The 144,179-nt window shown below is 42.2% G+C and overlaps 4 protein-coding genes across 9 annotated transcripts; 1 reads left to right on the top strand and 3 right to left on the bottom strand.

Annotated features, from left to right (window-relative positions):
* The first annotated feature begins 21,922 nt into the window (after positions 1-21,922).
* LOC139911271 (kelch-like protein 10) lies at positions 21,923-25,669 on the top strand. Its single transcript, XM_071898778.2, has 5 exons — positions 21,923-22,059; positions 22,625-23,114; positions 23,321-23,935; positions 24,316-24,465; positions 25,307-25,669. Exons 1-5 carry the CDS (start codon positions 21,923-21,925, stop codon positions 25,667-25,669), a joined length of 1,755 nt encoding a protein of 584 aa, XP_071754879.2.
* Positions 25,670-33,245: 7,576 nt separating this feature from the next.
* On the bottom strand, positions 33,246-101,232 carry LOC139917806 (rho GTPase-activating protein 12-like). 5 transcript variants are annotated; one of them, XM_078287534.1, is made up of 18 exons: positions 101,064-101,232; positions 91,002-91,767; positions 49,880-50,146; positions 48,076-48,282; positions 47,344-47,424; positions 46,624-46,752; positions 45,594-45,668; positions 44,426-44,487; positions 44,094-44,175; positions 41,601-41,702; positions 40,706-40,804; positions 39,983-40,085; positions 39,358-39,477; positions 37,687-37,785; positions 37,253-37,330; positions 36,563-36,697; positions 35,715-35,820; positions 33,246-34,825 (listed from the first exon to the last, which is right to left on the bottom strand). In XM_078287534.1, exons 2-18 carry the CDS (start codon positions 91,698-91,700, stop codon positions 34,651-34,653), a joined length of 2,619 nt encoding a protein of 872 aa, XP_078143660.1. In that variant the 5' UTR covers positions 91,701-91,767; positions 101,064-101,232; the 3' UTR covers positions 33,246-34,650. The 5 variants fall into 5 exon arrangements, with proteins under 5 accessions (XP_078143660.1, XP_078143659.1, XP_078143661.1 ...); XM_078287533.1 differs by having other exon boundaries at positions 101,069-101,232; XM_078287535.1 differs by lacking the exon at positions 45,594-45,668 and having other exon boundaries at positions 101,069-101,232.
* A 1,533-nt stretch (positions 101,233-102,765) lies between these two features.
* Positions 102,766-130,053, bottom strand: LOC139917809 (kinesin-1 heavy chain). Of its 2 annotated transcripts, none has more exons than XM_071907007.2 (26): positions 129,712-130,053; positions 124,313-124,400; positions 124,079-124,152; positions 123,621-123,725; positions 122,915-122,963; positions 122,446-122,501; positions 122,251-122,338; positions 121,870-121,994; positions 120,083-120,187; positions 118,435-118,580; positions 117,870-118,018; positions 117,203-117,390; positions 116,757-116,825; positions 114,883-115,089; positions 113,435-113,578; positions 112,669-112,860; positions 112,201-112,318; positions 111,828-111,883; positions 111,113-111,222; positions 110,658-110,759; positions 110,224-110,284; positions 109,522-109,593; positions 109,046-109,150; positions 108,192-108,408; positions 107,452-107,584; positions 102,766-105,594 (listed from the first exon to the last, which is right to left on the bottom strand). In XM_071907007.2, exons 1-26 carry the CDS (start codon positions 129,835-129,837, stop codon positions 105,591-105,593), a joined length of 2,889 nt encoding a protein of 962 aa, XP_071763108.1. In that variant the 5' UTR covers positions 129,838-130,053; the 3' UTR covers positions 102,766-105,590. The 2 variants fall into 2 exon arrangements, with proteins under 2 accessions (XP_071763108.1, XP_078143656.1); XM_078287530.1 differs by having other exon boundaries at positions 112,669-112,857.
* A 3,411-nt stretch (positions 130,054-133,464) lies between these two features.
* LOC139917807 (sodium- and chloride-dependent GABA transporter 3-like) lies at positions 133,465-141,601 on the bottom strand. The gene is made up of 14 exons (XM_071907006.2): positions 141,445-141,601; positions 141,164-141,298; positions 140,840-140,977; positions 138,597-138,693; positions 137,734-137,866; positions 137,426-137,560; positions 136,261-136,364; positions 135,902-136,026; positions 135,674-135,786; positions 135,429-135,566; positions 135,235-135,337; positions 135,025-135,125; positions 134,281-134,451; positions 133,465-133,566 (listed from the first exon to the last, which is right to left on the bottom strand). Exons 1-14 carry the CDS (start codon positions 141,599-141,601, stop codon positions 133,465-133,467), a joined length of 1,752 nt encoding a protein of 583 aa, XP_071763107.2.
* Between the last annotated feature and the right edge of the window lie 2,578 nt (positions 141,602-144,179).

Below are 144,179 nucleotides of genomic sequence, written 5' to 3'. Positions count from 1 at the left end.
AACATAATCTTATCTATTGAGTCAGCCTCATTAGTATGCAGGTGGGCGTCAACTGCTGGAGCTAAATGGATACATTAAACCGAACCTTATAATTATCTGCCCACTAAAGCTTCATGGACGGCATTTTATCCACAGTTCCAGTTGAAGCAGAGAGTTTGTTTCTTGTCGTTGTGTTTTCTGAGTTCTGGTTAATTGTCATGTAGTCGGATGTCTGGCTGCTCTTCTGAAGGACGCCGCTTTCTAAATGCAGCCAGTTCGCCCAGTGTCCAGGCTGTGGAGTGCAGACAGACCGTTATTCACTGTTGTGGATCACATTTCCCCTCCTGAACCAGCTCTATTAGCATGCAGCATGGCTGTCCAATGAACGCATTAATCCTCAGCTTGTTCTGGTTCTTCTCCTTCTGATTAATGGCCATGCAGACAGATGACTTTGTAGTATTTGGAAGTGTGGTGCTTTTCTAAATGCAGCCCATTAGCCCAGTGTCCCGGCTCTGAAACACTGTCAGGGTGTCGCTGAAACAATTAGTTGGCAACAGTTGACTTGTTCCTTGACAATGACAATGTTCCTTTCCAATTCTGATATATTGACCCAGGATTGGAGCCAATTTACTCCCTTTTTTCTTTGTCTCCTCTGCAGTCTTTCAACGACAACATATGTATCCAAATAATCCATACTACATATTAGTTGTATGTAATATTTATCGTGTGAGATGTCATTTGTATGAGTACCATAGGATTTACTTCTTCAATGTCAGCTCAGTTTGGACCCAATTTCTTCTTGTTTAGATGTTTATCTCCCTCTTGGATTCTGGCAGAACTAATGAGAGATGGAAAAACAGATGCAGGTAATATTTTACCTGGGGAGTTTTTGTTCCAAAACAAAGTACAGGCTGGAAAGTCAGTTTTAAAAAGGCAGAAATCTCAGCAGCTGGCCAAGTAATCGTTGTAGTCACTGGTATTGATCAAAAATCCTATCAAACACCCACAGATAGATTACGGTCATTTTGTGCTTTGGGGCAGTAAAAATTGACTTGTTGCCCTGAAAGCACTTTATGAAGATTCCTCTTATTTGTAATGTACTCACAACAACTGTGTAAAAACACAATGCAAATATAGAAATACTTTGTACTAAAGTTATACCTAAAATATAGTGAAAATACAGTGATTTAGGCCACAGTAAAGAGTTACCAGCTGCTATAAGGGAAAGCGACAACTATGCCTGCTGTCCCAAAGAAATCCCCATTCATTTTCCCCATTGACAAATACAAAACAAGTTTTCATGAACAACTAACTGCATGAACTTTATCAGCACGATCGTTTTGGAATAGATAAAGTTATCAACTGTCACCTACTTTACGGTCCATCACACTAAAACGTGGGAAAAACTCGATTTCATCCTCTGCAGACTGCAGGTAATTGCAGTTTTTTTTTTGTTTTTATACAGAAATGGGATTCCTGTCATGTTTAATTCAGCGTACACTGTAATATAATTTCATGACATTTCCCCATGGAGAAGTCAGTGAGCTTCGAACAGCAGAGGACAACATGAAGACTTTGCTTCCTCATATCTGCATGTTAGAAGCAGCAGGGCAGAGCCGGCTGCAGGCCTCTCTCTCTCTCTCACACACACACACACACACACACACACACACACACACACACACACACTGGGCTCCGTGGGGGCAGATTTGATGCAGGCTTAATTAATGATTGGATAACTGTTGAGGCGTTAAGAGGAGCGCAGGGAAAGGCGTGAATCCCAGATGAGGAGTGAGAGCAGAGAGAAGCTGGCTGCAAATACGATGTGAAGGGTTTCTCTCCACATGCTTCAACACATGCTCTCTCTCTCTCTCTCTCTCTCCCTCTCTCTCTTTATGCCTCTCTCTCCTCTGTCTATCTCACAATCTTTGTCTTCTAGCTTTCAATCAGCCTCTTTCTCGTTCTCTCTCCCTCCCTCTGTCTCCGTTCATGTCCCTCTTTCTCCCTTCTCTTTCTTCCTCTCTTTCTCTGTTCTCTCTCTTACTCTCTTTCTCCCTTCTCTTTCTTCCTCTCTTTCTCTGTTCTCTGTCTTACTCTCTCTTTCTCCTTCTCTCTCTTCCTCTCCTCCCCCCCTCTATCTCTCAGATCAGGGCAGCATGCGGCCTGCAGCGCGCTGCTGGTTATAAATGTGTAGGAGGAGAGACAGTTACAGTGGGAGCTGACAGGATTTCTTCAGTCTGCTCTCTGTTTCATTAGAAAGCAGCGGTGCTTCTTCTTGTATCTGGACAGAGTCAACAGACTGTCACAGGAATTATCTGTGAGTCGACTTTGAATGAATAAATTACAGTGTACAGTCAGAGGAACAGATCCGATCTTGGTTCAGTTGAATAAACATTAGTGTTGTAGATAGTTTCTGTAGGTAGAATCTGTTGTGTCAGATGTTGTTGAGGGGAAACAGGTGCAATGTGGGGATTCTTGTTTCTGGCGACACCTCTGGTGATCAGCAGCCATTGCTTTGGTGTTTTGCACTCCGTGTCGTCCCTAGCCCAAAATACTGTAATAATAAAGACACTTACAGTAATGTAGACTGTGGCTTCTTATATTTCTTCTACCTTCTTCTTATTCCAAACAAACAGTTGTTGTTGCTTCCGTAATCGTAAAACGCATCACTTCCTGTGCAGCAGAACCACTTCAGATGTTTAGAACAGCAAATGTAAAAGCTTTCATGAACTGGCTATAGGTTGAATCACTGTTGGTATTGATGGTACCAATCAACGATAACGAGTAGCAAAACAGACATTTGTTCATGTGAAAAAGTTGTGGATTATTACTTTAACCGATCACAGCATTACAGTCACATACCATAACTACTGTGTAATGTCCTGCCTTATTCTTCAGATACCAATGATTAGAGTCACATACATTGACTGTGATGTCTACATTGACTGTGATGTCTCATTGTTGTAGTATGAATGATTACAATTATATACAAAAACTAGAAGGCATTCGGTAGAGTGCAAATTTATATTTCTCGAATTCTCTAACGTCTTCTGGGTTTGATTTTCCATCAAAATAGCATGTGAATGTAAAGCTGTTTCTTAGAAGTCCCATTTGCCGTACATTTCCACCAGCACATGAACGCAGCATCATTGTTGTGGCTAAAACATGAAAATTGTCAAATGTTGGAAAGCCCAGATCTGGATCATCACCAAAATGCAATCAACTGATCCTTGGGCCAAGAATCTCACATTTCCAAATGTTATCAAAATGTTGCTCGGCTGTGTGAAAACAGCAGCTTTGGCTGATGAAGTGGATGAAGCAGGTAACGACTCTCTGTCTGTCTGCATCCTGGACCTTCAGTCCAACACTGAGCTCCTTTTCTCCTGTCATTAACAACCTGAGCTACAGGCAAAGTCAGCCAATAAAGAAACAGGACGATTACACTCATAATGAACACCGCCGAGAGAGGGAATTAAAATTTAAACAGAGCCAGGTGTACCGCTGAATGAGAGAGAGAGGAGAGCGCTGCCAGGTTTATGAAATTAGACAGAAGGAGAAGAGGAATAGGTTCGACTGAATAAATAATCACACTGAAGCGAGGTGAGAATTAGATTTCTCTTCATCAGCGGCTGCTTCCAGGCAGATAGGAGCGCTGATGGGACACAAAGAGATTAAAGCACACAGCCACACAGAGAGAGAGAGACGGAGAGAGAGAGAGAGAGAGAGAGAGAGAGAGGGAGAGAGAGAGAGAGAGAGAGAGAGAGAAGAGAGAGCACTTTCTGTCTATTATTTATCTCAGAGGCAAATTCAGTGCAGCAAAGTCGGCTGCTTTCACACAAAACATTTGTAACTTCAGTTTTAAAGTTTGTGGCTTTTACCAAGGCTTTTATTCATTAAACACATTCCACAGTTTTAAAATCCTGTAAAGTAGTTTCCCTAAAACTTCTGCAAATCTCACTTTTTCAAGATATACGTTTTTTATCCAAGAGCTGAAAGTGGAAGCATTGAGAGAACGGCCTCATAAGTCTCTCTCTCTCTCTCTCTCTCTCTCTCTCTCTCTCTCTCTCTCCCTCTCTCTCTCTCTCTCATATAATGACCTTATTTTCTCTGAACCATAATCCGGAGGTCTTGGTATTAAGTGGCCTTTTGATCCAGATGATGTTATTAATCAGCAGCAGAGGAGAGGAATCACTGATGACCTTTATAATGAGGAGGCTATAGTCCACTTGCTTCCTCTCCTCTCCTCCTTACCTCCTGCCTCCTTCCCTTCTCTTCCCTCTTCTATTTCCTCTCCTCTCTCCACCCCTTCCTCTCTTCTTCAATTCATTTTGGGAAAAAGGCAGATTGTTTTTTTTCCTCGCTCTTCTTTCCTCGTACCGTAATGATTTTTAGGTGTTTAAATCTGCCAGGGGAGGAATGAGAGAGATTGGATGGGAAAATGTTCCCGGAGGAGAACAAAGAGCAGCTTTAATTCAACGTAAACAACTTTATGGAAGCTTTTATCCAAAGTGTCTTAGCGTACGATGAGTGCATACGTTTTACCACAGGGATTCCCAGTGAGAGAGAAACCTTTCTCCTTGGCAGTGTTAGTGTCTTGCTCTACCCACACTGAAACATTGTGAACCTCTACGACTCTGTATGTGGCTGTCAGGACGGCTGCAGAAGAAGATCCATCCTGACTTTGGGATGTTGCAGCTTCCCAACCAGGTTAGAGTACAATAACACTTAGATTGGATCATGACCAACCGACCAAAACAAAGATAAAACTGAGAAAGTCGGTTATACTGTATAGTCTGTTTCTTCTTTTTTCTATGGAGTAGAAAAGCTTTACTTTCCTGTACTTCTGCCTCGCCGCCATGTTGACGTTCCAAAACAAACCAACGGACAAAAATCTATCCGTCAATAATTCTGTCTGTTTTCTGATGGATCAGTGTGGCCGCCGACTCTTCTCTTTTTAAATCCCTCCTCAGACACATTAAGCCACCTATGCCAGCCTTAAGCCAATAATTAAATAACTTGATGATACACTATGAGAGGACACAGCCTGTGTTTTTTTACAGAAGCATCAACATGCACCTCATCATTACACCTTTAGTGAATCTAAACACTGAACTCAGTTCTGAGTCAGATTGTCAGTCAGACGGTGAACAGAGCAGCTCAGCCAGTCGAGCCTCATCTCTCTCATTATGAATTAGTCTGCCTCACTGACTGAACAGTGTTACTGTCCACTGCAGGATCACATTGGATTTATTCAGCTAATGGATGGGATCCATGGGTTAAGCATGAGGGGAAAATACTGCGTGGAGTCTGATTTTTCACTGTTTACTCTGCACATGGGTGAAAAATTGATTTGAGGCAAAAGATTAAATCTAGCATTGAACAGATGAGATCTGTAGCTCTGATCCTGCTGCTCTGTTACTGGGGTTCTGCACTGCTGCCTTTTGAATACTAAAGTGAATATTGACTTTATCTTTAATGTGATTCTGATTGTATTTTTCCTTCTGTAGGTTGTTTTATGCTGTTTATCTGCAGCTCTTGTGCTCGTCTTGCTGCTTCCTCTGGGCCAGGTCGGCCTTAGTGGGAAAACCTGCTTAAATAAAGGTTAAATAAAATCAATTAATTGTGGGTGGGAAACTCTGCCTCCAGGCTAAAGATTAAATCCAGCATGTCTAAGGCACACACATACACACAAACACACACACACACACACACACACACACACATACACACACACACTTACAAATCTGTATGAGGGGGCAGGGTTTTGGGTTTTGGGATTCAGACCAGACCAACCCGGAGAGAAAGAGCTATGACGATGACAATGATGATGAAGATGATGATGATTGCAATGATGCTGATATGGAAACAATGATGATGATGTTAATTTGTCCTCCACTGGCCTCTCCCGCCAGAGAATGAAAACAATAACCTGCCAAACGGCACCACAGAGGAAGAAAAGGTCCAGTTTGCTCATGCCGGGCTCGTGGCCTTACATGGTTTCCATGGAAACAGAGCAGGACCGGTGACTGTGCAATCGCCGCGGTTCTCCAGTGAATCTATAAACACTGTGGAACGGATTAGAGTCACACCAAGCTCTCCAACCAGGAAAACATAACATAAGATGAAACTTTAATGATCCCTGTGGGGGAAACTGAGCGACAGTTTCCTCCTCAGGGGAAGAGCAGCAGCATGATCCCTCACCACCAGACATGATGAAGTCCAGATTCAAACATTTTTGGGAATTCAGATGGGGCTGAGGTGGCTGAGCCTCACCCTGGGGACACCAGCCTCTTGATCATGATCTCTCCCCTGCCAGGTAAGTATCCCCAAACATCCAGCAGACAGACAAGAGACACACTCACACTGACATACTATGGGCATAGTAGCAGCATAAATACAACTTGTCCTCCTTACATCAACAATTTGAAACAAAAGATACAAATTTACATGAGAAAAAAATGTAGGTATAAGAAAGAGATTAAGGAGAATTAGTATTCAATGTGAAATAGAGTAGGACATTGCTAAGTTGAACCACTGATCTGAAGGTCAAACAATAATTAAAATATTAAACATGGCAGTCTAATTTGTTGTCAAAATGCCTTTAAAGGGCAGGGATTGAAAGATAAGTTTTGGACCTATCTCGAGTCAGCTGTCGGTTGAAACGGCGAGCCCTGCTGTTAGACCTCTTGCTGCTAACCAGCAGTCCAAATGGGGTTTGTCAGAATATCTCCAAAAAGCTGTTTGTAGGATCCACAGGGGAGTTGAGAGCAAACGGAAAAGTTGCTGATTTCATGACACAGTTCCACCATTACGCACACTTTCACTAATCAGGAAATCACAGAACTATTTTTCCCAGCCACAGCACAGGCTGCTGTGGGGTGAAAGTGCGTTACTGGTAGAGTGATCTAGTTTTTGCAGATGATTGTAAACAGTAGAGTTTGGTAGAAGACGATCCACTGAGTGGAAATGGTGTGGTGCTGCTGCTTTCCAGGCTATGGATAGAAATACGTCAGTTGGTCATCATATTGTTTTCACAGACTGGCTTTTTTGGAGTTGTTTTGACAAACCCCGTTTGGACTCAATGTTAGCAGCAAGAGGCAACAGAGCTCACTGTTTCAACCGACTGCTGACTCTGGAGCCAATAAAGAGTAAATTATGTACAGGTCAAAAATCGCTGAACTTATCCTTTAAAGGAGTTTCATACAACAAGGGAACAACTTCATTTTCTTGTGAGCAAAGCCGATCACAAAATGTGGTTCTAAAAATGCAGAAAAATACGGTAAAAATACAGTATATGCGTTTGAGGCTGAAATAATTCGGATATCGAGGTGGACCCCAAATCTACACCTGTGCATGAGGGAGACCAGACACACAGCAGACAGACTAAACATTAAGACTGCAGAAGACAATCTAACTTCATAATTACCATGAAATCTCTCACTGGAACCACTTAGATTTATTCCTCCTCATAGCTGCAGTTCAGGGCTTGTCGATGCTATGAAGACTTATATCAGCTCACATACTCTCTCTCACACACACACTCTCACACACACACAAATAAACCACCAATCATCCAGCAGTCAGACAATGAAAACTCCCTGCAGACCAGATATGAGCCTGGCTCTGCCATGAAGGAGGTGCACACTCCAAACCTGACCAGATGATTTATACTGAAGGCAAGAGCATGAAATAGAAAAAAGACACCAGGTAAGACTGAAGAAAGAGAGTTGAGGTTGAAATGCTGCTGAATAAAACCATTAATCCAGTGTGTGTGTGTGTGTGTGAGCGTCTTTTTTCTGGGTCATTGTCTGCTATGAGGAAAACAAAACATCAGTCACTGAAACACACACATGAACTTCGCATGAAAACACAATTCATACACTGTGATACACACACACACTTTCTCTCTCTCTCACACACTCCACTGCCCATCAGCAGTCACACCATCCAGAACTATAATCGTCCTAATCCTGAATCTCTGCTGTCTGTTTGGCTGCGGTGTGTGAGAGCCGTCTGTTTGGAGCGAAGGTCGTCGTTTGGCTCATTCTGCCTCTGATGTTTGGCACCGAAAGATTTCTGCTTCTCTTTTTAAAACAAGTTGAACCACTCACTAGCAGAACGCTCGTCATTCAAACACTTTGCAGACAGGCGGTAAAAACAGACAGGAATTCACACACCATGCACATTAGCTGCTTCTGTTTTGAACACTTTCTATATGAATAATGAGCACAGTGCAGAACTGCAGAAGACACACAGTGTGTACAGTAAAGCTGAGTGTAAAGTGATATTATACTCTACTGTAGTCTACTGTATGTCTGTCTCTCTGCACTGTGTGTTGCTCCTGTACCAAGAGTGTCAGTATGTTCAGTGTTAATGCTAGGTACATATACATAGGTAGAGTAAATGATGCATAACTCCAGAAGACAAACAGTGTTTCTGTCATTGAACCATATGTTGAGGTGTGTCACCTTGTTGATACAGACGCACCTGATGACTAGGAAATGTTTCCAGATCGTGAAGCAGTAATGTATATTTTTTCATGAAGAGGAAACCAGCCATACAAGGTTTATTTTAGAACAGACTGAAACACAGAAAGGTCCAGACTTCTTACACCAACACAACTAAAGGCTTTCATGTGGTGAAAATCCACAATTTGCAATGATGAAGTCAACAGCAGCACATCAAAACACATGGAGATACTGTAGTGAGAAGTTCATGTTCACAGTTTTCTACCTGAAACATCCATGTACAAACTGACAAACAGATGTGACCGGATGTACTAAAACCTTTTTGAAAAAGACAGCAGCAGCATGCAGAAATACAATTATACGTATTAAGCAATAATAAGACTTTAATAATATAACTTTCTTCTGCCTCTGGCTTCCTTCAGGCAGACAGAAGGTCTGGGATGTTTCCCTCCTTCTGTTCTCCAGAGCCACAAAATATAAAGTACAAAACTGCATTGAATATTGATTAAAGTGGGCTTTTTGTTCTTGTTACGCAGAGTTAAAGCAACACAGAACACATATGAATGCTAAATGACTGTCTGGAGACTGTAAATCCCAGCTGGAGTTTTAAAAGTTTCTCTTTTCAAATAAATGTATCGCGCTGAAGTGGAAATCAAATGAGCCTTTGCCAGTTGGAGTGTGGATTCCTGAAGTTAGTAACTGGATGTCCTTGGAAAAAATAACTTACTGGGTGAGAAGTAAGAGCAAAACATTTTACAATATGGCAACCCTGTATTGATTATGTGAAGAATATTCCCTCCAACCAAACTGAATGTCCTGCTACCTACTGACTAATACGCTTTGTATCTATTGTGCTGAAGAAATGTATGAGACCAAATGAACCTGAGAATTGCTTGTCACACCTCTCCTTGAATTTTTTTACTTTTTCTTTTTTTCTTTTTCCCCTTTTCTAAATCATTTTTTTTTGTATATTCATGCTGTCATGTTGTGTCTTTGTCCTTTCCCTGTTCACTCTGAAAAAAGCAAGATAAAATATTTAAAAATGAAAAAAGTGTCACTTTTATGAGACTTTGCTGCTCACTTGGGGAAACTGGAGTTCAGCCAAGGCCGGGCGTCCAGCCTGACAGCTCCAGTCACCGTAAAGTCCAACTCCCACCTGACAGCAACAACCTCCTGTTGTTGTTCAGATGAAATGACCTTGGGTTTGTTGTCGCTGTGAGAATCTGAAACAAAGCCAGTTGAAGCTCGGGACGTCGAGCTCGACACCTGTGAGGACTTTAGTTTTCCAGCAGCAGATAAAGAGACAGACAGCCACAGTCACAAGAGCTGTTTGTTAATTTGGAGCCTTTCTCTACAAGTGTAAACCTGTTGTGGATTATTTAGTACTTTAGTGACACCGACGCTTCATTAGCTGCCATCAATTTTCCCTAACGACATTGTTAACAGGTTAACAAGTAATGAGAGGCAGGTGTGTCTGCAGCAGCTGTGAGTTACAATGCTGGTTCTCGTTAAAAATCACCTCACCGCGTTTCCCTCTGTGAGTGTGAAGGAGGGCAGAAGGAGAACAGGATGACATCTCACTCCTACAGCATGGAAACATTCACGTGTTTAACCCAAGTTGCCAAAACCACGGGTGAATTTTGAAGCCAAGACGGAAGCGGCAGCAGATCTTTTAACGTCCGCTAGATGCCGGCTCCAAAAAGACTCCAAACCGCCCAACTCCATGCAAGTCAGTGGGACCACAACCCAATGCTTATGGTCTCAGTAGCTAATTTCACTTGTTCGAATGTGTGTCTTTATGCCGATTTTCAAAATAACTGTGTCCTTAATGGGATATAACAGATATAAAATGGGGTTGTTTTCCTAGTGATCAACAGGTCGCTGATTACGGACCAATAGCATTCCAAAAAATGGCAACATGGCGCCGACCGTAAACCCAATCACCAGGCTTCAAAACGGCTCCTCAGAAGCCAGTGGGTGACGACACACTCACTTTCTTTTTACAGTCTATGGTTTCCCTGTTGGAACGCTCGCACCGAAATCAATTTTTATTTATGAATTTAAAGTCAACCATAAACGAGCTGCAACAGATATTGCTCGCTTTAAGTAGAGTTGATTGTATTGGTGTGTATTAGATATTAGAGCCTATAACAAATTCCCCACATGTCCTATGTCTAATTTCCACTGGGAGGCTGACGTAAGCGTTTTTTCCCCAGTCGGCAGCTTGCATTTACGTTAAATCTGATATGATTTGAACATTTCATAATGCAGTGGTATGCAGGTTTTCATTCCAACCAAACACTGCAGCAGCTTGACTTCACTGATTTGCACAACTTCAACCAGAGAGGAGGAACTGATCAGTGAAACCTCCTGTTGTCATGTTTGGCTGGAGTGAAAACCTGATTCTGACGGACTAAAACCAAAACCTGATGTTTACTGTTGTGGTTGTAGATCTGCTATCAAACTATCAAAAATATACCAAACAAAATGGGTCCAGAAATACAAAGTACATCACCAAAAGTTGTTTTTAGGGTGGATTTTTTCCTTTAAATCAGGATGGAGATATGAATAGAGCAGGTGACTGACTTATCTCTAGCTTCATGTTTGCTTCTGCTAACACAACAGAGTGGTAAAATGTTGGTGTTTTCTGGATAAGATAATCTATGATGTATCAGCACAGAGAGTAGCTGTTGACAGTGTGTGACCCAGTCCTGACCGAGGCTTGTTTGAGACATAAAAGACATAAAAGAATACAAACACGCTCAATTTTTAATCCCTTCAGGGGAAACTGTCGCTGTCCAAGGTGCTGAAGCCTGGATGCTCCACAACATCCATATCTACAAACAGTCACATGTCCTGTCCTGCTATATATTACTCAGAATTACTTTTTTTTAACTTGATGCATGGAGAGAAGACTTGAGACTTGACTTGACTTGGGTTCTGGTGACTTGGGACTTGACTCTGACTTGTACTTTGATGACTTGAAAAGGTTTCTAAAGTCTTGACTTGAGATCTTGTGTTTGTGTAAATGACTTAGATTGAAAGTGATGAGATTTGTTCCACCAGACGACTGAATTTAAATTCAGTTTTCTGAATTTGTATGGAATGATTGAATTTATTGAAGTTGAAACTGATTATAGAAATCAAACTCACCAAGTTTTTATCCTATTAAAACCATATTGCATTGAAAAGTCCTAGATATTTAGTGTTCTTTAAGATACTGAATTGATACTGGACTCTTGATTTGTTCTGACTTGACTTGCTGTTTGACATTTAGACTTGAGACTTGACATTAATGACTTGGACTTGACTTGGTAATCTACATTTAGACTTGGGACTTGACGAGACTTGTGTCTCAAGACTTGAGACTGACTTGGGACTCGAGCAAAGTTGACTTGGTCACACCTCTGCTATGTACATCCACACAGAATGGCATACAGCCTGACTGCAGCTGTAGTTTGGATGGAGAAAGTCCAGCAGCACTGGAACAGTTTGCCATGAAATAGTTTTACCTCAGCAACACAAAGGTTTTATAAGTTTCCATTAAATATCCATAATTACATCGTTAACAGGTCGTTATTACTGTGGCCTCGACTCTGCAGAAGTGCCAGCTGTTATCCAATCAGCTCTCTCTCAGCCTCGGCCAGGTCGTCTATTAACGGTCACTCTGCTTCGGGTCTCTGAGCCTTTCAGCCGCTCCTCTGAAATGATTTATGAACTTCTCATTCTGAGCAGCTTTAAGTCACAAAGCAGCAGCAGCCTGAACTTCACACACCATGTACTGTATATTTAAACTGAGTGCTGGCTAGGTATTCCTGGAAAACACAATGCATAACTCCAGAAGAGAATCAGTATGTTTCAGTAATTCAACAGAGGAAAAAGAAGATGCAGACTTTTTGTTGTAAGTGTTATATAAAATCCATAATCCACATGAGGATGTACTTTGCCGTGATTACAGGTACTTTGGTGCTGCCGACGGTAATCAGCTGCACCAAGACAGAGAAGGTAATTTCATCTTTCCAAGTAATCTTATTCAGAGTTCACACGTTCATTTGGACATCAAATTCAAGGACTTTTCATTTACTGTCATGGTCTTGGTTTGGTGCAGTTCAAAGACTCAAAACTGGTATGTTTTGGGATAAGACGTGACATTGGTCAGAATTTATATTTATTCATGATCTTGGGAAGTCGAGAAATCCTGGTGAAATCCTTAATTTTCAAACCGCTGCTGTATCAAGGCAAATCTCCATCACAGGGTTTTCCTCAACATGTGAAGTGTTGATCCCAGAACAGAGAGATGTCCAGAGTAAAAACAAAAAAATAACCAAGAAATGAAGCACTTTCAAGGCCATCCATTCATTTTCCAAAAATCTCAAACACCTTATTTTATGTTTCTCAAATCCACAAACTTTCCATGATTTTCAAGATCATGCTTATTGGTCAAAGACGCGTTCCAGCCATGCTGCAAATTCCCATAAAGCACAGCGAGGCAGGCTTTATTGGTTGCCATGCCAACTCTTGTAAGCCAAGGAGCTAGTTTGTGACCCTTCTTGCTTTCCCCTGTTTTTACCTTCTTATGTATGTTCAGCACTGATCAAGAGAAAACGTTTCAGACAGTACAGAGGCGTCGGTAAGTGCTGTATATAAAAACCATAATCCACATGAGGATGTACTTTGCTGTGATTATAGGTACTTTGGTGCTGCCGACGGCAATCAGATGCACCTCCAGTCGGTTACATCACCATAACACCCGTAATCACAGCGAAGAACGCGCTGCTGGATATTACTGCAAGAAAGTGAAGTTCCTCAAGTACTGAACGTTCAAAACATTCAAGTGAAATTCAACAACACCACATCTATAACTGCTCTGCTTCAGGTCAGTGGGAAGCTCTCAGACATGGAATAATTATGAACTTTTCATTCTGAGTGGCTTAAAGTCACCGAGTCTTCAAACAGCTCTGTCCTCCGCACTAAGCCTGAGCAAACTGAATGGAAGCTATTTAGCGAGGAGGATTTTCCCTTAAAACCACTGACACATTGGATTAAAAAAAGGATTGAATGCATAAAGAGCTGAGGAGCGGACTGTGAGGATGTTTTGGTTCAGTGTGTGAACTGACTGCTTCTTTCTGAACTGCTGAGCGGACTGAATTCACTTTGAATTGTTTGTCATTGAGGATTTCTTCAACAGGTGATCTAATGCAATTCAGTTTACAGTAAATACATAAAGCAGAACTACAACATGAGAAGATGCTCTTCTTATGTGATGTGTGTACTGTGAAAGACCTCCTAACTACTGAAACCTACTCTACTTACTGTACTTAAGTAGATTTGTAGAGTCATTCTAATTTTCTGAGACTACCGTAATGATTTTAGCTTGATAGTAACTCAGCACCCATTCTGTGAATAACTCTTACTTTTGTAGTAGTAGTTTTCTACACAATTACTCTGACTTGAGTTTAATTTAACTGAAGTAGCAATACTTCTGCTAAATATTACAGAGCCTCCTCATTGGTGAACCATTAAAGTCACAATGAATCAGCATTTTGAGAGCATCTTCCTTTCTTAATGTGATGTATTTCCTTTTGAAACAGGATATTGGGGCGGGAATTACTGCGGGGAGGGATCAATCAAAAGTGTAAACCAATAGGATATCAGTTAGGGAGAGAAAGGTAGTTTTATTTTATGGAAGGGGCGGGATTATTCAAAAAGCTATGATAGTTTGATTGGTTAGAATTTGTATTTACGCCTCCTGGCACGATGAAGTCACCACTAAAGCTTTTATGTTTTCCAGGAAGTAAAAGTAATGAGATTTTGATATAAAAATAGAATTAAATAAAATTGTTGCCATTTTTTTGGCATAAATTGTCAAAATAGGTGTATGATATGATAGTTAGAATGAGCTCAACAGGCAAAAAAAAAGAAGTCATTTTTCATTTCAGTGTGACTTTAAGCGATTGGAGAGCCAACTCTGTTCCACAAAATGTGTTTGTTGGACCACAGACAGAAATCAGAAGTCTTGTGAAGCTCAATAAGCAGAGCAAGACACTTTTCACTTTCCCACTTTCCACTGGGCTGCCCAAACTGAAAAAGCCCCTTCACTCTCAGTACTGTAAGCTGCTGCGGATAAGATCGTCCACTGAATGGCAAAGACATATGATGGCATTTAGATACACATCCATCTTTCTGTCCGCTGCTTCTGAACGGTTTTCATCTTCTGCTGATAGATTTCTCTCACTCGGACCATTTGAACTCGTTCCCGGCTCTGTTGGTGGGGAGATGCAGAGGAAAACTAATTGCTACCAAAAATCCTCCTGGCTGCTCGGTTCGGCCAACACTTTCCATCTGACGGCCTCCTGATAGAATCCAGTGGAGATCGGTCTCTTCCAAAGCTTTATCAGCAGCAAACAGCAGCAAAATGACACCGTCGACAATGGAAATGATTACTGGAAACAGAATCTGGGAATTTACATAACGAATAAGAGAATAACTGCCCATCTCTCTTTTTCTCTCTCTCTGTCACACACACACACACACACACACACTCACACACACACAGCAGCAGCATCCCTGCCTATTCTATGCTCCACAGTTAAACCTGTTAACACACATTACATGGAGCAAAAGGATTCCCCCAGTTTAATTCACATTGCTGTGATTGCCAGCGACAGTTGTGTTGGTCTGGCAGACTTCAGCTACACAGCGATTAGTGAAGGAAACACGGAGAAAACATCTTCGTTTCCTTCCAAAGCAGCTGAACACACAGGAACGTCTCCAACATTTCTCCTCCTCCATCTTCCCAGTTCTTCTCTAAACCAACAGGCTGATAACTTTTTTTACCTCGTCTGCCTCCAGGTTTCAGGCTAGAGATCTTTTAAGAAATTACAGGATGGAGGCGTGGAAATGAAATGGTGTATGAACTGTAGCTTTGTGGGGAGAGAGAGAGAGAGAGAGAGAGAGAGAGAGAGAGAGAGAGAGAGAGAGAGAGAGCGAGAGAGAGAGAACAGCTTGAATCATGAATGAGAGAATCATCTGTCTTCTAGTAAGTTGCAGGTTTGAGAGATCTTGGGAGAAATTACAGAGTGGAGGGGAGAGAGAGAGAGAGGGATGAGCCGGTTTTCCTCACGAGGTTCACAGAGAAGCAGAGAGCAGCTATTATGCAAATTACTTGAGAAATCAAAGCGTGTGATGTTTCCCACTGGAACTTGTTGACACCAAGCGGCCGGAGAAGTGGAACTTGTTGGAAGTAATCAGGCGAGGCGGCCGAAGCTGGAAGCCGACACGCCGGACAAACCTAACTGAGCGTGTGAAATCCACGACGAGTCGATCCTCCCGCTTTGTTCCGGCGTCTCCCTGCGGAGCGGGAAGCTCGCCGATCTAACCGAGCGAGTTGTGTTAGCAGATGCTGAGAAGATTTGTGGGATTCGTTTAATGACTTCACATGGAGGTTTAGCTGCTGCCGCAAACAGAGGCAAAGAAAACAGCTGCTCAGCCTTGAAGCCCCAAGTTTTGCAGGATGTGTTGTTATTGTGTGCGGTGAATATATTTACTGGAGACAGTGAGCAGCAGCAGTGTGCCGACAAATCCCAAAGCTGATTCTTGACACTTTGTATGCTAATCTGCTCTATTATTTGCTTCCATTCGCCCTTGGTGGAGACAGCTGAACCCTCAGGCCTGTTGGCAAAACAGTTAGTGGATTAATGTCTGCCGTGTCAAGTCCACACACACACACACACACACACACACACACACACACAGTGTTGATCTGATAGTGTGAAGCCTCAGCACCAATCTGTCTCTCCATTACAGCCAGCAGACATTTATGAGCTTTGTCGTCCAAAACAACAGAATAACGCAGCGCTGCAGATGCTCTCATTGGTAGTTTGTGTGGATAAGAGCATCTGCTGACATCTAAAATGTAACTGTAAATATCTGAAATGTGTTTATTTTTTCACCGAGTTATTCATGTCACCTGTGGTGACGACACAGCTTCACTGAACGATGAGGAACAAGAGTCAGGAGGTGCGGAGGGGAGTTGATTGTATTTTGAGTCAATGATTCAATCTGCAGACATTTATAAATACATACAGGATACAATAAGATCACAGTATCAATATCGCTCTTGTCGTGTGAAAACCTAGTAAACCTTGGATTTTCATGTTTTCACTTCAACTGAAGGATTACATGTTCCTCTATGGGTTGATAAAATTCCCCCGACCTCTTGGCTGATGAAACCACTGGATAAACTAAAAAACACATTGTCACCAAGCTAAAATCAAGGCTGTTTACACACACCTATGCAATAAGTTAAAAAGGAAATCTTGTCATGTTGGCTGTCTGCAAACAAAGACATTTTTGAAGTCCATATTACACGAGCATTAAACTAACTAACTGTGAGGAAGAATAAGTCCAGCTGCTCCAGAGTTCTAGTGAGGGATTTAGTCTTAAATTAAACTGCTCTTCTGTGGTCTTCATCTTAATCCTGTGGGTCGTGTCTGCCGCTCTGTTCTTATTGGTCAATCTAAAGGGGGAGAAATGTCACTCTTTTCATTGGGAAATCGCCTCCTGTATTTGAAGGCTTCCAGAAAAACATATATCTATTTCAGACACAACAAGCACATAATTTGTGATCACAGTTTTTTCGCTTCAGTCTGTGGCAGGTCTGAATCTGAGTCCAGAAAACTGAACTCCTCACAATAACAGATTACTTCAGGCTATATACTCATTTATAGGCAAACAGCTGGCAAGACAGATAACAAATGAGACTACAGAGCAATCAAACCCATAGAGTAGAAAAACACAGAGCAAAAAGAAGAATATCCCTATAGTATTACTGTAGGGACTTAGTGAGTCTATGGTACTCTGCAGTGAGTTTATAGTGAGTGAGTATCATCATTCATTCATTGGTTTCAATTGGGAAACTGAATTTTTGGCGCAAATAAATAAAGAGATCATACAATATATTGATCTTCTATGTCTGTATTGTGTATAGAGACACACACAAGTCAAAATAGTGTATTTCCACACTTCAAAGACAGAAGCAAAAATGGAGAAGTAAAAAGTTTAAAATGTTTGATAGCACAATTGATAGCATATTGTATTTTTTAAAAGATAGTATGTAACTCAAATTTTGGCCCAATGAGAACACCTTTACATACTGGATACTCTATATTTTATACATACATATATATTTTATTTTTTACCCCAAAGTGGATAAATAGCATATTAGAATCAAGATTATGAACTCATCAAAATCTTGTCATGTGTCATGCATTTTGCTCTTAGACAAAGATTTAAAAGGCTCCACCCAACCTGCACTGTGCATGTGAAAAACAGTATAGTTTAGCTTGGTTTGAGTCCTGGGTTTAATGTAATAAAGTCAGTTCTTTTCTTCTGCGGTCTTAATGTGCAGCCTGTGGGGCAAAGTCTGCTGCTGTGGCCACTTACTGATCAATCTAAAGCAGGAGAAATGTCACCCGTCTCACTGTCGATCACCAGCTTGGCCTGTCTGGATAAATCTCATTAACTCAATAACATTCTCTGTCAGTCATTAAACCAAAATGTCAAGAGAAAATTGTCACCTTTGCTCCGAGCAGTGAGAGAATTCAAACGAGCCAATCAAACATTTAGGAACCGAGAACTTTCTGTCCGTCGTCTGGCAGAGCCGAGACTTATGATTCATTTCATATTAATTTAATTTTACTTCCATCTAGAAGTGCAATCACACTGCTTGAATTCTCATAGTTATAAAACGCTGAATGTTGAATGTGTATCTGTAGAGTGATATTCCACTTTGTCAGTGGAGAAGGAGAAGTTGTTCAGTCAGTCTAAGAGTTTAACTTAAGAGTTTTCTTTGAAAATGCTATTTTCTATTTTGGAAAATAACCACGACTTTAAGTTTATCATCAACTATCTCTAAAATGCAAATATGGACAGTCCAGTACATAAATGTGTTACCATTTGGTCAACAAAGGACTTAGGTTACCTCCTATCCTTTAAAATGTAACATCCATCCATCCATCCATCCATCCCTCCATCCATTTTCTATATTTGCTTATTCCTATTCAGGGTCACAGGGGGCTGGAGCCTATCCCAGCATGCATCAGGCAGAAGGCTGGGAAACACCCTGGACAGGTAGACATAGATATTCACACCTACGGGCAATTTAAAGTCTTCAGTTCACCCCCAGGACCTTCTTCCTGTGCAGCGACACTGCCAACCACTGAGCCACTGTGCCACCTAAAATTTAACATAATCAGTTTAATATTTTACTCTATCAATCAAGTTGTGTCACTTTTTCCCCCCAAATGGTAGATCTCACATTTTAGACCTAAACTTCTCAATTAGCGGTGAATGAGACGTGCCGTCTGCTCAATGATGCTTAGTGTCCAACACATTAGAAAATGAAAGATGATACATTAACCTCAAATATCCACCAAGGAGTGTGAGTTCAGTTTGGGCTCCACTGCTGACGCTGCTGGTCGGAGAGACTGTCGCAGCTCAATCCATAGTCCCAACCAGACATGTCACAGCATGGGGGGCAAAACAGTTAGATCTGGGTTCTGCTAGATGAGAACAGATACAGGAGCAAATGAAGCTGGAAAAGAGCGAGGCGTGAAATGTTTCTTGATGAGTTTTCGCCTCACGTTGGAAGATAAGGAGAGACTTTTCAGTCCTGTCTGGGGTAAAAAGAGTGTGTTTTCTCCTGCTGGTTAGCTGCTGTTCCCCCCAGTCCTGTTTCCAGCTGCTTTACTGCCTCCCTTCATTATCGACCAGAGAGGTCGCTCCTCACCTGGAGCCTCGTCACTCAGGACGATCTTAATAGAGATCTGTCTCTCAGCCGGGATAAACTGCTGGAGCTCATCTGTCCGGCAGTCAAGCCTTCTGAAAACAAAAGGGCCAAGAGTTAATGGCATTTATGGTTGTGGGGCTTTGACACACAGATAAAGATTCAGTTAAACACGAATTAGAGGTCACTGGATTTCATGGAGCAGTAAGTTCAGCTGTATTTAGCGAAGGGGGTCGTAGTACAAGAACCAAACAAAACCTGATGCTCAAATTATCCAAGTCATTACATTTTTGTTCCTACTTCTACTTTGTCTTTAAATGGAAGATGGATGAGAGAATTATTACAGCTATGTCAGGTTTTCCTGGATGATGACACCAATAAAGATCTCAACAAAATAAAGCATGTAGGGAAGCAGATTGTTGGTCTTCCTGATGTGCAATGTTACCTGAAGTAGCCTAAAATACTTTAGCTTCTACTTTTATCTCTGGTAGGCTAAACAAGCTTGCTACTCTAACTATCCTTCACATCCAAATAGCTGTATCTTACTTAGCTGTACTCTGTACTTAGCTAGCTTCGCTGGAGTAAAGCATACATTTTCCAGACATATGATTATGGATTTTATTCGGGCAGAATGAAATGAATAAAATGGCAAAATACAAAATAGGTAAAACATAAACAAATAATGTTAGACAATGCTTGCCCACAGATCACACCCAGCTAAACGCCCAGAAGCGATGCCTTTAGAAACGACGCTAAGTGAAGTGGTCGGTCTGCATGTACTGTATGTTCTCTCTCTCTTTCTTTCCTCTATTTAATGAACCCTCTGGGTAACTGAGCGGCTCGTCAGCCACTCAGCCCAGCTGGCCGCTGGCTTCAGTCTGGTTCAGAGCAGAGAGGTGAGCCGGTGTCGGCAAAACAAACCACTGTGGGGACTGTAATCATCATGCAGAACTGGTAGCAGGAGTCAGAGGAGAAGCCTGTCGGGGTGTAAGTGTGTGTGTGTGTGTGTGTGTGTGTGTGTGTGTTTGTGTGTGTGCGTGTGTGTAAATGGCTAAGAGGAATATAATTCCCATGCAGAACCGGTAGCAAAAGTCAGAGGAGAGGTCTTGTCAGGATGTACTTGTGTGTGTGTGATGGGAGGGCAGTTCCTCTGGGGTGGGCCATAAAAGACTGTGCGTCTGTGTGTGTGTGTGTGTGTGTGTGTGTGTGTGTGTGTGTGTTTTGACCTGTCTGTCACTGTCCGCTGTTGTATTATTGATGTTCTTCATATCCCTCCATCCGTCTCTGGCCGGTGCGTCACTCTCTCCTCTGAGGACGTTTTTTCACTCAGCAGTTTAATCAAACCTGAACGAATGTGGAGAAATGACATTAATAGATGTGGCAGACAGGCAGACACTTCATTAGGGAAATATAAAGTTGTTTAATGAAAACAAACTGGACGTGGGGATATTATAACCACAAACTCCTCTGTGTTTCTAACTCTGACTGTTTGTCCATAGTTGGAGGGCCTTAATCCAACTGGGTGAGAGCTAATCAGATGTTACTAATGGGAAAAACTCCTGTCAGAAATATTCACATGCCTCTTTAGCACTGAAGATATTGAGATGGGAATTATTCATTTTCCACAAATATGACAGTCTAATTGAGTCTGTTTCATGATTTCCATTATTCATATTCCATCCAAGTCTTGTTCTCAAGCTGTTGTCAGATTGTAGGACGTCTGGGAATATATCAGCCTGGATCCAGCATCTGAATCAGCATCGCTTTATTAATTTAAGTACATCAGGCGAACGAGGAATTTAACCTGGTTAACTGGTGCTACCACATTATAAGATGCAGATTTGTACAGTTATTGTTTCCTTCATGGTGGTCACTGCATTAAGCCCATAGTTAACAAAACTTTGAATTTAGGCATATGGAACAGTAAGGCTCAGACTGAAAGGTTTCTCAGATCTGAAACAGTTTCCAAGTTGAAGCCATTGAACCATATGTTATATAAATGAGAGATATATTTGAATTGATGATATATTTGGGTTTGGTTAATCAATATATGAAAAGACAGCAGACTACCAGCAAAATGTATCTTAAACTGATATAACAAAGAAGTTAGTTGCATACACTTATCAAAATAGCCTAAAACATGTCTAGTGGCCCACTGTATTTGCATAATTAACAAAATAAGCTATATTATTGATGCATGGCAATGTCATATATATACATATTTATATATATACACATATATATTTATATAAAAAAGAAGCTATTTTATTGCATTTTGGCATATATTACTATAACTGCATTCAAAAACCCACTTTGGAGCTTAAATGCAAGATTAGTTGTGAACATGATGAAAATCTCCATACGACAGTTCTATTTTCATGGCCTTAATCACATTATAGTAAGGTGTTGTTGGAGTAAAAACAGTATCACACTATAAAATAAATAATGAAAATAATTAAATAGTGTTTTTATTTGTGTTTCTGTGTTACTATAATATCCACTGCTTTAATTTCTGTTTATTGTGAGGCTTTGTGATGCAATAAAGAGCCATAGAATCTGACCAAGAGATGCTTGAAGGTTCATGATTTTCACATGCAGACAAACTGGTGAAACCTGTCTGGGAGAAGGATAAAAACATTCAGAACCTGAAGAATAGAGTAAATGATATTGTATTGATCGATAAAACAAAATGAATGAACAAGACAACAGCTCAGTGTTTAATGAGCTGCGTCTGGAGGGGAAACTGTGTGACGCGGTGCTCAGAGTCGATGACGCTGAATTCAACGCCCACAAGATCATCCTCTGCAGCTGCAGCTCATACTTCCGGTGAGTTGGTTATCTCAGCGAGGAGATGTCAATAAAGTTTTACTCTTTAAATAAAGAAGGAAAACAAAAGCATGCTTCCAAAATGATGACAGTGAATCAACTGAATCTGAAAAACAAAACCAAACCAAACGGTCTCACTGCATCATTTCTTACTGCGTTACTTCTCTTTAAGTCAAGTCACATTGTTTCCTACAGCGCTTTTAACTTCCTAACAAAAAATATAACGACAAAGAACAAGTAAAAGTTAAAGTAAAGTAAATGTAAACTGGATGTAGACAGAAGTAAATGGGCTGTAACTCTAAATGACACTGGTATTTTCCTTTTTAAGATATGAGGCCTGATTGTGTGTGTATGTGTGTGTGTGTGTGTGAGAGAGAGAGAGAGAGTGTGTGTGTGTGGGTGCATGCATGAACATCTTACATCACTCTTTAATTGATATTCAGGACTGTATATCACTGAATTTTCTGCAGGTATATTACAATGTGTGTGCACATGTAGGACATCTTGAAATAAAATAACATCCCCAAAATAATCCTCTGCTTTCCTGTCCATCCTGATCCCACAGCGCTCTCTTCACCCACGGCTGGACGTCCGCAGAGCAGTGGCTGTACAACATCCCCGGCGTGTCGGCCGACATGATGCGCCTCCTCATCGAGTTCGCCTACACCCGCTCTGTCCCGGTGACCGAGGAGAACGTGGAGGAGCTGTTGGCGGCGGCGGACCAGCTCTGCGTCATGGGCGTCGTACGCACCTGCTGCGACTTCCTGGAGGAGCAGCTCTGCCCCAAGAACTGCATCGGCATCTGGAAGTTCGTGGACACCTACTACTGTCCGGACCTGAGGCGCAAGGCCTTCCGGTTCATCCTGCGCCACTTTGAGGAGATCGCCGCGGCCTCCGAAGAGTTCCTGGCGCTCTCTCTGCAGCAGCTGGCGGACATCCTCGAGCGGGACGACCTCAACGTGAAGCAGGAGAGCACGGCGTTCGAGGCCGTGCTCCGCTGGATCGGCCACTCGCCTGAGGAACGTAAAGGTCACATCTCTGTGCTGCTGCCCAAGGTAACCCAGGGATGGACAATAATATTTTTGCACTTTGCACTTTGGGTGGAGTGCAAGGGTCAAAGCCACGGATGACAAATGCAACAAATACTCCTGTGTGCTGGAACATTATAGAATTATAGAATATATTCCCAAATATCTGCCTCATCTCACAAATCAGTTTAGACTGTTTCATTTCTAACTTGTGTCTTCTCCTCTCTGTCCAGGTCCGCCTGGCCTTGATGACCGCAGACTATTTCATGAACCATGTTAAGAACAACGCTCTGGTGAAAGACAACACAGAGTGCAAGCCGGTCATCATCAACGCCCTGAGGGCCATATATGATCTCACCATAAACAGACCCTCCAGCTCAGATGTCCACCCTCTGAGCCGCCCGCGCCTGCCCCATGGCGTCCTATTGGCCATCGGAGGCTGGAGCGGCGGCGGTCCGACCAACGGCATGGAGGCGTACGATCCCCGCGCCGACCGCTGGGTCAACATGACCGATGACAGCGAGAGTCCTCGGGCTTACCACGGCGGCGCTTTCCTCAACGGCGCCGTCTACTGTGTCGGCGGCTTCGACAGCGTTGAGCATTTCAACAGCGTGCGGAAGTTCGACCTCAGCACCCGCACTTGGCACCAGGTGGCACCCATGTACGAACGCCGCTGCTATGTCAGCGTGGCTGTTCTGCACGGCCGCATCTACGCCATGGGAGGCTACAACGGACATGTTCGGCACAACACTGCCGAGCGCTACGATCCAAAGATCAACCAGTGGACTGTGCTCCCGTCCATGCACGAGCAGAGGAGCGACGCCAGCGCCACAACGCTCTACGGCAAGGTGGGTGGAGCTAGAAATAACTCAACAAACAGCTAGAAAGATTGGGAGAGAGAGAGGGGGACGAAATGCCAGCATCGAAAGACATTTCATCTTTGAAGCTTCATTCTCAAGCCAAAAAAGCAAATGACAAAGATGTTTTATTATTCCAGTATTTAGCATGGGGATATATCAGCTCTTCACTAGACATTTCTATCTCTGCTCTAATTAGTTTCTTACTCCTCTCTATTGTGAAAATGTGACTGTATTGTTTGTGTCAATTACCGGCCACCGTAAGCTGAGCCAGAGGCCTACAGTCAATGTTGTTGTAATTCCTCCTGGTCGCCAGCAGAGGTCTATAAAAGATCACATTACTTACTTAATGTCCCTTTAACTCTCCCTAGGTGTACATCTGCGGCGGTTTCAACGGGAACGAGTGCCTGGCGACAGCTGAGTGCTACGACCCAGAGACCAACCAGTGGACGCTGATCGCCGACATGAGAAGCAGGCGCAGCGGCGTGGGCGTCATCGCCTACGGAGATCGCATCTACGCAGTAAGGAGCACACAAACACTGATGACACTCATATAACGCTCAAACCCTCTGAAACACAGAGGGGACTCCAGCCGGACACTAGAGGACTGTCAGGGAATGTTTGGGAGGGTTTGGTTACCGGTGGTTTCAAGTAGGGTTAGACCGATATATCGGGCCGATACTGGCCTTTTATTAAAAATCAGATATCAGTCGGTCAGTGTTGTTCACCATTGATATGATGGAGATTCCTCCCTGACCACAGGTACAGGAAAACAATCTAATCTACAACATTTCATTTTCATATATTAATTGTTCAATTATTTGTAAATGAATTCTTAATTTAAAGGCAGTAATGTTTCCCAGAGTTTCTCATTGAACAGGTGGTGGGCCACCCTGCCTTAAAGATCTGCTGACACTGAAAGAATTTCAATAGTCTGGGTTTACAGCGGAGCGTTTTAATGCACATAGCACAGTGGTTCTCAACCTAGGGTTCGGGACCCTCCAGGGGCTCGCAAGATCATTTTGGCAGGTTGCAAGATGATTTACAGGATACAAAAAAACATACAACATATACAAATTCATTATTATGTCTATTTTTTTCTGTTTTTCTCTAATTTTTGTTTTTTTCTTTTGAAATACTGAATAGTTTTCAGCCTCTCTGATAATCAAATGAAACGACCTGAAAAGGGAAAATCATTCTCTGGTTGGACTGTCTTTAACGAGGGTTGCGAGTAGGCATCGCTTCGTTTTAAGGGGTCACAAGGGCAAAAGGTTGAGAACCACTGCACATAGCTCATGAACGCAGCACCAGCCCCACCTCCACTTGAAACCTCTGACCCATAATCCTCCTTTCCTCTCGTAGGTGGGCGGCTTCGACGGCACCAACCGTCTCAGCAGCGTTGAGGCCTACAACCCGCTGAGCAACACGTGGCACGCCGTGCCCTCCATGCAGCAGCAACGCAGCAACTTCGGCATCGAGGTGGTGGACGACCAGCTGTTCGTGGTCGGAGGCTACAACGGCTTCAGCACCACCTTCAGCGTGGAGTGTTACGACGAGAACACCGACGAGTGGTACGAGGCCGACGACATGGAGATCTTCCGCAGCGCGCTCAGCTGCTGCGTGGCACACGGACTGCCCAACATGGCCGAGTACGCCGCGCCTCGCGACGCACTGTCCCTCCCCGACACCGAGGAGCCCGCCGGCGGGTCAGGGGGATCCCTCTAACATCTGGATAGGCCTATTTTTAGCCCAGTCCCGTCCCGTCCACCTTGGCATAGACTGGCATTTATAAATGAATGAAATTCATTTCTCTTTGCATCTAACAGGAGTGGTACTGTTGTTATTCTAAGAATTTCTAAGATTTGTTCAGTTTGTGTGACTCTTTGTTAGCTTTTTGTTATAAGACAAGAGTTCAAGCCACTGAATCCCTACCAGTTTCAATGTGTTGGTCTGTAGCTGAGCCTGACCTCTGACCTCTGACCTCTGATGTCCCTGTGGAGGAGGGAAAGAGAAAAAGACAAAGTTCTCCTTGGGTTGGATCCATAGAGCATCACAAAAAACAAAATGAGTCAATACCGACATATGGTATTACTTCTGTATCTCTACAAGAGTTACTTCTTAATGTAATATAGCTCATTAACATCAGTACAACACAGTAGCATCCAATCACTCATAAAAAGGCTTTCCATCCTGACACTGGCATGGGGGTGAGTAGATAATGACTGAATTTTCATTTTTGGGTGAACTATTCCTTTAAGGCAAGCACCGCCCTTGTTGACCCTGGGACGGCTCTAACTCGGCAAAATCGGGACGTGCTGAAACTGTCTGGGAAAAACAGGGCAGGGGAAGAGCCTGACTGATGCTCTCCCCTCCCTCTTCAATGAGTGCTGAAGTACACTTGAGCAAGGCACTTTATCCCCAACTTATTCCAGTCTAGCTACTCAGTGACCAGCAGAGGAAGACTGCGGCTGCACTGGGCAGTCCCCAGGTGTTAGTTATGTGGAAGTATAGGAGTCTGAAGTAGGGCAGTCCTGAAAAAAGCATGCAAGCTCAGCAGAACTTCTGTCCTGGACAAATGAAGGTGTACTGTTGTGGGACAGCAGCACTCCCAAGACTTGACCTCAGTTTGACGCATTTTATTTGGCTACAACACATGATCTGCACGGTCCCGCTGTGAGTCAGGCGACACGAGGAAGAGCACCTGTTAGACGTTTCACTAAAGCTGTACTGTTATTGTGCAGTGTCTACCTAATGAGCCTCAACTAGGTCTTCACAGCTAAACTCCTCTGCACACCAACCTTCCAAGGAACAGGGAAATGTCAAGAAGTAAACAAAGAAAAATACCATATAAAACAATAATATTGCATTACAGGTGAGCATTGCAGGTAAGTATTAAAGGTAAGCGGAACAGGTAAACAATTCACTCTTTACAGGTAAATATGGTAAAAAAAAAAAAAAGGTAAATATATAATTTTAAGTAAGCATTTCCAATATGTAAATATGTATATGTAAATATGACAATAATTATGCAGGAATGTATACTGTGAACAGATATACACTAAGCCTTCCATTCACTAATTAATTAACACGTTCAAATATGATCAATCATAACATAGATATGATCAATAATAACATAAATACTTATATTCAGTTATATTCAGTTAAATTAGAGGAAACAGTACAGCGCAGACATTTCATTTTTACCTACAGTTATTCATGCAGATGAGTGATGGACTGAAGCACTGAAGCACGCAAAACAGGATAATACTGTAAAATATTTGGATCTTGTGTGCAAAGTACATCACATCTCAGTTAGCGTTAGCGATGCAGCTAGCCAATGTTAGCCTGGCAACTGGTTATGTTGAGCTCTGACTAAAAGCGTGCACACTGTACACCAAGTTTGACTCATGCACAATATACACGACACATTGATCAATGAATAGATACAAAAATAATGTTATTTGATAGTTTATCTAAACCTTTGGTCAAAGAAATGAACCATACTGTGGGCAATGTAGATCCTGCATTGCCTCTTTAAGACATGAATTTGGATTTGCATGTTGGTCGACCTTTCTCTTCAGTCTGACTGACACGCCCACTCAAAGAAAGCCCCGCCCACTCAAAGAAAGCCCCACCCACTCAAAGAAAGCCCCGCCCACTCAAAGAAAGCCCCACCCACTCAAAGAAAGCCCCGCCCACTCAAAGAAAGCCCCACCCACTCAAAGAAAGCCCCGCCCACTCAAAGAAAGCCCCGCCCATTCAAAGAAAGTTCCACCTACTCAAAGAAAGCCCCGCCCACTCAAAGAAAGCCCCGCCCACTCAAAGAAAGCCCCGTCCATTCAAAGAAAGTTCCACCTACTCAAAGAAAGCCCCGCCCACTCAAAGAAAGCCCCGCCCATTCAAAGAAAGTTCCACCTACTCAAAGAAAGGCCCGCCCACTCAAAGAAAGCCCCGCCCATTCAAAGAAAGTTCCACCTACTCAAAGAAAGCCCCGCCCACTCAAAGAAAGCCCAGCAACTCAGTGATGTATGTGGATTTAGTGAGTCCCCCTCTCTGTGACTTAAAAATCCACACACTGTAGTTCTTGAATCTTTTATCAAACAACTAGAGCTCATACCACAATCATTTAAAGAATAAGCGAAATTTGGATTCAGAAACATTCAGAAAACAGAGTTGGATCCAATGTGAGCCGCGCTTCACAGCAGACACAGAATGGACGCACAGTGGAAGTGATGCACACACGTTACAGCAGCAGCAACGTCTTTCTACACGCAGTCCTGCAGCCTGTAGTCATCCCAAAAAATGAAAATAGGATATACTTACTTACAATGTGCTCCAACAGCCAAGGCAACAGCATCCCAAACCTATAGTGTATTTCCACAGTGTCTGTCTGTGAAATCCACATGCAGAGAACTTAGACTTAACACTGAAACTATCACTGCACCTCCACAAGCTGCTGGTGTGTCACCTAAAAAATTGAGTATAATCCTAACCTTAACCTCAACAGAGACCTTACTGTATGTCTGGATGACAAAAATATTTTTTTGTGAGATATTTTTTGCGCAGTTTTTGTTTTTGTGCCTCGGCCACAGAGTGAAAACTTCTTCCAGAGACTTTTCACAGCCAAGATCCTTTTCCAGCAGAGTCTCAGAGTCTCAGACCGGCTTGATGAAGCAGCACATCACTGTAATCTAATTCAGCAGCCAGTCCCTTCAGATAGAGCAGATATTAGATTGATAGCAGCAGGACTGCAGTTCTGCCGCTGGTTTACAACATAATTACAGTAAAAGGTCAACAGAGACCCAAACAGTCTCTGTTGTTGAAGGATAAACTGGGAAATGTAGTGAAGAAGAAGAAGAGGTGTGGATCCTGGTACTGCCGGGTCACAACATTTTAGATCAGCGTTGTTTTGGTGTCGTACTAAATTCATTAGAAACTGCAGAAGAGTAGTTTCTCCACAATGTCGGTGGCTTTTTCAGACTTAATGAGTTTGAGATAAAAACAAAGCTGATCTCTTATTTTCGGACATTTTCAGACAACTTTCATCATCAGCTGTCAATCATCTGTGTTTACTGTGGATCACCTACAATCTGAATGAAATATATTCTCACAAAACAAAATCAAATGTGGCTTCAGAAATCTCTGTCTGCACTTTTTGTTTATATTACTGATCAAAAGTTTGTGTTTGTGTGTTTGTGTGCGCTAACACTTGTGTGGGGGCTTGTGTGGTTTCATGAGCACCTCTATCACTGTCTGTACACATTTATTTATTTAATCTATTCTTCTACAATCCTTTGATTTCTCTGTATTGAGTCGTTCTTTCTGATACTCTCTCTGCCTCCCGCTTCCTCTCTCTGTTTCTTTGATGTTGATGCTGAACGCCACCAAAAAGTTCAGCTGCGCTCAAATTTTCTGCACCGACAAAATGTTTCTCAAAATGTTTCTCCTTTTGTTCAATGTGAATGTGTTTATGACAGTTTTCGAAGTCGATTACGGTGTGAATAAACAGCTCAGGTGTTGTTGTTGCGAGGAGGATTCAGAATAAAAACTGCACTTTGTCCTGCTAATGTCACTTGAGAACAGACACATCACCTGGATCAGCAGGAAAATGTTTTATATAGTTTTATTTCATTATTCTCTCACTCTATTAGCAAGTCATACCTAACAACAAGAATCTTCTCAGATGTTGTTCCTCTTATCAAATGGGTTCTGAGGTCTAATGCTTGAAAAAGTTCAGGAACTTTTGAACCAGAGTCTGTAGGAAATATTCTGATCAGTGTGTCACATCAGCAGCATCAGTTTCCAGCCGCTGTTTTTTCTGCATGGATCTGTCTGATCTCTCCATGTTATTTCACAGGTGTCCGGCTGCCTGAAGCCTCTGATGGGAGGTGAGACGGCCGTCGCACAGCTGAGCGGGTCGACGGCTGAGCGGGTCGACGGCTGCGGCTCTTAGCAGATAACCGCTTAGAGGTTTTAAATCACAAAAGTAATCAGGATGTTCTGCAGGGGGAATCCTGAAGCCTCTGAGATGAGAGAGATCTAATAGATTCTCCAAAAGCAGATATTTTCTCCTCTGTGACTCGGACACAGCAGCAGTCAGACGCTTCAGCAGAGGACAGAGAGCAGGAGAGCAGGGGAAAGTCAAAACGCCGACAGTTTCTCCAACATGGAAGATATTTCCACAGGGGTACAAGAGGAAACCTTTGCCCTCTGTGAAACGCTTTGCATTCTCCATCTTGCACCAGGAAATCGCTGATGAAAGAATCCATTATCAAGGTTTAACCCAGACCAGACATCAAGGATCTCATCAAAACAGATTAGATTGGCCTGCTGCCTTTTGGAGCAGCTGCATGGGCAAATTCTGACTTTGCTGTTTCCTTTCATGTGATTGTGATTGTAGTTTTCCTTTTCACATTGTTGTTTGATGTTTGTCTCTTGGCCAGGTCTCCCTTGAAAAACAGATTGTTAATCTCAGTGGGGCTTCCTGGTTTCATAAGGTTCACATCAGTTTTAAAAGAAGCTCTGCAGTTCGCTCCCTGTGGTTTTTCAGTGGCAGGACTGTCATGATGTTATTAGCTGAGACCGTCACAGCAGAGTGTTTTCTTATTCCTGAATGTGAATTACTGCGCCAGTTTTACCAGTTGCAGTTTTGCAGCACCACTATCCTCTTTTGATCATTTGCATGTTTCATAAACACTTCATAAAACTGCACAAACTGCCACCTGCTCTAGTCAGATGATTTAATTATACAGTAATCCACATTAGTGAGTAAAAAACACTCAACATCCCCAGAAATTTCATTCAAGTTTCTTTTGGAAGTTTTTTTGGGTTTTTTCAGCTTCATCTCACCTTTTGTCAACTGTTACAAAGAATTGCATAAACAAAATATAGACAAAACATAGAAAAACAGAGCTCACTAATAAATGCAGTTATCCAGGACTGTCCCGCATTATTTACTTCACTGATATAACAACTGCAGTACCCAACCTGCACCTCGTTCTCTGAGGAGACATGCACATTCACTTCCTATGGATCCTCTCTCTCTCTCTCTCTTTTCATCAGTAATAATGAATGGAGTGTAATGTGTATTTCTCCATTAGCTTTGAACTACGCAGGAAAAAGCTGGCTGTGGTTTCAGGGGTTTAATGATAAATGTTGTAAGAAAACTGAAACAATCTGATGCAAACTCATGCAATCTGATTATCTGTCTGTCAGTTTGATCTGAACGTCCCATAAAACCCAGTAGAATAACTGTCTGTCATGTTAAATCCACATCTCAGTCATTCCCATACTGAATGACATGTAGCCTTGACCTCAGTCAGACGTGTTGACACATCTGAACACGCAATGCTACAGAGAAAAGGCTGTGTGTGTGTATGTGTGTGTGTGTGTGTTGGGACGGTCCCCCTCTAATGAAAAAGCATCTCTTTAAACTCCCTCGCTGTCTCTACATCTCTTTATTGATACGCCTCGCTTGACCTTCTCTCGCTCTGTCTCTGGGGAGAGAAAGTTATTTTTTCCCTGCCCCATAGAACAAAATGACCATAATCTATCTGCAGGGGTTGATAGGGTTATTGATCAATACCAGTGACTCAACCATTCCTTCACCACGTGCTGAGCTTTCTGCCTTTCAAAACTCACTTTCCAGCCTGAACTCTGTTTTGGAACAAAAACAGAAGAAGGTGCTACAGGTGAGCGACTGGCATTGCAACAAATTTCAGTTATGAAAGTTAAAAAGCCTCGTTCTCAAGCTGAAAGATCAAACATTTCTGTTGGATCTCTGCTCTAATTAGCTAGCTTGCTCCTCTCTATTGTGAAAATGTGACTTTATTGTTGTTGTTGTTACAGGCCACCGTAGCTCAAGGGGAGACTTGTGTAGGAGGAGAAAAATTCGATCGATGTTGCTGCAATTCCTGCTGCAGAGGTTGATAAAAGCCATAGATTACTTCACTTTAAAATGCAGCTGGACTCTAACACCGTATTATTACAACCTGTTACATGCATGAATGCTGAATAACAGACTGTACTGATCATAAAGCAGCACTCATCCCATGTTGTACTGGTCAGACTGGACACGCCTCTGTCTCCAGTCCTCCAATCACCAGCTGATAATCACTTCCTTCCATTCAGGAAAGCATCAGCTGACACTGTGATACCTCTGCTTCTCACTTGGCTCCAGACAGACAAGCAGAATAAAACATGACTGAACAGCGGGCGGAGAAGGCCGAGGTGAGAAAGGTGAATGTGACTCATGTTCAGAAAGAAAGAGAAGATCACAACAAGCCCGTTCCTCCAGGCTTTTCCTTCCTCTTCCACAACCAGGATTTGATGTTTTTTTTCTGTGTTTACGAGATGAAACTATGATGCTGAAGAACTGAGTTCACTTGGTCTCCATTAGGGGAATATTTTTCCCTTCTCTGCTGTGCGTTGCCGCCCCTCTGCTTGTTGTTTCTATTAGAAGTTGTGTTGTGCTGGACTGTCTTATTATCTGCAGATCAGCAGCACAGGGAGCTGAAGACTAAGAGCTGCTTCAGTCTGAATATTGTAGAAGATCCTCTGTGTACTGAGACACTAAGAACAACCTGAACTCATCATCTAACGTACACAGTGTGGGACAGATGCGGGACAGTCAGAGGTTCCAATGGTATCGTTTAGCATTTTAAAAGCCTGGCTGAAAGAGGTGGAGGTCTGACAGGGTTTGGAAAGGCATGCTTTGGTTATTAAGGTGTTAGTGAAGCGTAGGATCTATCTTTCCTGTTGAGTTTCCTGGCTGAATGCACTGTCACCATTACAAGAGCCACTGTTATCTTCATACAGTTTCAGAGGAAGGAGAGAGAGGGAGGGGGAGAGAAAGAGAGAGAGAGGGAGGGGGAGAGAGAGAGCGAGAGAGAGAGAGAGATAGAGAAAATGGGGAACGGGGCTGTTGTGATCTTCCTCAAATTCACCCAAAAAATCCCAGAGATCCACAACTTTCCAAATGACAGACTAATTCAAAACCTTCTTGAAGAAAACAGTAATACTGTAGAATTGGCAGGGAAATCTGTAACTACACAAAGTAAGATATGCTTCAGTGTAGACCAGTATTTATTTATTTGACTTCTACAATGCATATACTGTATAATATATGTAATGAGCATTATCTTACCTTTCATAAATGCATACATTTTGAAAATAAAACCCCTAACACTGGCGGTGTTGGTGCCTTGCTCTTCTCACTGAGCCACAAGGGACGAATACAGGCGGAGACTGAATGTATGAATAAGCAGAAGAACATAAAAAAATATATCTTCTTTGGAATCTCTCTCATTTGAGGTCTTTATTCCAGTTTGACGAAGCCAACAGCAGTTACTCTGTAAAGTTACATTCACAATCCTCCTTTTACCCGACACACAGGTAAACCTCCAAATCCCCCGTTCACAACTTTATTCCTCAATCTGTTGGTTACAGAATCATCATACATTAGTGATTGCTCCCCCATATTTCTAACACTCCAGGCATACATACTTATATTTACTATTTGTACAATATATTGTCAACTTCATCCATTCAACAGTCCATCCAATCCCCCATCCACATGCACACACACATCAATGCTGTACAAATTTATCGAGAGAACATACATTTTCAAAGGCCGTTTGCCTTAATATTTACTATCTGTTAGCCGAGGAAACACACAGGTGTGTACCGTTGTTTTTCAAGTTGATGTTTTGACCGCTGCGAGATGATTTGTTCTAAAAGCGGAATGGAGGAGGTGATGCGCAGAATACAGATGTGATACGAAGAGTGGCGTTGAAGCCTTGGATGTGTACAGATGACCGCGGTCTGGTTCCAGTCTTTCAGGAAGAGAAAGAGAGCGATTTGGAGAAACAGAGGGAGTAGGAGAGAGAAACATTGAGCATCTTTTAATATAAAGAAAGAAGGAAACAAAGAAAGAGAGTGAGAGAGAAAAAGAGGAACAAAATTAGTAGAAAAGGAGGGAAACACTCCTTGCTAGTTGGTTCCGCCTCTTCTCTCAACGTGGATCGGTAAGAAGTACAGTAGTTGGGTTTCTTCTGTTGGTTCCCCGGTGCGGTTCAGGGACAGACTGAGCGGTAACGGCAGGTCAAGATACAGGATGGTCTTCTGTCTATACATGTGATGTGAAGATACAGTACGGTACATACGCGGTGCAGCGAGCATCATTAACCTCCATGATCTCCAATACTGACGCCTCTGTCGGAGGCTGCTGGGGCTTAAAACCAGCTCATTTGATCCAGTTCATTCCTCTACTGTCCTCAATAGAAATCTCCCAGTAGCTCCTTTGGTCTCAGCCAGTCTATCCAGTAGTAGAGGCTTGTTTTGCCCATGGATTGGCCGTAGGAATCCAGTGTAAGGACAGGAGTGGATGTCAACTTTGCAGTAAAATGGCACAAATGCAGCTGTGGAGAAATGAAATACGAGTACTGTCAAGTGCAAAGAGTCTAAACTTTTTGGTCACTAATACGTCTATGTTTTGGTTCGTGAAACGTAAGCGCGGCTTTGGTCCAGGAGGTTGCGAGATTGGAGAAGCCAGTGACCGCAGGTTGGGTGGAGATGAAGAGAAGCTGTGCCGGGCCTGGGCGAGCCGGGCCAGGCCGGGCCAGGCTGTTGTGGGCGGGGCCATGCTGGGTTAGGAAGAGCTCTGCGTTTGGGACAGGATAAAAAGGCTCGTCCTCTGGCGTCTCCGTCTACCTGCCGAAGATGCCCTCGTACTCCAGCAGAATGAGCTCCACTATCTGGTTCTGGTAGACCATGTGGACCGCCATGTTCCAGGTCTCGGTCTCGGGCCGCAGCAGGGTGGGGCCGAACACGATGGCCACGCTCTGGGTGGTCATGCGGTTCTCCTCCCCGTGGTCGATCACCCTGGAGAGGAAAGAGACAGTTAATAGTTAGTTAACCAGGCAATGCTATGAATCAGATACGAGTCCGTTCTGCGTCTGAACAAACCCCACTGCTTTGTGTAAAGTACCATAACAGGCAGCCAATCAGGAGCCTGTTTTGCCATTGTTTTGCTTTGATTGGCTCACGGACAGAGAGACTGTACGGTGGCCAGCAGGGACAAACTCTGAGAACAGGAAAACACCAAAGTACAGAAACGAGGCTGTCACGGTTGTGACTTTCAGTCCCTGCTTCATTGTCTAGTTTTTGTATTTCTATGTGTATTATGTTCCCTGTCTAGTTCTACGTGCCATGTTCTCCGTTTGCCCCAGCGGTTTCTCATTTGTAATCACCTCCCCATGTGCATATTAGTCTTGTTCCCCAGTCAGTCTTTGTCGGATCATTATTTTCTGTTACGTGTCAGTTAAGTGCTCCCGTCTCTGTTTACCTGTTGTTTCCTGCACCTGTTATATTAAACACCCAGTCTTGGGGTTTGATCACTACCTGCCTTGCTGTCCTGCATTTGGGTCCTCACCACACCTCACCGTGACAGAGGCATTCACTTTATTGTCTCAAAAGTTAGCTGCCAGTGTGACAGGTGACCCTTTTTCATTTATCTGCTAAAGGCAAATTGTACTGCCATTTGGTGCCTGGCAGGCGGTAATTTCAGACCCTGGTTAAACATCATTAAAAATGTATAAAATGATTTGTATGAAGGTCTGAATTGCTGAAAAATCACCCTTTTAATCTCTCTAGGCGATATACATTATTTGAGAGGTTAGAGAGTGGCGTCTATCCACTGAAAAAACTATATTAATATACCAAAATATATAAAGAAGCATGAGTGTATTGTGATATGTATTGTTCTGCTTACGTCCTGAGGTGTTTGAAGAGGACCTGCATGGTGTCATGGTTGGGCCTTGGCAGCTGTTTCACCAGCTCTTTGATGGACTGGACTCGCTGCTTGTAGTCTGAAAACTCTGCAGCATGGAAAAACAAAATTTGTCAATACACTGGGATCTTTCAGTATGTATATTGTACACGCCGCTCCAAGTCTTGATACGCAAACCAATAAAGATACACACATTTACATTTAGACAACAGCAGTCTTCTACTGTTAGCAACTGAGCCGTTCCACTGGAGCAATTTGAGGTAAAGTGCACCGGCAACATGGTAGTGGTTTGAGGAGGGCAGAGCATTTCTCCTTCACTTTCCCTGCCCAGATTTGCATTGTTAGTTAGGGCAGAGGTTCTCTAAGTGGGGTCAGGGGACCTCAGGGGGGCCTTGAGGGGCCGTCTCAGGATCCCCCACCTAAATAGTTGAATTTTAATTCCCAATTACAGACTGTATAACTATTGTAATCGCAGGCTACGGTTTCACCACTATTTTCTCCCTGCATTCAGTGTATGCAATTCTGCAATTCAATACAAAATTAACAGCAGCAAAAATCTTCCCACATGGTTTCCTTGGACAAAATCCTCATGAAGTGGGAGTCTGTGACATGAAGACGTTTGAGAACTCCTGGGTTTGGGGATTCACAACAGCAAGCGTCCAGTCACAAGTTTGCTTCTTGAGTAATTATTGTTTCACTGACCCCATTTTTAGTGATACAGACAGTAAAGTCATTTAAAAATGTGAGCACATGCGTTAATAAAGCCTGGGGAAATGGATTTCTTGTTCAGACTCTAGTAATAGCGATATGGATGTGTGCTCAGAACGTACTGATGGCGCTGACGAAGTCGTGGAAGAGAGCGTAGGTGAAGAGCGGCTCGGGCAGCTCTCTGAAGTACATCTTCAGAGCCCCGGTGGTCACATGGATGTCCTCCCACTTCCCGTCCACCAGGTTCACCTTCTCATCTGGAAACACACACACACACACACACACACACACACACCATGAAGTAACAGTGCACTATCAACGGATCCTTAAACTAGCTTACATGACCTTAAGCAAAAGAAGCCGCCAGAAATACCATTCAGAATACTTTTTCAATCATTTGTCATTTGTTTCATAATATTATTTGTTTAATAATAATAAATTAATAAAAGAATACGTAATAATACATGTATTTATATAGCAGCATTCATACATAGAATGCAACTCAAAGTGCTTTACATAAAATAGATTGATTAAAACAATAAATGGATTAAAAACAGTAAATGGATTAAAACCATTACATTACATTAAAATTTCAAAATCAAAAATAGTCCAGCATAGGAACGACCCTCTATGCCACTGACAACAGCAATTCTAAAATGATCAACTCATAAAATGACAAGCAAACAATAAAACAGAAGAATTAAAAAAACACTGTAAATGGTAAAAGGCAATGCTAATTAAAAACTAAGTTAAACAGATGGCGTTTGAAGGAGCTGCTGCAGTCTTTTTAACACAGGAGGGCAGTAACTTACCGTGATTGACAGCGAAGCGTAGTTTCTGTATGACAGCCAGGTTCCCACTGACTCTGTACAGCCCGTCCACACACAGACCTGCAGGGGAACATGGGAGGAAAACCAGCTTTACAGGAGCAACACCCAAAAACCCTCAATCAGGCTGGGTCCAATAGTATTTGCAAATAATTCTTAGGGTTTGTTTTAATCTGCTTGGAGTACTAGATGGGTTGAATGGGTTGAGTGCCAGAAAATTTAGATTGACAGGCTGACAAAGTTATAATAGTATACTTTATTGTGATTTACAACCTACCTATCACAGTCACACTATCTGAGTTATCCTGGAGCAGTAAACTCCACCCATCTGGCAGTCCAGGCAGGTTAAAACAAACTCTAATCATTATTTGCCAACTCAGGCCTGGTATATTGATGAAGCTGGGATCAATGCCACCCACCGTTGTTCTCCACGTGGTCGATGCACATCTTGACAAAGCTCGGCACCGTGCCGCTCTCCCTGTGACACAGACTGGACAGGCTGCAGCCAAACACCTGATCTGAAGACGCAGAAAGACGAAACCACGGTCACAAAACGGTCCGAAGTCCGTCTGATATGTTTTCTCTACGCTCATATCCTCTGACAATAATTAACATTAGCCTCAAGCACTTTACTGTGCAGAATAAACAACTGTTTTATTATGGTTTCAGCACAAAAACTTAAGACGTAGAAACCATTAAAAGGGATGGTCAATACATTAATACATGAAGCTGCTTTACAATCTCTAGTATTTTTTATGTCACATAGGGAAATCCTGGTCACCAGTGTTAATTATTAGAGTGATTTTAAGCATAATATGAGCATAGGGAAAATACTTCTACAACAAGTCTAACAATAAACATGTCACAAACATTTTAAATACAGGACTACAGCTTTAAATAACTTAACATTTCAGGTCTGTACCTTATTTCTCTTTCTATTAGAGCATAGGAAAATAAGTTTTTCTTTCTGTGCGCTCTCTGAAATATCATCTAGACCAAAAGCTTAATACAACAAATAACAGAGTAGGCTATAATTATTGGATTAGATGAGATGAAACTTTAACGATCCCTGGGGGGAAATTGGGCCGTTGCGGCAGTAAGACGTGTTAAAATACATCAAAGAAGAACAGGATATCAATAAGATTAAAGCAAATGGGGTTCTATAAAAAACCCAACTGACAATTCCAATATTTGGACAGAAAGCAGACATGCGTGAATGAAAAAGATAGATTCCAGAATTAACAGGATGCGTGAAAAAAGCTGTGGTATTATCAGTAGGAGCAGAATTTAATGAGACAGAAAGACCATGTGAGATTTATGCATTATGAAAAGGTAGAGAATTATGAAAATGATAAAACATCAATATATATGCGATCTTTAACAATGAGAGGATTATGAGAAAATGAAAAAAGACAAGATTTCCGCATACAAGGTTCCCAACATGGCCCTGATTTAAAATTCCACGACTTTCCATAACTAAGTCAGAGTGCCTCCATGACCTAAGCATCTTCTTCCCTCCTGGTTTGTTAATATTGTTTTTCTAAAAGGAGTGAGCAGTCTGGTTTCCACTACAGTTGGGCTGAAAACCACCAGCTTTCCTGATTCCTGATCAGATTCCCTGACTTTCCCTGCCTGGAATACACTTCTCTAAATTCCCCGATGTTCCAGAAATATCCCATGACCAGTGGGAATGGCAAAAATATTGAGAAAATACTGAGAACAAAACATCCATCTTAACAACTCATTTGGTCTCATATTCAGCCTTTCAAATCTTATTTTTCAGAAACCGAAGAGAAAAATTCTGCCAGTGAGGTGAGATAACTCCACTTGTTTCCAATGCAGTTTCACTTGTTTCAGGAATATTCTAGAAATGAGTGTCAGCATCTTGAAACAAGTCAGAAAAAGGCCAAATCACTGCACTACTATCAAGAAAATGACACTTGATTCTACAAAATTCTTGAAACAAGTTGATTTGCATTGGAAACAAGTGAAATTATCCAACGCCACTGGCAGATCTTTTCACTTATTTGAAGAAAATTATGATTTTATGACTCAATAACAGACCAAATGACTTGTTAAGATGCAAGTACCTTTGATGTAGCCCTTGTCTCTGACGGCCTGCAGCGTGGGCCGGCGGGTGAGGAACTTCTTCAGCTTGTGTCGGGTCTTCTTGTTGTCGGAGGCGTCCATGCTGGCGGAGCTCTTCATGGCTGCGGGGGGGACATGAGACGGGACATGAGACGGGACAATGTTGTCCACCATTCGCCTCAGCACACCGAACGGCATGACCGTCATTCCCCGTTTTGGCGGAACGAAACTGATAAGCAGTTGTTTTATAGCGCAGGGAAGCACTGAGCCAAACAGAAGCATGCACACACACACACAGACGCACACACACTCTTTTTGTATGCTTTCATTTTCAGACTTGTATATCTACACTAGCAGTAAAAAGTCTGGACACACCTGACTGAATGTTCTATGTTTTTCATTCTCTTAAAGCCATTTTGATCTAAAGGCTTCTGCTTAAATGCTTGAAATTTGTTTCTTAGACAAATATAAACAGTGAAGTTGATGCCTATGTATGAATTTCTTTCCAAAGCCTTTGCCTTTCCATCAAGGCAAAGCCTCTGTATGATGTGTGTGTGTTTATATGTCTGTTTATTTGTATCACACACACCATATAATCCATACCACCTTAACAACACACACACACACCTCTGCCCTTCTTGGAGTCTCTGTGTTCTTTCTCCTTGTCCTGTTTCTCTGCGCCGGGCGACTCGGGCATGTCCTCCTCTATCGCCTCATCAGACTCCCAGGCCTGCAAGGAACACACACACACACACACACACACACACACACACACAAGAAAATAAAACCTCAACTTCTACCTTTGGACTCTCAGAATACAATAACTGATTAAAGTGACAATCCATCTTAAAACAAAATCACATGTTGATCATCAGGGTTATTATAGTTTTGGATTTTTCAATTGTTTGTATTTTTATATAGTTTTCAAATTCTATTTCAATTTCAGTTTAGTTTTAGTTTTCAGTGTTTAAGTTTGGTTTTTATTTAGTTTCAGTTCTAGCTTTAGTATTTTTGGTAGGCTTGGTATTTTTTTTAAAAAGGTATAAAGATAGAATTTCATAACAGGTATACTGTATATGTTTGTAACAAGTATTGTGTAACACACACACAATAAACCATAAATTATTTTAAAATTGTATTTAAATGAATTTTTCAATTAAGTAAAAAAAAAAGTAAAAAAAATCTCTGCAAAATTCATTCTATTTTTTACCCTGCACATAAACAAAAATATGAAAACTAAAAACAAATTGCCTCAGTGACATTTAAGTTTTCCACTCTAATGTTAATTCAGGTGTAAGGGCGGAGGGAGAGGGGTGGGTGGAGGGACTGGGTGTTTGTGTCGGTGCTCACATGGGTGCTGATGGTGTCCTGCAGCGCTCGGTACCAGTCGTTGATGATGCTGTCGTTCTCCGACTGGATCAGCAGCTCCGTGCCCTGCCGAGTCTTCAGCTGCAACACATTAACACCGACATCAACCAACAGCAAACAGCATGAATATCACTGTCTAAGCTTCAGTTTCATCAGATGTGTCTGAGTGTCTGCACAGCAGACCTGGGTCCATTAGTAATGGCAAAGTATTTGTTTTAGTTTGCATTGCTTTTGTATTCGCTCATGTATTCACAGTGTCTGCAGGTTCAGCAAGTTAGAAAGCAGGAAAATGGTGACATTATCATTTGGAAAAACTCACACCTGCTCTTACAAAATGTGACCTGAAATAAATGTACAGCATGTTATATGTTATGCTAAATTTCTGAGTCATTTTAAGATGTTTGCTTAAAAAGTAGTTCTGTTTTTGAGGACAGAGTCATCTTTGATTTTGAAATATTGACCGGTGAACAACACTTTTCCAAAATGGATACATAGTGTGTTGACCTTTCAAGGCCTTGATTTTAGATAATACAATTTAAGACATTTTAAGACATTTTAAAAGACCTGAAGACCTCCTCGTGTTGACCCTCTCTTAGTACAGGATGTGTGGGCTTTAGTGCATTAGGACAATTCAGATTGTTAATCAGAGAATAGAAAACAAAATTGCTTTTGAAAGACTATTGTAATCGTTTACATTTTCTGGCACTCTTTGCATTGACTTCTGTGGCAAATCCCACCCACCCAAATCCCACCAATACTAATTCATCCAGGTCTGATATAAGGTTGTTTACAGGGAACTAAGGACACAAATCCAGATTTAAAAAAAAACAATAAGAACCAGGAAGGCCAAATAAAGTTAACGATAGCTCTCCCCCACCTCTAAAACGTGCTTCTTGCTGGACTTGTCCTTGGAAGCCCACTCCACCGAGCCTCCCTTCAGGTCCACAGTGAACTCCGGCTTGGACTGACCGCCTCCAAACTGAGTGGAGAGAGGGAGAGAATCAAGAGACAGGCAGGTTAATACAGACCAGGGCTGGTCAGACTGGTTCAAAATGTCTTTTAGCCTTTCAGGGTTCTACAGTACAACCATTTCTGTAGCACAAGCTCATAAAAATACAATTATGCCACTAAGGAATGTGATTGAGGAGCATACGTGCAACTTAAAATTCAAGTAGGGTTTGGTGTTTCACCTTCCTAAATTACTTTTCCTGCTAATTTTTGAACTTTGGACCTCCTTGGAAAGTTACAAGTCCTGGAAGTTAAAAGGAAAGTGAAGGATTTGAATGCAGGCCAGATAGTCAGTGGTTTTTAGTATTCTGTCAAAGCAGACAATTTTCAAAAACCTCCCTTTCTTCATCCTTATGAGTTTTGGCTTATGAGTTCTCAAGATCAGGGAAAAGGTGACCATATGGCGTCATCAAACTGCATTACCTGAGGTGTTTGAATTTTCCTTCACTGTGAGAGCTCATAATGCAAAACTCATTAGAGAGAAAACTCTGGGGAAATTTTAAGAAATTGCCTAATTTGCAAACTAACAACTTCTCCTTTGACATAAGCTGCCTTTTTCAGTTTTGCTCCATCATCCTACTTCAGTCTGCACACATGCAACCTTTAAAAACACAGCACATCTGAATATTATCCTGCCTGTGTGTCATGCTCTGTCCATGTAATGGCCAATCGGCATGCATGACATGACACTCCCCTACTGGTGAACTGAGAAGCCATTTATATTCACAGCAGGCTTATGAAATGCATCCGTGAAATATCAATAGACCTACATCCTGATGAACCACTAAACTTTAAAGACTTTTCAAATCCCGATGAATAAAACCGTCTCTGATCGGCAGGATGGCCTGGTGGTTCGTGAGATTGGGTTAGCCACAGTTTCAACAGCCAAAACACTGAAACCTAGCGGTGGGACGATATATCGAAATTCAATATATCGCAATGCAAAAATGTGACAAATGAATCACGATGTTAGCTCCGTTTTATTCTGCTGTAGAAATCACAAATGAGACGGCTTGCCCATCACAATTTCACAAGCTCTCCATTGAAATTATATTATTTGCACTTTGTAATGGCATTTTTAAATTGTTTACATTCTAGCGAGCCAATGCCAAGATTTGTGGCTCAAAAATAAACATAATTCTGCACAGTCAGACATTGTTGTCACTGAACCTTTATATATTACATCGTATCGTGGTTGTATTGAATCGTACCATGAGATAAGCAGATCGCCCCTCCCCTACATGCTCCCCTACAAGTTTCTCTGGGTATCTTACCTAAAACGTAAGATGTAAATGATGATTCTGGCATGTCAAACCACAACCGAAACCTACTTTGTTAAGAGTTAAACAGTAATCCCTAATCCCTTGCCCCATGCCAATGATTGACCAATACCACATAGAGGGGTGGGGCCAGAGCGTGGCAGACAGGTGGGAGGAGGCATGCAAGGAAGAGGAAGAGCGGGAAACACACAGAAGGAAGGACGAAGGACATACAGAGGGGGTGTGGCCAGGCCCAGAGTAGCCGAAGGAGACAGCGGGACGCCGCTTAGCCGCCGGCCTCCAGTTACTCAACAGCGACAGGAGCAACTCAGGGAAGGAGCCGCTGCGGTAGAATGGCTTGATGGAGGAATGGATGGATGGATGGATGGATGGAGAAAAGGAAGACGCGTGGGTGAAGCAAAGGGATGAACAGGTGGAGCCAGGAGACACATGGAAAGAGAAGGAAAAGGATACATCCAGGAAAGAGAGAGATTAACCCCAGCTCCCCTCCAGTGACCTGACAAACAGTTTAAAAATTTTCAAACAAATCTTTCAGGCAATGGTTTACAAGCAAAGTGGGTGTAATAATCCTGCATAATAACGCCCAACCATAAAAGAGAAGGGAAAAGAAAATAGGAAATGGAAGATAAGGAAGGACGTTTTTTATATATTTATTTGTCTGCATACTTTTATATAGGCCTCACTTTTATGTAAATTCTGCTTTTTAACTATGAGCAAAAATATAATAAATTCAATTTCATGAGAAAGGCACTGGCTGGCAGCCTGAACTTCATTTAGACTGAGACTGGGATTGGTGAAGAAAATCAGACTTCTTTCTTCAATCATTCTTTAAGACAGACTGTTTTAAATAGAGATTTGAATGGATTGAAGAGGTCACTGGAGGAAGCGTTTTAATGTAAAAGAGCAGCGCAACACAACAGACAACTGACCAGGACTCCTACAACCCCCTTTATTCAATGGCCTTGAATCTGCAGTGAAAAATCCCCATTCCGTCACTGTCTAGACATTAGATACCACAGGATCTTGTGCTGATGAGGAGCAACCTCCTCCTCCTCCAGCAGGAAAAGGTTCCTGTCACTCACCCAGCTGGTCCCGCCTCCCTGGCCTTTGGCGAATAGCAGCGAGGATCCTTGGAGGACTGTCCAGGAAGAGGTCCAGTTCTTCCTGTAGCAGATAATTCACAAACACTCTTAGTACTGCAAGTCATTCTGTACAAACCAATTTCAAGTCTTCCCTGTGTATTCATCCAGCATGACAGTAAGAATGTTTAGAAGTAATGCTTTCATTATGATAAAGAACCACATTTTTTTACCATAACTGGGACCAAAACAGGGACACAACTGAAATTACTCCCAAGAACTAAACTAAAGGTACCGTACTGACAAGTTTCAGCTAAAGACTCAGCTCTACTCACCGTACTTTCTTGCCATGCTCAGTGATCTTTGTCACATTCAGAACGCCACACTTTTCAGACGGCTGCAGAGAAAAACAAACGTTACTAAATACTGTAATGAAGCAGGTTACAGGCGCAACAAAGCCCGGCGCGAGAGAGACACAAACTAGGGTTAACAACCGAATCACAGACGAAGAGAAAGCAGCAGTCATCACTAAACCTTGGTAAACGTTAAGCATGAAACCCAAAGTGTCCTGCAAGAGAAAGCTCTAGATTAAAGCCATTTTAAAATAAAACCACCACCACCTCCTCCTCCTCCACCAAAATCCCCGCCACCGAAACAATCACCACTTTCAGCTCGGAGAGAAATGTCACTAATGGGCTCCTGTCATTATGCCCATTCAGAAAAGGAAAGAGGTTAAAAACAAATGTGTGCACACAAACTGGGACATCACATTAAAATGGATTAGAAAGGGCAAAAGTACAAAAGTAGCACAATAGACTCAGGGGTGAAGTTGCCTTAATACTTTATATGCAGCGTTTAGCCAATTATCCCTTGCTGTTAAGTTGGTGACACACAAGGCAACAAATTTTTTTGGGCAACATAGATGGGCAACGCTCCCAGCAAGAAGGCCAAGAATCTATTTAAATGATCCTTGGCAACAACAAGCTCCTATGTGATTAAAGCAACAAAAGCTGAGGCAACTTCTTGAGTAACATTTCCCATCAGCGTTGCCCAATAACAGGGTTTCTACACAGTTTCAGTTTCAAATAAAATTTCTTCAAAACATGAATGTCATGATTTGATTTGGAGATTAACGCAGATAGTCGTCTCGCCCCTACTAGCTATGCCATATCTCTATATGCTCTATAGAGGAAGATTATTCTTCAAAGCAACAAATATCAGAATATGTGAGATGACAGGGGTCTGAAATCACAGACAAGGTGTAGTCTTATCTATATTGGGACATACTTTTTGTGCAATTTCCAAACTTATCTGGACCTGAAAATGACCAAATCATTTTTCCATACATTTCCAGATTCCTAGACTTCCTAGATCTGTGTAGGAACCCTGTAATTAGCTGCAAAGTGTGTCACTTCCTGTAACCAGAGGCCATCTTGACCACTCAGTGAGGTGGAGTAGAGTTGGGGGTGGGGGGTGGGGGGTGGGGGGGGGGCAGATACTAACAGAGGTGGGGGGCTTGGGAGATGAAGGGCAGGAGTCAGAGTCAGGAGAGGAGGGCTTGGGGCTCAGAGGAGCGTCCTGGTGTGGAGACAGGGATGAACAAAACACTGTCACAACAACTGACAACACATGTTGTTAATGAGAACACATGACAGGTTAAGGAGACACAGACAGCTGATGATAGTGTCACTGACAGTGTGTGATACTCCTTTAGAGTTAGAGTTATGACAATTAGCAATGAGATCACTATGTGGCGGATTGTGTGAGTAGATCTAAGCAATGAACATGAGCCGAAATTGGATAATAAACAACGTGGGGAGGCAAGTATTCATCAGAAGGTTCACGTCCCTATTAAAAACCACTTAAACTCAATTATAATCGTTATTTTTGTAGATAAATCATTGCTGTACCATTGCAGCCAAACTCTTGAATACACATTTCCATGATTGAACGTATTCATCATTTCCTTGGTCAAATGATTCATATTAGTAAGTTCAATCAACTCAGGTAATCAGGCTGGAAAAACAGGTGGATTTGTCAGTGGAAAAGGGGCGCAATGTGGGCATCATCATTCTCGTCGCCCTGATCATTATCATGCAAGGTGATTGTCTGCTTGGATTTAGGGACAAAGGCGGTGATTGGTTTGCCGGGAGTCGAAGGACAGGCCACTGACTTGGTGTTTGTACGGGTGTTGGCGGGCGGAGCCTGAGCGGAAACGCCTGGTTTTGAGCAGCCGCTGCAACACAACCAGTCTACAACTGTAACTCTGCTTTCATATCATACAGGTTATCACTGGACAGAACAGGAGTGCAGATAACAGACATCATCTGGACCTGGAAAAAGGTCGTTCTTGGGAGTATTTTTTTCTATCCATACACTGGCGAATAGGAATATGTGCTCAAGTGGTTAGACATGGATTTTAAGATTTCTTTTTCACTGGAAATTTGGAAAACTGTCTTCTATTCCTAGCTGTGAAACATCTGTACCGTGAAGCTAGTCCGAAGTCTATGGATTTCAGATATGGGTGTCAGACCTTGTCGTTGGGATCCAGGACGTAGGTGCTGTGTCTCCACTTGGTCAGGACGATGGGCTCCACCTGCTTCCTGTCCAGACTGCGGCTCTTTGGAGCGTCTCCAGACGGCTGGGGAGGGGAGTGGTTGTACTGGAGGGAGGGGACCGGTAAAAACAGGGTTTGTGTCAAAACACTTTCAATTCTACCACTTCAAAAAGTAGATAGATGTGGCAGTTCATTTGATTATGATGAGTATTCGTTCTCAATTATTTAATAGGTTGAATATGACTGCTGCCTTATGCCACAAGTTTACAAAATTTTAAAACTTCACTAGGCAAGATGTTGATGTAAAAACACATCTGTCTTATCAGCCTAAATCACAAAATGCAGCTGCAACGGAGAATAGCGTCCCATCCTTAGTATTTGAGACCTCATAGACTCGCCCTATTTTCCCAAATTAAAGTCTAGTGTCAGGTTTGTACACTTCTCAAGCTACAGGAACTGACAAATCCGAACCCTTAGCTGCCATTTCGAGCTGCCGATATGCAAAGTTGCCTCGTGTAGCTTTAATTTAAATCACGTTTGAATTTTGAAGAAAATCAACTTAATGAATTGAATGGACTGGAACCAATTCTAGTCAAAACAGTTCAAGTAAACAAGACTTGGTGTTGTTTAGCTTTGTAAGACTGGTTAGGAGAAACTAACTAGGTGTCAGTGGAGATGAGAGCTTCAGGCTCTTACCTTGGGCAGCTCCCATTCTGACCTGGAGCCGTCTGCACTGTAGTAGTAAGGCCTGCCCTGGTCGTCAACATGCTTTATCCACTGGATAAAACACACACACAGAAAGGAGAAAGATCAGACTCACTGACCCTACCAGTGTGTTTGTGTTCCGAGATTAAACCTACTGACCATCACACAAATATGAAGCCTAATCCTCTTCATCAAATGAGGTGAACAGATCATAATGTTGAAGTATTATCTGTGTGTCCTGTGTTAATGTTTTGCAGCAGTAGTGGTTGGGCGTAACTTTTGATTTAGCTTCCACATCCTTCCCTGTTCAAGTCTCACTGTGGGTTAAAGTGCAAGTTGCAGAACTGGCAGTATTTTTTTTAACTATCATTTCATATTAATGTAAACATGTAAACTATTCTTTTAATTAATACATTCAATCTATTCTATCTTGGATACATATATATGACAAAAAAAAATACAACTTCTAAATACTGGGAAATAGTTATGCTTGCCTTTTGAGGAAAATTGAATTAAATGGCAATGTCTTATAATTTTCTCATTTTCTCTGGGCACTGGTGGTAATTCACTTGCTGCGGTGGTGCACCATTATTGAATCAGTGTAGAGGAAACATATTACACTTCAGCTGGAAATAATAAGTCGCCCCAGAAGCCGCTCACCCATGCAAACCCCAGAAATCACCACAGATAAGAGACAGCAGTTGAGCGCCGTGCAGCCGGTACCTTCTCGTTAGTATAGTCGCTGATGTACAGCGTGTGGCCGTGCTCGTCCATCTCCTCCGACCAACCGCGCGGCGGCGAGCCATACTGGCTGTCTGATTGGCTAGAGTAGGTACTGAGGCAGGTGTCCTCCGACGACAGAGGCTGGAGACGGCCGATGGAGAGCGAGAGGAAGGGAAGGAAGGACGGCGAGAGCGAGAGGGGAGTGGTCTATCGTTAGTGTAGAGAGAGAGGGAGAGAGAGAGAAGAGGAGAGAAGAGAAGAGGAGAGAGAGCATCTTTCACCACAGAGTTACAGAGCAGGAAAGAGTGGAGTGAACCCAGAACCAAAAATCTAAAAAGTAGCAGTAGTAAGAAACTTCCCAACACCACTATAACACACACTACCAGTCAAAAGTCTGGACACACCTGATTGAATGTACTATGTTTTTCATTCTCTTAAAGCCATTTTGATCTAAAGGCTTATCCTTAAATGCTTGAAATTTGTTAGACAAATATAGTGAAGTTGATCCTATGTGTGAATTTATTTCCAAAGCCTTTGCCTTTCCATCAAGGCAAAGGGCGGCTACTTTAAAGAATCTAAAATATAAGATAGTTTTGATTTGTTTAACACTTTTTTGGTTACTGAATAATTCAATTTGTGTTATTTCATAGTTCTGATCTCTTTACTATTATTCTAAAATGTGAAAAATAGTAAAAATATACACAAATGCATGTGTCCAAACCATTTTGACTGGTAGTGTACAGCACAGTACAGAACAGAGAACCAACAGACCCAAAAGAGAGCAAAAATTCACTAATGCCTCTGCTTGACTTGGACTGTGTGATGTAAACCAGAAAGTGACTGCTGCAGTGTTTTGTCACAGATAATTAAACAAGTGGCAGTGACTGCTTTTCGCCTGTGGGTGGCAGTGTGGTATAGCCATTGTTATTTCAGGGGATGACTCAAAATCAGAGACAGTGAGACAGAAGTGATTCAGGCTGATTTGATATGGCCAAGTGATTATAGAGTGAGAGAGAGAGAGTGTGTGTGTAGGTGTATAGGTGTATGATAATGTGTGCATTAGGTATCCACTGCTGATCAAATAAATCAAAATTGCAATACTGACTACTGTTGGCTGTTTATTTTTTAAAAATCATAGATTTTCCAAATTGTCTCCCAAACAACTGATTCTAGTGTTGCTGTAGAAGTTGCATGTCAGAAAAAATCTTTCATTAAATTCAGATTATCAGCCACCCCCTACCTGCAAAAAATGAACACCTGTTCAGTGCTGAAACAACCAAATTATGTAGATGTCTGACTGTGTGTGCATGTATTGCTATTCATACTGCAATCACAATATTTGAAAAAGCCCTGGTTTATAAATACTATATTTTCTGTGTTTTCAATATCCGTCTCAAATGCTGTAGCTCTGACCCATGTTGCTACTAGAGCTGATTAATCGAAAATGAAACAAAATCGCAATATGAACTTCTGCAATTTCCAAATCGCAGAGGCTGCAATTAATTGCTTAAGAGAGAGGGGCGTCCAAAATGGATTTCTGAACAAGGTGTTTTAGAGCTGCAGGTAATCTTTGTTCTATGAATCAATATTGGTGAAAACTTTTCATCACATTCAAACTCAGTAAATCCTGACAAAATCACTTTTCTTTAAAAAGTTCACAGTTTAAAGCACAATTGCAGTATTCTGTCAAATAATCACAATTCGATTTTTTGTCAGTATCTTTCAGCCCTAGTTGCTATGACACTGGTAAGTATATATAAGTGTGTGTGTGTTTACGTCTGCACCCTCCACATGTGGCCCGTACCTCGGCGCTCTCCCCTGTGCTGTGGCTCTCCCCTCGGCTCCCGGTGCTGGTGTCCCGGGCGCGGGGGGGCTTCCAGGTCCGCTCCTGGCTGCAGCGGTTGTAGTAGAAGTGCCTGCCGCTGTGGTCCTTGTGGGTCTCCCAGTCGCCCAGCACATGGAGCGGGGAGCTGGAGGGCAGGGGGGGCAGGTTGGACTGGGAGATCTTCAGCTCCTGCAGGTTGGTGTAGACGGGCGACTCGGAGCGGCCGTGGCCCGATGGAGACACCGTCTGATGGGGAGAGAGATGTGTGTAAGATGTGTGTAATTTTGTAAAACTTCCCCCCTGACAAAAAAAGGCAGTATATTCTAGATGCCATTTACTGTAGATAACATCCTGTGAAAACGTGAGACAGAAGAGACACACTTAGAGACCTAAGTACTAACACTTTCTATTTTTCTTTATGTGTGATCCAATAATTGCAGTTTTCTATTGTTCAATTATTTTTGTTGTTATTATTGCTACTTTTTTTGATTATTACCGTTTTGCTTTGGCAACAGATACTGAAGTATTTAATGCCAATAAAGCTCATTTGAATTGAACTGAAATGACAGAGAGAGATGGATCTGTGAGTCATCTGTGAGAGGATTAACGTCTGTTATGTAATCAGGGAGAAGTTCCTGGACAGTGAATGATTGGCCCCGATGTAAGTCGACACAAAACACATTCACAGCTCTCACAGCATGCAGCAACAGCAGGACAAATGCGAGTTGGTGGACGCTTTTATCCAAAACACCTTAAAATAACATGCATTTTTAGCACGAGTGGTACTGCAGAGAGAGATTCAAACCCCTAACTCTAGCAGTGTTTATGCCATGCTCTATCCATTGAGCTACACATGGGAGTCAAACCCCTAACCTTTGCTGTGTTAATGCCTTTGCTCGACCCATTGAGCTACACAGGAAACTAGTTAAAAGGTCAAGAGAGAAATAACAAGCTCTAGCTCAATCTGACATAGCTGTCCTTGACTGTGGAGGAGAAATGCATTGAGTCAAATCAAAGAATGAGAGCAGGGGAAGGAAGTAAACCACAGACTAGGAAGTGAAAGAGGGATGGACTGGGTACACAGAGCGTTGGGAGCTGTCGTTATATAACTGACAGTGGCAGGGACCCGTGTCAGGTAGAAACAAGGAAGTGAAACTGACTATCGAGATGTATCCTGAACATTGGAAGGACAGTCTGTCCTCCAGACTCATCCTTACAATAGTAAACAGGGCACTCTGGTGACATTTTCACCATAGAAAACGGAAAGAAAAATGGAAAAGCAAAAGTGGAAAGAAAAGTGGAAGAAAGTGAAAGATGTAGGGGCACAGGAAAGAAATCACATCACTAATTTGAATCCCACATTGTTTTTCAATTTCTTGGGCTTGCTTGACTATATTATTAGAATTGTATACTACTAAAATGTTAGCACTGTAAACCCCTGGATAAATCAGTTATCATGAACATGCAAAAAAAACAATCCACTATGAAATGAAAGAAAACCAATCCACCCTAAAACAGAATTCATATATGGAGAATAAAAGTTCATTTCCAAAATCCTATATATCCATTTTGTGAAAAATACTCAAGTCCCGCATTTGATACTGCTCAAATATAAAGGACCCAGTCTCTAGAAGTGTTATGATTTTATCAATAAAAAAATAAACTTTTGATACTAATTGAACTGTTAAAATCATGAGCATAACTGCCAATTCTTTTTAATTTTGAATTTTTTGTCTGCTAACATTTCCATTCCAAAATCTCTGCCACACTGCAGAAATATTCCAGGCCTTTGCCTACCCGTTAAGCAGGGTGTGAAATTTGGACTAACCACCGACTAAAATGTTGTTTTTGTTGTTTGTCAACAAAAAAATAAAAAAATGTTTGTCAACAAAAAATAACCCACTAGTTTGGCAGGTAACCACATAGTTGGTTACCTGCCAAACTAGTGGGTTATTAAATAGTAGAAAAGGCTGGTGAATTTGGGGATGTACTGTGGTTACAAATGGACAAAAAAGTTAGTTCCCTATCCTGCTATCAAGGCTCAGCCAAACAACAAAATCAACACAACCTGTATTAAGTCTAACTGCAACATCTCCAGAGCTTTAGCGCTGGCACGCCCCGTCTAATAAGAGAACATCCTTCTTTCAAAACCCTGACAAACGTCTGATCCAGTCAAGGGGCCGTTCATCATGATTATTTCATGTTGGCATTACAAAGAAGCTGCGTGGTTGTGGACCGGGTCATAAATAATGCCAGCGCCCCGAGGCCTCCGAACACGCCGCCTGTGATGTTTTTATTGCAAGGGGATCAATAGGGATGAAATATGCAGGAGATGAGCAAACAGCTGGAGGAACCAATGAGAATCGACAGTTCAGCGGAAGTCCTAGAAGTTCAATATTGTACCACGACACAACAAACTAAAGGTGTAGAGCGCATAATAAAAGTTCTTCTACCGGCATTTTTTTTTCAAAGTCGTTTTATTTCATTTTCTGCAGACATGACAGTTATAGGACATGACAAGGTGTCTGTAACAGAGGAACCAAAAACCCACATACCCTCCCACACCATATTGGTCGTGGCCACTAAAAAGAAAGGATAAAATAAAAATAGATGAAGTATAAAGTGAAATAAGAGGATGGAAATAGGTTTTTTTAATTGTTTTTTTTTTTTAATGGGACTGACGAGCCTAAATGTTACAGAAGACAGTTTATGACCGAAAGATTAAATATTTGAAAGCCGAGACTAGCTGTGAAAGTTTCTCAGCAGCTTGAGCAAAGCACTAGACCTCAGCGCCCAGCAGCAGAAGCCTGCAGTAGTACCGGAGAGTTCAATGACTTCAGTGTGTGAAAACTGTATGAGTGTGAAGCAGGATGCAGCTGAAAAGTGCAGCCGCGCTCAGTAAGTAAACGCATTAAAATAATAAAATACCTTGGGTGGTGAGCCACAAGTAAACACATCATCGTCTCCCTGTGTTGTGAGCGGATGGAGCAGACTTCTCCTGAAACAGATCATGGTTTCTGTCCCAGCTAACTACTTCGGCTGTCCGTCTCGTATATTGCAGGCAGTTTTCAGCACTGGCCACACTGTTCTGCAGACTTGCCGTACAATGCTGAGCGAACATGTGATTTAGTGCATGCGTCTGTCAAAGGGGGAAGTCCTGGCTGTCAATCGACCGTTAAGAAGCCAGTTAGGCACTATCCCACTTCAGTGTTACCCACAAAACCACACTTTTCCCATGAGGTATTCTAATTTCAACTTCACTTAAGTGATAGGAAACTCAACTGCCGCTCTCCACAAATACGGGTAATAGGGGGTTTTCCTATTGTAAAACTATTTTTACACAACCTTTTCCCATCTACCGGCCACAGCGGCTGGTGGATTTAAAAAAAAATCAGCAGCCATTTCCAATATTTTACCGGGCAAAATTATCTTTACAATTCAAAGGTACCTGGCTGGAGTAGACAAACGTCCAGCCCCAGCCAGTCTGTCTCCTGTATATGATACAAATGCATGACAAAAATAGAACAATTATCAGTATTTTTTTTTGTTATCAAAATGCCTGAAGGAGGCGAGGTGTGGGATGGAATGTAAAAGTATTAGGTAACCTCCTCTTCCACTTATTAAATCCATTTCATCCAAGGGAAGGAAAGAGGTAGATGAAGGAGAGGAGAAAGAGGTTGAAGATGGATTTTTATGTCCTGGATGCAGCTCAATATCAGGAGGGTGTGCTCATATATCATGGATTTGGAACGGGTTTTATGGGCCCCAAGGTCCTGAAACCTGCTCTACTTATAAAAGGATCATGTAAACTTTCAGTTCAAGCAAAAACATGAAAATCACCAAAACTGCAGTAACAAGGTTTTCCCAAGACGGCAGCAGTATGCGCTTCGTCAAAGTATGGCGACCTTTACGTAACAAAAGGTTGTGTTGCCAGGTTGGCTCATTAAAAATGCGCGGGGTGTTTCTTAACTCCATTACAGCAGTGGTATTGGCCTGAGCAGCTGGTCTGGACATCTGGTGTGAACAGATTGACCGTCCGATCAATACTAGACTGGGAACACTCTAAAATCACTGAACCACAGTAGGACATTAAGAAGTTGACCTCTTACACTATGGGAGCTGCTCTTTGAAAGTCTGCAGTGTTTTAGGTAAGGAATGACATGCAGATTTCTGCTACTGCGACTATTGCAGTTTTTCATTTTTCACTTTTCATTTCACATTTTTATCTGAATTTAAATAGAACATGAATTGATCTCCATTAAAAATGGGTTTTTACAATGCAAAATATGAAGTGATTCTTCTGTGTTTTAGCACCAATAGATTCATTTAAAGGGTAATTCTGGTAATTTTCAACCTGGGCCTTTTTCCCCCTAGTTTCTGCCATCGTGCTGATCGATTCTCATCAAAATTTCAGCAATTACTTCACTCCCCTGGTTTCCTTTAGCAGTGCTCCCTGCACACCGAGAGGAACGTAGAGCACTAGAGTGAAGTAATTTACCAAATTTAGATCAGAATCGATCGGCATGATGGCAAAAGCTAGGGAAATAAGTCCCAGGTTGAAAATAACCTGAATTATCCATTAAGCTCACTTTGACAACTTAATGTGAAACCCATAGGGAAATTCTCTTTTCTCTTACTCCCCCTCAGAGGTCAGGGTCAGCTACAGAAAAACACCACAGAAGCTTGTAGGGATTCAGTGCAAGTATATGTCCCTGATGTTTCACATAGTCCAAACCTTCTTGGAATTTATAAATTTTTGTCCGTAGATAGCTACAACCAGCGAATGAGCTAGACAGTTAGCTGTTGTTGCTCGGGGAATCAAATCAGAAGACAGGGAGTGACGAAGGGGGGGGAATGGACAACTTCACAGATGAATCAGATCCTCCGCGTCCCTGCCAGCTATAGCAGTTTAGCACTTCCTTTCGAAGTTGAAGACAAAAATCATCGCGCTCAACCAAGATACAAAGAAATGGGGTGCGTTCAACAATCACAGAAGTCCAGTAGATATAAAGTTGTTTGCACACCCAAATCTGTCAAGGCGTTTTTTTAATCCAGCTTCTTTTAACAAACAAGAAACTCTGCTATTTGCTGCTGTTTGTTAAAAGAAACTGGATTAAAAAACGCCTTGACAGATTTGGGTGTGCGAACTACTTTGTATCTACTAGTACTTTCTTTCCCCCAGACTAATGAAAACTTGATCCAAGCCAGTGCCTGGTTGTGGGCTGGTGGGGAGGGAAGCCAGTCATGAGTTGGAGAGCTCAACTGGATTAACAGTTAGGCTACACAATCTGACCAATCACAACACTGACCAGTTAACCTAGATGTCAGGCTATGTGGTAACCACACACACACACACACACAGCAGAAACCGACTGGAACCACAACACAAGCGGTCGCAGATACTGTAGTTACGACACACTGCACTGCAGCAGCCAATTATACAGCTTTGATAGTGGCTTAGCATACTCTTAATTTCCCATTTCAGTCCAGAGCAGGGGGTTAATGGCTAGAGAATAGGAAGGGACAGAGAGTGACGCTGCCAATTCCAGATAGGAGACCTGCACAGTCTTATCTGTACTGCCTGCAGCTCTGCAGCAGCATAATAAATCGACCGGGCCGCTGTTCTTCAGCGGCAGATAAACCACATCAATGCCAGAAAGACAGAGTGGAAGAAACAGAAAAAGAGAGAGAGAGGGAGAGAGAGACAAAGGAGAGAGGGAGAAAGCTTAGGACTCGGCTTCAGGCAGTGAATGTATCAGAGCTAATATTAGACAGAAATGGCTGCTGATGCTTTGGCGTCACATACTTTATATTTAGGTTAGTCTAGTGTGAGATGTAGAACGCAGCGCTTGCTTTATGCTAAGTTGTTACCCAAGTTGGCATAAAGTTAAGTTGACTCCAGCCTCCCAACACCAGCTATAAGGGCCAAGTACTGGACCTGAGGGGGGCAGGGCTTTTTCCATTGCAGCCCCTGAAAAAACTCTCAAAACTCACCTGTTCACATTCACAATAGCCTGTAATTTATCATTTTCTTCCTTGATCTTCTCCATTTTCTTTAGTTGCTTAGTTCTTTCCCTTTATGTCTGCTTTTAAGTCTGTGTCTGTATACTATCCGATATATTTTTTCAGTTTCATTTTTTTTTAATCTGATGGCTCTTATTGTTGTTTCTATATTGCTATGAGCCATTTTATCAGCTGAACGATTGAAGATGAGGCTATCCGCCCTCTTTTTCCACACCTTTTTCAGTTTTCTAGGTAGCAGAAACAAGCTGAGATGTGCTACAAAGAAGGCCATAGTTTACCAAAGAGGCAGGAAAGCAGTGTCCTTTAGGTGGCAGTCTGACAACAAAGTTTGTGCAGTGTTAGAGGGAGGGGCCAGTGGCAGAGCAGGGGCGGCGCTGCCCCCTTCCACCTCGCCTCCCCTTTCCTATGTGAAAGATCAACCTGCTCTACTGCATACCAGAGGAAGCTGGGGCATGCAAACACAAAACATACAAACTAGTGTCAAGACTGCTCGTACTTCAAGGCCAGCCTCTAAGAGTGTGGGTTAATACACACAATGCATGTCCACACATGTCCAAACACACACACACACACACACATAAACACACCTATTTCTAAATCACTTCCTTGTCCATTCGGGATTCAGTTTCATTGGCAGAGGACCAATGCAATGATTTACCTATTTAAAGCCATAGCGTAAGTGTTAGAGAGGGACGAACACTTGTGGGCGAAGTATGGACTGTGACTGTTGTGATTCCTGCTGTGCAACCTGTCCCGCTCTCCACCTACACATTTCCACCGCCATATTACGCAACGTAGTTTGGATGGAAATTGTTTGTTCACATTTTCCTCGTTGGCTACGTTCACACGGCAGCTGAAAGTGTCCCAATTCTGATTTTTGTTCCATCACATCCGACACAGATCTGATCTTTTCTAATCCGTGTGAACAGCTGCAAGTCGCATTTTTTAAATTCCAACCTGGACCACATGGATATTTGGCACAAAAATCAGATACTGAGGCATGCAATCTATGCTACTTGTATCTGAATGGTAAAACCAGAATTTGTCAGAGCTGATATGATAGTAAGTACATCTTGCATCATTCTCCTGAGACAGTTTGGGACATTTTGGCAGCTGGACTGCGTCGAGACACAACAAAGGAAAGAAAGCCAAATAGCCGACTTGATTGGTATTTGGGAAGACTCCTCAATCCAGTCAAAACTCAAAGGCATATACGGGAACCGAAATGTCTTCAAAACAACAACAACAACAACAAGATTTCCTTAGTAAAGTAAAAGTAAAAAGCAGGAGAAGTGTAGGTATGAAAACAGATGTGATGTTATTTGCTATCATTACTCTTCGCATGGCTTTTCAACATCGCCACGCGTTCATATTGGTATCAGATATGGGCTCCATCCTAGAGAAGATATAACCTGTCTTCCAAAAAGAAAAAAATCAGATATAAGCAGCAATATAAGCAGCAATTAGAAGCCTAGACACAGATACATGCCCTCTGGTTACGGGACGGTGACCATGCCACCTACAGACGTACAGACACCGTTACAAAAGACACAACCTCCATCTAAGTCAATTGCGAAGACAGTTAATATATCAGGGGCCAACAGTTATATTGACAGCCGGGTTAGCGACAGATGACCAATGAGATCAGCCAGGAGGCGTGACAGGGCCTGATAGAAACAGGAAGAGAGGAGATTCTATTAGAGGAGGCTGTAAACATGGGGAAGGGCCAGGCTGTCGTTCCTGATAAGATTAGATCACAGATAATGGGACACACTCGGTGCTCAGAGAGCCATGGTCTGGGTGGAAGAGATGAGCTGGGTTCACACACACCGACTGATTATAGATTCCTTTGATTTTATTTCAGGTATTTCTTTTTGTTACATATTTAGTCTTTTTTTCTTTCATTTTTGAGATTTGAGGTCATCATGTTTGCTGTTTTCCAATTCAGTAGCTGTTTGATTTTTGTTTTTTTTATGTGTTGGTACCAGTTTCATTCAAGTCCTTTATCTTATTTAAATCTCCCCTGCATGACATATTTGTAATTTCCATTTATTTGTGTTTACTGTATCCATTGTACCCAATAAATACAACCTAACACCTAAAATGCCCTGGGGGATGGAGTACGTAAGTAAGGGAGAGGGAAAAAGAAATTTAATCAGGGAAAAAAATGTTAACAATGATAAAGGTGTGTAGGGTGTTAATCAGGAACACAAAAAGAACAGTAGAACATTATCAGGATTGAATTGTGTTGTAAGTCGAAAAAACCCTGAAAAACCACATGCCTGTAAAATAGATGTCCATTATAGCCTGGTGGCTCATTCAGTCTGGTCTGAGGTAATCCCAGTAAATGTGACTGCGCTGAATAATAGGGAAGAAAAGCCAGCCGCGGACAAACACACTGCAAGTCGACACAAAAAGGCCTTCAAACACTGGAACCACCCTAGGCAATTACGCAACTACAGAGCAATTACATTCAATGGGGGAAAAGAGCAGACAATGCAACACAGGGAAAACATTGGCTTCAGTGAATAGCCTGGGGTGAGTTTGTGTCCTGAATGACTTTATGAGGCTCAGAGCGAGCTACACCAACCCAACACGCCAGAGGCCACAGGCCACCTCACAGGCGCCTGGATCCATCTTTAAACAAGTAAACATGTCGTCCCCCGTGAATGATGCAGGCGCCTCTTGGGCCAATCAGTAACAAGATGCATCAATCCTTGTTAGCCATTTTCTGTGTGTGGGGGATCGATTTTCTCCTAACGAATCACTAGTAACTGATGATATTGATCGAGCCAATCAGCGCCCGCAAAGGCGCTGATTGGCGCGATTGTTTCTCTGAGCGAGAACAAGCCGTTGACTAGAACAACATCAGACTCTCTGAATCGCTCGACAAAATCTGAAGAGTGGGCTGGACGCGATTCAGGAGTCTGGAACCAGGCTATCATCCCTCCAAGTTTCATCAAATGATAGCCTTTCACAGTTTGAAATTTGAGCTTTCATTATAGTGCCTTCATCGGAATAATCAGTGTAATGTTTTCAATCGCCACAACGTTTCAGCATAATCGGACCAGAGGTGAAATATCACGTCTGAGGTAAAATCCTGGAATACAGTGCGAAGATGCATCATCCCTCTAAGTTTCGACAAAATCAGACCAGTGGTGTCTGATGTATCATGTTTGACGGACGGATGGATGGACACTCAAGCTAACTGTAACTAACTATGAGGTGTTTTGGGTAAAAGCGTCCACCAAATGTCATATGGCATATGCTGAGGCTTCTTGTAGAATTGTCCTGACAGAAAACAGAGTTCCCGCTGCGACTGTACACACTAGTTACCCAATTTCAAGTTTAGGCTTAACTCTCCATGACAGCTCCCACAGTTGCTCTCTAAGAGCGAAAGCGCTGAACTATCTAGTGAGTGTGGCAGGTGACTGGCCATCAGCCTCCCATCACCTCGACACACTTCCATGTGTCTAGTTTGTGACAGCACGGATTTCTTCAGCACAGATGCAAGGTAAGCTTCATGAAAACGTAGCAAGGAAGGGGCAAGTATAAGTTCTCACAGTAAAGGGAAAAAAGTGATCAACAAGTATCAGATCAGCACACTGTCAAATGTCAGCTGTGTTTAGGCTACCTTCTGTGCTGGCTCCAGGTAAATTTTAAATTAACTTGAGTGTAATTTTTTCCCCCCTCGGTATGCTTCCAATGAGAGTGTGTTGCACTAAGGCTGATTGGGGTTTGTCTAGAAGTTAGACCCAACAAGAGGAAAATACATAACTTGTCCTAACTATTGTTGGCCTCCCAGTCTCTCATTTTCTTTTCTCTGTAAGCAGCAAGTCTATTAAAGATAAGCCCCATTAGCTGGTTGGCAGACAGCACTTCATCAATGCACTATTACACAAATTAACCATGCTGCAGCTCTGTGTGTTTAAAGACAGACGGTTAAGTGCCGCTCTGTGTCCGACAGCTGTGGACTTTATTATCCGGCGCATTGCAGCGGGCTTTCACTGTTCCTCCTCTGAATACTCCTCTATCTCTCTCACACACACACACACACAGAGCCAAGTCAGTGTCTGAGACTACAGCTGCTGCTGCCGATTTATCAGTGTGTGTGGGAGAGAGAGAGATAGAGAGAGAGAGGGGGAGAAAGGGAGAGACAAGGTGTCTTCAAGTGAAGTGAATGAAGTTAAACTAAAGATTTTATCAAACCTTTTTAATGCCAGTTAGAGTGAATTGTAAGACCAATTTCGCAACTTAAATATGAAAATGAAAACAACTGTACCACTATCAGAATATACAGTATATGACTGGGCTGATTTCTCAGTGGAAAAAATACCTTTTAAAAGGTCTTGAATTTAGATATGATTTGCGACATTTTAAGACTTTCAGGACTTTTTCAGGACACGTTCCAGAGTGAGTAAAAAGATCTTGATCTCAATGACACTGCCTGATTAAACGATAAATGAAAAGTGCGTGTCTATGTGAATGTGAGTTTGAGTGTGTGAAAGAGAGTAAGAGATCAAGAGTGACAGAGAGACAGAGAAAGAGAGAGTGGTTAGTGTTGGCACTTCCCAAATTTAAGATGGCATGAAGTTGTCCAGTGGTGTGTGTGTGTGTTTTCATATTACAGAGGCTCTGAGTGTGTGACCATATGTTTGCGTGTCTGAACAGCAGCTGGCTGGGTGCTGCTCTGCCCTCTCCGAGGGGGACAGGGGTTTTCCCTCCAGGCTGGGTCATGATGCCTCATCTCACCGCCAACGTTTTTCAAATGGTGGATATCTCATTTTACAACAACACTCTTCATTTACACGCACTTCACTGACGCTCTTAAGGCCAAATTATATTTCTGCGTCGAATTGCCACTGTAGCTACGGCTAGACGGCAGTGGCGTTTAACAGAAGTAATAACAGAAGAAGTAGTAGTGTTTACATTCTCTGAAGTAGGGATGCACTGATGCCACTTTTTCAATGCCGATACCGATTACGAGTATGAAAGTTTAAGTATCGGCCGATACTGAGTACCGATCCGATCCGTTACTTTTACTGAACAGTGCAGGCTTACTTCCTTAGTTTGGGGTCAATGGACAAAATTATTGAGATAAAATCCTTGTTTTTCCCACTGTTTGAGAAATACAGGCTTCTATGTGCCACAAATGCATAAAATCAAGACAGTTTGCTTTTATTTCTTACATGTTACTCATGGCTTTCGGTATCAGATTTTAGTCTTGGGTAAAATCTCCGATACCGATATTCCATTTTAGCCTGGTATCGGCACCGATACCGATACCAGTATTGGTATCGGTGCATCCCTACTCTGAAGCTCATGTTCTGGGATATTTCTCACCACAAATTCAGTGACATCTGGTAGTCTTTATAATTCGGAGATGAGGTGGATAGAGGTAGGAGGAAACACGGGGTATTGAACCTGTGCCCTTTTTAGCTACAGGACAGTCTCTCTAATCACTAGGCCACCCTGCCACCCCCTCATCTAGTGGGTCAGCACCACCACTACCACTCAAGTCAGGACTAATGACCCAGCCATACGATGATGAATCATACAGAATACATGCTGAAGGCACAGACTTATTTCCAATGGGGTCCTTGAGTGTAACAACAGCTCATGTTTACTGTGATGGTAAACATTATCTAGCTCAGGCTAGATTTCCATATCTGACAAGAGTGAATGGCAGCTAATGGCTTATCCTGAAGGGAAGAAAACGAGCGCTGATATCTGCAACTATGCTGACTGTGTGCAGACAAACCAGGAAGAATGCAAAGTAGGGGGACAACCTAGAAGACTGACACAAACTTAAAAAAAAACACACCGGTATTATACTTTAACGTAGGGTTTTAGAAATCTGCACCTGCCAGAAGCACAATGCATAAAATAAGTATATGAAGTAAGCTAAACGAACTCCCTTAAGGGTCAACACACACAGGCCCATAGCATTGTTCTCATTCTGACCACAGTAAGCAAAATGCAAAGGCAATGCAAAAGATGAAAACAACATTTCACACTTTTCCAATACATTATAAATGGCTGTATAACATTCTCAGAGTTGACTTTGCATAAGTGAATGATCAGTGAGTGCGGCGCTGTGCTGTGTGTGTCGTCATTCGAGGCCGAGGAGCAGAGCGGCCTGAGGGGACGCAGTGCAGCGAGGCAGCTGACGGCTTCAACCCGATGATTAATCCGCTCATAATACCTGCTACCTGATTGGCCGCTGCTAATGACGCTAATTCTCCAGCGCAGTGGTTGGCTGACGGCCCGAGGGCACGGGGGTCCACTAAGGACAGCAGGAGTGTGGAGGAGGGAGGGGGTGGTTGGGGGGGTGCTTGTGTTATGTAAGAGGGGAGCAGGTGGACAGGAGTGGTCACTGCTCAGGACACATAATGCAACTGGATGTGACTTAGGAAGATGCATGCGTGTGTGCACCTTTCCCCTCCAATTTGGGATTTGTGGAGGATTTAATGTTATTATTGAATGAGCAAACAGCATTAACCTGAAAACGTTACCGCTGGGTGGAAACCTCATATCTCCAAAATGTCAACTTTTCAGGAAATAAGAAAAACAGCCTCGCTCCTAGCTTGACCACCATGTATTTTTAAGTTCCAACGGGGTTTTGAAAGGCTTTCATCAGCCCAACAGTCACAGAATTGTCTCAACCCATAGAGGAGCATGTTATCTTTCAGTTGCAGTTAAAACAAGAAAATCATCAAATTTGAATTTCAAGGTTTTCACATGACAACAGCAAAGTAACAATATAAGTCTGCCCACAATCTTGGTACAAAAGCACAAGATTCTGTTGAGATTCTCCACTGCCCTTTGGTTTTATCTCTGCCCAAAATATATGGCCTATCACATCACATCAGGGCTTAAGACAGTATCTAATCACCACCAATGGTTGTTTACATCTTAGAAGCCTGTTATCTTAATCCAGCAGCCTCTGAGCTGAGGACGATGAAGATATGAGGCAGAGATACGGAGACTCTCCGCTGTCTGTCCTGTCCCACTACTAGGTTAATGCCAGTCCCAATTTCCCCCTGTGGGCTTAGACACCACTAATCTGACTCTGTTCATACTGTACATGCACACCACCTATTAAATAGAGTGCTTTGTGAAAGTCCTGAGCTGAGACACCCAATTTACCTCGTGCCTTTATTTAAACCGTTTATTTATCCTGGGATGGTTTTGTTGAGCACGCAAGCTCTTTTTTCAGCAGCGCCCTGCTTCACATAAAGTTACACACACACACTCAGACCTGGGAGCCGCCCAGTACAGTTTTCTACTGTTTCTATTGAACAACTTCACTGGGGAAGTTGAGGGTTAAAAACCTTACTTGAACGCCACATTGAGATGTTTCAGGTGGATTTGAACTAGTGACTTTCTGGTCGCAAAGCCCACTACAGCTGCCCTCCAGTCAAAGCCAGCTAGTACGGCTAAGCTGCCCTAAAAAGCCAAAGAGCAGTAACTGTGACAGTAGTGAAACTGAGAAAAAAATCTCCTGCCCTGACAAATGTATTGTTGGTGCATTTAGTGGCATTTATGGGTAGAATTTTTGTTGATATGTAATCTAAACCCTAGTCAGGACCTGTGGCCTGTAAAACAAACAAAAAGTAGTTATGCTGCTATTTGCCTTTGTAGGGCTTGTATGGGTGAGAGGACTGAGGAAACAGTGTGTTAGTCAGTGAGAGAGAATACCTTGCAGCCTGGTGTCAGATGAGTAGGACTCGATTAATCATTTAGTCTGTAAAAAGTCAAAAATAATGACAAATGCCCATCACAAGTTCCCAGAGCCCAAAGTGATGTTTTTAAACTGATTACTTAATCTGACCAAGAAAAGTATCCATTTTGATAATATATGAAAGGGAGAAAAGTAAGCAAATCTTAGCATTTGTGAACCTGTAACCAGCAAATGTTTGGTATTTTTACTTGATAAATGACCAAAATTATTAATTTTCTGTTGATCGACTTATCGACTTATCGTTTCAGCACTACAGATGAGGGTTCAAACCTGTGCAGTTCTAGGCAGCACCAGGCAGTGCAACAGCCCATAGACTGAGGCTGATAAAACGCTGTGATCTGATGCCAGCTACCTTTCTCTCAGCCTTTTACTCTATTGCGCAACATATCAACATGCCATATCACGCAGTACAGCAATCCAGTGACCCTTCACGCCAAGCCAGTAACTTATAAATTGGGTGTGCTTGTGAAAGACTGTCGACAATTTAGCAGATAGTATCCAGTCTGAAGCTCTTTTAAAATCCCCTATGTAATTGATTATTCTTGCCCAACAAAGTCCAACCTCAGCTACAATCATGAGTACAAGCTACAAGTCTGCAACCAGGCTTTTTATAAAGAACAATTGAAAGTATTTAAATAGATTTCAGATACTTTTTCACCATAGTCTAGACACATTACACAGACACCAGACTTTTGATTTGGGAGTGGTGAGGCAGATGGCTGCATATGTGTGTGTGTGTGTGTGTGTGTTGTAATCCCTCTGTGGCAGTCGGGGCACATTCAGTTCATATCCCATTCAGCAGCCCATTAGACAGCACCAAGGAACAAGCTGGACACAGTCTGGCTTCCACTAGTCACAACAGTGCTACTTTCCAGCCAAACAACACGCTCTAATACAAATGGCTTCAGGACTCAGTTCCGTCATACAGAGCAGACTGATGCATATGGGAGGTGTGTATGACAGTGGAATTAACCACCAACTGGTACATTTTGGCTGTGGCTACTAAGTTTTTCAGTCCTTTTCGCAGCAAACCAACATTGTTTTTTTCAGTTCTAAACATCTTGTTGGCTTGTAAAATAAAGAAAGTGGCAGGTGAATAGCGGACCTTCCAGCCACTGTAGTCTGTAGACACAAGTTGATTTCCTGCCCTGCAGCCTTGCAATGTACCTTGTACTTTGCTTAATTTTACTCACTGTGTGTAAAGTGCCATAGAATAAAGAATAAAGAAAGTGCTTGCTCAACTCCAAACTCTTCTTAATGCCTTCAGGGTGCAGACTCTTGTGCACACAGATTCAAAAAAGGAGGGAGCTGTGCGTTTATTATAGTGCACAGCAGCAGACAAAGAAATGAACGCATTTCAGCACTAAGCCTTCATCAGCATTTTGCCCTCCTTTTTTGGTGTTAAGTATAAACCTGCGCACTAATGTAACACTTGTTGATTCAGCCAGCTTACATTACGACTGTCCTTCTCCCAGATGAGTGACTGCGATAAAACGCAGCAAGTCAACTCAGAACACATTCTTTTTTTTATTTTTCTACAAATTATATTTGGCTACTGAAAAAAGCCAAATTGGCCAGTGAATTTCGGAAACAACCAGTCAGTGAGTTGGGGGAGATGAAACAGTTTCCTGCCCTGCCCGTCCTGTCAGATCACATTACAAAAGACACAGCTTCACTGTTGAGCAGCATTAACCCAGCTGGGCCCGCTGAATAGGATGAGACCAAACCCTGCGGGGAGGAATAGGACTGTGTATTATCCATTCAAACATAGACAGACACGGTACCTTCAAGGCCGCTGGTCCAAATGTCTTGGGTGTCCATTCATGAACATGAATGAGGCTATATGCCCATTAACCCAGCGGACGGGGACACTACAAAAACATGATGCATTGAGCTCAGCTGGAGTCATTGACAAAGATAAAACCAGGCCCAGAGGGGAGGGGCATCTATCTAAGTAGACTTTATTCATTCAAAACTACACAGCAGCCTTGAGGCCACTGGTTGAATTAAATTGTTGTCGGTCTGCAACTTTTATATTTGTCTTGATGCTGCTTTCTTTGCCAGGCTTTCCCTTAAAAAAAGACTTAATCTCAATGGGAGCAGCCGGTTAAATAAAGATGAAATTAAATTACATGAAAAGGTAATCATTTGATTAGCCAGCTAACAGGGAGTACAGAGACCAGCTGGGGTCACTGATTCAGATGAGTCCATCTATACCCAATGGAAGCAGAGGAGCAGCTTCACTTTTTAAGATAAGATGAACTTCGTTAATACTTGAGGGGAAACTGGGTCATTGCACAGAGATAGCAATACAGCAGAGAAAGATTAAACATACAGTTCAATGCATAACCCATAATATCAGTGTCACAGAACTCTTGATTTTCTCCCAGATCTCCTACATATAGAATCGTGACAAACTATTCAAACTATACAAATGTAGTGATGTTTCCCCTGGGTGATAAAACCGCAGGAACATTCAGTGAGGTGAAAAAGTAGGTGGTGAAGTAGTGTCCCCATTATCCACTGAATAGTCTACACAAAGAAAGGCTTTACAAAGTTTAAACCTAGTCGGCAACCTTCAAATGCCGGTTATGCAGAAATAATAATATACTGTATTTTCGCCAGAACTCCTACATACTTCAAACCAGCAGTCTTAGTGACATTTTACCCAGGCTATAAAAACGTAAGGTGAAACTCTCCAGAACTTTACTAGCCTCCTTTTTTGTCTGGAAACTCGTACAGTGTCCCCATTATTCCCTTTATCCTACATTTAAGAAAATTTACAACACGCCAAATAAGCTACATCCTGGCCGACATCCTAACTCTTTTACTGTAACTATGACTGAGTTTTATCATACTTTATATGCCATGCAGTTCAATGCAATGAACATCAAACGTTAGGCTATATATTGACATTGACATTTATGAAATTAATTTGGTATGGTCCAGCCCTCCTGAATCCTATTAGACTGCAGCATTCCCCACTGAGGTGAAACTTTACACAACTTTGCAAACTAAAACGTAGGCTTGTAAAATGACACATAGAAACTTTACAATGTGCCTGCAGTAGGCCAAAACTACTCTTTTGCTGTAACCTAGTTGATCCCAAACTTTTTCATGCCAAGGACCCCAAAGTCGATACAAATAAGATTTTGTCCTGGGACCCTGACCTGAGAAATATTCTGTAGGTAGCCTTGGTTCAGTACAGAATTACAAACTGTCTTCACTGTAGATGAGGAGATAATAGTGGGTAAAGTATCACTATTATCAGAATAGTCATTCATACACATTCTCTCACTGCTGCTGAATGAAACAATTATGAAATTCAATTCCTCATATTCCTCTGGACCCCCTGGAGCCCCCTCAACGGCCTCTGGAGGTCCCTGGGACTTTGGGAAGCAATACTACTAACCCTCAGCAATAACCAGTGTCAGCTTCCCCTGGCAACCTCCTAGCTTTGGCTCATTAGCCTACAAACTCCTCCAGGGACGCAGCCGTTTGTTCCCACTGCAGGACCCGCGCCGCTGTCAGCGGTCCTCATGAAAAGCCACATTCTTTCCCCCGATGCATTAATGATGGCAGTGAGGTCAAATGGGTGGGTGATGAGTCAAATGCCAGTGGGGCTGACGACAGCGGTGGTCTGACGGACTGTAGGTACCTCAAAGACGGCCTATAGATGATGACTCGGCGCTGCCATTGAAGTTTTTCTACTGAAGTGAGATCAGAGGGCTATAGCGGAAAAAAGTATATGACAAACAAGGGATAAAGAAATCTAGACCTAACTAGATGCAAGACTGAAGGACAGAAAAGTGGTGGGAGTGGGTTAAAGAGATGTAATCTGAGACACACAAAAAGGGAAACAAACAGGGAAATATTTATCTCCCATTAGAAATGAATAGCAGCTCTATATTCAAACACCTGAAAACAAATCTGAAAAATGACCTTTCGTTAGAGGGCTGCATAAATAATTTATGAAGTATGTACGGCTGTGCACACACTAAGCATCAAGCATTCATGACGTAGACGCGACTGTAGCTGCTGACAGACGTAAAGCGGACTTCATAAATGAGTGGGCACTGGAAAAAACTGTGAGTCACAACAGAGGCATGACACAAGAGGCCTGTTTACCGATAGCCCAAATCATGCCAGAACCCAGAAATTAAGGGATTACCGTCAGTGAGATGAATATATTACATTACAGGGAGGATGTGTTACAACTGCCCTAACCCCTACGGCATTCTGGGTCAAATGTGAATTTCTTTCTCACAAGCTTGGTTGAACGAGCAAATCTACTAGTCAGAAATCTACTGGCCCAAAAGTAATTTCCACTGTGTGTCTATAGGCCACAGTATCAGGTAAATCTCAAAATCCAGCAGCTATTTAGGCTATTTTACCAGCCAAATAGAATTTTTCAGAATATAATATGTCCAAATGATGGCTGGTCAGCTGCCAAAAGTGGCTGCAATAGCAGATAAGCTAAAATGTGCCAGCATTCGGCTGCTGGCTGGACTTAATTTCCCATCCTGTCCCCCCACAACAACCCTGCAATTGTGTATGATAAGATGGCTGGAATGTGAGCCAAAATACATTAGCCCAGCAATAAAAAATAAATTTCCAAATGACACACATTTCTAAATTTAGGAGCAAATGTGATCAAAATGCCTGCACTTATAGGCCTGTGCAGTGCTGGAACTGACTGGGACACAGTGGCTGAGGAGTTTACTGACCTGACATTTTTATTGGTCGACAGGGTTTGATTCAGAAAGCCAACAGGCCGGTATGGAATGGGATACTACAACTGCCATCCTTTCATTTCTGTTCTTCTACTTCCTGAGTTATTGCATGTAAACAAGCAGTAGTGCACCTTCTCGATGTAAACACAGTCAGTGCACCAAAGTCCCAAAGAGACTTATGACTGGGCAATTTGTCTGCTGCCCCGGGCTAAACCACACAGTGTGGAGAACGACTCAAATTTGATGCAAAGCACAAAATAACTGGTAGGAGTATTTGGATACTCTTCCTCGTCACCTGCTGATGTAACTACAATGTACAAGTAGGCTTTTTACTTGCTTGAGGGAGAATCACCCAAGTATACTGGAATTCTATATCAGGGCTATGGATTACTTTTTTTTTTTATTCTGTAGCACTGGTGCTCCCTCTACCTCCCTGGAGCCGGGCTCTGTGTTCATTCACTCCTATGTAATGCTTTTTGCAGTGCGCACTGCGTAGGTGAATTACGGTACGCACCATTTAGTCCACGCACGGCCCCAAGAACCATGCGTAAGGGGAATATAGTGTTCACTCGTACACCAAACAGTACGAATCACACAAGCATCAACTAACTGGAGGTTGGCGCTCTGTACATCCACATACCAGGAAGTAGCTCGGTGCTTTTCTAACTGTAGTGGCTAAGTCAACACATGAATTAAATATTTTGTTCAGTGATTCTCTTAGTTCCAACACTGTGCTTCCACAGCACTTTGGCATTAACAGGTGGAGTTTTTAAAATCAGTGTAGATTCACTCACTCCCATCATGCGTACCTCCCAAGCACATAGAAAGCGTTGTTCAAATAAAGTAGCAAGACAATTATTTGTAGGTGCACCAGTGAGCCCAAATTACATTTCCAGGTCGCATGATTTCAATTTTGGGCACTTTTGCACCCAATTTTTGTTTTGACATTGTAGGAATACATGCCTCTACTTCCTTTAAAGTCATCCAACATGAAGCCTGCTAAATACCCTGCATTACAGAATGTGCTGAGGCCCAATACTGTGGTGCAGGAAAGCTCAGTAGCAGCACGCAATGATAAAATGACAGAGCAATTAGAGGCGCTCAGAGTATAATTGCACTTGACAAGGTGTCCAAACACTCTCTCCAGTGTCTTTTCACAAGGTCACCAACAGTACAAAGCAATAGGCGGTGAGTGATGAAGAGATAATGTAGGTCTAACAGACAGAGGATGAGGTGAAGGTAATTGGACTAAGTTAAAGCTGGGAGCATTCAGGGTCCCTGCTCTTCCACTTGTTGATCCACAACTAAATTAAACCTTATATTTAAAGCATGGACAACAGATACATTAACCCTAAGGTTTCAGTGTCACTTTTCAGTGTTAATGCTCAATGTTTTGGCCTGAGCAAAAATAGAGCTTAAAGCCTATGATGCACTTGAATACAACTTTGGGGCAATATAGGAAGAAAATTTTACCAGCACTTATGAGCAATTTTGCATTTTAAATTTGAGCTATTTGCCAGTGCCCATTCCAGCTGCAGGCAAACTACCACAACTACCACAAAAACAGCAAACTACTGCCACAAAATGTAATATCATCACGTAAATAGGCATTAGACAAGGCTTAATTGACTTATGTCGATGGAAAGATGGTTGGCCGGCTGAGGCTCCATTTTGATTCTGACCTGAGCCTGACAGCGCCGTGCACAGCTCCATCTAAGGTTTGAGAGCAGGGATCATTTCAACATCAAAACAAACCCTGACCTTAATCATAAATAAACTTCCTATCTAAAGCCAGTTTCCATACTCTGCGTGTCTGGTTGCATCAAATCAATGTTAGTACATTTCACCTATCCAGTGGGCTACAGTGGAATCAAATTCACTAACTGCTAACATGGAAATACTGTAGAAGTCAAGTTATTTTGGTGAACCAGGCCTTTGCCATCTCTCTTCTCAAAACAGGTGAAACAAGTCATCAACAACCATGAATGCTGCGGACCCCTTGGGCCAATCAGTAACCAGATACATAATCCCACCTAGTTTCATCAAAATCAGACCGATGGTGCAGCATACCCATGAAATTCTGACCTTTAACTAGGCTATAGTGTGTCCATCAGGCCAATCAGTGTAATTTTATTAAAACACCAGAACGCAGGGCCAAGATGCAACATCCCTCCAGATTTCGTCAAAATTGGACCAGTGGTGTCTGAAATATCATTCCCCCCACCCCGATTTCATCACCCGGGGGACAACTAAGCATATGAGAAGTCACACTTTATGGCAGGCCTTAGCTCTCATGTGTTTTAGTGGCTGGTTTCTTTGGCACTGCGGTGAGTGAATCTGTACCTCTCTCAGTCCATGTAGGTTATCCTGCTGCGTCTCCTGCGAGAGCCTCATAGATCATCATGTATCCTAGTTAAACCACGGGACGCACTGCAGAGAGCTGCCTCCAGAAAACAGGCCAGCGCTGCTGCTGCTGTTCCTCTTCACAACTTAAAAACAGGAACCACACCAGGTCACTTTCCACTTGATTTCAGCATCAGGAGTACTTCATTTCACTCTCCTTATCATCAGTGCTACGCCAGTATTGGACTGAGGACTGAAAACTTTGCTAATTTGTTTTTGGCACACAAAAGAAGAATTTTGCATATATCTCAGCATACATACTCATTCATTTAGGCTTTTTTTTGCCCAACATAAATGAAACAACCACAGAGACTCAATGTCTTACCCATCTATTTTTCCTAGGGGCAGACCAAGACATCTGTTTGCTGATATACTGGGCCGAAATTGGCATTTTATTAAGTATCAGATATTGGCCAGACAGTGTCATCCACCGCCAGTATGACGGAGGTTCCTCCCTGACCACAACTATATAAAAATTAATTAAAAATTAGTAATGTATCAGATGCCATTGAACAGGTGGGGTGGGTCACCCTGCCTTAAAGAGCTGGCATGAAAATTGATTGAATATCGGCACAAAATATCAGCTATATAATATCGGCAGCTTCAAACCGAAAATATCAGTATCGGCAACTGTCGTCAAAAACCCATATTGGCTGAACCCTAATTTTCCCCTTACTATGTCCATCTCCTCTTCAGTCTCTCCATGCTAATCTTTTTATTTTATTTCTCCACTTTCTTCTCCCAAATGTTGTCTTTTACAGCCTGTTTCATTCACACTTTCTTTCTTTCCTCCTTCCTTTCTTCCTTTCTTCAACAGGGCATCATGTATCAACCCGTCTCTGCACACCTCAAAAAATGCAGTCAAGAGGGAGAGGGAGAAAAAAGAAATGAACTCAAACATTTTTCACCTCCTCCAGCTACAGAGAAGAGGCCACGTGTCCCAGGATCCTTGGCGCCGCATGCCTCGACAGCTCACCTCTTTATGGAGGAGGAGGAGAGTAAAGGGCTGGTATGAGGAAGACGGGCACAGATAGATCCCTGGGCTAAGGACGATCCCACATTCAGCCTGTGGCGTGTCAGGACCTCTCCTTGTAAAAACAACTTTATAGCCAAAACCTGAGTGAAATTTGCTTGCAAAAGGTAAGCTGAAAAAGAAAAGCACCGCTGTATTCAAAGATTCAGTTTTATGAACTTTATTTAACATTGTTCTGGGATCAGACTAAGAGAAAGAACCCACCCATCATAAACTTGGAATGATTTACTGCCTCTAGTCCTCATCTGGCCTCATCTGGGTGAAACTACAACCTACATCCTGACTGCAGTGGAAGATGGAGACGAGTCATTTATATAACTCAATGGAAGGAAAAATCCACCCTAAAACAATTAAACAATGTTAAAACAAGAGGCCTGACTCCCACCATTATCACCATGATATATTAAACATAACCAGTTATGCTAATGAGGTCATTAATGAAGCTAATTAATGCATTCATTAGCAAATATTTCTACGCCAACATAACACATGGACTTTGTATCTTAAAGCATTAAGGAGTTACAGTAGTTTAAAGAAAATCAGTTTTTCCTCATTAACATGCAAATCTATGCAGCAAGGTGCTCCAAAATCTAATCAGATCATCAACTCTATTGGGGAAACCTGAAGCGTAAGTATGAAGTTTCTAGTGGCGTAACTATGAAGTTGCCATCATGTATTGTTCTTGAGTTCACAAGAATGAGTCTACAGACAGACAGACGCCACCATGACACATAATGTCCTGTATACCATGTACCGTGGTGGTGGGACATAACAACAGCTACTGGTAATGTACCTTGCATTTCTGGGTCCATGTTGCTGTTTTGTAGTGTATTTTTCTTATTCCTGTAGATAACTGGCCAAACAAAATATTTCCAACAGCTACAAAGGAGTTTCATAGCAGAAAATCTTTCAGCTATTTAAAACATCGGCAACATCTTCTTTCTAGAGCCGCCATTTTGCACCAACGTTCAACAATCATACCGGGAGAAATCCATCGTAGAAGAGCAGAGAGAGTATTGACAGTAACCTCAATAGACCAGAATGCAGTGCAGCCACAAGACATGTTGTGTTTTGAGTAAGGGGCACAGCTGCGAAGTCCCAAAGTTCACAAACGAGCTAGCTATATTTATACACCCATACACTCACTTTTGACTGAAAGCAACAAGCTCACACCCCTTCTTCTGGGGGGTGTTGAAAGGTATTCTGGGAAATGTAGGAAATCACTAACTGAGTGGGTACACCAACATCACAGATTGATATCTAACTATGTATCCGAAGGTGGATTTTTCCAATAATTCCCACTGGGGCCACCCATCCTAAAACTGTATGCACTCAAGGTATTTTAAGGTTTTCTGGATAAAAGCATCCACTACATGATATATGCAAGATGGAAGAAGTTTTCTGCAAATATGTACAATTATGCCTTTAAAAAAATGACCGAAGCCACTCTAACGCTGTGTATCATTTATCAGCTGCTGAACAAATAATAGGGGAGTAAAATAACAACAGACAAGAGCTTTCACAAACAATCAGTCTGCTCCTCTCTGAGAGCGCCGATAACTGCTTTAAAAATGAGTTTGCGCCTGGCCTTGCCATCCGTCTCACTGAGCGGGTGAGAAGAAGGAGGGAATATAGATGGAGGAGTGCGGCACAAAAGTGAAAACGAAAAAAAGAGGGGTAAAAAAAAGTAGGGAAAAGAGAAACTGAATCGAGCAAGCGCTGTCAGCTGCTGTGGATTGTGTTGAATATTATTCCTGGCAGTTTCCCACTTCAGGGACGGAGAAACGTGGGGAGAAGAGACCGAGATGGGAACTGCTGGCTGTGATTACTTCAGTGACCATGCAAACACTGCAAGGTCACACCGATAGGCGGGCAGAGAGGCGGGCAGAGAGGCCGAGGGAAACAAAACCCTGCTACAGCTATGCAGTAGTGACGAGAAGAATTCAACTCGGAGCTCTGAGGAAACGGTAACGGCTGCTTCCCCCAAACCTGTTCGAACCTGTTGAACTGAAAGCTAAGAATCTGGCCTCCAAACACTCAGGGCTTCTGTTCGCACGTGTTACCTGGTGGTAGGTTTGCGTAGGTGGCTCGATAGAACAATACTGCATTAGTAATGCAAATTCAGAATCCATGAAGTAATCCATCAGGGAGTATTTCAGTGCCCAAAAGTGAGTCATTTCTTACCACACGAGTGTCAGCCAGTAAATTTCCCAGGGAAATGGTGACAGGGATCCAATAAAGGGATCAATTTTTCATGGTGAAACAAACCATGGAGCATCATTTTTAGTGACACACCTCTGAGTTAGAGCAGACTTGAAAAGGGCAACTCTTACATCACCGCATGCGGCTTGTTGTTGTCTTGTTGTCCAGGCTATCGTCTCCTCCACAACAAAAGAACAGTGAGACAGATGGGAAGATTGGGCAGAGTCGACCTGATAAGTGTTTGTTTTTCCCAGGCAAGGCAGAGAGCGTCTGTCTGGACTGGACACAACCAAAGGGCATCAAAGAAAAGATCTCAGTTTCCCATACTCTGTTGCAATCTGATGAAGCCCTAAAAGAGTATTTCAGACATTTAGTTATTCTGGTCTCAAGATCAAAACAGTCTTTAGGGATGGGATCAGGACGGCAAAAACTGCAGGAAAACCACAGTCACCCATTAAAAATAAATGGGAGTCCACAAACCACGGCTGAGAAGTGGATGTAACCTAATTTGAACCTTGTTGGGAAATAGGTCAGGATGAAACGCATCCATGGGAGGAAGGTAACATCATAAAATCAATTTTGACTGTGACTGATGAGTTAGGTAAACAATCTTCATTTGTAGGTCCCGTTCTATTCGAACAGCAGAGATGGCCAGTGGATTTGGGGATTTGGGATTTGGCTGAGTGGCAGCGTGGCCTAGTGGTTAGAGAGACTAACTAACTGGATAACATGGGTTCAAGCCCCGTGTTGGCAAGCATCCGCCCTGCTGAAGTCTCCATGAACAAAAACACTGAATTCCTACCAGCTCCGGTAGAGCTGTTCTGTAGCTGACCCTGACCTCTGACCTCGTGGAGAGGGGTAAATTAAAAGAGAAGATCCTCAAGGCAGTGGTTTCCAATTATGTGCCATTGAAGCCAGACTGTATGAAGGTTTTCATTCCAACCAAACACTACACAAGCTAATTTTACTGATTAGCACCTTCAACCAGAGAGGAGGAATGAATCAGTGAAATCAGCTGCTGTAGTAAATTGCTATACTCCTGATGGCACTTGACTGAAAACACTTTGTTATGGGGATCAATAAAGTCTCATTACTATTTACTGTGGCTGGTATCTCTGTCCTGGCCGTGTCCCACAGCTACAAGACTGGGTCAGGATGAACCATATCTCTTGGCAGCCTTCCTCTGCCTGAACCCACATTATCTCCACCAAGCCAGATAAAACACCGAGCCAGGGCTCAGCATGTTTACAGATAGGGAAGATTTAGTGGCTCAATCTCTACACTTCACTAATACATTTACGATTTTACACTGTGAAGAGGAAGAGAATGTACAAAACCTTAAGATTTAACTAGTGCTTTCCACCAAGAATTACAGAGAATTACCAGCATATAATCAGCAGAAGTTTCCTTATCTTGACAGATAATAACAAGCTTTGTGTAATTTGTTTCTGTAGTTGTCCAGGCGTACTGAAATCCAACTGTCCTTGGAAAAACCGTTCGTTTTTCCCCCATACAGAATACCTGCCATTCACTCGGCCTGAACCTGTATTTCTGGTCTTGAATGCAAATGAACAAAAGCGTGCTTCATCTCTCTGGCTTCTCAGACAGCAACCTTGAACGAGGCACAAAAACCCGCTCACGTCAAACCAGTTTAACAAGACAAATGGGACTCGCTTGGTTTTCTCTTCGGGATTAAACTGCATCTTACAGTGAGCTACAACAGCGGAGCATTCCACGTAAAATATATTGAAATGCAATATAGGACACACTCGGGCACGCACACACACACACATACAATCACACACACATACACACACAAAAGACATCAAAAGCAAGTGAGGAAGATGCACAGCAGCCCGTTCATGCATGACAGCCGATGACTAGGCATGACTGTGTATAAGTGTGTGTGTGTGTGAGTGTGTGTGTGTGCCCGTCTGAACATCAGGACCAGACAATGCCAGGACCCTCTGGCTCTGTTGACCCCTGCCAGCTGACAGATGAGAGGAGGCTGAAATTGTTTATACGGCCTTTGAGAGCAGCTTCACTTACTGACACAGAGACTGGCTTGAGAGTCACATTAGGTCGTCTCTCTTTTTTTGGGTTAACTCGGGGAAAACATAAACAAATAACAATAAGAAAAACGCTTGGTCATGGCAGAGCATAAGGGAAAACCAGTGTCCTATCGGTGCTGGACCACAATTTTCTGCAGTATTTACAAAGCAAAGATGAGAGGGAGAAACAAAGTGTCAGATTGTAGAGCTTTGATCACTACACTGATACAGATAAGATTCAGAGAGGTGGGGCTAAGTGCTAAGGGGGGAAAACACCTGTCCCCACTTGAAGAGTCTCAATGTTTATTAGTCTGTCATAATGTTGAAGGTGCAAATGTAGCATTTTAAAACTTGCCTTAATTATAATAATCTCTCAAAATTAATGTAGTGATAATTTATTCATGTTAAAGTGCTACACAGCGCCATGTTGACTGTCTCTGCTGTCAAATGGTGACTATGAAAATATATCTTTGCAATGCTAATACACACATAGAGACTGGTGGCAACACTAGAAAGTTGGCTGTACCCCGCAAATACCCAGAAGGCCCAGTTTTGGCATCTCCTACCTCTCACATCAACTTTAATTATGTCGCAATAGCTGCATGTGGCCTCTGCAATATACTAAGTTTCCTTTATGCAGATGAGGCTGTGCATGTCATGAACAGCAATATGTAGCCACCAGGCACTGTCTTATTGCTAATGCTATGAGGGAAGAAATTGCATACCATCATCCCTTTGAAGAGCCAGTATGTATGTGATATGTATGTGCCCGTCTGTTTCTCTGGCCGGTGTTGTTAGGGATTCAATAAGAAAGTAGCTGGAGTTCATACAATCAATCTTATGGACAGCTGAGAGTGCTCATGCTGAACAAATGGATAATAAACACAAGTCTGCCCTAAGCCTGTGAACCGAGGCTGCAAGATCAGCTGTGAGTTTGAGTCTGTGGACTGTGTGTGTGTGTGTGTGTGTGTGTGTGTGTGTGTGTGGGTGCGCAAGCGAGAGAGAGACAGAGAGAGGATTTTCACATTTAAGATATATGAATGCGTGAATGCATTTGTGCTAAACTACACGCTCTACAGCTATGTCATCACACGCCGCAATGCAAGCAGGTTAAATGGGCACTATGGGGTGCACAAGCTCTGTTAAACACTCACTATGAATGGTTAAGAGGAGGGAGTGGGAGGAAGAAAAAGAGGAAGAGGAGGAAGAAGAGGGGGCATGCAGGGTTGCTAGAATAATCTACTAATCTAGTCTGAAATGGAATTATCCCAGTGGCACAAACAGGAAGTTAAGGAGCTTCCGTCCTGCAGGAGAGGAGCTGATATTAAACCTATGTGAGTTTCCCCAGCATGACACTGCAGGTCTGCCTCCTCCTGCCGCAAGCACTTCAACCACCATATTATAGAGAGTGTATTTAGGAACTGGTTTCACTAGCTTCACAAATCCCTCTGAGACTCAGATATTATACATGTACTTATTTCATCAGAGGGTTCAGACTGATGTGTCTTGCACCAGGATGCTGTTGCTAGGTTTGAACTTGTGGCTGTCCAGTTACAGGACAGACTGTCCAACCACCAGGCCAACCTGATATGTGCAATGATGCTAGAGAGAAAACATCTCAACAAAACCTTCTGATACTTGCCTGAACATGTCTCGACTAGTTTATGATCCACCACCAAATAATGAGGCCTTGAGCTGTGAAGAACCATTAGGTTGAGTTTCAAGTTGATTACATCAGAGTCTGGACGAGGTTCAAAACACAACCGTACTGTTCAGACCGGTAGAGTGAGGATGTGGTGTACTGCTTAACCGAACAGCTCTGACCATTAACATTAGCTATATGCCGTTTGGTGAATGCTTTTATCCAAAACCCGAAATCACCATCCACAAAGTGCCAAATGCCCATAAATCAATAAGTGTTACCTGTTACACTGGCCAGTAACTGTTTGAGATGATAATATTTGAATGCCTTGGTTATATAAAGTCTTTGGTCTTTGCCTGTTGTCAAACTTTGTCCCTGCTGGCCACCATACACTCTCTCTGATCATGAGCCAATCAAATTAAAGCAAACTAATGGCTCTGTATCAAGCAGGCTCCTGATTGGCTGCCTGTTACACTGCTCTACACTAAATCTATTCTTATCTCTTTATTGAATGTTTCACACAATACCTGATTCACTACATGAAATAGCATTCATAACAGGTAGGGTGACATATTTCTTTGTTCAAATTCATATTCATTATTTTGGCTGGCAAAAAAATTCAGTTTTCCAGCCCTTGGCAGGTGAGCCAAAACATTAATTTCAGACACTGCTATGTATGCCATGGATGCATACATGTAATGTATGCATCCATGGCATGGTCCATGGTTAATATAGGTGGCCCCAGTGGGAATCAGGCCACTAATCCTGGCAGTGTTAATGCCCAGTGAGCAATAGAGCCACAAAAACTAGAATCATGACATACAAAATCACAGATATTTACTTTACATCTAGAGCCTGATTATTTATTAGAAAATACTGTGTAACATAGATGGAAGCCTATACTAGCTTATATGTAATGCACAGTACTGGAACAAAGCTTGAGTAGAGATCATCCAGTCATTGATCCCTACCCAGTTGGTATTATTTCACTGGTCTCTTTATCCCATGACCTTTGCCCTTTCTGAATGTAATAACACTGGATGCTTCACACCAGCCTAGATCATATACCAGAGCTGGATGGAAAACTCATTTGTGGAAGTTGCGCTGACCTACTGACATCAAACCTTCGACTTGTGACGTCTATAAGAAACCCACTCTAAGCTCTGGGGAGAAAGTAGGTCTTTGTAATTGAAGGCTAAAGCAGCCCGAGTATTCATTGTCCTCAATTAAGCTGCGGCTGCAGATGCCCACAGATCCATGCTGAGCCACGGTGATCTATGCTGGGCTCCTACACATTTTCCCATTTCTAAATTCCATACATTTTCCAGACCTTAATGTCTTGACTGGATCTCAAGATTTAGGTCATTGTTCGTAATGACGCATGTTGATAGTTGTAGGGCAACATTAATATACGTCTTATGACTCCATAGCTGAAGAAAAGTCAAGATAATTCTTCACGAAATGACGGTAGGTCTACATAAAATATGTAGTAAAGTACTACAGGTAACCGGACTGAAACATTTTTCCATTGTTTTAGAGTTTTTTAGTGATTTTTTCAGAGTTTTCAAAACTTGGAAATAATCATTATTTTTTTCATACACTTTTCCATATGTAGGAACCCAGCTAAATTTTCTTTAAAGAGGCACGTCACTCAAATAAATGCCTGTTCAGGGGCATGAAAACATGTTTAAAAACTTGCAGCTTCAGTTTCTTGTTCCCATTTCTTTTATAGTGCATTATATTCAGATCATATCTAAATGTCAAACTATAAAGTCACGCCGCCATATTGCCAAAGTTAATCATCTCTGACTCAGAGCTTGACTGGGGGCAAAGGGCAGACAGAGACAGTCCTTCCCACTGGAAAGTGAGAAATTATAGTGCACACTGTCATCACCCAGGCGAGCGTGAGTACACATGGGCAGGGCCCCAAGCAAACCTTTATTTATATTGGACTGGGAGATTATATGGTGCTAACCGTTCTCTGTCATTTAGTGGGTGGTCAGATATGCATGGCGGTTTTGGGGGGTTCACCTCATAACTTGGAGACAGGACAGTGCAAACACAGACGATATTAAAAAAAGGATCCTTGAGTAAACTGTTTGAGTTATAGGCTATAGCAGCTTGTTGCTGCCAGTAAATGCATATTTTATGAAGCTAAAGATAACCAGGAGTAAAGTTTAGATTCAGCAACTGATTACCTTGGAAAAAAGCTTCCACTGTTAAATATTTTTTCAATGCATGCAATCTTTAGAGGATTGGTCCCTTTATTTGTATAAAACAAAAGCTATATCCCAAATCCACAAAGTAATATTACAGAATATTCTGTCTGGTCTAACATCCTCCTCCTCTCCCATCATCACTGCTGCCCCAAGCTCGTCTCACCACCCAGCTGTCCAAACAAATGTTACGTAGCTGCCGCTTATGTAATGAGGCATGGCAAGTGCTAAGCGCATCCTCTTAGCGACCCTATTGCATGCCATCATCCCTTTGAAGAACTCTGTATACATCTGAACCGGCCGTCTGTTTCTTCCGGCTATTGATGTTATGGATTCAATGAGAAAGTAGCCGGGATTCCTACAATCAATCTCATGGACAGCTGTGAGTGCCCACGCTGAACGAATGGATAATAAACACAACTCTGCCCTAAGCCAGTGAACAAAAGCTGCAAGATCAGCTGTGTGTGTGAGTCTGCGGACTGTGGTATGTGTGTGTGTAATTTAGAGAGAGAGAGAGCAAGAGAGAGAGGAGAGGAGAGAGAAAGATAGAGAAAGAGAGAGAGAGACAGAGTAGTCACATTTAAGCGAGTGCATGTATAACTGAATGCATTCAGGCATTTGTGCAGAACTATAAGCTCAACAGTTTCTGCTGGCACGGCTGACATCAAAATATTAATGCGTTACAGCATGTCACATAGAGTCTAAAATAGACGGTAGCTCAATTAAAGATAATTCTCTGAGTGCATCGAAAACAGTAAAATGCAACAATGCCAGCTGGCACGCGTGCATCTGTGCCCTAAAGTGCTTCATCTAACCCAAAAAGCTTTTTGCCCTATAATGAGTTGGACTTACTGTGTTAGAAATATTTACACGCACGAGTCACTCTTCAATACTGAGGGATGTGCTGACTTGGCAAAAAAATGTGTGTGTGCAATTGTATGAGCAGAGCCTGCATCAGGTTGTATGCATCTGAAGTTGAATGTTTCTCTATTTTTGCTGTTGAGAAGTGTGTATTGAGGGTTTTGTGCGCGCCCGTTTGACAGCAGGTGTGTGAGCGTGCACCTGCGATGCTAACATACAGGTATGAGTAAAGAAACCGCCTTACCGTCTCATTCTCATCTGGGTACATACTGTCCTGTAGCCGTGCTGCTGCTGCAGTGGAGTGAGTGCTGTAGCCTGCGGTGCCGACGAGGACGGTGATGATGCAGAGGCAGCGGAGCCGAGAGACGCAGCAGCCCCTGCCTATTCACAAACTCTCTCTCTGACTGACTGTTACTGTGGCGCACCAGATAATGTCGCTCTAGGGCCCTCTCATACCACACACACACACACAAACACACACACTGACTCTCAGTCACTCACACAGACTTACATAAACACAGAGAGAGAGAGAGAGGGAGTGTGCAGAGCTCAGTGGTACTGGCTCTCCCTGAGCTGCCACAACAGTCACCGCTGGCCCTGCCCTCCCATAATGCCGCTCTGCACAACACAGGCCGTCCCAGCTGATACAATAGCCCCCACTATGCACAAACACACAAACACACACACAGATATCCAATTGAAGCTCCCAGAGGGATTAAGAAAAGCTCCATATAAGCGAGGATAGTGCCCCCCTCCCCTCCCGTGAATGCTCTCTCTCTCTCTCTCTCTCTCGCTCCAATCAAAGCAGCCGTGGAGGGCGAGTGACGGGTTACACTGGATGACCCCGACTCAAAGATCCCCCATAATCACTATTCAGGATATCTGTTATTCCATTCACAGTTGTGTTTTTTTAATCATCTTGCTCATCAGGAGCCAAATGCACATCAGTCAGGGTGAGACACTTCACTCCTCTAAACATGGACGTTACATCAGTGTCGCAAAAATAATTTTCTACAAATTAAGTCTGCTCTTTAAGCAAGTAAAGAATGTATTATTGTGTTAATTTTACTTTAACCATGCATTTTCACACCTTGGCTGCGATTTTTAACACGACTCCTGTAATCCTCTTCATATGCAAATTAATTTAGATGATGTCACACGACTGGAAAAATTACTTCTGGGCTCTTCTTCCATTCGTTTGCATGGACTGCTGCCATACAGTGATGTTTTAACATACTGATAGCCAATTCTTGACACCCTTTACCAAATGCGACACATGCACTCTTTGATATGAAATTTAAATTTTAGCTCCTCAAATATGTATGATTTCACACCATTTGCCTTTCAGCAGGAATCTCTTTTTAAATATTTGTGCTGAAAGACTGGAAATCACATCAAAGAGTGTGTATAGAATCTGTACTTTTTTATTTTGTTTGCATTTTGTTTCTTTTTAGGTGAGTTGTTTTCAGAAGCCTCCAGTGTTTGTTCAACTTACTCGTCTGTATTTTTTTCTTTTCTGTCTATGTTTCATCCTTTAGGCTATTCTTTATATTTAAATAAATGTTTACCTCTAATAATGCGCTACAAAAGGTCAACTGGTGGACTGTGATTTCCTGTGACAGCTAGTGTTTTTTTGCCACAGAGGTTCTCACTTCGGCCATAATCCGCTCTGATGATACAGCCTACAGCTGTAGACTTATCTGTCCAGCAGCAGAACATGATTAAGCACCAGGGCTATCCATGCAATCATGAGTAAACAATTAAGACGTTAAGTGCAGGTTGAACTCTTTCATGTAGTGTTAAAGGGAGGTATAAAATCAAAAGGCAAGTTGGGACAGTGGGACCAAAACTGGAACAGGGACAGTTGGATTAAACGAAAGAGGGAGAAAATGGAGAGAGAGAGAGACAGAGAGAGAGACAGAGAGAGACAGAGAGAGAGACAGAGAGAGACAGAGAGAGAGACAGAGAGAGAGACAGAGAGAGAGTGAAGAGACATACAAAGTGAGGGAGTGATGAGCAACCAAGCCTGGCCTAACCTCTGCTGTTACACAACAGACAAACACACAGCAGAGGAGTGGGTTAGCTGCCAGACTGCCTGAAGCTGTGTGTGTGTGTGTGTGTGTGTGTGTGTGTGTCCCAGGTTGAGAACAGTACACAACAGTACTATAAACCCCTCAGGGCTGCTTCATAACTTTGGCGGCAGAGACAGTGAGCACATAAACTGACTACCCCACTGACACTTTTTCCTGCTTCTTCCAAACGAGCTGAGCTTCTTGCTGACGGTGCTTTTCCTGAAAGGAACGCGTCCATGAAACCATTTAAAGATCACACAACAGAGAATCAGAAATGTTTTTAGTACACTGGGGGGCACAAAAGATTTTGACTTGGTTAATTGATACTGACACATTACAAGACACTTAAAGTGATGTTTGAAAAGTTTTTTATATATTGGCAGAATCAGCTTTGTCAAGTCCTGTCGCCCACTTTTTTTCGCCTGTCTACTATTATTGGTAAACGTACTATTTTCTTAGTTCCATCGGTTTCCTCCGACTGGATTTCGGTGTTACACTTGTTCAAACTGAAAGGTTTAATGAACATAAAGAAAGTGTTTTATTTAACCACAATTCAGTAACAGGACTAGTTTTTTTATTGTCAGAATCTGATTTCTAATCACGTTCATTTATGTGCTAGAAGTGTGATTTTAAGACCTGTTCCTCCATACAATGCCGGTGAATGGAGAGAGAAAAAACACAATTGATGCTACTAGCAATGTGTGTGCTAAAAACAAACTAGCAGGCGAGTATTAGAGATCGAGAGTCCAGAGAACGAGCGTCTATGGAGCCGAGGCATGGGGAGCCAGTGATGTGTTCAGTTCAATTGGCTGTGAAAATAAATAAATAAAATCTTTTTGACACATTTGACGGGCAGGCCGGGGTGTGAATGACATTCATTGACATTCAACTGAAATTTGAATATTGAAATTCGTTCTGTCAGCCTCACCACACTGCATTGGATTTGGATCACCGGTTCCCAAAATATGGTCTGGGGACCGCCAGGGGTCCATGAGGTATACGGGGTCCACAGCAAAATGAAGAACAGATTAATTTCACTATTTCTTCTACATCATAACTAACAACAAAACTCTCCTCATATGGGCTTCCTTAGGACAAAACCTTAACAAATGGGAGTCTAATGTGCATCCATTTGGGGGTCCTTGGCATGAAAACGTTTGGGACACCCTGAATAAGAGGAAGATTGAGTGTCTATATAACGCCGCAGTGCATAATTCCTGCAGTGAGTGAATCCCATAGAGATTCCCTCATATGGCCGCGTGCCAACATGTGATATAATAAGCCTATTAAATAAGACAGAGAAAGAGAATTAACAGTACTGCAGATGGCCTGGCTCTCACTCACACATCCCTCAGACTGTGTGTGTGTGTGTGTGTGTGTGTGTGTGTGTGGACATGTTTGTGTGGCTGTGTCTGTATTTGCGTGACAGAGCACAAATGGGTGTGCTCACAAATGGGAGTGCATGACTCTGTGTGTGTGTGTGTGTGTGTGTGTGCATGCATGCGTGAGAGAGAGATAGAGATAGAGAGAGTTTGAATGAATTGAACAAATCAATGAATTGCTGAATGTATGTGCTAAAAATGTGCATGGGTGTGTTCAATGACTTATTGTAAAACAAGGTGTGACAGTGACAGTATATGACAAGTGAGCACAGTAAACTTGAAAGCAGATAAGAGTGTAATAAAACACACACACCAAACTTCTACTAACTAGGTAATCAAAGAAATCAGGAAGTGCTTCCTCCAATCAATCTTCCTGGTGAGAGTTATTTGAGGCATCAGTTGATTACAGCTTGATTGGATGTTATTTACCCTAACAATCAGAGAGAGAGGAAGCGAGAGAGAGAGATACAGAGAGACAAAGAGAGGTAAAGAAGGACAGAGAGAGGGACCAGGGAGTCTACAAGTTTCATCAAGGTAAATTTAAGACTTTAAGACCTTCTTAATGCCTATTACATTGAAATATGACACCAATTTTACCTTTAAAATCAATAGAGAATTAAGAAGCCTTTGTTCGATACAGAATATGAATCTGATTTCTTACTTGAAAAAACAATTTTAAGATCTCAAAAACTGAACTGAAGACTTTCACCGTTGTGTTCTTGCAATTTACAATAGAGAGAAGCAAAATGGACATTTATTTATATGAAAATGTCACAGTTCATTACGAGAAAGGCAGAGAGAGACCAAATGAAATAGAGAGAGAGAGCGAGAGGGAGGTTCCTGCTGACTCACAGTGTTAGCAGAACAACAGCCTCAGGTTAATGAAGGTCTAAGCAGGGCTGATGAGGACAGACAGACAGAGAGGAGAGGGGAGATGAGGGGAAGCTAGAGCTAATCTATAACGCTGGCAGGGACAATCAATACACCCAAACATCAAGCTAGAGGACAAGCTCAAAGATGCTTCACTTAGTTTTACCCACATAGGATAATCTGCTGTCCAGAGCATGTTTTGCCACACTGTATGTGAGGTCCTGTTGTCCTCCCATCATGTCAGTGTATCATGTATTGTGTCGGGATGTACTGTGAATTTGTTGTGAATACATCTCTGCACCAGTGTCACGAGAAATTCAAATTCCTGTACGTTTATTGTCTGTCATAGCCTAATGCGGGCTGATCTTTCCACCTTCAGTCTTAGAAAACAAATGATTATGTCAAGTTGTATTCATGAACATTAAACATTCATTAGCCCTTGTCAAAGTCAGCCAAGTGGTTGGTTGTGACAAACAGGTTGTGGTTTTTAGAGGACATAAGCTACTAAATTAGCACTAATTACATGCAGGTTAGGCCAACTAATGCCATCCTTGAAACTCAAAGGCCACAGCTGCTGATGGATTAAAAAAGGCATCGGTCTCACTGTTCAGCAGAGATTTTAATGGAGATTTTTACAATAGAATAGGATCTCCAAATGGCTGGTTATCTGCCAGCATGGCTGGTAGAAATTTACACTTAATCATTTAGCTTATGCTCCCATCCAGATTGACCTGAGTGAGCAGGAAGGGGTTCAGCGGCTTGTTCAAGAACACTTTGACAGGATGCAAGGCACCTGCTGGGATCGAACCTGAGACCTTCAGGATACAGGACAGTCCATCTAAACTCTAGGCTACTTTGGTGTCCCACGTTCAATCCTTTTCCTAAAGAAGACAAAGTAACCGGCCAAAATTTACCAGTGTTTGACTAGCGTTTAGTGTCAATGTGCCAAACTGAGGGTCTCACATATAACTTTGGAGCATATATAATATGGGATACTTAGTGCAGCGCTTCTCACAAGTGCTATTGGAATACGATGAGCCTGAAGGAAGAGGGATGATGAAGAGCAGAATGGATGAGGCAGTGCAGTGAAGCAGCAAATTAAAACACACTGAGACCTTGACAGCCATTAAATTCACTGGCTAGGGGGAAATGTCTGCTTCAGTAGATACAATGACCAATCCACCATGGCCAGGGGCTTTAAGACATAAGCATGAAAGTATCCACTGATATCCGAGTTCATAACTTCTACTTTTTCATTTAAAGATCAATGGAAGTTTATGAAAAACTCAATAGTAATGCCGTTAAAACTCTGTACCCATTGTAAGCCAAAATAAAACAGTACTTTAGGCTGTGGTCACATGGGATGCTGTTTTGAACATTCCTGCATTATTTTTTTTGCGGTTATTTTCAATGGTTTCAATGCGGCAGGTGTGTGTCCCCTCCAAACTATGCTGCTCACATTTTATTTTTTTATTTTTTTGTGCGCTCACATTTTAGACGTACCGTGTTTTGGGGCTCCTTGGCACTCCCAGTTTGTGTCTCAACTTTAGCTGCACCACGCATAATGTTAAGGTGAAAGTAGCTCATGAAATGGGCATTAGCAGGATGTCATGTCCCTACATCTATCAGTTTCAGAATGGGCTCCTCATCTTCTTCAAGAGCAAGCAGAGCAATTGCTAACTTGCTCTATTTTCAACAATGTCATCTCCTTTTTTACTTCAGGTTAGCTAGCTAACACCAATTATATAGCTTGTAAGTTGCTGTGAAAAAGTGTTGCACAACAACGAGAATGAAGAAACACTCCTCGAAGCCTTTGAGCTCATGCTCTCTCGGGTCCTAGCACTGATCACGGTCTTAGATGCTATTGTTCTTTGAAGACTTAGCTCCTCTCTGTTTGGGGGTGGCCATTGCCTAGAGGTCAGATAATCAAACTTCTGACCCGAAGGTCGTCAGTTTGAATCCCTGGACCACTGGGGAAAATCTAAGCAGTACCAATATAAGACTGAGGATAAACTGGGCCGCTCCCAGAATGTGAAGCAGGGTGCTGCATGCTCAGTCAAGCTTCCCTTGGTAAACAAGGGTTAACAAGACAAGATGCCATTCCCCATGAATGATGCAGTCCCCCTCATAACCAATCAGTAATAAATATGTCACCTTCTTTTGATTTATACAATGCACACCTCTTAAGCCAATCGGTGTAATTTTTAAAGTGCCACAACAAAGAGCAGAAATGCAAAATTTCAAAGATTCATAAAAAATGATCAGCAGTGTCTGAGATATTGCATGTGATGGATGGATGAACAAATGTAAGTAAACAGATCTGCCCCGCCTCCCCCCAAAAAAAAAAGAGTGCAAAAGAAAGAGAGTGGGAGGACGATGGGACAGTGGGAGCTGTTGAGAAGAGACTCGTAGTGACAAAGTAGGTCCCAGCCTCAGCTCATACAGCAGATAAGAGAGCCAGCCTGGCCCAATGCAGGGAGTTCTGCACACACACTCAGCACAGGCTGACTGAGTGGCTTATCAAAAGGAGCTGGATGAGCCAGCTGGCACTGAGGAACAATGCCTGGGAGCTGGAAACACAAACACACACAGCCTGACTTTCTGCATTTACATCACCGCCATGGTTTTATCTTCACTCATACTCCTCCGTCTTTAGCACTCATTCCTTCCTCTTTCCTTTGTACATTAGATAGCAGGAAAGGAAAGAAGGGAAGAGAAGAGAAAAAGACATGAGAGAGGTATAAGCAGGTAAAAGGAGATATAGGAGGGGCGGAGTCTGCATATAGCAGGAAGTCCTGACTGACACCTGAGCTGTTGTCACCAGCAGCATGCTGTCAGGAAAGAGGAAAAACAAACAAGCAACCCATTGAAACTCAGACAGTTTCACTCCAGCAGGACACACCCACCTGCCTGCTGACATGAACCTTGTAGGACTATGGGTCCATCTAACCAACCAAAGATCAGCTACTAAGAGCACACCACGGTGTTAACAAGACATCAATGAAACTAGACTTCTTGATGACACTCATACTGCACCAATGTAAAGCTCTATACACAGAGTGCTTTGATCCCTTGTTCATTTCACCTAAAACTACTTCACTCATGAATGGGAGATGTAAATGAACAGGGGAAGACAGGTAAAAAAAGAGTTTTAAGCCAAGACAAAGGAGACATGGATAGTGCATCTCAAAATAAGAAAGGTGGAGATTTTATATTTGTTGTAATACATTTGTACTTGTAGATTAAATAGCCCAGAGAATGAGAACAACCCACAGCGTTTAGTTGTTGACAAAGTTGGATTGGCTGTCTCCACAACCAGAACAGGCTGGACTACTTTGACCTTTCTCATGGCCATTTCAATGACATTTGAAACGGCCTAGGAAGGAAGGAACTCCACTGTGGACTGGGTTGCTTTCATATATGGACTTTAAAATTTGACTTCGCTAAAGATAAACGTTCACAAACACGTCACACTGAGTCAGCGGTTACCTCTCACTATGTGATGCATTGTTTTGAAATCACTCTACTACTGACTGAGCCAGATTTGACACCAATTGTGGACACAGCTTACGTTACAACAAATAAAGCAACAGGACTGCTGTCCCTGATAATATTTGTGCTGTTTAGTTTTGGGTGCTTTGAAAAGGCCTGGGAGGTGGGATTTTCTTCTAAACCTGCTAAATTTGTCAGAGACAGTGGATGTGGGGGTAAATCTGGTCCAACTCTCGTAATGTATGAAAAAAAACAACCAAAAAACTAAATTTCAATAGTACTTCAATACTGTTGCAGAAAACTGAATTCAAGTTTTATAAAACATTCAATAATTTCACCAAATGTGTTCTGGAAGCTGAAAATCCATTTCAACTTCACTTCCAGAGGACAGATGCATGTGGATCGGAAAAGTTAAAAGAAGAAGAAGGATTGGAAAAGACAGAGCCACAGTCTGGCTCTTGACTGCAGCAGTCAGAGTCACAGCTGAAAACATGGCAACAGTGTCAAACAGTCCACCACGTCTCAAACTGAATCCAAGTCCACCTGTTTGACAAAACTGGTGCCAAGAGTGACATATTGAACTATTTCACTCACAGAGCCAACAAAGATGAACACCCAACTGACATATCAAAACCCCTGTGCAAAGTTTGCTATAAAGCTTTCCAAGCCAAGTGTGGACTGTTGTTCTGTGACACTTGACTGCTTGATGGTTTTTCTTCGTTCTTCTTTCTTTCTTTCTTCTTTGTTTGCCGTGGTACTGTAGCTGTATCGATTTTTGTCATACTAAATTTAGTATTGGTAATACCAGTTTTGGTACCTCAATATTGGTACCATGTGAAATCACAACCGAGAATTTCTTATAAAATAAAAAGGTAAACTTAACATATCTTTCAAAAAATATAACAAAATATCTGACACACAAAATCAAAAATAAAGTCTTTATAGTCAGTTTTTTCCAACTAATTTTACCTTCACATTCACCGTTCCCTTGAATCCTTAAAGGGACAGTCTATATTTTCCGATGGATAGCAAAATGCGGGTATAGCCTAGTACCGTTTTAAAATTTTGGCACCGCGGCACTCTTAAAGTACCAGTACACCCTGCAAACTAATTGGTATTGAGGTCAAAAGTCTCATATGGTGAAACACTAATCCATACATATGTAATCGGCCACAACTCCCATCCCCTCTTTCCCACACACACACACTGAGGGGTCTGGGTCTGGTGTCAGCACCACACTGACCTACTTTCTATTGTCTCACTGGCCTTTGTTCAGAAGCAGACTGAGCTAATGATCCCAGGAACAAACAAGCTTCAACGTTTAATCAGCAGCCTAGTCTCACTGAGGCTTTCTGGCTGAAGCTTCGTTTGGCTGCTCTAGGCCTGGGGTGAAGGGTCGCTCCTCCTGCCTCGCTCAAAAGGAACAAAAAAAGTTCTTCAGTAGGCCAAGAGGTCAGATCAAGAGCAGCTGAATATCTCCACAGATGAAAAGGGAAGTGTTGCATAGATTTAAATAAATATATTTATTTAAATATTTGCAGACATTTTCTGCACAAATCCTGGGGTTACAAATCTGGTGTCAAGCTCTGAATTATCTACCAATACAAATGATCTGATGTGACTATGCTTTGTGCTATTAAACCAGGGTGAGCACCTACATAGAAACCTGGCTTGGCTGTTAGAGGAAAGGCGGAGGCTGAGCAACAACATTAGCTTACAAAATACAAAAATCTAAAACCAATAAAAAAAATCATCATCCGGCCTTATTGCTCTCCAAAAAATAAGGATTAGCCTTGCGTATATAGTCTGTGGTCTCTGCCTGTTGTCAAACTCCGTCCCTACTGACCAACGACTGAGCGAGAGCCAATCAAATCAAAGCAAAACTCTGGAACACTCTGGATTTAAAAGGTTCCCGATTGGCTGCCTGGTACGCTACACTTCTGCAAACTTTTCTTCCTGTTTCTGCTTGAATGGTTAACTCGCCTAACGTTTGTTGAAACTTATCATTATTCAAGAAGTTGTAAATTAAAACTCCAAATCTCCTCTTGTCTCTTTATTGAATGTTTCACACAGTACCTGGTTCTAAACACAAAACAGCATTGAAAACGGGATGTTAATTATTTTGGCCAGTAAAAATGATTCTAGTTTTGTCGTTTACCAGCCCATGGCAGGTGTGCCAAGAAGTTCATTTCGGACACTGATCATGATATAAATATAACCAAATAAAAGCCATTCTTTAACTGCAGCACCCACTGGAACTGATCCTGGAATGGGCCCAGTAGGGAACCAGGGTCTCAGAAATTACCTCCACCCTTCACATCTGCAAAACAACAACAGCAAACACTGTTTATAATCTTAAAATGTGTCTGTCTTTACCTGGAGGTGTTCAGTGGAGCTGCTGCTCAGCTCGTCTCCAGACTCGGAGTCGTTGGTGCGTCTCTCTGAGCTCTCCCCGGCCGAGTCACAGTGTTGGGCGTTATCCACGTCCAGGGGCATCCTGACCAGATCCGGGGATTGGGCGCGGGTGCGGGGCAGCGTGTTACACCCGCTCTTCTGCGGTGGCTGGAGGGCACCGCCGTGGACGAGGATGTCGGCCAGCGCTCGGTCGTGGTCGGTGGGGCTGGCGGGGGCGTGGTGGTGGTGGTTGCTGTCCCGTCGCTGGCTGGGAGGGCTGAAGTGTCCGGAGGAGGCGGAGGGCGAAGAAGGCGAGCGACGATAACTGGATTCGTGTCTGTGGAGGTTTTCGCCGGAGCGGTCCAGCTCCAGAGTGCTTGGTTTCACCCAGATGGCGCCGCCTGGTAGCAGGGGTGCGTTGCCTCCGGCGGCAGCAGGGTGTTGGATGGGTTTAGGCGGCGGCATGAGGGCTTTGCGGACCTCTCGGACGTACTGCGCCGGTACGTAGAAGGCTTTGGTCCCCTCCTCCTTCCTCACCTGCCACCAGTCCTCGTTGGTTTTCTTGACCAGCATGTAGCATTCCCCTTGGTGGATGGTGATGAGGCGGTCCTTGGCCTTGTACTCATAGTCATACTCCACCTCGATGTAGACCTGGCCCGGGGCAATGGGCAGGTCCGCCATGATGCCTCTGATTGTCCACCAGGCAACTCACCGCAACATATGTATCAGCATGGCTTCCGGGACAAGGCTGGTAAGAAAAAAACAAGAGTTTCAAGTTATAATCCATGAAATTTCCATATAAAAAAATTCACGTTTTGCTACTCTCTATCACCGTTTGATATAACACAATGGTGATTCAACCTATACCCACTTTATGAAAGCTTTTAGGCCTACATTGGCCGTTTGAAACACCCGGTGTCAGATAGTTGTTTCACGGTGTTGTGTCAAAGTTTTCTTCCCGTGAAAAATGTGTTTCCCCTGGCGGTGTGTCTTTGCCCTGATATCACACCAGGGAAGAAAAAAACATCATTTAACTTTTTGTCGATCACTTTCCTGTTGCTGTCATTTTAAAAACATTTCACAGGATTACAAAGAATAAAAATAGCCCATTGTACAAGGCAGTGGCCAGGCTATACATCAGTCTACTTGTATCTACTATAAACTTCTTTGGGGATACAAAGTTGGTGAAACACTGGAAAAACACCCAGTGTCAGGTTAAGTCTTTTCTGGGAAAAAATCTTCTGCCGCACAGGAAGTGATGTGCTTTAAGTTTCCGGCAGCAGCAACAGCGGTTTGTTTGGAATAAACAGAAGAAGAACTGGGTAGTTAGCATGAGCAGCGATACCCACCGCGGCTGAACAGACAAAAAAAAAAAGAGCGCCACTTACAGAAACTCAAACTTCAGTCAGTAAGGGGCTGATAAGAAATGGTAACATACAAGGCATGTGCAGACACAGACAGTATCTACCTCTTCTTTTTCTGTCTCTCTTACGACACACACTAACTCCGATATAAAAACAAAGACACAAACAACCTTGTTTTTTCAAAGTCCAATATTCCCGTAACCCGATCAGAACAAATGAATAAAGATACAGACTGAAGAGCTGTAATCCTCTTCAAAGGCAGCAAACACAATCCAGCACAGAGACTCCCAGGCTCAGAGGTGGCTGAGCCGTACATAAGATTAGAGAGAAGGAGGGGAGACGGTAATGTGACTCACATGGTCTTTTCCCTCTACTGTATATCCGGCTCTCTCTGTCTTTCAGTTCAATTAGCTTTATTAGCATGACAAAATTCTTTCTCCCTCTCGGTTTCTCTCTCTCCCTTTCTCCCACTAAAACACAATAACACTGACAACTAGCTTAACAGCAACTGCGGCATGTTGCTTCTGAGTCAAGAGATTACTCAAATCACAGTCACACATATTTTCCTGCTGAGGTCACACACACACACACACACACACACACTCTTACAACATGAAATGAGTTCCGGTACACCTTGAGCAACCTGCGCTTTGAAGTGATTTTTTTTTAATTTTTTTTTTTTAAAGGGAACGTAAACAATATAAAAACGTACATTGCTCAATTGACAGTGAAACCAAGCAGCATGTAATGAAGCCAAACCCTAGGCTCCACAGGCTGAACAATCAACTTTTAGAGTGACTTCACTTCACTTTTAAAATGACTGGTGAAAACAGTCTGGGGCCAAATGAGAACGAGTAAATCAAGAAGCCAGGACAAATTCCAAAAGGCTTTTTTCATTAAAATTACTGTACAGATGTTTTGCCTGTGGGCAGGAGTGTGCCAGTGCGTGATGGGAGTTGCTGTCATATATCGCCTGAGGCTGCCTCTGTGCCTCGGCATGGGCTATTTGGATAAAAAGCGATTGTTCCAAGTTTCGACTAACGCTAGCTGGAGCCTAAAGGGTTTTTAATGTTGCCTCGTTGGCTCTGTTGAGTATTGGCTTTCTACAAAACGGCATATAGCCTAGATCTTACCCTACCCTATAACCTTGATAGAATCTGGTACAAAATGTTGCCACAACATAAAAAATGCTGTAAAACCGCTCTTATTAGCTCTTACTTTTATCTGTTTTTTTTAGCACTTCTCTCACAGCAATGTTGTCGAGGCATTACGGCTCTGACCCTTGCACCTCCTTACTATCAGTTGCACGCAATGTTGTTGATATAGGAATTGGAGCTTATACAACTGCTGCACCATTGTAAATCACTCTAGGTCGGAGTGTCAGCTAAATCCGTTAAATGTAAATAGTAAACAAGTAAACATGTCGTCCCCCACGAATGATGCAGGAACAGTAACAAGACCTTTAATTATAGAGTCCCCATCAGGCCAATAAGAACACAGTACAAAATGTGTCATCTCTCCCAAGTTTTGTCAAAATTGGACCAGTGGTGTCGGTGTTATTACGTTTGAGTTATAACGCCTCCATCAGGCCATAGGTAATTTTTAAATGCCAGATCACTGTACACAAATGCCCCCCCAATGCCCCACCCCCAAGTTTTATCACATGAAGGACAATAAAGACCATCTGAAATATAGGCCTAGCTTGTGAGTCATTACTGGGATCTAGTCAAAGTGTATTCAAAGGACTGGGATCATACTCCACAACACACACTCACACACAACATTCCTCTGAACAGAATAAAAGATAACCAGGGTTCCCACACTCACTTGGTCATCAAATTCAAGGACTCACAATTGGCATGTTTTGGGGTAAGACATGCCATTGATCAAAATGAAATCAAGTCCATTTTAAAACTGCTATATGAACACAAATATCCATCACAGTTGATCCTAAGACAGAGAGAGGTTCAAAGAGCCACATATTGATGGATTTGGGTGCTAAATATACACTTCCCATTAAAAGTTTGGGGACACCTAGCTTTTGAAAATGTTTAATACATAAGCATGTTTTCTTTGTTGGTTTGCAATAACTTAACCCCATTCAAGAACAAGGTTTAGACACTTTGATGAACATGAAGATGAGTGTTGAATTAATCCAAAGTATTACTAAATTGCTATTTTATGTTAACAAAAGCATTGCACGCTTTATTCATTGAAAAATAACAGAGAAAATCAAACTAGAAAAGTACTAGAAAAATTAGAAAAGGCAAGGTGTCCCCAAACTTTTGACAGGCAGTGTATATTTATTAAATGAAGTACTTTCAAGGCCATCCATTCATTTTCAAACACTTTTAAGGCCTTATTTTATGTTTCTCAAATCTACAAACATTCAGGGATTTTCAAAGCCCCGTGGGAACCCTGGATAATGAACTGTCTCGTCTGCACACTGTGGCCTTCCTACAGATCTACCTCCCCCAGCCACCCAAACCAAAACGAGACAAGGTCTAGAGGAGTGTTAACCCCAACTAAGCCAACACCCAGACAGTGGTCTCAAAGAAAAGTGGTGCAGTCTGGCTGGGCCTCGTCTGAAAACACCCTGCTAATGGGGGGTTGGGGTTGGAGGATGGGAGGTTGGGGTCATCCAGATCTAGATGAAGAGGCAGGATATTACAATGGCAGCAGTAATTACAATGCCACAAAGCCACCAGTGTGTCATATCCAATGGGGCCTTAGCCTTAAAACCACGATGATGATTATCACTTTATAGGACAATTTAGGCGAGGCAACAGAAATCTGTCTTTCTGTATCTCTATCCTAGATACACAGACACACATACAGCTCCTCCTGATGTATATGGATTTCATCAGAGAAGTCAGCCAGTCAGAGAGTTCAGGGTCACTTTCAGTCCAGTGTCATCGCTGCAGATTGGGCGCTGTACCAGTCCCAACAAATCACTTTCATTGCCAAGGGGATGTGGCCAATCAGACAGTCTGAGAAAAGCCTCATGGATCTATTTGGAGTGCATATTTGCAGCAAGCGTGCTTCAAAATACAACAGAGACATATGTAGCTAGTTTATTCTTACCCAGTGTGTCTGAAAAATCCATAATTAACATGACATACTGTATGCCATTTAGGGGATGCTTGTATTCCATGCATGCATACATTTCTAGCATGGGTGGCCTAAGCGTTAGTGCCATGCTCTACCCACTGAGCTCCAGGGGAACAAAAATTGCAACAGAACTCAAAACTAAGCCACTTCTAAAGAGGGAAAGTCTTAAAAATAGGTTGTCCACAGAGCAGAAAGCAACACTGTGATATAGCCTCATTTAAAACCACATGCTTAAAAAGAGTCACAAGTAATCTTTTTTACAAGTGTTGCCAACATAAAGGTGCAGCTGAACCACAAATCTGGGCTAGGCGGCTATTATCGAGTATTGCTATGCCATCTCCATGTAGGTTCAATAGTGCATTAGCTTAATCACGGTCTGTGATTAGGTCTGATTAGGCTAACTCCAGCAGGATTACACTTGATACAGTGACTGGAGGGGCAGTATCACCATGGATTACCATGCAGTGCAGGCAGCAACAGGTCCTGAGGGGAATCTCACCAAATCCATCAGCTATATAGGACGTCCATCAGCCATAACAAGAAAAGTGATGCTTTTGAAATTATGACAAAATATGTGATGATTTCAGTCTAACCATAGTCTGGACAGCTTGAAACCATTTGACAATTAAAGAGTTTCATTACAAAACACTAGATTGAAACCTGAAATTGTCATATTTTAAAAACATATATTATTCTGTCCTTAAAAATGTGCCAACCAAAGGTCTTAAGATAATTCATAACCTCAGCAGTACCCCCAATGTGCTTTGCTTGCAGGCCAGCAAGTTTTTCAACTATTGGATCTCATTTTGGAACGAAACTCTTCACTGTTGTGTTTCGTTGTCATTTAGTTTTCGTTGTCATTTAGTTTTTGTTATCCAGTTAATGTACGTTTTGTTGTTTGTTTTGAGGTGAGATTTTTATAAGCCGATAGAGAGTTGTTTTATCTCTGCACAATATCTGCACGAGTTTCATTTTTTTCTTCTCTCGGTTTTCTTCTGTCAGTGTTTTATTGCTTTACGTCTATTTTCTCACTGTGTAGCCTAAATAAATAAAGCACGACTGTAAACAGGCTGGGTGAGCTACATTTGGTGGGTGAGCGAAGTATAGTGGACTAATGAAGCATCAGACTGACTGATGGCCTATCATGACGGGGACTGGCATGGCTTCAGGACCTGCCTCATTAACCTGTGACCTACTAACTCAGTTTGCTGGCCTAACAGGAAGAAGACCATGACACTTCTATTTCCATCTAATCCTCACGCTGAAGACGTGGCTTCAGGAGCAGAATGGGAGGGGGACTTGCTTATAATCGTATATAGCGTATCACAATTTTAGCTTCCAGAGTTAATAAATGTAGCCCGCTGGCATATCAGCAATATAATAAATAAATAAATAAATAAATAAATAATTAAATAGGCTAAAGAAAGAAAGAAAGAAAGAAAGAAAGAAAGAATAATAACAATAAATATTAGTTATATTTTACTTTTTAAAACAACTGTTACAAAATGCTTTCCAAAACAGTTAAGATAAATAAATACACTGAGTACATAGAATAGAAAACAAGAGTAGATTAAAAATGAAACCATATGTGACGTAAAGATAAAATAACGTAAAATAAGGATATAAAGGAGACAGACAGGGTTACAAACCAAGATAAAAAAAACATAAGACATAAAATATATTAAAGACATAAAAAGACAAGACAAAAAAAATATGAAAACATCTCCCTTTCACTTGAATAACAACTTGAAAATAGTCGTTGATATAAGATGCAAAAAGTGCAATAAAATAATTGTGTTCCTCAAATCATCGAGACCAATGCTCACGATCGGGATGATCATTGTTATCAGGATTATTATTGCAGCCGTACTGCAGCATTTCAGCCTGCCTACACACACATCTTCAAACCTAGGTGTGAGAGATAAGATCTGTGTCCTCTTCTGAACTGAATGCTCTATTTAACACAATCTGTCATGGTGATGCACTTCAGTTAGGAGCTGTGTATTGTGTCCAGAGCTGGTGTAGTGTGGTTAAGACCCCTCACTATGGAGACACATAGTAACCACTCCACGCTGAAGACTGAACACTGACTTCAACCTTCTCTCCTGTGCCTCCTTTCTGGAAATAATACTACAGTGTATCCTGTAAAAAAGAGATTTGGAGCACTTTCAGGAGATGAAATTTACACCAGGAAAACGCCTATAAATTTTGGCTCTGGCTGGTGAGTTTCCTTACTCTATCAGCCACATCAGCAGCAAACTAATCATCATTTGGAGGTTCTTCTCTGTTCTAAAAACCTATAGTGAAAATAGTGAAAGTGGCTTGGGGAGTTTTCAGTTTGGGACTTACCAGCCACTGTAGCCGTTGGACCAAACGTAGTTTCCTGCCCTGTTATCTCTAGATTTCCCCTGGTTTCACTCACTGACACCTGGCCTGAGTCTTCAGGTAAATCACCAATCTGGACACCAGTCTGACACTTGTTGTTTCAGCCAGTTTACATGAAGACTGCTCTCCTCATCTCAGATGAGTGACTACAACTAAACCCTTATTCAAAGTCACAATGAAATGAAAAATGACTTTTTAGACCATGTTAACTAATTTTTCACGCTATAATATACTTCAATTTAACAATAAATGTCAACAATAAACTTCCTGGAAAACAGTGTATCTCACCTGATCGTGTAACAGGTAAATAAAAAACATAAATAAAAAATTCCAACCAATAAAACCATCACTGATTTTTTAACAATCCCGCCCCTCCCATCAAATAAAACTGCCTCTCTCTCCCTAACTGATATGTCATTGATTTAGACTTTTGAATGATCCCTCTCCGCATTATGCCCCGCCCCAATATCCTTTTTCAACAGGAAATACATCAAATTAAGGAAGCAAGATGCTCTCAAAATGCCATTTCATTAGGCAAGTTGACAAAAAACACAATCTTATTTATTCTTCTTCTTATTTAAGCAGTTGGGGGTTAAGTGCCTTGCTCAAGGGCATCTCAGCAGTAGTTGCTTTTTTTGGGGGGGGAATGAGGGGGGTGGAGAGGGGGGCTGGTATCGCCTTCACTTATCCCCATCTAGATTAAGCATCACCATCACTGACCATGAGTGCTTCTATTTAGTAGACACTGACAGTACAAATCCACTGAGACTCCAATCAGCAAATCAGAGGGGCCGCTTCTATTTGAAGTGACGGTAATAAGATTTACAGTGAGGTGTGGTGGGGTGGGGTGGATGGGTGGGTCTCAGTGACAGGAGGCTCATGAATAAAACCCAGCTAAAGTGTGAAGTGTGAGAGCGATGGGAAGGGAGTAGAGTTGCGTCTGGGACTATTTGACCCGATCTGTGCTGGAGAATCTGCTGTCGTCAGCACGTAGGTAACAAACACACCCTCCCGTTTTCTCACACCTCAGCAAAACAGGAAGCAAATACCTTGGAAGGAGTTTTCAATATGAACTATGAAATGTGTGATGGCTTTCGAACTGAAACGCGGGCAAGTAGGGCCACGGCGTCGCTCTTCTGTGTCAGGTCTCATGTGACTCTCATTAGCAGAATTCAGAACTGTTTCTTTCCACAGCCGAGCTGCCAATGATTACTTTTCGTCAGTTTTCATTTAGACAGAGCGAACTTTGTGCTGATGCTCTCTCTCTCTTGATGGAGTTATTTAAAGAGAGAGGGGAGGAGGGTCAGAGAGAGAGACAGGGAGACAGAGAGAGAGAGAGAGAGAGAGAGAGAGACAGAGGGACAGAGAGAGAGAAAGAGAGACCGAAAGCAGGGGGATAGAGGGGGATCAGAGAGAGATAGAGAGGGACAGAGAGAGAGAGAGAGAGACCAAAAGCAGGGGGATAGAGAGGGACAGAGAGAGATAGAGAGGGGGAGAGAGAGACAGAGAGACAGAGAGAAACAGAGACAGAGAGAGACAGAGAGAGAGAGAGAGACAAAACCAGGGGGATAGAGAGGGACAGAGAGAGATAGAGAGGGACAGAGAGAGAGAGAGAGAGACCAAAAGCAGGGGGATAGAGAAGGACAGAGAGAGATAGTGAGGGAGAGAGACAGAGAGAGAGAAAGACAGAGAGAGAGAGAGAGACAGAGAGAGAGACCAAACCAGGGGGATAGAGAGGGACAGAGAGCGATAGAGAGGGACAGAGAGACAGAGAGACAGACAGACAGACAGACAGAGAGAGAGAGAGAGAGAGAGAGAGAGAGAGAGAGAGAGAGAGAGAGAGAGAGAGAGAGAGAGAGAGAGAGAGAGAGAGAGGGAGAGAGAATATGCTATAGACCTTACTAAGCTCACTCTGAAACCAACTATATTAGTTTGTGTGGATACTGGAAAAGCACAATATTAACACAGGACCCGATGTTCCATGTGTAACATTAGGAACAAGCAGAGCCACTCAAGTAGTGCATTGCGACCTCTGGATGTAGCCACACCAAATATAGGCTCACGCTGTCCTAAACAGCTTGATTCAGCACAGTCTGTCCTAGTTAGGCACCTCTCACCACCACTACTTTCCTCCAATATGACCAAATAGGCCAAACTCGACTCCCTTAGGTCCCCAGCTACTGACATAACCACAGTCTGTCATATATCAACAAACCACAGCAGGCTGCAGCTCACTGGTCCTTTAATGCAACCAGAGGGAATACAGAGATGGGAGTACACACAGTAATAGGACATCTTTGGAGATAGGTAGGTTACCTGTTGTAAGAGCAAAAACAGGCAGCAGGTTTACTGAATGAGTCACCGCTTGATCATGTGAATGCTTGTCAAATCCAATTCCTATTCTGGTCACTGTTACTACCAGTGATGTAGTGGTAAATAAACTGGTTCATAAACTAGTTCCAGACAGTGATCATCATAAGGCATCACAACCACCAATATGAACACAAATCAATTATACTATGTACTATGATTTACACACATACCATAAAGATTGGTTTCAGCTTATAAAGTTGGGTAAACATCATGGTGCATTACCACCTTCAAAGCTCATTTATTAATTTCATGTGCTCTCCTTATCCTTCTCAGATGTTATGTAACTTTACACATAACCTGCTCTCTTCAGTATGCTTTGAAACCAGTAGTACCAGTGTAGCTTCCTAACAGGTTCATTTTACTGCTGATAATGAGTTGAACCATAACCAAAAAATCATTATAATATGCCTATTGGGGCTTACAGTGTGTCTGAGGTACTTAACAGTGAGTTCATAGTGACATTATGGTACTTAATGGTATTTTCTATCTCCTATGATAACACTATAATATTCCTATAGGGACTTGTAGTTTTGTGACAGTTGTAGAGTATGTTTTCTGTTCTGTTCTATTCTATTATGGGATTAGTTTGTTGTACTTTTTTAGTAAGGGTGGAGCTTTAAGTTGTGTCTACCGTGTGTAGGCAGTCTGTTTAGTCTGGAGGAGTCAACACTAAATGCTTAAGCATGAAGTTAGCGAGCTTGGCTAGGTGGCTGACCTAATCTGTCGCTAACGTTAGCTAGCTAATTAGCTTCTAGCTAAACATTCCTGAATGCCAAAGCCGTAGACTGGGAAGACAGTCAAAGATATATACCTTACCTTCTCTTCTGCTGTGATTCACTCCGTGGGGAAAAGAAAAACACTTCACTTCTCTTGGGTGAGAGTTAATTCCCATAAACTTTCCTGTCGTCCGTCCACCGTCTGAACCAGTTCGTTACTTGTCAGGCTGAAGTAGCTGTGCTCCCCTCTCCTTTCCCTGGCCGGTGATCCACAGCAGTGCTCGCTCCCGGTGATTCACGCCTGCCAACTTTGGCAACTACCTACAAGCGAAGATCGTCTGTTGAGAAGATGAATCACTCAACACATTTAAAAAAGGCTGAGCCACCTTCCGGTCTGCAAAAACACCTCACCCACACTCTACTCAGGTTTACGCCAGGCAGAGACTGCGTAAGCATTGCCGTTACCATAGCAACCGATCTGGACCACACACCTGAAACAAAAACTAGCTACTCACAAAATAAAACTTTACTCTGAATGTTAACAGCACCTTTAGTTCGTGTATTAGTTGGTCCAAATAAACCACAGATGTTTTTTTTAACGGAGAGTTAACATAGCAATTAACGTCAATACATTGACAGCGGCGCCACGTTTGTGGTAAGCGGAAATACCAACAGAGTGAGAGCTCTTTGCCTCTCCCTACTCTCTGCTCCAAGCCCTCAGGTGTCCCAGACGCAAACGGGGAGTCAGCGCCACCTCGTGGTCCACACTGGAACTACATCCACACTGCGCCGAGGAAAGCGCAGGGGCGTGTACAATTTGCGGCGGAATTATTGAATTAATGGCACCACTTAGCGGTTTTGATGATTATTCTCTGTTTTTTCAAAAGTAAATTGAAATCTAAATACCTTTTGACATCTTCAGCGTAATTTTTTGGATTATCAACATTACAGTAGGCTACTATATATATCATTTAAATTAGAGAATGTGTGAATATACACTTAACGGTCAAATAATTATTTAAAATGAGAACTTTGAAAACCCTACAACCCATTAACCATGAAACCTCTCCCTGGGGTTTACTGAGGACTTCATCCTTACAGCTTTCTGGTTTAACCAGATTAACCATGGCTGCCTAAGTGTCTTAATCTAATTCAGGTATTAATCCAGGTGGACCAGCAGACTTCAGTTGTAAGGAACACACTTCATACTGGATCTATATGGCTCATGAATAGAAAACATTTTTATGACATTTATATTACGTTCATACCACGCTAAAAAAAATATGTGCATTTAAATTGGAGTGAATCTGTGGAATGGTTTAGATGTAGAAGTCAAAATGCAAATATAAATCAGTTTAATAAGTACAAAAAAAATATTTTTTATATATTATATATATGATGATATATGATGTACAAACAAATAGGCTATGTATTAATATATATACTATATATGGATATATTGATGACATGATTAATTAGGGAAAGCGGGTGGGGCAAAATAAGTTTTTACTTCTTCCTAATCCTTTTCAAACATTAATACTAACTACATTTTGTTTGTCAAGAATTTACTGTGTTTTCATTTTTATTGCGGTTTCTTTTTTTTGCTTTTTTGATGGATTTTCTTGTCTTGTTTCTTATTTGTTTTTGTGATGTTACATGTTTGAAATAAAATAAACAATTTTCTCAGTGGTTATAAAAAAATGTATCAGCCAATTTTAAAATGATGGCTTCACTTTCCCCCCCACACCACTTAGGAAATCTTATCAAGAAAAAAAACCAAAGACAGACACCTGGAAGTGTTTTCTCATAATTATTTAATCACACATACATTTACATCATGCAGTCAATCCAAAACGGTGATCTCATTAACCTTCCCGTCTCCCTCCAATCAGAGCCCTGCTTTGTGCCCCAGTTCTCCAGGAATGATCCAGTACCTTTGTCCGCTGACGATCCTCAAAACTGTCCTTTAGAAATTGAGCAACTATTACATAGTAATAAAAAGTGGCTACGTTTTTTTTTATATTTTGTTTCTTGAGAATTAACGCAAACAACTTCAATTTTGGTAAACACCATAAACAAATCTTTGTTTTGTCACTATTTTTTCCCCGTTTCATATCCAGTATTGGTGGGAGGTCAAGGATAAAGATATACATATTGAGGACCATGCTGCAACGTCTCAACTCATCTAAAAAGATTACAGAGGGAATAAACCATCTTTGATAGACACCAAACTTTGTCCTGTCATAGTTACGGGGGAGCCGCTCCTCCCCCTGCTGCTCTAAAAAGCAAAACGCTAATTAAATTATTCACTGTAAACAGTTACAAACAGTTCCACTGACTGGGCTTCGGAAACCTCTTCCCCCTCCGATCAAACCAGCCGCACATGGAGTGTTTTCTATGTGGAGAAGTGTTCTGAAGTGCTTTTTTTAAATCACAGCCTTCCTGTTCCAAGACGACAGATCTAGTTTGACATCTGACCGCTAAAAAAAAAAAAGAAAGAAAAAAAAAAAGACTCACCCTGGTCACACCTAACAGTCGACTGATAATACGGTATATTTATATTGCACTTGCACAAGATGTTAGTATTCTCATGCTGGGGTTACAGTCACAATGAGCTCTTTGCAAATGCGTCTGGGTTCACAGGGGGGGAAAAAAACAACAACAAAAAAAACGTGGTGTGGTGATGAGAGAACGAATGGTGGGAAGTGGAGGTGGGGGGGGGGGGGGGGGATTAAAAAGCATGGAAAACACTCTAAAAATGCAACAAAGACGACCATAAAACAAAACCCTACGCCCCTGACTAGCTTCAGTTAAATAAACCCTTCCTGGAGATGATGATGATGATGAAGATTGTTCAGCATTATCTTTCACCTAAGACCCTGCTCTTCTGATTGGTTGATCAGCTGCGAGGGTCTGGCTGATCATTTACACCCCTCTCCCCCCACCCTTCCCCCTTTTCACATATGCATCCCAATCTACACATCAACCTATGGAACAATGAAAAAGATACAGTACAGAAATCCAGCAAAAACACATTTGCTTTTTTGCTTTTTTTTTTTTTTACAACCAACGGGGCAACGTACAAGTTACAAGTCCTACATCTATCATAAACAAACGATGGGGGGAGGGGGGGGGGGGGGCAGTTTTTGGGTAAAAAGACTCTTTCAAAGTGAGGCACCCTTGATGAGAAAAATCAACTTGGATTAACTCGACATGGCAGGGAAGAAGAACGGGTCAAGTTTTACAATAAAAAAAAAAAAAAAAAGAAACAAAGACATGGTTCCCGCCAGAAAACCGAATATCTGAGCGAAGGGGGACGCAGGTTGGGGGGTGAGTGAGTGAGTGAATGAGTGAATGAGTGAGTGAGTGAGTGAGAGCGACCTAGCTAGGACAGGACAAGCGCTGTGTGAGCTATCTCAGTCTAAACGGCGGCGGCCTGTGCGCTCTGATGTGCAGAGAGAGAGATAAATAGCGTCCAGTAACAATGACGTCATAAACCACCGAGAGGTAAAAACAGTATGCGGAGCTACTGGGAGAGGCTGTGCTAAAAAGGTGGAAGTTTTGTTTTGTTTTGTTTTGTTTGTTTGTTTTACCGGATCATCCTCTTCCTTCCTTCCTTCCTTTCCTTACAATACATCCTTCTTGTGAAGTCACCAATAACGAGTATAGGTTTTTTTTTTTTTTTTAACTTAACGATAAAAACAATTGGCCTCCACAGGTATTTAGTTAAATACATCTACACTGTCGCACGTCTTGGCATTTTTTTTTTTACTCCTTTTTTTTTTTTTTTTTTGTTACCGTTTCCCCCCCCCAAAATACCATCCACCTCTTCAGGAAGCGTGTGCAGTAGTGCCAATTTTACATCTGTACAACAGGACCGGACAGAACAGTAGTGCTCGATGCCATCTAGTCGATTCAAAACCGTTACAGTTTTTTTTTTTGTTTTTTTTTACCTTAAAGAAGCATGTAAAATCTATCCAGAGAAAAGTGTGGTTAACAACCGATGATAATAATAATGATGAAATGTACAGAGGTTAGCCTAGGGTCGAGCTATTCTCGTTGGTAGGGTCATTTTTTTTTTTTTGTAGTTTTTTTTTTCTTTTTTCGTCTTTTCAGATCTTTGCTACCGTTACATTCAGCTTGGCACAGTGCAGAAGAACTACTCGCACGACGACGGATGACGACAAACTGTGCAAAAAAAACGAAACCGAAGCTACACATTCGGAGTCACGCGCGGTTTCGCTTCGCCGAGGCTGCGCTCAAGACTGCGTTTGGTTCGGTGGATAAGAAGAATATCTTGTGGGTTTTCTTTTTGTAAATTAAATTTCGTTTTTTTTTTTTTTATATATCCAGAGAGAGAGAGAGAGAGAGAGAGAAAGAGATAAGAGGAGACATGATGGGTGGGTGGGAGGGTGGTGAGAAGGGGGGGTGGGGGGGGGTGGAGCTGTACAGGCCAGGAATATTTATATATATATTTATAATTCAGAAACTCCCTCGCCGGCCCCTAAGCAGCGGCAAGGAGCTGTTCGCTGTAATGGAATGACGGGTTGTTGTTTTTTTTTGGGGGGGGGGGGGGTGATATCGGCTTCTTCTGTGGTTTCGTCCTTCTGTCCCGCTGCGCTTCAGCTGCAGAGAGAGAGAGAGAGAGAGAGAGAGAGAGAGAGAGAGACCGAAAGCAGGGGGATAGAGAGGGGCAGAGAGAGATAGAGAGGGAGAGAGAGAAAGAGAGAGAGAGAGACAGAAGGACAGAGAGAGAGAGAGACCGAAAGCAGGGGGATAGAGGGGGACAGAGAGAGATAGAGAGGGACAGAGAGAGAGAGAGAGAGAGAGACCAAAAGCAGGGGGATAGAGAGGGGCAGAGAGAGATAGAGAGGGAGAGAGAGAAAGAGAGAGAGGACAGAGAGAGAGAGAGACCGAAAGCAGGGGGATAGAGGGGGACAGAGAGAGATAGAGAGGGACAGAGAGAGAGAGAGAGAGAGACCAAAAGCAGGGGGATAGAGAGGGACAGAGAGAGAGAGAGAGAGAGAGAGAGAGACCAAAAGCAGGGGGATAGAGAGGGACACAGAGAGATAGAGGGAGAGAGAGAGAGAGAAAGAGAGAAGTTGTTAGTGCATGTCATACTTCTTTCTGCAGATAGGACTACCACCATCCATCATGAGCTTCGCCAGTTTTATCACACTGTGTCAAACCTAAATAATGTGTGAAAATGAAATAGGAGCTAGCCTTCATATTTATGCAGCATAACTGTAATAGATAAGGAAATCTTGTGTTATGCGTATGTCAACCGTTTCTTACTATGTTTAACAATATAAAGGCTTCTATTTATTTTCACCGCAGCGCTGCGGAGAGGAAAATTCAGCTCAGTCAGAGGTGAAACTCTTCTACACCTGAGGAAAGCATTTTCGAGAAATGTTTACTGGTCAGGATCTAATTTCTAAAAGGAAGTTGAGAATGAGAATTTAACCTCAACTGAATCTTCACACCTTAGCTGCAAATTTTCACACAACTCCCACAGTCCTCTTCAGTAAGAACTATACGTCATCTCCACAAATGTGTCATGGGACTGTACAGAATCTGTATGCGTTATAAACTACAACGCATCCCGTCTGTACAAGTGTTATTCTGTCAACCACGGACTTAAGTTGTCTAGAAAGAACCACAATTTGTCCTAATTTTTGGGTTAATTCAACATTCACCAGCTACATCTGCTGTCTGTTGTCGGTGGGTTATGTCCAGGTCGGGGTCGAACTCATGCTAATACCTTTCACGGTTTGATTCAGCCTGTTTAGCTGCCAGATGGATGGATGTTGTCAGACAGAACGATTTAATAGGCTCCAAAAACAAATCATCGCTGCTCGGTGAAAACCTTGTATCTCCAAAATGTTAACTTCTTCAGGAACAGCCTTTGTTTTCATCTCGATGACGATGCATGCTGGACATTATCCGGCGGGTTTTGAAAGGATTTCATAAGCCAAAGAGGCCCAAGAATTTTCTCAACCCATAGAGGAGCATGTATTCCTTCGACTGAAGTGAAAACACGAAAGTTGGAGTTACAAGGTTTTCACACGCCGGCAGCGATATGAAAACTCATTATTTGAAACTCAGTTAAGCAGATTTTTCTGTCAACGACATGCAGTTAATCCTACCCATTTATGACAAGCATATTAAAACAAATGCTGACAAAAGAATGACTTGCAAATATTAAATCCAGGTTTGGTTATGACACTGACAAAGATTCACCGCAGGCTTTCAACTACGTGACCTGAATTGGTCTATCAGCAAGGAAATGCACAGTATATCATACAGTAACTTGATGTAGCTTATTAAAGAAGGGATCTGAGTATCTTTCTAGGGGCACACACTGTCCCCCAGAATGCCTTTTGCAGTTACAACTTCCATCACTTGTCTCGTTACTGCATCTCTTAAAAGACAAATCGTCTGATTGGCTCCCTGGAGAGAGAGAGAGAGCGTTCTTCCACTCACATCTTGTCCTTGGGGCCGCCTCCTCCCCTGATGGACACCGTCTGGCTGTTCTGGTAGAAGCCTCCTCCGCTGCGGTTGACGTTGGGGTGAGTGGGGGACGCCACCGGCTGCTGCCCGGGCCGGATGGGTTTGGCTGGGGGAGGGGAGGGGAGGGGAGAGGAGAGGAGAGGAGAGGAAAGTTGGGTTTAAGATGACGGTTGTCTATGTACTGCTGGTACTTCTTCACCAGTTTACACTCAACTGAGTCCTTACAGGTACGTAGGTGCAATCCCTGTGTGCATGTATGAGTGTGTATCTCTGAATCCCTCTCTGTGCTTGTATGTGTGTTTGTGTGTGTATTTCTGTATTGCCTCCAGTTTGTTTTGCTTCCATATTTGTTTTTCAGGATCTGATCACAATATGAGAAAAATCAAATTTTTGTGCATCCAAACCTGCCAGGTAATGTGTCATATTGTGATGGGATAAAAAGCATAGTGAAATGAAAAGTGTAACTGCAGCCTTGGAATCGGTGAGGAAAATTACAACTAGTCGAATTCTGGTCACTTTTGGCTGTGGCTGGTAAATTGGTCTACTTTGGCTACTACTACACTAAAAATCTAGATCATCTGTAAAATAGTGAGTGAGTGGTGAATTTTGGAATTTACCAGCCAGTGTGGCTTTTATACAAAAAGCCTTCATTCCCTGCCCTGCACAGAAGTAGACGTAGGCGTGCGTTTCCCGTCCCATCCCTCCCTACTAACCGATTTGAGCCGAGTGTCCCCTCCTGGCCATGTTCTTGGCGCGGACGGCCTCCTTGATGCGGTCCACCTCCTGCTGGTAGCGCTTGCGGTCGCGGGCGGCGTTCTCCTTGGCCTCCTTCAGAGCAGACTCCAGGGCTTTGACCCGCTCAGCCGTAGCGCGAAGACGTTTCTCCAGTTTAGGAAGCTCACAGCGCAGGTCTGCATTGTCACGTACCAGCTGCAGGACAGCAGACGGACATCGTTTTAAAACATCAGGGCAATATGCTGCAATGTGCTGTTATCTTGCACACCCGAATAATACTTGCAATTACTTTTCATTCATACATTCCACTTCACAAGTTCTAATGTTGTCTAAACCCCATTTGCTATATTCTTGCTTATATTCTATTTTCCTTTGTTGTACCCTATTACCATTTGCTGCTGGCACACCCTGTTTTCCACACAAGGATCATTAAAGTTTCATGTGGGAATTGGTCAAATAACACAATTTCCACTGGGTGTTAGTATAAAGTATGTTGTCCATCTATATCTATCTATCTTCATCTATCTATTTATATCACTATCTGCCTAGTGCCTACCTATAGGAAAGGACAGGATAGGGAAGATAGGGGTAGAGGGAACAGCAGGTGAAAATAGTAGGCAGTAGCAAAGAACAGAGGTTAAACAGTTACAGAGGGTGGAAAAGGGCACGTTAGGACACAAGAGGAAGAGTAGGTAGAGAAGGAAAATGAAAGAGGAAGAAGGAAGGGAAAGTGCAAAGTTTGGTCACAGAAGGGTAACTTGGGGCTCCTGAAAGGGCAGGAAACTGATCCTATCTTTCAAAGCATGTCTGGATGCGCATGTTGAACTCCTACCTGTTTGTGAACCTTGGTGAGCTGCTCAAGATTGTTCTCAAGAAAGGAGATCTTCTGTTTCTGGGCAGCGCTGCCGCCGGTGTCGTCTGAGTCCATCTCAGCACTCTGCACAGGAGATAATCACACACATGGTCAGAAAAACGAAACATGAAAGAAGACTAACCAGTGGATTTGGATCCAATATCTCATCCTGACAGCTTTGACGCTTCATTCCTCCTGGTTAGCATTCAACTGCTGAATGCCATTTAGAAAAATCAATAAGTTCTTCCAGTGTCACTGATTCTGGAGGAAGTGCTGTGTAATTTATGGATCAACCGTGATCTAATTTATGTAATGAAGGAGCTCTGTATGCACTGTGACAGCTTTCATGTACTCTTCAGTGTTTTCTGTGCAAAAGAAATTCCCCTATGTGCTAGTCAAGATCTATTATTTTCTACTGGACTATCAACAGCTGATCACTGATAACATGGTTTTACCTTTTTGACCCTGGTGGCCAAGTCCTGGACAAAGAGCTTCCTCAGGTTGTGCAGAGTCTGCAGCTCCTTGGCCTGGGATGGGAAAGAAAAAGAAACGGAATGAGAAACAAAGTTCGGTTGAGTAGGCGGGAATGGACTAAGAGATCCAACAGTTTAGATGGAAACGCAGAGGAACTTATTTGGGCCCTGTAAACAGACAACACTCCCTGTAACATGCAACAAAGTGAGCCACAGGGTGAACTACTCATGCCGCATTCATGTCAGATCAGATTTCCCATAAATACGAGCTGCCGACTGGGGACAAAAAAATGTTCGTCAACCCCCTAGTGGTGAGACGTGGGATTTTTTTGGCTCTGATATCTCTCACTTGGCATCACAAACTGCAGAAGTGTGCCAACACAGGCAGAAAACATGACAGCGAATCCACCGAAATCGGGAGTCCAACAATTTAAATTATCAGTTAAACTCACAATTGTACCATCAACTCAAAGCAATATCTACTGCAGTTTGTTTTTGGTGTTTTTTGGAATTCCTACATAATCTTGGATGCAGTCATTCCAACAAGTTAAACATGTGAACACAGGTTACAGCAACGACATGTCAGCCCATTCTTCTGCTCCTTCCACTGTTGCCCATCACAGTTGCCCAAAAAGTTGCCCCGTGTATCGGTGCCTTTAATCTCCAGTCTCTAGACCAACTCACCACTGTCTCCTCCAGGCCCTTCAGGTCCTGTCTGGCCTGCTCCCTCCTGTCCTGCATCACCCTGAACAACAACAACAACAACAAAAACAACAGTTCAAAACAAAAGGAATACTCACACCACCATGCTGCTTTAATATTAACTCATACACAGCCAACAGGTGTTACACATATTTGTGCTCCGTTTCTATTAACAAGTCTCTTCAGCAATGTCACCATGATGAATTCCTATACATAATATTGCATTTGGCCAATAAAGGGATTCTGAATAAGTGAAAAGAATGAAAATAGTGACTAGGGGAGGTATGGGAGTGCAGGAAACACTGCTGTCCAAACATTCCTGGGTTTCTTGGCTGAAAAAGGACTGTTATTGTAATGACTATGGAGTCTCGGTGTGTGTTCGGGTTAGGATGTGTGTGTGTGTGTGTGTGACGTACGTGAGCTCATGTAGCTTGCGGCTCTTCTCCTGGTCGGTGGATTTGAGTTTCTCATGCTCCACTCTCAGCCTCTCCTGCTCCAGCATGATCTTCTGGTTCAGACTGGGAATGACACACAACACCATCACAACAGTGTCTGTGTGAGCGAATGTGAGTATGCGTGTGTCTTTTGTTGTCATTAAAGTCACAATGAAAATGACTTTTTCCCTTTGTTAGCTAATTATCCATTTCTTAACATACACCTTACAAAAATAATTTACAGAATTTGGAATTTCCCTCCCTGTGTTGCATCCCGCCCTCACATCTTGTTTCAACCAGAAATACGAATCACAGAAGCAAGACGCCATCGAAATGTAATTTTCCTTGTGATTTGAAATGTCTCTGTGTCCATCTCTCTATTTAAACATGTATCCTGTTGCCATCAGGCTGCAGACAGAACCAGAGTGAAGTCTTACTCCTGCAGCTCGGTGATGAGTTTCTCCTTGTTGTCCAGCTCGTCCCTCAGGCTGCTGATCTGCTTCTGGTGGGCCTCGCGGTGGGAGTGGATCTGCTTCTCCACCGCTTCCTGAAAACACAGAGGTCAGACACACGACAAGTCAGCACATCACTGACAAACTGTCACACTATACTACTACTACAATAATAATCTTTAAATTGTTTAGATTCTTCTAAAAGCAGAGTTGATAAAGTCCTTTACAAAACGGCACAAAATAGTAAAATATAAGGAGAATTTTTTTTTGAAAAACATTCCAAATAAAATATGGCTGTAGATAAATAAAATAAGCCGCAAAGTTGATGCATTACTCTCTAAAAACAAAGCTACACAGAAACTTCAGATGCACAAAAGGAACAAGGATATCTGCACAGTGAATCTTGCTGCTTGTATTGCTTGTATTACCTGATGAAGTCAAGTTTTGTGGGCTAAAGATTTAGCAGTGGGGATTCTTCATACTGTGTTTATTGGTGGTTTTATAATTTCTGTGTGTCAGCAACTTCAGATTGTCATTTCCAATGACACTGACCTGATGTAAATGCTAGATCCCCTCAGAATGAATGAATATTTGATACATTTTGAATTGAAAATCCTGTAGAATCTGCAAAACTTGAGTGTATAATTGTGTCTCTGTAGTTACATGTAGTTCTGTGTAATGGACTGACTGAGGAACGTACCTTGACTTCATTGGCAGTCTGGATCTCATTCTCTTTCTCCATAGCGTGGACTTTCTCTGTAACAGAGGAACATATGACTCCCAGTCATTAGATGGCACTACAGGGACAACTCCGTTCAAAGTAGGTTAGATAACAAGCAGAGCAATGGTGATGATTCATTACACCTGGAGAATATGAAAATTACAGCTTGTTTTCCAATCTCCAAACAGGTTGGGTGACTATGCGTGGGATAAGCGAGGCCTGGGGCGGCTGTTTAACTTTTACTCCACAGCTGCTGTGAGGCTACAGTTGTCTGTGGCGGAAATGTGTTGAACTGTAACTTGAAGAGTGAACTCGGAGTGAGTGTGGTGTCCCTGCGGTCTGTGTTACACACCCTGAGCGCTGATCTTGACCAGCTCCTCGTTCAGAGAGTCCACGTTCTCCTCCAGCTGCCTCTTCTTCTGCTCCACGTTCTGCAGGTACTCTGTCAGGGACTTGATCTTAGCCTCATGCTGGAGACAGGAGACATAATACAGACTATTATGGTAAATGCTGACTTATACATTATGGAGAGTCATGGTGGCTTCTGGCTTGGGTTCGACCGATATGAGTTTTTGAAAGCCAATATTTCACCATTTCATGCCAAAAATGTACAAGAATAAAAATCTTGTACAATTGAAATTGTCATGGATTTTCTAAAGGTTTAATGATATTTTGAAATTTTCCAAAACATTTCCCGCCTGGAAAACAACTTTTTCACAGATTTTCATGACCGTGGGAAAATATTAGCATTAGTGCGCCACAGAAATGTGTTACAGACACAACAGTCAGTCAGTCAGGTATTCAGGTGGTTTCCATCTACCTGGGAGATGCGCAGCTGGCAGGCGGCCAGCTCCTTCTCGTTCTCGTCCATCTTCTTGTTGCTTTCGGACTGGGTGCTCTCCAGCTGCTTGCAGCGCTTCACCATGGTCTTCACCTCCGACTTCATCTTACTGATGTAGAGACGGGCCACCGTGAACTCCTCGTCTATCAGACCGCTGCCGCTGTCATGCTGCTGCAGGGAGAGAAACAGGCATGGAGGGAGGAGGGAGAGTGAGGGATAAGACGGAGAGATGGAAGGAGAGCGAGAGAGACAGAGGAAGAGGTAGAAGTGAGATGGAGGGAAGTTGAAGGAGTGAGGAGAGAGAGGGGGAGGGAGAGGGATTAAGTGACTTCATTTAGAGCTCAATTTCTTCAAGTATTCAATATGATGTACGCTGATAGTGGCACAGCAATAAAGCTAAACCTGAAGATCATTCTTTACAACTTCAAATATCACAATATCTGAAATGATGTGGGGCTAGAATTATAGAAAATGCTTAGTCACTGGAACTGAACAAACTTTTCCATACTTTTCCTGACATGTTTGTGCATTTTCCAAACATTTCCCATCAAAGTCATTTTCTATACTTGTCTAGATTTTTCTGCAGTTGCATGGAAACACTGCAACTTCCTCTAAATGGATTTTATCATGTCAACCATGTACCAAAATTTAGATTTAAATCCATTCAGCTACTTCCTCTTTAGCTTCCTAACCCCTCCAGCAGTGTGGTGTTGGCATGGTAACCGTACGGCGGCCGTCTCCGTACCTTGATGTCGTTGCTGCCCACGGCGATGCCGATCTCGGCCAGGTCTTTGAGCAGCGATGACATCATCTCAGTCACCCTCTTCTTCTGGTGGTTGGACATCTCCTTCAGCTTCTGCAGCTCAGAGTCCAGGGACGACAGGATGGACTGCAGGGAAGAGGAAGAGTTTAATAACAAATATATCTAGCCAACATATCGGTAAACTGCATTCCAAATATATCCAAACAGATTGGTGACTAAAATAAGGTGATGCAGGGTCCCTAAGGCCGTTTATGTGTAATGTATAAAAACATTTACTATTTTAGAATCTTTCCCACTTGCTTCATACTGCATACATTAAATGTTTTTGGTATATTTTCATTTCGTACATATTCATACGTACTGCATTCATTATTTCTCTGTCTCAGTTAGTTATACTACTGTTATTTTGCACACACTCCTCATGCTGTAATTCAGTTCAGTTTTTCCCCATAGTTTTCATTTATACATTCTACTTCACATGTTGAAGTGTTGAAATTGCCAACTGTGCATGTTTATATTCTTATTTATACCCTATTTTTCTATGCTGTATGCTGATACCATTTGCTCCTGCAACGACCCACTTCCCCCACAGGGATCACTGAAGTTTCCTCTTATCTTACTTTCCTATATTCCAGTTAAAAATTTCAGATTTTTCCAGGTCTGTTTTAGGAACTACAGATTTATGGTTCATTGTTTAAACCATTTGACTGCAGGCAAATCATGTGACTGATGACATACAGGTGGAACTAGTTTTAGGAGGGGTTGTAGCACCGAGAAGTGCAACTGGCAGAAGAAAAAGTACGCTGGACTTCGCAGTCACCAGCCAAAGGTCAACACTGGACATGATGGACTAACCAAAGTTAATGAGTGCATTCAGATGAAGCCCTTTGCACTCATTTACGCGCTCCTTTTTCTCTGTTTTCAATGGAGCGGCATGCTCAGGGGATAGGCGCTCTCTCCTCTGCCAGAGCAACGCGCCTCGTGTTTTTCTGAGCGTGCCACAGTTGAAACTGCTTCTACTTTTGTGCGGAGCGAGTGTTGGGAACGCGGTACATCATGTGACTGCAAAACAAACATGTAGGAATAGCTCATCCTCGCGGTTCGCCACAGGGACGATCACAACCTCAATGTAAAAAGACGACCTGGCAAATTGTAAGCCTGGAGGTGGGGAAAACCGGTCGGTATTTATGATTTCAATGATTAGTGAGCATATCCAAGCAGTGTAAACACTAAACAGTGTCTGCAAGCTAGGCTAACGTCAGTCTCGCTTGTTCACGTGAATCTAATCTCAGCCCTAAATAAAAGCACTTCTCACATCTGCACAGAGCAGGCTTGCAGCACATCTTGCTTTTTTAAATGCGTATAGAAGGCGTTGTCTGAATGCAGCTAACAGTATCTTTGGACATTGCCAGTGTTTGTCTCTGGCTCACCGATTTCTGGTTGAGCTCCTCGCTGATGGCCTCGAACTCCTTGGTCTTATCCTCCACCTCCTGGCTCTTCTGGTCGTAGTTGACGGCCAGCTCCTCCAGAGCCTGCAGCACCTCCTTCACCTCCTCCTTGGACGCCTCGTTCTCCGCCTGCAGGCGGTTCAGCTCCGCCTGGAGGTTCTCGTGGTCGCGGCGGGACGAGGCTAGAAGCTGGGGGAAGAGCAGAAGGGTATTGTATTTAATATGCATTAGCGCTGCAATGATAATTCAATACCTACAATATCGACAACACTGAATCAGTGATTAGTATTTCCCATTGTCGATTTGTCGTCAAAGATATGCAAGCCTACTTCCTTGCTCACTTTTCGTTTGTATTTTGAAAATGGCCGATACATGTAGCAGTTCTGAAGATGATGAGCCCTCAAGCACGCCTTCAAAGCAAGGACTAAAGTACAGAAAAGTGTGGGAATGCAGTAGAAATGTCCCAATAACATACTGTGCAAGATCCACTGGGCTTACTATGGCAGTACAACAAGCCACCCAGAATAAAAATGCAATTTCCGAAAAGAATTCAAGTAAAACCCATCAAAATAATCAATTATCTAAGTAATCATCTGTTGCAGCCCTTATATGCATGCACTGGAGTACAAGGAATATAAGTATAAGTAGTTTCTAACATCTATAGTCTGGGTGCTGTGGCTTTGACTGGGCTGCACAATTAATCGTGCATAATCCTATGTTGTGATTTTTGCTTCCAATATTAATAATCATAGATATTTAGATATTGCAGATAGATATTTGCAACTCTAGCAATTCTGAAACATTTAATTTAATTTTTTTTAATAAATAGAAAAAAAAGAAAGCCTACTGCTACTGAAAATAGTCAAGATGTTGATAGAAAATCCAGAAAGGTACAATCAATTTTGTTAGCCAAATCCTCAAGACTAACAATTGTGATTGATAATCGTGATCACAATATCAATAATCAGAATTAGCATTTTAGCCATGATCCTGTTTCCCTAGCTTTGACCCTCGCACTCCTTGCTGTCAGTGACTCATCATGTTGGTGATCTAGGAATTACAGCGCATTCCACTATTGCACTCACTGTACGTCAGTTTGCATAAGCGCATCAGCTAAACGCCGAAAATGTAAATGTAGAAACAAAACAAGCAACACATACAAGGCTCATCAGTCAAGAATAGCCCTCGTCTTTCAAGCAGCGTCTGACTCCCACCAGACAGTTCATCCACTTTATTGACAAATCTCCAACACATCCAGGCCGGTCGGCGCTATCGGGCCCCAGGCCGGCTGTGTGTGGAAACACAGGCGACTATTTATGTCTCCTCACATTCCTACAACTGAAAGAGTGTGAAGAGAGCTTTGACTGCCAAGCGCTCTGTGGCCCCACCTAACCTCATTTCCTACAGAGCCGGCTGAGTGGTTCCACCCAATATGTTCGGTGGTCCCATTACAAACCACCAACAAGCTCTGACACATTATTTATGTAATTATTTATTTTAAGATCATTATTTCATTTTTTTTTTTTTTTACATTTTTTCTTTTAGAAACAGCAAAGACTGGGGAAAGACAGAGGGGGAGGACATGAGTCAAATGTCCCAGGCCGGATTTGAACTCAGGACGCTGCAACAGGCTTGGTTATCCAAAATGTAATATACAATATTATTATTTTTAAAAATTACAATGGCCATTTGGTGTAATTTCTGCCATTTTCAGGAAAATGGGCTCATGTGGAAAACCCACTTGAAATAAAATGACAAATCTTTCACTACAACTATCACACCTCCAAAACTATACAGAGGGTCCAGGGTTCATGCTGGGACTTGTGCCCCCAAACTGCTGGACCTCCAGTACTCACCTCCTCCTGGTCCAGCATCTGCTGCTTCAGCTTCTCAGCCAGCTGGCTCTGCTGGTTGATCTCATCGTCCTGGGTGGCGGAGAGAGACACAGCAACATTAGCATTCACACTGGGCTCTACAGGTCTCATTGGACACAAGTACAAGGTGAAATACCACAAATAGTACCAGTGTGTTGTTTGTTTTGACAATGGAGCAAGCACCTGCCTCGCTGAAAGTCACACCCAAATCCAGACCTACCAGGCTTTTTTTTACTGAGCAGAGTCAAAAACTGCAGTTAAGGTGTCATTCGCATATTTTCGTACCAGCGTACTAATGTTGAAATGTGTATTAAGTACGTAAAATCTATATACATAATGTAGGCAGACTGGGCTGAAAACCACATCCACACGTCACCATTTCCAGTAGGACCCCACCCTCACACTTCCTCCTCTCTCTGCTGCCTCACCTTATCATCCATCTGCTTGTAGAGCTTGGCCAGCTCGGCCTCACACTTGTCCTTCTCCACGTCGGTGAGGCGAACCCCGGGCACGTTGGGCGTGGAGGCCGGCTTGTCGTTGAGCACGTTGTCCAGGGCCAGCACCTCGGCGTTGGCCTTCTCCTTGTCGAACTGCTCCTCCACCGGCACGCTCTCGCCTGGGGAAGCAGGGCAGATCAGACAGGTTCAGTATGGGAAAATGGAAAAGTGTGTGTGTTTGTGTAACCAAGTGTGTGAGTTATAGAGTTTACAGTGTGCAAGCGAACAAGCAAGCGAGTTCACAGATAGCTGGATCATCTTAAGACTGCAGATCCAAAACCAGTGTTTCATTAGTATCCATTTAGCAGTGTGTGACCAGAAAGAGGAGACTCAGAGAATCACCAGTACCAGAAAAAAGAAATATAGAAATATAAATAATATAATAATTTAGCCACATAAAGAGGCATATTGATCTTTTTATTATGATAAAAAAAACATGGAAAAAATGGTTTTGGAACTGCAACCTGCATCAAAACTAAAATTACCACCCCAAGCACCAAAATCACAAAGAAAAGAGTGTACAGCATTTTGTCTTCCTCCACTCTTTCCTCAAAGCCCATCCACAGACACACTGTGGAGGAAAAGGAAACTGCCTCACCGTTTCTCCAGCGGTTGAGCTCGTTCTCCAGCCAGGTGATGGTGTTCCTCAGGGTCTTGTTCTTCTCCTTCTCTCTTTCATACTTCTTCTTCCACTGCTCTGCTGTCAGCTCCACATTCACACACACAGTGTTCTTGATGGTCTTTGCTCTGGAGACGAAATACAAGGGGTTTTGTTAAGCAAGGCTCAAGTCTGAATCTTGAGAGTGTGGGGTTTGGGACTGCAAGATGGAGGGCAGAAAGCTGTTTCCAAGCTATTTGGATTATTATTCTTTCAAAAGGCACCTAGATGTGGAAGCAGCCAAGCTTGATGTGAACACTTGACCAGTTGAGAAAATGATAATTTCCATCATATGTAGTTTTTCCCATAGCTTTTCCACTCCCACACGACTGACTTTTACAATTTCATAATTTTTCCAGGTTTTCCATGACTGTAAGAGCCTTCAATTTAATTTATGAGTGAAAAGGCACATTAGAAAATTTAAATATCCAAAAAAGTACAGTATGCGGCCATTCTGTTTTGTCTATAGTGATATGGTATGTTTTTGTTCCAGTGGCCTACCCACCTTTGTCCGAACATGAGGGTGGATTTGGTTTCGGCCTCGTTGTAGGAGGAGGGCGAGCAGCAGATGACGATGGTGGTTCGACAGTTCCCACCCAGCGAGTCCTGCAGGATACGGGTCATCTTGCTGTCTCGGTATGGGATGTAGGCCTGGAGATACACACACACACACAAAGAAACAATAAGAATAGGAGTTCAGTGCCTTGCTCGAGGGCACTAGTTGTCACTAGTTCTGTACGGCCTTTTCCTGACACACAGGATCTGATGTTACATCACAAACCAGATTTTCTCAGTCTCAAGTACTTCTGTTTGTGTATACACAAGCCTGTTGCAGATTATTTGTTAAAAAGTCCATAAGATATACAGAAGTAAATCAAGGAAAGTATCATGTTCTTAGTTAGGATACCGCTTGTTAAACAAACACACTCGTCAACATGCTCCTGCTATTTTGAAACCTGAGAAGACAGTCTGGGGTTTCACCTACACCGAGCCGACAGGATGTGATGCTTTCAGTTACTGTTCTCATCAGTGAAGTAATTGAGACGGCAATTAACATGATAACTTGATATGACAATATAACTAATTATTAATGCCTGTGGCTACGCTGCAACTGCCTGCTACAATGCTTTAGATGCACTAGGCTCAAGTCGAGAGTGAGACATCTCTGCACAATAGTTCACTTGTTTCAGCCCATCGCAGATATATCAGCAGCTGCTCGCCGCAGGTTGTCTACTGAGCGAAGGACACTAAAACAAACCGATCGTTGATCAAAGTGAAAAGGGTGAAATCGCTATGAAATGGCTAAAGCAAAACATTGCTCGGAGGAGTTTTATCTGTTAAAGACTCTTGCTGCACAAAGGACTTGCAGAAGGTTGTAAATGGCACTTTCACAGCAAAATAACTGAAACAAATATTGGCTTTCCAGATTCTCAACTTGCTCTAGGCCTTGTGGTTGGTAAACAGTACAGACTTCAGATGACTTCTCTGCCAACTGCTGCATTTACAGTCATGTCTGAAGAGTTCAATTCCAAAATGGTATCAATACATTTAGGAAAAAATCAGCAAACACCCTGAGGTTAACATGTTTAAAATATCAAGGATCCAATCAGTAAAGATGTTGTCATTTGTCAACCAAGGACTTATGTTACCTTATCTGGTCAGCTAACCATCACTGTCTTGTTGTAAACATATTTGATTTGCACACTAACATATCTAATAGAAGCTAGAGTTACTAGTAGTTGCATGTTAACATTTACATTTGCAGCGTTGCTAAATTAGCCTTCTGGCTAGGTAGCTAGCTAACAGTTTGTTCAGGTTAACTGAGCTGACTCTTCTCAAGCTACAACTCAGAGTGTTCTGGACTAGAGACTAGGGCTAAAGACAAGACAGTTTACTGTGTCACAGTAACCTACATTTGGAAACAAATCTACCATATCAGACTATTCACTTTCACATGTAACGTTCATGTATGGACCTACACAACAACAATCTTTTTCAGGTATCTCTCTTTTTCTTGCTCGGTTGTTTATGTATTTAACTGTTATTTGCACACAGCACATGGACCTCCATGACGGCCCCAGCTGTGGCTGCCATCAGGTTTGTGACCCAACTGCCAAGCCTCTATTCTCCAGTGTTCCAGTCGAGTTACTGACCGTTCCTTCGGCCAGAGCAGAGATGACGTTCCCCAGGGAGGACAGAGACTTGTTGATGTTCTTGGCTTCATCCAGCACAGCACCCTCTGCTCCTGTTTTACTGACCTGCAAATCACAAACAAATAACCTCAACATGGTCGTGTGTAGCTAAACGGGTAGAGCAACGCACCAACACTGCCTCCATTCACTGAGACCACCCATGACAAAACTGTACGAACTCATAGTACAGAAGGGCACTTTGGATAAAAGCAACTACCGAGTGCCATTGTGTTTTGTTGTGTTATAACATGGCATAACACAACTATCACTTTGTTGCAATGACTGCCTTGCTAAATTGATGTAAAAATAAAACAATATACTAAAGAGCCCAATTCCAGGCAGGTTGATGACAGTTAACAGTGACCTATGGAAAAGGCTCATGGATCAGATCAGGCAAAAAACTGAATCAGAGATATAATAGATATAATAATGCTCCAGATAATAACGGCAGGACTAAGGCCTTCTTTCAAGAGGCCAACATCCATTGTCCATCTCTCTCATGCAGTGGATGGCACCTAAGAAAGGCAAAGTGGGGTTTGGATAAGAGATCAAGACTTGGGGCAGAGATAAAGATTCATATGACTGATATGTGTTTTTACGCAGCAGTTGAGGGTCTTTTTAATTTGAACCTTTTTAGGTCAAAGTTATGGCTCTAGCGCAGGTTTACATTTATGCTAACATTGGTGGTGAATGCAAGGCTGATGGAGACAACAGAGACAGTAGGGCAGCAGTAGACAGAGTCAGCATCAATAACCGCCCAGTGAGATCTTCATGACAGTATCCAGACAACACTAGAATTACAAGCTAATGGAAGGTAATCGTGTTTGTGGGAAACCCAGTCCTGACAGGATGTAGGAGTGTCTCTGCTGAAGGAAAATAACTTTTTCTGCCCTCAGGTCACAGCCTTGCAATTCTAAAATGACAGTTGATGACATAATTATTTAATTAATCACACATTTATTGCTATCCAAGACCTTTGCTTTTGAAATGGAAACATGTAGTAAAAATAAGGAAATATTGTAAAAAACAATTTGTTATTAATTGGATAAGGTTTTTTCACTTTTTACTCTATGCTTGCTAAACTACTGCTGCACTTTTGCTCCACTGCCAAAAGGAACTGCTACAAAAAACAAACAAACAAAAAATCTGGTTTTGCTTCAAGTTGAGACATTAGACACTTGTCTTAAAATGTAGTAATTTGGTTGTACTGTATAATGCATAATGAATTAATTATCTGCAGTATTAATGCATTCTACAAGGGCTACCACTGTACCAGCGACAACAAATTTACCAGCATTTGCTTGTTTTGCTGGTGCTGCAGGAAAAATGCCCTTTCATTTCTAGGAACATTTTGTGTTTTATGGGGTATTTGTCTAATTCCCGCAGACAATATTTCCAGCGCAGCTACAATGGAGTTTCGACACGAGACAAGTTGTGTTTTGAATAAGGGGCGCGGCCACAATCACAGACACGCCCCGACGTATAGCTATATTTATATGCCCATAGCCTCACCTTTGACTGAAAGCAACAAGTTCATGCCTATTGTCTGGGGGTTGTTGAAAGTAATTCTGGGAAATGTAGGAAATCACTAACTGAAGAAGTAGGCGAGGCAGGTTGAGGGAAAGTGGGTACATCAACAAAGTCAATTAAATGACAATACGTTGAACATCACACATTGATGATATACAACAGTGTAAGAGTAACTGAGGTTGGATTTTTCCTTTGATTCCCCACACACGTGTCCGTACCTTTTCACTGCCAGCCAGATCCACCAGGTAGAGCTTGCCGCTCAGCTTCTGCTCCGTCTGGGTGTTCTCCTGCTTGACGTTGATCAGGAAGATACTGTGACTCCTGGAGCTGTGCTCGTTCATGTCTGAGGGAAAAATAACACCCACTTTGTCAAACGGCCTCTGAACTCAGACTGGTCAGTGGGTCAAGGAGAAATTTATTTTCATGGTAGACAGGACTGGCAAACATGATCTCGGAACAGAGGAAATGTCCTGCATACTACACACACAGGTGTCAACAATACTTCTGGTCCAAAGTTTCATGCTGATGCTCACACACACACATTAAAGTCTACCGATTTATCATACAGATCATTGGAAAGGAACAGGAGGGTATCTTACTTGTAACTGCTACATGTCTGTTTGATTTGCCCTCATCGATGGTGTCCATGACCTCCTCTGGGCTGCAGACAAATCTCTCAGTGCAGCCCTGTAAACAAAGGCATGACATGAAATCAGATCATAGCACAGTGTCTTGACCTATTCAAAAAATGACTACCAGATCCTTGAACTGTAACACAGGACGTGAGCTCTCACCTTGACGTAAGGTACTCTGTTTTTATCTTCATGCACTGACAGGTTGGTTTTTGATACTGGAGAAGGGGAAAGACGGAAATGTTAGGGAAGCTGGTCAAGGCATTCTGCTGTCAACTACTAAAGCAGTGGCTGAATACTATGGGACCTTGTACTTCATAATACACCAATACACAGAAAATGAAGACAAACATGAAGCACTCATCATGGGGACAGCATGCGTAGTAGAAATAATGCATTTTTACATGTCCATAGACAAACAAATTTGCAACAGACTATTAATTACAATGTCAGTGCTTTTTACTGCCAACGCCCCCCTCCATCTTGCTCCTAACACAGCACATCATTTATTTGCTCTGCGTTTCACAGGCTTTTAGCAGCTCATTCTTTCAACGAGCCAATTATCCATGTCTGGTACAATTAGGAAACAAGAGGAGACAAACAGTGTCTCCCCACCGTCCCAGCCACTTACCATCCAAAAGGTCCCGGATCTTGTCCAAGTAAATTTCAAAATATGAAACCTGCAAACGGAAGAAGAATCTCATTATCTGGCAATCCAGCTGAGAACAGTCTAGAGAATCCACAGACACGGGCGTATGAGGTTGTCAAGTGGGCTATAAATGATTTTCTAGTTTTAGCTTTATCTGCACAGTGATGAAACACAGAAGCAAAGTGGTCCAAAAGTAATATTAAACAATGATAAAATATATAGAAGAAAAGATGCAATTGATTACAAATTAGTGTAATCAACACAACACAAACAGAAGGAACATACAAGTCAGATATGTTGAGCATTGCAAGTTGTGTTGAGCATTGCTTCTAATTTTGGCTATGTTCACACGGGCAGCTCAAATCCGATTTTTTCACATATTCAATACAAGTCGGATATTTCTGTTTTTTTTCCCGTCACTCCCAACACAACACATATTTGACGTATTTTTCTATGGGACGGATATGTTGACAGATGACAGAGAATGGAGGGCCATCTGTCATCCGTCTTTTCATCTGTCTTTTGTCTGTGAACGAGAATGGCAATAGCAACGAGCTTGCACTTATTGAGATTCATGTATTTGTGTTTACAGATTAACCAGCTGCTTATTTTTCAAAAATGCAACACCTCGTCATCCTGTGGCCCAACTGGTGGTGGGACAATCCGACAGGCTGTCCTCTCTACGTACCTTGATATGGAACTCCAGGTTCTCGTCCATGGAGTAGATGTAGTTGAAGATGTCCTGCACTATCCTGGGGATGATGCCCATTGACTCTGTGTCATGGAGGTTCCCCTGGAAACAGAGAACAAATGACATCAGTACAGAAATAGTTAGGAACAGGAGTTTCGTTCAAAATGGAGATATCCTCCATCTGGAAATAAAAAAAGACACCTACCCTTATAAAATGACCACTAGCTCAAAAATAAAACAAATTATGGTTAAGAATATACAGATTGATCCCCTATATTTTAGAGAAATTGAATAATAAACCCAGGTAATAATTTTTCCCCAGTATGGCTATATAACATTTTGGAATAAGACTTTACAGGTAGAGAGGCAACGATTCATCTCAGATTTAAAATGGTTTGACAAGTATCTATGCTACAAATGTGCTTTGGCGTTGATAGCTGTGACAATGTCCTTACCTCCATGGTGTGTGTTTTACCAGATGATGTCTGCCCATATGCAAAAATCGTCCCGTTGTATCCCTCCAGAACATCTGTAAGACACCACACAGCACGTATTGAAGCAAGGACTCAAAGGCTTGTTGTGTTTGGTCCGTGATAAAAAAAAAACAGCTTGGCTAATGTCATCCGTATCTGTTTTATACACACCTATACATAACAAGTCTGGTGCTGAGCATACTGATAGCAACTCACCTTTGACGATCTTCTGGGCGCAGGCATTGTACACTTGTTCCTGTGTTGTATTTGACTGAAACACTCTGTCAAACATGTACGGTTTGCCCTGGAATAGAGAGGAGAAGAGGACTGAATATTAGCTATATTGCCATCGTAAAACCCACCATTCAGAAACATTAGCCTATCTCCGTTTTGCTACTCTCTATCGCCGATTGATACAACACAATAGTGATTCAACCTACACCCAGTTCATGAAAACTTTTACATTTGCTACATTTGCTGTCCTAAACACCCCGTGTTTGGTAGCGCTTTCCTGGGAAAAATCCTCTGGCACACAGGAAGAGATGCGTTTTACGTTTCCGGCAGCAGCAACAGCAGTTTGTTTGGAATAAATAGACGGGTAGTTAGCATGAGCAGCGACAGCCACCATGGCTGAACAGACAAAGAAAAGAGAAACTCAAACTGCATCAACAGAAAATCCAATTAAAAAAGACGTCACAGTCCCGCCCACACTGTTTAATTGACAGGTGATATCTGGGAAGTGCAGTGCAGAAACACCACAGCAATGAACACTCAACACCAAACACATCCTTGGGGGAAAAATAAAAAATAAAAACAACACACATACTTTCCTCCCCAATGATGCCTAATTGCCTGAAACAAGACAGTGTTCCACTAAAAAGCAATCTGTCACAATTTGACTCTCTCAACCCAATTTAACCTCTGCTATTTGCAATCTAATTAACCTCTGAAAGCAGGTATCCATGTGCTACACAGCTTCTTTCATCTCATCTTCTCCACTCGCCAACAGGCTCTGCACAGCAATGTATAATGAACGTAACTATTCCAGCAGGCTCTGGGCTTTACCACTGGCTTAGGAGCTCGCCTACTTCAAACAAGGAGAGAGCTGCTGATTCTGATATCCCACGGGCTAGTCAAACATCAAAGAGCACAATTCAAATGAGATAGCAATCAATGGATGGATTTGGAGGATGGAGGAAGGCAACCGCAGGGCAATAAAAAACTGATGCTACAAGCAATTTGGTAGTTCAACTGAGATGGCACGTTGTCTTTGGAGAGTCTCACTTGACTCATCTCGTCTCCGGCTGGGCGGGCGGGGCTCTATTTGCGGCGTATAAAGAATTTATGAACGAGACAGCTCCACCCACCTGGGGTATCCCAGGTTGGAAAACATGCATGCCTTAGTGACATAGTGGTAGGATGACAACACCTACATAAACTGGTGAAGGCCCCTCCCCAGGGACGAGAATGTTGACACACAACTCTCTCTGCTGTCACCATGGAGACGACACACTGATCACGGCTTCCTGGTTTGGGGCCAAACAAGTAAACACATTTTCCTCTCAAGTGTTGTCATCATTTTGGGGCTATCGGATTCTAAATGGAGCCATTAATTTTTCACCTATGGGGAGAATGAATGGGATTTTTGGATCCTGTTTGCCAATTGTTCTGTTCTAAAAATGGGTGAAATAACTTATTATTACACATTTTAACAATTAATCAATTATTAATTATTCAATTTTTATAACATACTTTACCAACAACCATGGTGCAGATGTTGCCTTATCCTCCTTACAGTCTACATTATCCTAACAAAGCCACAAAATGCTAAGTATGGCTAGCATTTTTTTTTTCCTTTGCAGCTTCAAAACGCATCAGAATCCACCTCAACAAATAAAGAAATGCATAATGGAGGAAGCCCCAAAAGCAAAAATTGTCAATATTAGCGCTGACATAGTTGAAGATAATCACTTTACAGTCCTATTCTTTTTCACGTTAGACTGAAGGGGGCGGGATCCAGAATCCCTTATTTGGGCTGAAAAATGATGCCGCGCTTGAGAGAACAATTCCTAACAGGCTTGAATGACTCAAGGTGAAAACACAAATTTGTCATTGGTGATACACACAGTACCTTTAACAACACCATAATTATTCAGACTACTGTAGCTGAGGGAAGATGTCCTCAATCTACACCCTGGCTCATAATTCCTCCTGACAGACCGCCACATCTGCAGCATGGTTCTGTACAACCTGGACCAGCAGCATTACAAGACGGTGATAATTCACTCCAGCTAGCCACAACACAGCAATTAACCCTGCCCAGAAGAACAGTGTTGAGCTACTATCAGGCCTGCCAGACCTCCGCAGCAAACAATAGCACAGCCCAAGTTCAAAGTCCTCATTGTCACTGATGCTACTGGCCTCGTTACCTACACTTCCGTCTAATGGGATTACACATTGCAAATGTAATGAGCGTTGTTACTGTACTCATAAGTGCTCTGTTACTTTCCTGGTTCCCAATGGCTTTGTTATGAAATTGCCCAGACAAAGCAATTCAACAGAGACAGTAATGCAAAGTCCAAGGTTATTCTGCAGCATCCACGTGATTCTTATTGTGAGATGCATGAGATCTAATTGAATTTGTGTTGCTAGGCAAAATAGCTCACTACTCCATAATTTATCGACTCTGGTTTGTTGGTTACCTTGCTGCCTGATTTAGATCTGGCAGGAAACAACATTGGTGTAGATTTGACTCTATAACTAGGCCAGTTCACCTAGTTAAATGTATTAAGAGCGTGTTTACTCGTCTCTCTTATCATTTCCTTCCCTTTCATCTCTCGCCTATCGTCTGTCTCCACTGCTACACCTATCTAAAAGTAGCACAGTCGTGTTCTCGCGGGCGTCCCAGGCTACTGTATGCAAATGGAAGATGTGACAGCATAGCCTGGGAGGCTGACGTGATCTTTTTTGTGTACAAGTGACGGGGCAGTAATGGATGCATGAATAATTCACCCACTGCACACACACACACACTATGCTGGTAAACCTAGCTAGCTAGAACAGCCATACCACCTCATGTGGAAGCTTCATCTCCCTCCCTCTCTGGCACAAGTCTAGCAGGACTTTAAAGTGAGCCACAGCTGAGAGAGGGCGTACTGCAGGAATATGCTCTGAGAAAAAAACACAAGCACACATCTCTGGTATAGAGAATCAGTGTCCCTCCATGAAGAGAACACATGAACCCCAAACTGAGGGCCTCAGAGCAGATTTTATCAAGGCCTGCACCAGTGAAGCTGCTCGTCATGAGGCTTTACAACAGGCAGTCCGGTAGGCTCCATGATAGGCTAAGCAGTGAAGCACTGCTGTTGAGGCTTTAGCCCTAATACAGGGTCCACGCCCTAGATTGTTTCAAAATGGATAAAAATATGAGCTAAGTGAGTCAGTCACCCTGGATAAGAGCATCTGCAAAACAAAACACATCATAATAATCACCCTCCCCACCCGGAGAAATCGCCCAGCGCCCGGCCTATTGCCTGCCATGATTGGTAGAACAGCTGGTTACCAGGAGGGAACACACAGGAGGATTACCCAGGAGGCCTATGCTGCTGCTTATGGGTACAGTTAGTGTTGTACTTCTCACAACAGATGCACCAGTAGAGGCTACTAGGCCCCGGCCCCTAACACTTGTGCCTTTCACAATGTGCACTGGCATTTTGGCACTATGACTGGCACTCTGAATTGGGCTGGGCAACATCATGCCTGAGGGGTGCAGACAGTGCGCTTGCAAATAGTTCCAGCTCAGGTCCAAAGTCAGTGTCACCAAAACTATTCATGAAGTCACCATAGCCATAACGGTCTAGTCTGTTTTGCATGACACATAATGAATAGTCCTATTATATCCTAAATCCACCAACTAAATTAGGAGTTTAGTCCAAAAAAGACACAATTCATATCAACCCAATCAAAATTTGCAACTCCATAAAAGGAACTAAATGATGTCTACTGCCTTGTAAAGAGGTTAGAGTTGTTAGAGTGTCATTATTTCACTGCATTTCCGGAGGTGCGCCTATTCTACAGATACCAAAGTCCATGAAGAGCAGGATGATTTGTTGCTGAGGAAACATAATGTTTAACCATACTTTAAAAGGATAGGCTATTGCCTTTTGGTCTTTTTAACATGTACAAACTTGACATTTTAGCTTGGCTTTTACACAGCTGCTATGCTTCTTAATTACTATAGTCATAAGACAGATGAAAAGGAAAGACCCAACCTTTTTCCTTTTTTGTATTCTTTGCAACCCTGACACACAGATATGGTGAGGAGGCATGAAATGGCATGAGCCTGAGTGCAGTAAACACTGCCCTTTGAAAACTCATAGGCCTGCGATGACAAAGCAAGTGCACAAACACTATATGTGTTGACTTTGTTAAATCAGGAAACTGGAGGTAACACTGCACCACATTAGTAAAGGCATTTCCTTCTTTTGTCATAGTGGTGCCCATGCCATTATCCTTATCAAACTCTGAGGGGTCTGTATCAGAAACTAAGACTAATTAGACCAAAGACAACATAGCTAACAGATAGGATCAGTACAAAAGGGCACTGCCATCTACATCAGGAAACTGATCTCAGACTGTCCAGTCTGATAAAAAACTGTTAAGCACTCACTCAAAGTTTCCACCATGTAATTGTACCTGTTGGTCTGTTAAGACTGCCTTAAGATGGTAAAGTCAAGTGTCACCTCCAATCTCTTTAGGCTAATCAATCAAAGAAGACCTATGGCCTATGTAATGGGACTTTTTTGGTGATGCCACTGAAATCAAAACGTGTAACGTTTTACCATATTGTCTATGTTTCCCATCAATTAATGAAGGTACGTTTTTCATTTTTCATCATTATATGCAGTACAACTTGACTGATTTTTACTTGGCCGCAGTAGGGTTGGTTACATGGCCAGCTGGTCAGCTAGCTAACGTTAGCTTGCAGTATTAAAACTAGCCAGCTAGCCAAGGCCAGCTAATCTGTCAACTACCAGCTGGCCTAGCTAGCTAGCCAACAGTTTGCGTTAGCCATTACCAAATCAAAGCTGGCTTATGTTTTATGCTGACGTAAACTGTTCATAATTAACAGCTTTATCGTTATAGATACATAGCTGTATATTTCATGTAATATTAATACCGCAGTAAAAGCGTGTTGTCTTGTCCAGGATTGGCAGGCTAGCGATATTGCAACCTGTGCCAGTCGCTGGGTTTGTGGCATTGTTGAATGACAGCTCGCTAGCCATGACAGGGCAACCGCGAACATTGACATTTATACAAGCAGCAATTCGCTTGGCTTTCGAAATGAGAATTGTAATGCTGCTGCCGACTGGGTATAATTGAGATACAGAGTATAGATTAAATCGAATCGACTGTTTTGACGGGGCCAGTTTGGCTGCAGGCAAGGGCCAACGGAACAACGCAACGGTGGACAGGTCAGCCCTAGCTAACATTAGCTAACAAGCTAAGATGCTAACTACTGTAGCTACAAGACAATCACAAATGGCGTACTGCTGACTGTGACAGAGGGCACTGTGAAGTAGGTAGCTAGCTACCTTCAACACAAAATAACTTACCGCGATGATCACATTTTCCTCCCCTTGAAACTTGGGAATGTATCTGTCCCCTCTGGTCACCTCGGAACTGTTCAGGGGCCTAAAACGGCACATCACTTTGATGGTGCACTCCGCCGGGTCGGCCATCTTCCACGGTTTACGGATGGAAATTCACACTAAAATTAGAGTAGATCCTGGATCTTGGGGCGGCCGGAGGGTAAAAAGGGAGGCCGAGCCCCTCTGTCCCAAACTCAGGGTCCGGAAAGGACAATAATCTGTCGGATAGTCAACAAAAATCCCTATTTTCCTCTAAATCACTTCCTCTCCGGTTAGGAAGCCATGATACCGGTGGATCAGCGGCTGGCCACCTCACCCCTCCTGTGGATGTGGATCACAATGACGTCACCTCAACACTCTCCCACCCATTGTATTTGTATTATTTTAATGAAAATCACTACAATCAATGGACATAAACAAAAACATAAGCCTCTCAAAGCGATTGGAAATGCCAAAATGCACAATACACCATGGCACAGCAGTTTTGCTTATTCTGAATAGAGCAGAACATAATTGGTCAAATAATCCAAAGCTTGTTTTAGCACCTTACAGTTTAAAGGGGCTCAGAGTGACAAGGTTCCAGTGTGCCAAGGCATATTCCTGGTAGTCTTATGCATTTAAAATGCCCTCCTGCTGAAAGTACACATTATTAGCTTTCAAAAACCATCAGATCTAATCTTCTTTTGAATAGAACAGAATAAAAAAGAATAGACTAGAATCAAATGGGACAAAACAGAATAGGCCAATTTATGGAGAATGTGTGGAAAATGTGCCTGTAACTATTTTTCATGTTTATTTAAAACTCTGTAACAACCAAAATAGGATATTACTGTATCCTATGACTCACTTCTTTTCATGATATGTGCTGTGGGAGCTACAGCTGTGAAACCTCTTCCTAAATGAGAATGCATCATGTCTGACCTCACTCAGCAGACGCCACAATGGAGCCAAGCCATGGCAAAACACAAGTGGCTGAACAGATTCTCTGGCCACTCCCCGAAACAGCGAGGGATATCCTTTTTCATGGTGGCGTACTTAGCTCATCCAAATACCAGTTCTACTGGCCCACTTGTGTTTTCAGTGAGGGAGTGAATGGGTGTGGTGCTGCTGTGTGAGCTGACTGGGGAATCTAGTAGTCACTGAGCAACAAGTCCCCAAAGACCACAATGTCTACTATTCACCCTCAATGGGACTGGTAGAATAAAAGCATCGGTTGATAATGGAGTTATTCACTGATATGAGCTGCTTTTATTCTCTTTTTACGCTTATTTACACATAGATATCTGTCTATACTGCTTTAGAATGAGCAAGTGGTGTTGAAGTGAGGTGATAACTTATGGCAGTGAATTATCAGTTTGAGACCCCCCCCCCTCCCCTCTTACCAATGGGCTCAGCCTCCAACTAAGCTTGTCAGTGGACAGCTGTCTCTTGGATCAATTATTACAATCTCATTTGTTGGTCCGTGGAATGCATTGTCGGTCCTGGCTTAGTTTCATTGTTAATGCATAGGCTACGACAACAGATTTCACTGTGTATAAAAGTACAGTAATTTGCATTTCCCAGTAGCCTACAGTGGGAAAGAGAGAAATAAACAATCAATGGTGGAAATAGTATTAAAATCTCCTACTCAAGTAGAAGTATTTTTACTTTTCTGACATTTTACTTAAGTAGAAGTAAAAGTACTGGTGTAAAAATCTACTTAAGTAAATGTAAAAAGTAGCTTATTTAAAATGTACTCAGAGTAAAAGTTACTGAGTTACTTTATAGAAAAGAGAACGTTGTTAGCTGTGATCTTTTCCATGCAATTCTAAAAGGATGAGAGGACAGAGTTCAAACTTGAGTCTTTTCATTGGAAAATTTGGAAATGACAAAAAAAAGTGCACAGACAAAGTAAAGCCAGATTACTCTTCTCTTATCTGCTGACTGATATTGTGAATCACTGCGAATGACTCCACAATTTGTCAATTTACTATTGTCCAGTTTCTGTTGCTTAAGGAGAGCTACACAATGTGTACTCTGTAATGGATGTGATTTAAAATGTAGTGAAGTACAATACTTCAGTAAAAAAAAAAAAGGTAGCCTACTTAAGTAAAAGTAAAATTACTGACTTTAAAAAATACTCAAAAAAGTACAAGTACACAAAAAAGCTACTCAATTACAGTAACATGAGTAAATGTAATTAGTTACTTCCACCCTTGTAAACATTGTATGATTTTATTTCCAAAATGCTTTACATCTATTTTAGGAGGGGGGGGGAGTTATTACCTGAAGTTCATCATTCAGTATCTAAAAATAGAGGATCAAGTCTGTAAAAGTATTATCACTTTGCCAACCAAGGACTTAAGGCAAACCAGAGGTCAGGATTAGCTACAGAACAGCATCCATGGAGCTGGTAGGGATTCAGTTGCTCCAGGACACTTCAGCAGGGCGGATGCTTGCTGATATGGGGGCATGAACCTGGGCACTTTAGTTGAAGAGCAGTTGTGGAAGAAATTAAGCTCTAATCATTATATGCATTAAATATATCATTCTTTCTTTAGTGTGAATCTGTTTGCAGAGTGGAAAACTACTGAATCCTTCATGCAAATTATTTACCAGATCTTTTTGTTCTGTTCCTGTCTTTATCAGAAAGTCAAGGACATGTGAAACTCACATTGTTACACTTTCACCCCTCCCTTACACACCACTTATCCAGCAGCAGGACATAAAAATTTTAGGTCTTGTGATTTTGGGGATTTGTGATTTCCAACTTTTATATTCACCATAGGCAGCAGGATCAACTGCCACATCAGTCCTGTATAATACTCATTAATTTACAGTTAAATAATACACCCATTAATGAGTACCATAAATGAATACTATTATTGTTGCAGCTGTAACCTCAGATAATCTCCTTCATAAGTCATCAAATTGAATGTTTCATGACAGGCAACCACCACTCCTCCCACCCCATCCCCTTTATGGGTGGGACCCCCAAAGACTTGGGACTCAATTCGAACCCTGAATTTAATTAATTTATAAGGTTTGATCCCCTATAAATTATTTCCAGTGACGGGGTCAATGCCAAAGCTCTTGTCTTATTTATTTTAATAAACATCTGGTTTTATGCATGACCTTTGGTCTCTTTCCGGATTGAATTGTGCCCCAGAATACTGTTTTGGTAGTTTTCATTTTACTTTTAAAAATGTAAAGTGGGGTGTCCTGGTGACTCAGTGGTCTAAGGCACATATCGTGTAGGCTAAATGTGATGTCCTGGGTTCGAATCAGGCCCAGAACCTTTGTCGAATGTCCCCCCTCTCTCCTGCCTCTCTTCACTTTGACCTGTCCATTAATTGCGAAAATGTCGGAAAAAACAAGGATCTTTAAAAAGTAAAGTGAAAGGCCCAATCCTTCGTCCAAATCTAAACAAAAGGGTATCCCCACCACAGAGAGTCAAAACATGGATTCGCAGGGATGTTTTTTTTATTCAGACCTCTTGATACATGGATACGTGTTTTTTTTTTCTTGTTTTATTTTCCATACTTTTAATCCAACTTTATTTATCACTGTTTCTTTGTGTTTTATTTTACGTAAAACACTTTGTAACACTGTTTTTAGGAAAGTGCTATACAAAAAAAAGTTAGTATTATTATTAGTAGTAGCAGTAGCTTATGCAGTATATGACAGCTTAAGTATGTAATTTCATCCTGCAGGTCACGTCAAGCTGCTACTGCATAACTATGATAGAGACGTCCTCAATTCCAAACTTGTCTCAGCTTCTTCCATTTGTCTCCTCTGCCAGGCTGGATCTTCAACAGGTTGACAAAGGATCGACAAACGCTGATCCAGGAAATAATATATTGAGTGAGTATGGTTCCACAACACCATAGTAATTACAAGGTCCTTATCTATCTATAAATATATGATGGATTTCACTTAAGGTGTTTGCTAAATCTGAAAGGGACACTTTGGGGGCCCATAGCTAAACGGGCAGGAGACCCATCACCCATAGATCACACAGGGTTTGGCTGAGTGGTCCAGCATGTCTGACTTCCCATACCAGTAAATATGACTGCATGGGTTCAAATCCCATTTGACAGAGTGCTGGAGCAATCCTCTACACTCTACACTCACTCTTGAAGGAATACACCAAGTTTTTGGGAGATTGGCCCACTGGTCAACTTACATGTTAAGAACATACACACCAAAATCATCCATATGTCCCCGGTAGATCATTGGTTGCGGTGCTCCATGCTAACACTTTAGCATACACTATGTTGAGTGATAGTAGGTAACTATCATTATCTCAAAAGTGATAAAATGAGAACTTGTTGCAACTCTAAAGCTAATTGAGTAAATTTAGTGAGTAAATTTAAATGATATATGGTTAGGCCTGACAGTTTTGTGTAGATTAGTAAAACTTAAAAAAAAATATGATACAAAAATAATGCAACAGGGACTACTTTCTTATAACTTCTTCTTAAAACTTACAAAAGGCTCTTTGAGGCCTCCAGAGAAGAAGAAAAGGAGATGGGAGCTTCTTTGAACACTGACCTGTCTGAAGGTGCCTGTGCTCAAACACAACTGTCCGATCCCCCACAGAGGCACCATGATAACAGAAGAGACTGTCATGGTCCAGCCCACTGCATATGCCCAGTCAGGGTAAACGTACCAGTTGTTAATCCTGAGTTGTTTGTAATCCACCAGGTATAGGATAAAGGAAATCTGTGAAGGTGTGGAGAATTACCAAGTATAAAAATATATATATTGTGTGCGTGTATACAGTATATACACATATATATACAGTATGTGTGTGTGTGTGTGTGTGTGTACAATATTATGTTATGAAAAAAGTTCGGAAGCTATTATAAACATATCAAGTAAGCCATGGAGGTAATTTGAGAGTCCAATAGTGTGTTCCTGTAAATACAGTAAAATACTGAAACTTCCTTTTTTTTTAAACGTATATTTAATTAACCATATTTTAACACGTTACTCCATTTTACTCCATGATACTCCATTTAATCTATTTTCATTAGTGATTGATTTTTATGTACAGAGGCAATTTCCAAACATATATTTGACACAACAATAAACAAATTCGATAATCAAATAAATAGAAAGTGTATCAGCTGCACAGTGTAGACATTGGGAGCTGCAAGGTAAGTTTGTGTCAATTCAAAATGACTGATGAGACAGCTAAATTAACGGGTATGTAAAGTCATTGGTAGCCACTGGCGAGGGACAAGAAAATACACAACTATGGCATTTCAGTCTCTAGACACTTGGCTGACTCACCAGTGACAACAGTGGAACAAAGTATCTCCAGCACAGTCTGAAGAAAACAGATGGTCGCTCTCCCATCATGTCCTCAATAATGTTATAAAAGCGGTCAACCCCTGATGATAATTCAGATTGTCCATTAGTCCAATTTCACATGATATGAAGTTATTTGATTCATATCTCTAAATACTTTGACCTCAATTGTGATGGATGTTATTTGCTTACCAAATATCCAGCCCACAGTCAGACATTCAAACACAGCCATGAAATTCGGGGAAACTCTTGTACAGCCATAATAATCGATAAGCTGAAATATGTAAATTCCTCCCTGGAGAATACAGAAAGAGAGAATGTTTAAATTAGGGAAATCTTGTGACAACAGTTTTTTCAATGTGCTTTCAGGACAATATATTGTTCACCTCAGAGACCAAGGTCAGTTGTAGGAGGAAGGTGGATAAACAGATGAGGAGGACAAAGATCTCATGCCTTCCTGGTGTGCGAAACAGCTTAGGAAACAAGTCGCTCACTGTGGTGATGAAACACTCCACTGTCACAAACTGGAGGCAAAGTGAAATGAGCAATTTTAATTTTCCCTAACCCTAATTTTTATGTGCCTGCAATGCACTGACTAATAATCAATGGGTAATACAACAAACAACCTTACATGTGTGTCAACACTCAGTAGAAGAAGCATGAGGAAAAAGCAGACAGTCCAGAACTGAGGCAATGGCATCATGGCTGTTGCCTGAGGGTATGCGATGAAGGCCAAACCTGGACCTGTGAAGTATAGAAGGAACGAGGAGAGAGGGGAAAGAGTTCAGCCGTGTAATTAACTGTATATGGATTTTAAGTTACATTTATTTATGGTTAATTTTAAAACCTTAGAATATACCTGACTCTGCCACCATGTCAATGGGAACACCCTGTTTGTGAGCCATGAATCCAAGTACAGAGAAGACTACAAATCCAGAAACAAAACTGGTCCCACTGTTCAGCAGACTGAGCCAAAAGCAATCCCTAGAGGTCAAGGTAAGAGTGATAAAAAGCCCTTGTCAAAAAAGGAAATTCTCAGTGGTAAAGGAAGTGGTTATTTCTTTTATTGTATTTTTATTTAGTGAATGGTATATAGTATTTCTTCTGTTCTTTTGGTTTTGACATTTTAACTGAACTGTTTACACAAACAGTGTCTATAGTAACCTAACTTCAAGAGCAAAATCTTTTTATAAAAATTATTACCTAACATACACTTACTTGTAACAGTTGTTGTTGCGCTCATTATAGCTGCCCAGAACAATCAGAATTCCTGTAGTCAAGCTATAGGAGAAGAATATTTGAGATCCGGCCTCTATCCAGACCTGCAATGTCACAAAAAGGAATCATAAATACTGAGTTGGTAGTATTGCTTGTATTGCTTGAGTGAAAAAACACACCCCGGATATGGTACGTCTGGTTTGTTTTTATGTCTGGATAGAAACAATTTTCCTTTTTTAATTTATCTATGCTAACGATAAAAATGGATGAAAAATTTGACTTAAGACTTGCTTCTGTTTTGTCTGAAGTATGCTCTTGACATCAAATTGATGATAGTTTCTTAGCTTGAAAAGGTATTGGTGTGTTTACCAACAGGCTATTGTAAAAGTTTGATTTATCAACCCTCGCCGACAGCCTGTGATGCATTACATGGGAGAGAGAAATGTATAGTTTTAGTAATCTGTCCTCTCACGTCAATAATAGTAGAGCAGGTAGTCCTAAAGGCCAAAGGGATTGACGCTGCATAATGCTGGTCGAAGTTCAGAGATGCAAAAAAAAAGAGTAGGGAATGTTCTGTCTTTGGGACTAGTTGCTAGTAGGATAATACACAGTTGAGCACCGGCGCAATTTTATTGGTTTGAAGTAGGGATGTTCATGAAAAATCGATGATCGATTTATTGTTTGTTTGTTATGTATCACGTTGATTAACCTTAACGACTTAAATGACTTGTTGAATTGCATCATCGCAGCCAGTTGGTCCAACCGCGAAAATGACCATGAAACCGAAGTAGAGAACTACTTGCAAGAAATCCCTCCACTACTTGATAGGAATCAGCTGGACTGGTGGAAAGCCAACCAAGTACGATTCCCGAGGCTGACAACACTAACGCAGTACTAACCAACATCTGCATCCCCGGGACCTCTGTCCCATCAGAGTGCATCTTCTCTGCCACTGGACGCGACTCAGCCACGTTGAACAGACTGCTGATCTTAATAAATAAAAATGCTTAGGTAACAGGCATAAAACTGTTAACCCCAGCCGATTTGGTCAACAATAGGCCTTTTCCATTTCCTTTTTTTTTGCTTAGGGCCCCAGAACCGGCACTGCTTATGTTGATTTTGATTCCATGCTTATTCTACAACTGAGGTAATATAAACAGGCTACCTCATGATCAGCCAGGCGGTTCAAGTCTGGATACAGGTAGAACTTAATCCCTTCCCAAGCTCCAGGTAGAGTCAACCCCCTGACTAGTAGTATCAGGAGCATCACATAGGGGAAAGTGGCTGTGAAGTACACTACCTGAAAAGACAAGGAAATGTTAGCAACCATTTGCAATGATACTTAATGGAGATAATAACAAATTGTATAAAATTGTTGATGAAATGCTTAATGGTGAGAGGGCAATTGATGAAAATGTGTAGGTTTCTATGCACAACAAGTCTATCCTTTTAGATAAAATGTTACCACAGGACCTTTCCTGAGGATCTGACACCTTTCCAGACACTGAAGTAGCAGAACACCCAGCAGGCCAGAAGACACAAGGCCAGCTCCCATCTGATACTGCCCAGTTCCTCAATGCCTCCAGAGATGGCCAGCACCCGCCGTCTGAGGTAAGGGGAAAATTATAAGGTACACATAATGTGACACAAACTCCTGAATGCTGTCGTTATGATTGACAATTTGAGATGACATTGGACCGCACTAGCTGGTGGCAACTGGGCAAATGTTAAACCTGCAATAAGCGATATCAGACCTTTTTACCAATCTTGAAACTAATGTGTGCTATGTGGAGATTTCATTGAGACATAATGATATAAACCAATATCCACACATGTGGGCCAGCTGTGTTGCTGTTTTCACCTCTTTTGTAAAGTTTGTTGTCAAATTCTGCTCCTGAACAGAGTTCCCCATTCAGTAGCTTTTCATTTTTGTAAAACTAGCTTGGCACCTCCCTTGTTTAAAAGCAGAGCTCACCCCCTCCCACTCCTGAAAAAAATTCTCATAATGGTGGAATCGATGAAGCGAGCAAGTAAACTTGCTAAATGAGTAAACTTGCTATCAACCTCTTGTCATTGTGGGACAGTGCAGTGGCTTTGCTGTGTGTTATTTACAAATGTAGTGCGGTTTCTGTCGCCCTCTAGTGGTCAGAAAAATAGTTTATTGCAGCAGGAGATTGAAAGATGTTCTTATGGTACATTTCTGATACTCTATGTTTAGCTCTTGTTCTAGTATTAAACATATTAGAACATATTTACTGGGGCAACACAGACAAACAAGGTTCAATGCATGAAAGAATGATGTAGTGATATAATAAATTACAGGAATTTAGACTCACTCCCAGAACTCAGTTGCAGCAGAGGTGGTGTTGGTCAATATGGTCCGATTTGCAGTGAGATTTGATGAATGATAAGTCTGAAGACCCACACAGTTAGCTGGTTTTGGGAACAAATTGACAAATATATCACAAGAAATAGCTGTAATACAATATAATAGAGGCTTTGCAGTCGCACCACAAATCTCCTAGCAGCAACAGCTGATGCCACCATGGAGGTCCATAGGACAATTGGATGTGTGCAAATAATGGCTAAATACATACACTACATGGCCAAAAGTATGTGGACACCTGCTTGTCGAACATCTCATTCCAAAATCATGGGCATGAATATGGAGTTGGTCCTCCCTTTGCTGCTATAACAGCCCCCACTCTTCTGGGAAGGCTTTCCACTAGATATTGGAATATTGCTGCGGGAATTTGCTTGCATTCAGCCACAATAGCATTAGTGAGATCGAGCACTGATGTGGGGTGATTAGGCCTGGCTCGCAGTCGGCATTCCAGTTCATCCCAAAGGTGTTCGACACTGATCTCGACAAACCATTCCTGTATGGACCTCACTTTGTGCACGGGGGCATTGTCAGGCAGAAACAGGAAAGGGCCTTCCCCAAACTGCTGCCACAAGATGGAAGCACACAATCAAATATCAATGTATGCTGTAGTGTTAAGATTTCCCTTTACTGGAACTAAGGCGCCTAGCCCGCACCATGTAAAACAGCCCCAGACCATTGTTCCACCTCCACCCATCATTGGCAAGTCCGCCAAGCCCAGATTCTTCCGTCAGACTGCCTGATGGTGAAGCATGATTCATCACTCCAGAGAAAGCGTTTCCACTGCGCCAGAGTCCAATGGCGGCAAAGCTTTACATCACTCCAGCTGACACTTGGCATTGCACATGGTGATGTTCGTGTGCAGCTGCTCGGCCATGGAAACCCATTTCATGAAGCTACAGGTGAACAGTTCTTATGCTGACGTTGCTTCCAGAGGCAGTTTGGAAGTGAGTGTTGCAACCGAGGACAGACGATTTGTACGTGCTTCAGCGCTCGTGTGCGGCCTACCACTTCACGCCTGGGCTGTTGTTTCCACTTCACATTAACAGCACTTAAGTTTACCGGGGTAGCTCTAGCAGGGCAGAAATTTGACTAGCTTTTAAAGTTTTCTGATAAAGTAAGTTCTGTATATTTATAATGTTTACATTTTTATTTAGGTTTTGTATTTTTTTGTTGGACTTATCTGTTCTAAGTGGGTTTAATCCGTAGTATGACTTTTTTTTTATAGCATTGAATCCAATGGTGAAGGGAGTCATTGTTGAAGTTTTGACCAATTTCCTGTTCTTAAATTTTTCTTGTCAGATGTAAGAACAGACAGATCATCTCAAGACATTGGATACATCCATCCATGCCACATCACCGTTTTTTTTTTCTCTCAATTTTGTGACTTTTAAAGTCTCATATAATTACCTTTTTGTAAATGTATTTTCTCTGTTTCATTGTGTCAAACAACAAATAAAAACTTTATTAGAAGAGAAAAGCTCTGTTTGGCCCATAGCCTATCATTCCATTAATTACAGTTATTTGAGAAAAGACATTATGTAGATAAAAATTTTCAAAATCTTTCTGGCTATAGAATATTATAGAGTTTCTAACTATAATGTGAGGCAACTCATTTTGATAAAGGCACCTAAAGCTGACTCAGTCTGAAAGTAAATATTGTGGTACAACTGTAGTATCACTATGCCAAACAAAATTAACCTCACAAATTAAGTTCATCTATCAAATTCAGGAGCCATATAAACTGTTGTGCAGTTAGACAGCAACAGAAATAATTTTGGGGATCTGGGGGAGATAAGGTGAACCCCCGCGTGTGTTACACTCTCGGAAAAACTCCTGGCTGTCAGGTGAAAAGAAGCGGCCAGCAGATAGTCTACACCCTTCCCGGCTGACGGGGGGATCGTGCAACAATCGGAACCATGGAGCACATTGGGAATTGGCAAATGACAAAATTGAGACAAAATAGGGAAAAAAGCAAAAAAAAAAGTTAACTAAGCAACACCCTGCTACATACTCACACACTCATTATACTGATTACACACACTGCCAACTACAACCACAGTCTTCTACAGTTGGTCATTGAGAATTTCCACGGGAGCCATTGGGGGTAAAGTGTCTCGTTCAATGAGTTAGACATTATATAATCTCCTTACAAGCCTCACAAATTAATAGTAAACTCCACAGTCTCAGCCTTACCTGTATTCCAGGTGTTCCCACAGCTGGCCCAGGGGAGCTGGGATCTGAAGGAGAACACCAGGTAGAGGAGAGCCCAGGCTTGGATAACAATAAAGCTGAAGTCATAGAGTTTAATTATCACATGTCCATATCCAATTCCTAAAATACAGATAAAAACCATAGTTTATAAAACAGTACGTGTTTGGGTATAAAACGTTCAAACCTGTGGAGGTAATTCAAATTTTGCTTTGAGCCACACTGTCAGCTTGAGTTATATTCATAAAGAAAACACAATTTCTTGTCTTTTCTTTTTCTCCTGTTGACTGCATACATTCACACACTCACCTTGTGCCAGTGGACAAATTTTCCTCCAACAGGTGACCATTCCCTCCTGGGTGTACTGACCAATCACACTCTCCAGTAGGAACAGAGGTATTCCCAAAACCACAATTAACAGACAATATGGCACCAGAAAGGCCCCTAGGTATAAAAAACAGACATATATGACCATGAAAATGCGTGCTAACTATTCACTCATCTCTCATCAACAGACATTTCCCAATTTCAGTACACCCAAAACAAGAATGCACCAGTCTACTTCCAAATTCTGAATTTGTATTATTCACCTCCACCATTCTTGTAGCAGAGGTATGGGAATCTCCACACATTGCCCAGTCCAACCACATTTCCTGCAACAACCAGAATATACTCTGTTTTACTAGCCCACTGTCCTCTGTCTTCAATCCTTCTCTCCTTTTTTGCCTTCCTTCTTTCTCTGTTCATCTTGAGATCTGAAAGACTTCCACTGTAGTGCAGGTGATCCACTCTGTTATGATTCCAGAATACTGCAATCTAATCTTTGCTGCTTTTATCATGTCAAAGTTTCCTAATTTGACTACATGACTACTCAGAGCAGCTATCATCCTTAAGTAAAAAGCCAGTCATTCCAGTATCAAATACCCTTGAGTTTTAGTGTTGCTAGAGCCAAAGGGCCACACACTGGCTACTTTAATATGCACAGAGAATTTTGTTCTTAATTTGGTTACTCTGGTAACTTTTGGATTGATGCATGTAAACATCATAACTCAGTTAAAATAACCCTGTTAAACTCATACTCAGTTATGCTGAACGAGAAGCTGCTATGCTATTTTTAGGGCTTTGTCGATGCCCACATTAGTCCATATGGGCATTTTAGCTAACTGTTAACGATGTGCAGTAGAACAGTGTGCAGTAGTACAGTGATTCTCAACCTTTTTCATATCAAGGACCCTTAATTTAGTACACATTAGAGCCACGGACCCACATTTGATGAGATTTTGTCTTTCGGACCAAAATCTAAGAATATTTGTATTGCTAGATATGATTTTGTCCAGAATTCCAAGACTGTCTGTATTGTAGGTAGAGAGATAACAGTGAAACTATGAAGAAAACAGTCATTCTTCTACATTCTCTAACTGTGTTAACCTCTTATAAATGAAATAATGCTGAAGTTTAACAATTCATCAACTTGCTGGAGGACCCCCTGGAACCCCCCCAAGGACCCCTGGTGGTCCCCGGACCCCATGTTGAGAACCACTGCTAGAATGTGTTTAGATCTATTGTCCAAAAATAAATGGCGCGAAGTCAAATGGTTTTTGTTTTCTCGTCTTTGTATATGGGATATGTCCTGATTAAATCAAAGAGATGAAGCACAATTTGGAGTGGGCCCTGTCAGATGAACCAGCATGTGCAAATCAGAAGGATTGACACATTTTTATGAATAGGGATTGTTTTGCAAATAGTAATATTCTATTGTTTAGAGTGTTTGACTTTATCATTGCCATTGTTTTTACATTTTGAAGAGCCTTTCTAATAAAAGAAATAGCACTATTTTAGAGGGTTTTTTTTATTCCAAACACACCAAACATGACAAATGGTTTCCTCACAAGCAAACTTTTGTGTTTTTTCAAATTTGTCATAGAAAGAACACTCTGTCTCTCGTGGGCTGCAGCTGAAGATCTCAGCTAGCTCCAGGTGTGTTTAGCTGCAGTTTAAAGCTACACATTTCTCCCAGTAAACACCAGGATGAGCTGAGGGTCAGGTTCACAACAGCCCTTCACCACTATATCTCTCAGCCAATTACAATATCATTTATGTCAAAGGTGCAAACAGTCTGTGCCCGAGTTTGTTCACGAACAACATGTTTGTGCACCTGTTTGTGCAGTTAATCAGAATTCTTGCTTTTGACAGTCAAATTGCACAAATTTCAATGAAAACGCTGAAGGGAAATGTTGCATCGTACAGCCAGTGTTTTAGGATTGGGTGCACAATGGCGATGTTTTGTAACTTGCTGTGGATAAAAGTGTCTAAAATCTAAAATATGCAAAATGTAATACTTTAATGCCAAAATTCCATGTTCCAAAATTAAAATTATTAAATCAAATTTCAAATAAACATTCACCAGGGTAGGCCAATGTAAATCATTCAAACCTTGTATTAGCCCAACATGTTACCTTTATGAGGGATTCAGAGTAGGTAGTTCAAATGAAGCTCTCAGTGGAATTTCAAGCAGAAAGACAATCCCCTTTCACTTTCTTGCTCTTTCTTTGCACACCAGGTCTCTGGCTCACAATTATTATCATCTAATGAACACGTTTGGTTATCTAGTCGGGCTCTCTGTCAGCCAATGATCTTGCTCGTCAGATGGTATTTAAACTTACCTGATACGTCTCCTTGCTGTCATTTGAGTGTGTGTGCTGCTTTGCCTCTCCACCACGCCACCGCCACCAGGGTCAAGGCCCCGTCTGTGACTCCCCAGGAACATGGATCTTCAGAATATCATTAATTTATAGGGTTTGATCCCCTGTAAATTATTTCCAGTGACGGGGTTAATGGCAAAGCTCTTGTCTTATATATTTTAATAGACATCTGGTTTAATGCATCACCTTTGGTCTGTTCCCGGGTTGAACTGTGCCCCAGAATACTGTTCTAGTAGTCTTCATTTTACATTTAAAAATATTAAGTGGAGTGTCCTGGTGGCTCCATGGTCTAAGGCGCACATCATGTAAATGTGATGTCCTGGGTTTGAATCTGGCCAGCACCTTTGTCGCATGTCATCCCCCTCTCTCTCCTAACTCTTTCCTGCCTCTCTCTACTCTGACCTGTCTATTAAAGGCAAAAATCATAAAAGAAAAATAATCTTTAAAAAGTAAAGTGATAGGCCCAATCCTTAGTCCAAATCTAAACAAAAGGATATCCCCACCACAGAGAGTCAAAACATGGAATTGCAAGATTTTTTAAAATTTTTATTCAGACCTCTTGATACATGGATACATGCTTTTTTGTTCTTGTTTTATTTTCCATACATTTTATCCAACTTTAA

The sequence above is a fragment of the Centroberyx gerrardi genome, chromosome 13, assembly GCF_048128805.1.
Source record: "Centroberyx gerrardi isolate f3 chromosome 13, fCenGer3.hap1.cur.20231027, whole genome shotgun sequence".
In the NCBI taxonomy this organism is placed as follows: Eukaryota; Metazoa; Chordata; class Actinopteri; order Beryciformes; family Berycidae; genus Centroberyx; species Centroberyx gerrardi.
Note: the sequence above shows the minus strand (reverse complement) of the source record. Positions and strands in the feature narration are given on the sequence as shown.

Bases quoted from the DNA above. Each gene is read 5' to 3' on its own strand.
- LOC139911271 (XM_071898778.2), top strand. From the start codon at position 21,923: ATGAATGAACAAGACAACAGCTCAGTGTTTAATGAGCTGCGTCTGGAG. The intron at 22,060-22,624 runs GTGAGTTGGTTA...CTGATCCCACAG, and splicing joins AGCTGCAGCTCATACTTCCG to CGCTCTCTTCACCCACGGCT. The intron at 24,466-25,306 runs GTAAGGAGCACA...TTCCTCTCGTAG, and splicing joins ACGGAGATCGCATCTACGCA to GTGGGCGGCTTCGACGGCAC.
- LOC139917806 (XM_078287534.1), bottom strand. From the start codon at position 91,700: ATGGCGGACCTGCCCATTGCCCCGGGCCAGGTCTACATCGAGGTGGAG. The intron at 40,086-40,705 runs GTGAGCACCGAC...TGTTCCTTGCAG, and splicing joins AGGACACCATCAGCACCCAT to GCCTGGGAGTCTGATGAGGC. The intron at 37,786-39,357 runs GTACTTGCATCT...CTGCGTCTTCAG, and splicing joins AGACAAGGGCTACATCAAAG to ATCAGGTGTTTGGCTGCAGC.
- LOC139917809 (XM_071907007.2), bottom strand. From the start codon at position 129,837: ATGGCCGACCCGGCGGAGTGCACCATCAAAGTGATGTGCCGTTTTAGG. The intron at 115,090-116,756 runs GTGAGTACTGGA...CTCTTCCCCCAG, and splicing joins AGATGCTGGACCAGGAGGAG to CTTCTAGCCTCGTCCCGCCG. The intron at 110,760-111,112 runs GTAAGACTTCAC...TGTCATTCCCAG, and splicing joins CTCATCACCGAGCTGCAGGA to TCTGAACCAGAAGATCATGC.
- LOC139917807 (XM_071907006.2), bottom strand. From the start codon at position 141,601: ATGAACAGAGAAAGAAGGAAGGCAAAAAAGGAGAGAAGGATTGAAGAC. The intron at 136,365-137,425 runs GTAGCCTGTTTA...GTGACATTGCAG, and splicing joins ACCGCCTGGCTGATCATGAG to GTCTGGATAGAGGCCGGATC. The intron at 135,567-135,673 runs GTAAGGTTGTTT...CTTTGCCTCCAG, and splicing joins TACTGAGTGTTGACACACAT to TTTGTGACAGTGGAGTGTTT.